At 42.4% G+C, this 144,179-nt stretch overlaps 1 protein-coding gene across 1 annotated transcript; it reads left to right on the forward strand.

Moving 5' to 3' along the window:
* Positions 1-5,759: 5,759 nt before the first annotated feature.
* Positions 5,760-96,870, forward strand: NOL10 (nucleolar protein 10). The gene is made up of 21 exons (XM_084624567.1): positions 5,760-5,916; positions 14,486-14,531; positions 17,169-17,267; positions 18,416-18,493; positions 19,916-19,953; positions 23,761-23,897; positions 25,502-25,567; positions 26,172-26,232; positions 26,809-26,894; positions 27,276-27,354; positions 29,353-29,502; positions 33,171-33,237; positions 38,876-38,928; positions 73,491-73,617; positions 77,582-77,661; positions 77,803-77,901; positions 78,913-78,999; positions 81,350-81,523; positions 81,918-82,165; positions 89,104-89,206; positions 95,423-96,870. The coding sequence occupies exons 1-21, from the start codon at positions 5,851-5,853 to the stop codon at positions 95,537-95,539; spliced, it is 2,061 nt and encodes a 686-aa protein (XP_084480693.1). The 5' UTR covers positions 5,760-5,850; the 3' UTR covers positions 95,540-96,870.
* Positions 96,871-144,179: the final 47,309 nt, after the last annotated feature.

The following is a 144,179-nucleotide window of genomic DNA, read 5'->3' on the forward strand; positions in this document are numbered from 1 at the left end:
TACAGGTAATCATCAAGTGATCCATCCCTTGTAGCTCATTCCCAGCTTCTGGCAAACAGAGGCTAGGGACACCATCCCTACCCATCCTGGCTAATAGCCATTGATGGACCTATCCTCCATGAACTTATCCAGTTCTTTTTTGAACTGTTATGGTCTTGGCCTGCACAACATCCTCTGACAAGGAGTACCACAGGTTCACTGTGCATTGTGTGAAAAAATACTTCCTTTTGTTTGTTTTAAATCTGCTGCCTATTAATTTCATTTGGTGACCCCTAGTTCTTGTGGTATGAGGAGCAAATAACACTTCCTTATTTACTTTCTCCACACCAGTCATGAATTTATAGACCTCTATCATATCCCCCCTTAGTCGTCTCTTTTCCAAGCTGAAAAGTCCCAGGCTTATTGATCTCTCCTCATATGGCAGCCAATCCATACCCTATTAATTTTGTTGCCCTTTTCTGAACCTTTTCCAATTCCAATATATATATTTTTAAATAGGGCGTGTGACGGTGCCCCCCATAAGGCTTTACGGAAATATGCTTATGAATATATATATGATATAACTGGAATATGTTTTATGCTACATATGCCATGTAACATATCTCTGTAAAGGTTATGATCTACTGAATCTATTAATCCTATTTGCATGCATGTAACATTTTTGTATTTGAAGTTATGAATATTTACTGTGTACTAGCTTGATTTTTAAATAGCCTTTGTTAAGCATTTGGTCAGCTTCTTGAGAAAGGAATGTGCAAATTAAGTGCCGAATCAAGAAGCACTTAAGAGACAATGGATCTTGGAAGGCTCCAATCCACATAAGAAGTCTACCTGAGGATGATCAAGGTAGCATGTGACCCGTGGCTGCTACCTATAAAAAACGGAGTCATGCATGGACATGGGACTTGCCCATGTGACTCCAAAACTCCATCTTGAAGCTGGACTTTGCATAGGAGAGAGGAGGGAGTCTCAACCCACAAGAGAAAGTCTATTTAAGTCCATGGGAGACCCCTCCATTTTGTCTTCAGCTGGCTAAAGAGATAGCCTCTCCACCCCCAAGGATACCTGAAAGAAACTGGAACAAAGGACAGTAACTACAGGGAGTGTGAATGATTGCTGGACCCAGACTAGGAGACTAGTCTGTAAAAGGAAGCTTACTGGAATTCCTCTGAGGATGAGATTTTTATCTGCATTCAGTTTTCTTACTGTATTAGACATAGACTTGCGTGTTCTATTTTATTTTGTTTGGTAATTCACTTTGTTCTGTCTATTACTTGGAACCACTTAAATCCTACTTTCTGTATTTAATAAAATCACTTTTTACTTATTAACCCAGAATATGTATTAATACCTGGGGGGGTAGGGGGCAAACAGCTGTGCATATCTCTCTATCAGTGTTATAGAGGGCGAACAATTTATGAGTTTATCCTGTATAAGCTTTATACAGGATAAAATGGATTTATTTGGGGTTTGGACCCCATTGGGAGTTGGGCATCTGAGTGTTAAAGACAGGAACACCTCTTAAGCTGCTTTCAGTTTAAGCCGGCACCTTTGGGGCACATGGTTCAGACCCTGGGTCTGTGTTGGAGCAGACTGATGTGTCTGGCTCAACAAGACAGGGTACTGGAGTCCCAAGCTGGCAGGAAAAGCAGGGGCAGAAGTAGTATTGGCACATCAGTTGGCAGCCCCCAGGGGGTTTCTGTGATCCAACCCATCACAGGGCGACCACATCTGCATGCAGTATTCAAGATATGGGCGTACCATGGATTTATATTGGGATAGCTATGTCTCTCAGGATGTAGAAAAATCAACCCTCCTGAGATGTAGTTAAACTGACCTAACCTTCAGTGTAGACAGTGCTAGGTCAATGGAAGAATTCTTCCAACGACCAAGCTACTGCCTCTCATGGAGGTGCGTTACCTACGACAGGAATACTCCTCCCATCACTTTAGTGTCTACGCTGAAACACTAAAGCTGCGCAGCTTCAGCTGTATCCTTCTAAGTGTAGACATAGCAAAGTGTGGTGTACTGCTTTAACTATCCAGCATAATTAAATCAGTACAAGTTTTGCGTGTAAATAGCCCTTAGTGATAGTATTACAATAGCATTTAAGACCCTAATTCTGACTCAGAACAAAATATGTTAGGTGCTTCATATACATTAGAGACAATTCCTGTCCCAGAGAACTCAGTCTAAATAGACATGACAAAGAGTGGGAAGAAGGAATTATCTCCATTTTGCAGAAGAGCAACTGAGGCAGAGAGAGTAGTAAACTTGGCCAAGCTCAGGCATGTCTGTGGCAGAAATAGGAAGAGAGGTCTCCCTACTCCTACTCAAACACTGTTCATAAAACTATGTTTCCTCCCTCATCTTTTTTAGAATCATTTTCCTCAGGTGGAAATGTTGGAATAAAAGACTTCAAAAGGGACTAACCAGTCTTATTAGGTCAGATCTTGGATATTAATTGGTGTTAGAGCATTAATTTAAAGGGGCTTATGTTGTTACATTTTGGACTTGTCTGTGTAGATGGGAGAATACCTATGTTATAATTATGTTACAGTCTTAGCAAACAATTTGATAGCCACACTGGATACACTGCTTTGCCTGGAGGCATCATGATAGCTGTCCTATTTTGGCATACGGTACACCCTTTTGTTCTACTGAATGACACAAATATGGGAATGATCAGGCCCTAAATATTTCCCTAGATGGCAAATAACCCTAGATTAGACTAATCTTCACATCAACTCCTGAACACTTTGAAGAGCTTCTTTTCAGTCAAGAATTTAGCAAGAACCAACTTTACTTTTCATATATTTCTACGTGGATGCGTCTGCACTCAGGTAGATCAGAGACCTCTGTTTTCAAGATCAGCCTAGTATAGGAGCTTCAAAAGACTGAAATACAACAGCACATTTTAGTACCAGCAGCAGGCTTTTTTCCAGTGCTATTAAACGTGATTGCAAACTTGAATTCATGCACCTGAATGCTAGCAGTGATTGGACATTCTGGGTATCAAACTCGTTCTGTGGAGAGGACTGAACTGCATTTTTAAATATGTTCTATGTGCAGGGGCATATACTAACCTTAATAACATAAAAAAGATCTTTCACATGACAATAGTTCACTTGTGCATTCAGATATTCTAATTACATGTCGTCATGGTAAGCTGTTTATTGAAAGAGAAATACCCTGAAGATTAGACTCCTCATTAGGAGTCCTTATCACTATTGAGATTAATATGGCAGGGAATGTCTACATGGGGAATTTTACCAGCATAATTATACTGGTGTAACTCCCCACATGCATGCTTATTTTGGAATAAGCGTGTTCACATGGAGAGGTATACCAATATACTTATACCCCTTGTGGACAAGCCCTGAGGTCTGGTCTACACTACAGAGTTAGAGCAACGCAAGGCAGCTTACATTGACCTATGTAAGTGTCAACAGTTAAATTTCACTCCTGCTGATATAATTGCCCTGCTATACCAATGTAAAAAGAAAAGGAGTACTTGTGGCACCTTAGAGACTAACCAATTTATTTGAGCATAAGCTTTCATGAGCTACAGCTCACTTCATCGGATGTAGTAACTCAACCTCCACGAGCGGCATAGAGTCAAGGTTGATGCGGCTAGGTTGATGCAGAGTCAGTGTAGACACTGCATTGCTTATATCGACCGTTACTGGCCTTCAGGAGTCATCCCATAATGCCCCACACCAACAGTACAATTGATGCAAGTGCTCCTGGTGAGGATGCACACCCGCCAACACAAGAAGCAAAGTGTAGACATGCCCAAGAAATGTAATTACTGCGGTACCTGTATGCCGACATAAATAAGATGAATTTAATTTTGTAGTGTACACTTGGCTTAAGTGTTACATCTTTACAATACCGTGTCGCTCTATTTCCTGCAGGAGTGAATTGGAGCCGGATCAACCACCTCTGGTTGCCAACCTGTGCTCCTGGATGTAACTTTTTTTTTTTTTTAAATTAAACCTTATGGTTGCAAGATTACATCTGGTTACATTTTTGAAGGTTAACAGACAACCTGAAACAACAGGTCACAGAAAAGTGTGAACTGCTCCATTTATCTCACTAGGTGTTAACTCTGAAGCATAATTACAGTATTAACAAGTTCACCAGTGATCAAAGCACACAAGAAAGAAAAGGAAGTTGCACTATGGAGTTCTGCAGGCTCTACTGTCAGCAGTATTTTGTTATAGTATCAGGAGGGGGTAGAGCTGGAATTGTAGAAACTGAACACTGGGAAAGTAACATCGCCCACACACAATTTGACCTCTGATTTCTAGCAATTTGCATGTCAGGTATTCTGATCTCTTTCCTCCCTGTACTTAGCTTGCTGTTTAAACTCTTGAAGACACTTTGTTCAGGTGTCAAATTTCCATTAGTATGTTCTCCTCTTATCTAACTGTTCCTTCAGTGGGTACTTTGGAAGATCCTCCTCATCCTCCCATCAACTTTCTGAGGGTGTTCCTGCAACATACTTCTCTCTAGCCTTGCCAAACATAACCTTGCCATACTCATATCCGTTCAGAATGGTTCTGCAAAGAACATTTTCCTAACCCACTGCTTTGACCATCTCACCATCCTTTTGCATCCTTACAATGGCTTGGTCTTCTCTGCTGTATCAAACAGCTAATCAGCACCCTATCATCTCTCATTCACTTCAATCAGCTCATTTGATGTCAGCCTCCATAGCTTGACATAGAATCATAGAATATCAGGGTTGGAAGGGACCTCAGGGGGTCATCTAGTCCAACCCCCTGCTCAAAGCAGGACCAATCCCCAATTTTTGCCCCCAATCCCCTCAAGGCTTGAACTCACAACCCTGGGTTTAGCAGGCCAATGCTCAAACCACTGAGCTATCCCTCCCCTCATTTGTTAAGTTTTTCAAACAAGTTACTGTGTGCTTTAATCCACCCTGCCCCTCACACCTGTGAAGAGCTACCTGTAAATATCCACAAGTCTAATTCATTATCCCTCTTAAAATTTTCCTGTTCTGTGATACCTAAAAAAACCCCCTGACAACAGTAAAGCTGTTAGCGGCCTGAGGCCGCTGAGCAACGCTATCTCCTTGCGTCCTATCTGTCATTTCCTCTTAGACTGTAAACTCTGTATGGCAGGGTCCATGCTCTTGGGCTGTGTGCATTTGTACAGCCCCTAGCACACGGGGGTGCTGGGCCGTGACTGGGGCTCACTGGCCCTGCAGCAATGCAAATAAGGAGACAGGCGCGCTCTTTATCCCGCTGCCGCTTCCTGACTCGCCCCCTGGGGCTGCAGGCGCCTCCACTCTGATCCCAGTGACTTGTACCCCCTGCTTCGCTCCAGCTGTTGCGCTCTCAGTTCCCGCCCGCGGGCCCCCCCTCCCCCATTAGCGGGCTTCCCCCGCTCCGGCTCTGACTCCTCTAGCGCCCTCCCCGCCCTCCGGTCTCCCCTGCGGGCCCAGCCAGCCCCAGCTCGGCGGAGCGGCTCTAGCCACAACCAGCGGCTCAGGGCCCCGGCCCGCGCTGCAGGCGCCAGACAGCCGCTGGAGGGGCGGGTCCTGACCCGCGCTCCGAGGCACAAGCCGCCACTAGGCCTCCCCGGGAGAGCCGGGCTGGAAGCAGGAAGCTGGAGGACCAGCACCTAACGGCTACTTTCCGCCCCCTCAGCGCGCGGGGGGGGGGGGTGTCACTCGACACTACCGGATCAAAGGGCAGCCGGAAGTCCCGGCGCGAGGGATTCCTTCCGGGTCGCTGATCCCGTCGCGTGCGCCGACTTCCGCTTGGCCGGCCACCCGCCAGCAAAGCGAGAGGCGCGGGCCGGCAGTCAGAGAAGGCGGCGGCCATGCAGGTCTCCAGCCTCAACGAGGTGAAGATCTACAGCCTGAGCGCGGGCCGGAGCCTCCCCGAGGTGAGGCAAGAGCGGCCCCCGCCCGCTGCTGCCCGCAGCGGGATCCTGGCCCTTTCTCCGCGGGTAGGGGGTGGGGCGCAGTCTCTGCTCCCGCGTGGGGGGCGCTGCACGGAAAGCACCCCCGTGCTCCCCCTCCAGGACCTGGACAGGCGCGTCTGCGGCAGGGGAACCGCTGCCTCTGCTCCGCCTAATGTCCCCCAGCCGCCTGGGCGCTTCCCTCCTGGCCGGGCCCACGTCGGCGGGGAAGGGGGCGCTCAGGCTGGGAACACGGTTGCTGAAACCCCTTTAAACTTTGTGCGTGAACCTGACAGAGCGACGGAGTTTCTTCTAGAACGGCGGTTTGGCGGGGGGGCGTGTTCAGGCCTGTTTTTCTGACTCTGTAAAGCCTGCCCCTGTCCGGGTGAAGATCTGCTTGAACAACAGGCGAAACGGTGAAACTTCCTCGACAAAACCTGCTGCAGTGTGCAAACGGGCCGCGGAGGGGGGGGGGGGCAGAGAACTCCCTACATCAGTGGTTTTCAACCTTTTTTCAGTTGCAGATCCCCTAACAAATTTCCAGTGGAGGTGGCGATTGGGGCTGTGTACACGCTGCAGTTTAAGTCTGTATAAGTAATGCCACTCTGGTGTGAATAAGGGTTTGTCTACACTGGCAATTAACAGCGCTGCAACTTTCTCCCTCGGGTGTGAACCCCCCCCACCAGAGCGCAGCAAGTTGCAGTGCTATAAAGCGCCAGTATAAACAGTGCCCCAGCACTGGGCGTCATGCCCCTTGTTGAGGTGTGTTTTTTTAGAGCGCTGGGGGAACTCTCTCCCGGCACTGCGCCGTCACCACACAAGGCACATTAAAAGTGCTGCCAGTGTACGCTAGCCCTAATAAGCTACCCCCCTGAGTGAAGTACATTACACCAACGTAAGCACTGGCGTGGACAGCGCTGTCCCGATGACATAGCTGTTACTGCTCATGGGGACTGGAGTAATTGAGTTGATGGGCTTAGCACGTCTGCACTAGCAGGGGTGCAGCTGCATGCTCTGTAGTGTAGCCATAGCCAGTGAACCTGCAGGGGTGTGCGGACCACAGATTGAAAGCCGGTGCCCTAGAACTTTCTTCTCTAGTCTCTCTGGGATCAAGGTTTCAGTAGCCTTCAGAAGGAGATTAGACCTGTATGCAGATAATATTAATATCCAGAATTATATTAGTAAAAACCTCTAAAAAGTAAATGTTTATGGAGAAATATAATACCTCAGGCTTCAGAGATTAAGACAACCTCTAACTATTAGAGGCTGGGGAAAGGTGAGCTGGGGTAGATTATCCCCTTTTTTATGCCTTTCTGCATCATGGTTTTTTTGCAGCTCTTCCGAAGCTCATGGTATTGACTACTGTTGGTGATAGGATACTAGGTTAGATATACCTGTGGTCTGATCCACCTCTGCAATTCCTCTGTTCATACAGATGTTATAAATTGTGGTAATAAGTCTTAAAAATTGGGTTTTAAGTTGATGGTGTCCCCTTAATATTTTTGTCCGTGTCTCACACGGATATCTGAGAAACAGAATCATAGAATATCAGGGTTGGAAGGGACCTCAGGAGGTCATCTAGTCCAACCCCCTGCTCAAAGCAGGACCAATCCCCAATTTTTGCCCCAGATCCCAAATGGCCCCCTCAAGGACTGAATTTACAACCCTGGGTTTAGCAGGCCAGTGCTCAAACCACTGAGCTGTCCCTCCCCCCAAGGACAAAGTGGAGTGGACAAATAGGAATAGAACAAAGTGAAGAAAACTGAAGAAAATAAATTTTGTCTCATGACAAAATTGTAATAATTTTGAGTGAAGTCTGTGCTTGTTTTACCTAAATTAACTGCCCCAATAATAACCTTACACATATTTGTGGATTATATCATTCTCTCCCACCCCATTCCTAGTCTCTTTCTTGACAGCTATCCTAATCCTTGGAATTGTAACTTGTAGGGCTTTTAGACTTAGATAAAAGTTGTGTTGCCAGTATGTTAGCTAGCACATGCTAACTAATACATTTGAAAAGTTTAGTGTAGACTATGAAGTTTATATACTTTAACGTGTGCTAAACTGTTAGACTTACAGCTAGGTAGGAGCCTTGTCTACACTAGGCTGTTAAAACTTGTTAGTTAATTAGTTAACATGCTAACAGCGCATCTTAAAGCCTCATCTAGACAAGGCTAGAGTTGATGGCAAAGCTGGTTTTGGGAGTGTAGAGGGGCTAAGCCAGGGCTCGACCATCTCCGGGGCGGTGGGGAGCCACACCGGCTCAATACACGCAGTTATCTTTGGGGAATTTGTCTGGCCACTGCAGTCTCCCTCGGCAGCCCTTGCGGTAACTGGACTGAGCACTGTAGGTCCGGGCAGGGCACCTAATAGTAGCTCAGGCCCTCAGGCAGGGCTGAGCAAATAGCCCAATGTTAGTAGGCCAGGCCCTGGGTCAGGGCGGGGCACCAAATAGTCAGTAGCTCAGGCCCTCATGCAGGGGCTGAGCAACACAGCATGTGTGAATTAGCCCAGGCCTCCAAGGACCTGGAAGAGGGAGAGATTGCCATCCACGAGTTGAGTGGCAGGAGGGACACAGGCCCACCCACTCCACTGCATCCCAGCCCGGGGCCCTAGCAGCAGCAAACAACCCGCTGCTGGGTCAGTGGGGATCCTGACCGCAACACACTGACATGGGTTCTGGCAGAATTACAGCCAGACTAGGGTCGGCTATCCCCGGGCTACTTCCTAACTCCCCTTCTTCTGGTACCTGGGTCCCGGCAGTGGTCTCCAGGAGGTCCAGCACCATTGGTTCCTTGGGGCAGTGGACAAGCGGCTGGACTGGTAACTCCCCTGGATAGCTGGCACAGGGCAGATCCGGCCAGTCTTGCTGTGGACCTGGGGCCGTGGGGTTTTCCCAGTCGCGGGCTAGGCTGGCTACGTCTGGCCTCCCCGGCGGCTGGTCCTGTAGTGAGCTCTGAGGGCCCACCTTTCTACTTCTGGATTGCCGCCTGTCCCTCTGAGGGGCGGGCTCAGAGCTTCCTGGCTCCGTCCACTCTGGTGGCTGGAGGGGCTCAACCCTCTCCGGGGAGTCACACCACCTCGCTACCCCCGTCTCCCCCAAGTCTGGCTCCCGCTCGTCGGGGTCAGACTCTTCCATCCCTCCTAGGCGGGACAGGAAGTCTGCGTTCGCATGGTCCTTACCAGCCCTATGCCGGATGGTGAAAGCGTAGGACTATAAGGCCAGATACCACCGCAGTAATCGATAGTTGTTATTTTTCATTTTTGTTAACCATTGGAGGGGGGGCATGGTCCGTGACTAACGTAAATGGAGCCCCAAGGAGGTAATACAGCAGGGCGCCACAGGCCCACTTCACGGCGAGTGCTTCCGTTTCGATCACGGCATAGTTCTTCTCGTGAGGGAACAGTTTTCGGCTGAGGTATAGGACCGGGTTGTCATCTCCATCTCCATCCACATCCTGGGATAGGACAGCCCCGAGCCCCACCTCCGAGGCATCGGTGTGGAGGATGAACCCCCAGTCAAAGTCCGGACTGTATAGGACTGGCTCCTGGCAGAGACACGTCTGGAATGTCCGAAAGGCGTCTTCACAGTTTTGGGACCATTGCACTCGCTGGGGACTGTTCTTCGTCAAAAGTCCTGTTAAGGGGGCTGTGATGGAAGCAAACTGTGGAATGAACCGCTGATAGTAGCCGGCGAGCCCCAGGAACTGTTGTACTTGGTGTTTCGTAGTGGGAGGCGGACAGGCTCCCAGGGCTTGCACTTTCCCCACGAGGGGTCTCACTCGTCCTTTCCCTATGATGTACCCAAGGTACATGGCCTCCTGCCACCCGATGCAACACTTTTTCGGGTTGGCTGTCAGTCCCGCCTGCTGCAGTGATCTCAATGCTGTGCGTTCCAGGTGGTCCTCCCAGTGGCGGCTGTATATCACGACATCATCCAAATAGGCCACCACATAGGCTTGACGGGATCGCAACAGACGATCCATCAGTTGCTGGAATGTCGCCGGGGCCCCGTGGAGGCCGAAAGGCATCCGGGTAAACTGGTAGAGTCCCGAGGGGGTCGCGAATGCAGTCTTCTCCTTAGAAGTGTAGTCGAGCGGGATCTGCCAGTACCCTTTACTGAGGTCGAGGGTGGTAATGAACTGGGCCTCCCCCAGGCGGCCAAGCAGTTCATCTACATGGGGCATAGGGTAGGCATTGAACCGTGAGATGGCATTCACCTGCCAGAAGTCTATACAAATGCGCCGGGTGCCGTCGGGCTTGGGCACAGAGACCACCGGACTACGCCACTCACTCTGCGATGGCTCAATGACTCCTAAGGCTAGCATGGCCTGTACCTCTTCCTCCACCTCCTGTCGCATTCGGTATGGCTGCAGCCTGGTCGTCTCCCAGATTACCTTTCCCGGCTCTGTCTGGATGGAGAGATGGACCAGGGTCGTATAATCGGGTAGGGCCGTAAAGGTTCTCCAGAACGCCTGCAGCAGACGTTGAGCCTGCTTGTGCTGTTCCTCCATGAGGGTATTGCTGAGCTGGGGGCTGGCAGGGCCCTCGGTCAGGGGTGCACAAGGACCCAGCTCTGGCGGGCAAGGGTTAATCAGCAGACCCTCCCGCTCTCGTCACGGTTTCAACAAATTCACATGATACCGTTGGGTCTTCTTGCGCCGGTCGGGCTGGTGGATCTCGTAGGTGCCAGGCCCGACCTTCCGAGCCACCTCATAGGGTCCCTGCCATCGGGCCAGCAACTCTGACTCGCTCGATGGCAGGAGGCGCAGGACCCGATCCCCTGGTTCAGCGACCCCCTGGTGCGCGCCTGCGCATCCTGGTTATAGGTTTGTTCCCGTGTCTCCTGCACCGCCTTCAAGTTCTTATGAGCTAGGGCTCCAGCCTGAGCGAGGTACTCCTGCAGCTGGAGGACGTACTTCAGGAGGCCTTGGGTTGGAGAAGGGGACTGCTCCCATGTTTCCTGCATGAGGTCCAACAGGCCCCGTGGATGGCGTCCATATAGCAGCTCAAACGGGGAGAACTTCGTCAACGACTGGGGTACCTCTCGGATGGCTAGCAGCAAGGGAGGGAGCAGCTGGTCCCACCGGCGTAGCTCCTCTGGGGGGAACTTCTGCAACATCTCCTTCAGGGTCCGATTGAACCATTCCACCAGCCCGTGCATCTGCGGGTGATAGACGGAGGTGCGTAATTGTTTCACCCCTAGGAGGTTGCATACCTGCTGCAACAACCGGGAGGTGAAATTGGTGCCTTGGTCCGTTAAGATTTCCCGGGGCAGGCCCACTCGGGCAAAGACCTTCACCAGTTCACCAGCGATGGTCTGGGCGGTGGTGCTCTGCAATGGCACGGCCTCCGGGAGGCGTAGTCAACGATGACCAAGACATACCGGAACCCTGAAGCACTTTTTGGAAGCGGACCCACCAAGTCCATGGCCTCTTGCTCGAATGGTGTCTCTATTATGGGCATGGGAACTAGAGGGGCCCTGGGTACTCGCGGGGGAGCGGCTAACCGGCACTCTGGGCAGGAGCTACAATAGTTCCTCACTTCCTGGTGAACACCGGGCCAGAAGAACCACGTCAAAATCCAGGCGAAGGTCTTTTCATGGCCTAAGTGCCTGGCAGTGGGGATGTCATGCGCAAGCTTCATCACAGCCCGTCAGTGACACCGTGGTACCAGCAGCTGCGTTCGTGGTTCCTTCGTGCGGGGGTCGCAGTCAATCCGGTACAGACTGTTCCAGCGTAGCTCGAAGTGGGGCCACCTGATTGCGCACTGAGGGTCGACCATAGTCCCATCAAAGGCCGCTAGGTATTTAAAGGCCTGGCTCAGGGTGGGGTTGGCTTTTTGGTCCTGGCAAAAATCAGCATGGAGTTGGGATTCGGCAGAGGGCCCCAGCAGGGGGCCGTGTGTTTCCTCAGTCCCTTCTCCAGGTTCCGGGGTCCCGTCCTCCTCCTCCGGTAGGGCCTCGGGAAATTCTCCTTCCAGCGTCGGGGTAGAGTGGAGGATCTCCTCAAAGGCGGGCCAGTCCTGCCCCAGGATCACCGGGTATGCAAGTCGAGGGGCCAGGCCAACAACGATTCGTCGGGTGACCCCGGCCACTGTCAATGGGATCCAGGCACTGGGGTAGGGCCGAACATCGCTGTGGATGCATTGCAGCTGAATTGTTCCCAAGTGGGAGTCCACCGGCGGTCCCAAAGCCTGGCGAATCAGTGTCTGCCCGCAGCTGGAGTCTAGCAGGGACTGGGTGGGATGGTCCCCGACAGCTACCGGAACTGTGATCTTGGGAGCCTGTGGTAGCCGGGCCGTGGTTTCCCCCGCACAGACAAGGCCAAAGCTGCAGTCCATTTCTGTGCAGTCCTGCTGCAAATGTCCATACTTCCCACATAGAAAGCAGGGCCCGAGTTCAGGGCGACCACGCTGGGTGGGGGCTCCTAGGTGCACTCCAACTGGTCCCCGGGAAATTCAGTATGGTGGTTGCAGACCCTTGTTGAGGGGGGAGCTCAGGGCGTCTGGCCTGAGGCCCTGAGCGAGCCTTTTGCCTGCGGGGGAGGTTCCATCGCTTGGTCGGGGTGCCCCCTTTTCTTTCAGTGTTAGTGCGCTCTGGCCCAGGGGTTTGGGTTCGGATGACGAGCCTCACCAGCGTTTCAGCTGCGAGGAAGTCTTCCATCAGCGTGACGGCGGCTGCTAACATTGCTGGCCGATGGTGGAGCACCCAGGCCCGTCCTCGGGCCGGGAGGATTTGTACGAACAGTTTTAAAATGATTTGTTCCGTGACCACCTCTGCCGTCTTCCTGTCTGGTTGTAGCCACCGCTTGCACGTTTACTTCAGGGTTTGGGCCACCAGCTGGGGTCTGGTGCCTGTGGGGTATGTCTGACTTTGGAACCGCTGTCAAAAGGTGTCTGGGCTGACATCCAAGGTGTCCAAGATTGCTGCTTTTAGCTGCTTATAATCCTTTGCCTCACATGTAGCCAGCCCCCGGTATGCCGTTTGGACAGTCCCGGTCAAGTGTGGGGCCAAAAGAGTGGCCCATTGGTCAGGGGCCCACTCAGCAACCAGCGCCACCCGTTCAAATGTCACCAAGAAAGCCTCGGGGTCATAGTCAGGTCCCATCTTGGTTAGCCGGACTGGCACTGTGGTGCGTGAGGATCTGGCCGCATTTCCCAGCTGCGGCTCCGCAGGGCGCGGTGATGCCGTCACTAACTGCTGGAGCTGGGCTCCTAGCTGCTGCTGGAGCTGGGCGGCGGCTTGCTGTCGCTCCTGGGTCTCCATCAGGAGCTTAATTAGTCAATCCATCTCCATGGCTCTCTCGGGGTGGCTCTCCCCCTCAAACCCCTTCTCACAAGGGCTGAGGGATCGTGCCTGCATTCTCCACCACGTGTAAAGGGGCTGAGCCGGGGCTCGACCCCCTCCGGGGCGGCGGGGAGCCACACCGGCTCGCTACACACAGTTAACTTTGGGGAATTTGTCCGACACTGGGAATCTCCCTCGGCAGCCCTTGCAGTAATTGGACTGAGCACTGTAGGTCTGGGCGGGGCACCAAATAGTCAGTAGCTCAGGCCCTCGGGCAGGGGCTGAGCAACACAGCATGTGTGAATTAGCCCAGGCCTCCAAGGACCTGGGAGAGGAGGAGATTGCCATCCACGAGTTGGGTGGCAGGGGGGATGCAGGCCCACCCACTCCACTGCGTCCCAGCCCGGGGCCCTAGCAGCAGCAAACAACCCGCTGCTGGGTCAGTGGGGATCCTGACCGCAACACACTGACATGGGTTCTGGCAGAGTTACAGCCAGACTAGGGTCAGCTGTCCCCGGGCTACTTCCTAACTCCCCTTCTTCTGGTACCTGGGTCCCAGCAGTGGTCTTCGGGGTGTCCAGCATCATGGGTTCCTCGGGGCAGTGGACAAGCGGCCGGACTGGTAACTCCCATGGATAGCTGGTGCAGGGCAGGTCCAGTCAGTCTTGGTGTGGACCTGAGGCCGTGGGGTTTTCCCAGTCGCAGGCTAGGCTGGCTACGTCTGGCCTCCCTGGCAGCTGGTCCTGTAGTGAGCGCGAAGGTCCCACCTTTATACTTCCGGGTTGTGCCTTTCTACTTCCGGGTCGCCACCTGTCCCTCTGAGGGGCGGGCTCAGAGCTTCCTGGCTTTGCCCACTCTGATGGCTGGAGGGGCTCGACCTTCTCCGGGGCAGCAGGGAGCCACACCGCCTCGGTACAGGGAGGCTGTGATTCTTAAGATTTTATGTGGGGAAAAAAAATGTATAACTGCTCTGATTGCAAAGATAAACGTTCTGAATTTAAAAGCTGTAATAATCAGGTGAGTGTTGAGAGACTCACAGCACACTCAAATTTTCAATTACTTTTTTTCTTAAGTGTGAAATTATTAAATATCTTCATGGAAATGCTTGCTTTGCTATACATAGCACAATAAACAGAAAAAGAATTAATTTGACTGTTAAATCCCAGCATTGTTTCACTGGCAAATTTGATAAATCTAACTCACACTTTCTTTTCCTAGCACTTTAAATTAGTACTGACAGCAATTATTTTCCTTTTCTTACAGTGGCTTTCTGATAGGAAGAAGAGAGCACTACAAAAGAAAAATGTGGGTAAGTTGTCCTTAACACATACTGTTCAGTAATGGGTTGCATTTACATAGCATCCTAGTCCAGAGGTAGATCAAGAAACTTTACAAACTGATTTAAGAGCTACAATTATATCTTGCTTATGTACGTAGATAGTTGGCAGCCACCTTTGGATTGAAGAGGCACAGCTGTAAATTGTTGTAGATTATGGGGTCAAGAACTAAACTTTCTCATGCGCAATATTGTACAGTTGACTGGATGAATTATGGGTTGTTCTTGAATTCCTATGAAGCATCAGGTGTCGGCCACTGTAGGAAGTGGGCCAGAATATATGCTGGACCCCTTTTACATATACATTATGATAAGATTATATCTGCATCAGAAATGTGACAATTATGATCCTCAAGGACAATGCAGTTGGTTATACTCACATTTCTCAGCACTGAGTACTGATATCAGAGCATTCTTTTCTGGCAAGAAGTCCTGTCACCAAGATCTGTTGTTTAATTAAAATGTGGATTTTACATTTTGAGTTGAAGCCTCCTCTTCTTGTCCCAGACTCTATGCTGTTAAAAAATGCCCAGCAAACAAAAAAACCTGCAAACAAAAATTCCTACCCATGTGTAGTCATGCTTCTCTGCCTAGAGATCGGGAGGAAAAAAACCCCACCTTTTTACTCTGGATTTTTATGCTCTTTTGTTTTTGGTATAAATACCATAGTGATAACTGCCATACGGAAAGCTAAAATAGATATATATATTGGATTTTATTGCATGAATCTATAACAGAGGGCAATGTGATACACTATATCAGGGTTTCTCAGCCCATGGGTCGGGACCCAAAATTGGTTCGCCAGAATGTTTCAGAGCGTCGTGTGGCAACTCCTGTGGCTACAATCCTGTGAAGCTGGCTGGGCTGCCTCCCTACTCCAGGAAACCTCCGGGGTCCCGGTGCCACTCAAGTTCACTGCAACCCTAGAAGTTGCAATGCCTGGAGTGGAGAGCCATGCCCAGCCAGCCCCACAGCACAGGAGCTGCAAGAGCCGCCACTGTGGGGTGAGTGCTGGGCAGAATCTGCCTGAAACTACCCCAGGGCCTCCATCCCCAGATTATTTACTGGGTCATGACAGGCTATTAACATTTACAGCCCAAAAAGGTTGGGAACCACTGCACTATACAATGTCTCTGCTATATAAGGTAAAAAGCTATTTAACACACTGTCTGTACTATAATTATACTAATATACCATAACTGAAATGATGTGATTTGTTCTATATTGATATAGTCTACTTCTGAAAATTCACAGAATTTACTGATCTGTAAATTTATCACTCAGCATATTTTTGGAAGCAGTATTAATTACTCCTAGGAGAATTCTGCGCATCTGTGGACTAGCAGAATTCATTTGTCTCACATAATTTTGTAAAAAGAAAAGGGGTACTTGTGGCACCTTAGAGACTGACAAATTATCCGATGAAGTGAGCTTTAGCTCACAAAAGCTTATGCTCAAATAAATTTGTTAGTCTCTAAGGTGCCACAAGTACTCCTTTTCTTTTTGCGGATACAGACTAACACGGCTGCTACTCTGAAACCTGACATAATTTTGTATTTTCCCACATAAAAAACACTTTGCCTAAGAAGTGCTGAAGTTCCGCCTTTTGCCCAGAAGAGGCTGCTGTGGCGCTAGAATAGCCAGCATGAAAGCAGCTGGCTGTTCTGGCGCCACAGCGACTTCTGGTGGACAAAAGGCGGAACTGCAGCACTTCTTAGGCAAAGTGTTTTTTATGTGGGAAAATACAAAATTCTATTCCAAGTGCTGCAGAATTCTCCCAGGAATAGAGTTCATCACAGCACCCTGCCCGCAGAGCTAGGTTAGGACACAGTGGGGCACACAGGGCTGCTGGGGGTCACAGACTAGGGTTCAGAATGGCTCGTGGGGCAGGGGGACAGACTGGAGCATGGGCTCAGGAGCTGGTGGGGTGACAGCATTGAGCCTGGGGGAGGGGCGGGGTCAGGGGCAGACATGCCTGACTGAATGAGAGAGGCTTGGGGTCAGCCAGGGTCTGCATGGTGGAGGCTTCGCAACACCCTAACAATCTTTCCCCCCACCCCTGCAAAGAAAAACCTCCCACCAACACCTTCCAGGTTCACTCCTAGGCTCCTTCCCTCTCCCTCAACTCCCTGTCTCCCCCAAGCCTTTGCACTGTTTTTGACAGGTGCAGGAAATACAATTCTGTATTGTAACTTAAATGACGTACACAAAGTTCTGTATTAATATGCCTCGTAAGGAATCTGTCAAAAAAAATTACCAGAATCTTTTTTTTTTTTTTTTTTTGTCTGTGTTGTTACAGACATACTTTCTGACAGATATTTTGAAACAAATTACCAAAATAATTGTAACTGGCTTAATTATATTGTGTTATTTTGACAAATAAAATATGCAGAATTTCAAATATTCCGTACCAAATTTTAAATTTTTTGGTGCTGAATTTTTAATTTTTTTGCGCAGAATTCCCCCAGGGGCATTATATTAAATGTTAATCATGCTTAAAATGAGGATTTTTGTCCTTTGTTTAGTTACTAATGATGCTGCCTTAGAAAACTTTGCCTGTCAAACAAAAGATGTTACCAGTTTTCTTTAATAGGAATGTTTTCTCTTCAGATGTTCGCAGAAGAATTGAACTTATTCAAGACTTTGACATGCCCACAGTTAGCACAAAGATTAAGGTATCAAGGGATGGACAGTATATTATGGCAGCTGGTGAGTTAACTAAATGTTTATGTATGCCAAAGGCTAAAATATTAGAAAACCTTGACCTGGAGCTACCTTACTGAAGGAGAGAAAACTTTCTAGATAATTTTTAAGTGTCAATGTATAGGTGCTTTTTCAGCTTACTGTTACCAGGTGGTGATCCTGGTAGCTCACATGTCATGATGCTCCGTGAAGCACTTCTTTGTAGCACATGGGTATTTGTAGAATTTAATTAAGTTATTTTTTGCAAATGGAGGCTGCCCTTGACACTTCTATTACATGTATATGAATCTGGCTTTCAAAATAAGTTTTTAAAGTTTAATTGATTGAAAATCCCAATGGCCACCAAACTATTTACTGATCCAAATTTGCATAAGTAATGAAACCTGGTTTTGATTGTTTTTTTTTTTTTTTAAATCAAAAGTAAAAATCAGTGAAACTCTAAATATTTAATGGATTGGCCCAGGTAAACCATATATTATTTGATATTAAATGTACTATTTTAAGACATGATAGCTGCATGTCTGACTTGGTGAATGAACAGTAAATGTGGTCTTTAGTTATGAATCTCACTTTAATGGTAAAGTGTAAGGAAAATGTTATCTTCCTATTCCATTCTATGGGTACTTCAGCCATTTTGATTAAAATGCTCCTGTTATGATTATTATTCTTGTACAATAATCATATCTTCTTTTAAATTAATCTGGTATTCTTTAAAAGGATGGAGGTATAGTACTACAACTAAACTTCACAGAGAGAACAACTGAGAATTAGTTATTTAAGCAGACCTGGGCAATCTAATACAGTACACAGGCTTAGCCTTTCAGGCTGATTAGAAGGTACTATTGTTAAATCCAGGCACAGAGACCGTTATCTTCAGCTTAGATGTGTTTGTGTGTGGTTTTCAGAATAAATCTGCAGCACCAAGATCAAGGTTTTCAAAAACGGGTCCCTAAAGTTATGTCCCTACGTGTCTTGATATTTAAAAGTTGCAAGCACTCAGCAGCTACCATTGATTTCTAGGGCTAAAGGTCCCAACAGTTGAAATAATGGCAAAAGTAAACACTGTGCATACTTAAGACCTGACTCTGTTTAACTGATTGTTTTGAAAACATATTCTCTGCTTTGCTTATGTCAGTGATAAAACTGTTTTGCAGGAACATATAAGCCAAGGATCCGGTGTTTTGATACCTATCAATTATCCCTGAAATTTGAAAGATGCTTGGATTCTGAAGGTCAGTAAATGATATGGCTTTAAACTGTATATGGGAAACAGTGTAGACCTGTGAGTAGAGCACTGAAGTGGAGTAAAGAGACCTGTGTTCTGTCATTAACTTGTTGTGATTTATGCAAGTCACTTTTTCGTACCTCCATTTTCCCATCTGTAAAAGGGGGATAATGTTACTTAACGTATGTTGTAAATCATTTTGAATTCTGTGGGAACTTAAATAACATATCTAAAGCAAAGCACAGGCTATCTGATTTACCTTGTAACTTAAGTTTGTAAGATCATAAGGTTTTACATTGCACTTTTCTTGGTAATTGTTAGATCCAAATGTCCATGTGTATCTTTGGTCAACCCAAATGGGATTTCCGTAATCAATAAGATTGCTAGAAAGTGAGCCATCAATCCTAGATAAACATGCTTTTATGGCTGGCTGGCCTTTTACAATTTTTTTTTTTAATTACAAAAAAAATCTAATCAAATAACCTTTATCTAATCAGCTATCAAGAAAAGCAATAAGTACAGAGTAAAATTTACTAATTTGCCTACTCCTGTCTTGAATAGTAGAAACTGTCACACCAGTATTGCAGTTTCTTCTTTCCAAGTGAATCAATCTAGTTAGTGTTCTAGAAAACTGTAAAAAGCTTTAATTTTTTTTATTCAGTATCAAATTTAAATCTGTAAGCTAGTTAAGGTTATTAATTATATGTTAATTGCTTACATTCTGAATGGAATTTGAGCTTATTTGCCTTCTTTCCTATCTGAAAAGCACTTTACATGTTGTGAGTGCTACTAGAAATGAATAAATAATTTCATCTAAAAAACTAAATTAAGATATTATTAAAGTTGTGTGGTTAAGTGCTCAAGATATGACAAAGGCAAGGTTGTACTTTGTGCATATTCGTTATGATAACTTTGTGCATATTCGTTATGATAACCTTTAATTTCATCATTACATCTCCATTTGTTTTAAACATGTGTATAGTCTTCTAGTATTCCAGAATAACAATCTGTGAAAGTCATTAATTTACAAAGAACTCCTTCAGAGTAAGTACAACAGTTTAATAGTGGACACCTGCTGGCATATAAAAGCTGCCTAAATTCACCAAAAAAAATTGCCTTTCTCTGACTTAACTAGCATCTAACTAGACTGAGTCAAAAAAGATATACTTGAGTATTATTTTAAGGAAAATACATTGTTTACAAGAATGATAAAACATTACGAGATGCTACATGTGTATCTCTAAGGCTTTAGAAAAGCATATGAAGATTGTATTTGATCATGTAATTAAAGATTGCATACATAATGCATTGATGTCAGTGTGAACTACTTACATGATGAAAGTTAAGCATCAAAGATCTAGGTCACTGTTTGTAAATCATGTTTACATAATTTGATTCTTAAACTTCCTTTATTCCTCCTCCTCCCCAGTGGTTACATTTGATATTTTATCAGATGATTACTCAAAGGTATGTTTAATATTTTATTTTTAATGTCTATTGAGAACTGAATTATTTTAGACTTCTATGTATTAAAGGGATACTGCCAATACAAACTTTTGAAGTTGATGAGTTAAAAAAATGAAAGTCCAGTTTCTTTAAATAGCATGTCCTGACTCTTTAAAATGATCTTTAAAATGTTTTATTTTTTTCTGCCTCTGTTGTTTGGATGTCTTCTCCTGAATAGTCAGGATACAGGACAAAGAACAAAACTGGAAGTTAATGCAAAGTTTGGTCAAAAATACAAAAAAATGAAATGTGAAAAAGAAGGAAATGTCTTTACTAATTTCTTTCAGTTATAGACATTTTAGGCTTCGTCTATATTAGTAACAGTGTATTGGGTATGCGTACCTATATGCCTCAGTGACTAGCAGGCTGCGTCCACACTGCAGTGTACAGCTACACATGGCAGTGGATGGTCCTCTCCTCACTGCTTCTCCCCTTTCCCTGCTGCCAGAGCCTTCAACTTTGACAGGGAAAGCTCCCACAGCAGGAAAGGGGCAAGGCAGTACATTGCTAAAAATAGCAGGGTAGATGTGGGAGGCATTTTTCAGGTGTGTAAAGAGCTGTGTAGGATAGATACTCCCGCGGTTCTGGTGCATCTTTACTCGCCTAAGCAGTTCCTCACCATCTACAGTACTGTTTATACTCGTGCTAGGGGGCTATTCTCTACACACCACTGTAAATATAGACATAGCTTTAGTCACAGTCATTCACAACTACAAGGTAGGTACAAATTTTTCGGACAGAAATGTGATTTTTTTTCAGATTGACTGTTCCTTTAAATGTGAATGTATTTAAGGTGCTGATTGATCAAGTTGTTAACATGTGTCTAATGTTAAGCATGTGAGTAATTTTGTTGACTTCAATAAGACTACTCAGATGTTTAAATTTAGACATATGCTTAAGTACCTTGCTAATCAGGACCTCAGTTTCCCTGGACAGACATTGCCATTTTATTGGATACATAATCTTGTTGCTTTTCTAGATTCAGAATGTCTAAAATTCTGCCACCTGCTAGATAACTAAGAATAACTGTGTCGGCATTGAAGGGGAAAAGGAGGGAACTGATTCTATGAGTTACAGCAGTCTTCCACCTGCTTTCTCTCTAAAGGTACGTCTACACTATGGAGACTATACTGGCATAGTCCAGTAGTGTAGACGCAGCGTACATTGACAGAAAGGGGTTTTCTGTTGGTGTAGGAACACCTCGTCCTGAGCGATGTTAGCTACATTGATGGAAGCGCTCTTCCATTGACATAGCTGTGTCTACACTGGGGTTTATGTTGGCATAGCTGTGTTAGTCAGAGGTGTGATTTTTTTTTTCATACCTATGACCAATGTAGCTTTCTAGACAAAGCCTAAGAGAAAATGCTGGCCATCTTAAGGACTGAAAAAGAACTTGTGAGGTTATCAGAAGACATTTTTGTTTACAAATTAGTTTCCTGTCTGGTTACTAAATATAGTCTTGCTTTTTTGTGTTTAGCTGAAATTGCCAATATATTCAGATGTAGAAAAACTATCTAGAGAACTTGTCTAACTCCATATTTTCCTTGTTGTATGTCTTTTTTTAACTTTATTATCCAAAAACATACTATATAATCAATAAGGAGAAAAACTGAAAACCAGTCCAAATAATCCTACCTACTTTAAATTAGCAAAAAAAACTAGGAGTACTTGTGGCACGTTAGAGACTAACAAATTTATTTCGGCATAAGCTTTCGTGGGCTAAAACCCACTTCATTCGCCCACGAAAGCTTATGCCCAAATAAATTTGTTAGTCTTTAACGTGCCACAAGTACTCCTAGTTTTTTTTGCTGATACAGACTAACACGACTACCACTCTGAAACCTGTCACCATTTAAATTAGTAGTTCATTCAAGATATTTTTAATCAAAGAGGCATTACTCTGGAAGTATTTACTATTGGATGTTTTTATGACTCACTGTGTAGGTTTAGTAAGGAATGGTGTTTTTGTTCCCTGACCTTTTCAAAGAAGGTTGTCTTTCCATTTGTCTGTTACCCGTAGCAGTAGCCAGATACATTAGGGAAGTTGATCTTGTCATCCAGTGGTTTTATTCTCTAGGAATAACTCAGTGGTGGCAGAAACTGACATGATGCTAAGGGAAAACTAATATAAAAAAGTTCCACTGAGTTGGATCTATTTATTAATAAAGGAAAACCTGAGTGTTTTCCGTTCCAGTATTGTAGAGACTTTCCAAAAATATCTAAAACAACAATTATTAGAGATTGAGGGAAACTTCAACATTTGTATGTCCTTTAATTACTCTGAGCTTACTTTATGGAGGCATGAAATTTGATTGTGTTTTATTTTTTAGGTACATTTTGAAAAGTCTTTAAAAATTCTTTTTGTGTGGGAAGTAAAGGAGGATGAATATTCAGATTTGTCCTTGAAAATAAACTGCATCTCTGCTCCCCGTGAGAGTGATCCTTTGATGTCTTTCCCCCTTTCCTTCTGTCAGTGGACTTAAAACATGCTGTTAAAGCTTAAATTGAATATGATCTCATTTTGCGTTAATCTCTTTAACTTATTTTCTGTACTGCTCCATGCTTCAGAAACTTCCTTTAGTTTTACTAGACTGTCGAGTTAGAACAGAAGAGATTCTAGTTAGACTAGAGAAGAGAATTGACCTGGGCATCGTTGTAAAAAGCTGAATGAAGAGCTCTGCTTAATGTGCAGCTGTGGTCAAAAGCCAAGCAAGATGTTAGGCTGCATGAGGAATTGGATGGAGAATAATTTGGAAAATGTTGTTATGCCATTATATAAATGAATGAGGTGGCCTCATTTGCAATATTAATCACCCACATTGTAAAAAAATAAATAAATTGCAGAATGATCAAGGATGTGGGAAAACTATGTTGAAGAGAGATTGAAAATATCTGGATCCTTTATGTTAGAAAGGAGATGAATAAGAGGGGACATGATAAAATTATGTAAAATAATTAATGGTCTTGAGGATGTAGATCAGGAATTTCTGTTCTCCCTGTTTCATAACTCAAGAACAACAGATATTCAATGAAATTAAAAGGTGGCAAATTCAAGTAATTTTTCGCACAACCTGTAGTTGAATTCTGGAACACATTGCCACAGGAAATTGTTGAGGCCAAGAATTTAGCAAAATTCAAAATAAGTTTGGACTTCTATGTGAATAACATGAATATCCAGAGTTGCTATAATTAATGGTAACAAATTGTGGGGAATGGATATTCAACCTCTAGCTTCGGGGTTTAAGTCAGTCTCTAGTTCTTGGATCATGAGACCTAATGTATGGGGCAGATTATCTTGCATCTATCTGCTGCAGCATTCTTACACCTTCCTCTCAAGCATCTGGTGTGGCCACTCTCTGAGACATGAAACATGATATCAAAGGTGCACATCAGTTAGACATCGGTCCTTCCCTTCAGGGAGTGGTGATGGTAGGGGAGCTGTTCATATATGCATACAAATTTCAGACAAATGAACAGAAAATGCCACCACCATTATGCAACTTTTTAAACGCATGTGTAAATTTCACTAAAAACATTGATCAAAGGCTACAGAAATCATTTGGAAAGATTCTCTTCAAATTAATTTATCAAAATCTCTCCCCATACCCAATGAAAATAGCGAGTCAGGATCAATGTTAGTAAATTTTACCACTGGAAAAATAACTGGAGTTTTCTTTAAAGAAAAGAGTAACGAGGGTGGGGAAGGGGAGGAAACCATCAGAAAAACAACCAACCAACCCCCAAATCCTTTCTGCTTTGTGTTTTCAGATTGTTTTCTTGCAGTGTGACAGATACGTTGAGTTTCATTCACAACATGGCCGTTATTACAGGACAAGAATACCAAAGTTTGGTAGAGATTTCTCCTACCACTACCCATCATGTGACCTGTATTTTGTAGGAGCAAGGTATTGATCCAGATGGGCTGGTCTTTGTTTTCATTTTTCTTAGGACTGTTTGTTTTTTTTTCTTCAAGTATAAAATGAAGCTAAAAATATACTGTAAAAATTGACAATTCCATCTACATGCATAGTGGAAGATACTATTCTTCGGTGAAGAGTAGAAAATGTTGGTGATAGAAAATCTAAGTTGGTTCATTAAACAGAAGACTTTACAAAATTAATTGCAATAACACTCAGGAAGGAAAAATCATACACAAATACTAATTTGGGAATAACTCTGTAGACAATAATACTGCAGAAAAAGATCAGGGGAGGATATTGGATCACAATTTGAATATGGGCCAACAATGCGATGCAGTTGCAAAAATGGCTGATATCATTCTGGGGTGTATTTACAAGATTATCATATGTAATATATTGGAGATAATTGGCTCTCCTTGGCACTGATGAGACCTGAGCTGGAGTATTATGTCCAGTTCTGGGCGCCATACTTTAAAAAGATGTGGACAAATTGGAGAGAGTCCAGAAGAGAGCAAAAAAACCAATAAAAGGTTTAGAAAAACCTGACCTATGAGGAAAGGTTAAAAAAACTGGATACATTTAGTCTTGAGAAAAGAAGATTGATATGTCTTCAAATATGCGAAGAGCTGTTATAAAGAGGAGATTGATTGATTGATTTCCATGTCCACCGAAGGTAGGACAAGAAATAATTAGCTTAATTTTTAGCAATGGAGATTTAGGTTAGATATTAGGAAGCACTTTCTATAAGAGTAGTTAAGTTCTTGAATAGGGGACGCTGTGCAATCACCATCACTGGAGGCTTTTAAGAACAGGTTGGACAAACACCTAGCAGAGATGGTGTAGACATACTTGGTCCGGTCTCAGCACAAAGGGCTGGGCTAAATGTCCCCTCAAGGTCCCTTCCAGCCCTGCATTTCTGTGATTCTTTAAGTCCTTTCATTTCCTTAGTCTGTTACCATTGGATAGTTCTATGCCCAGTTACATTATGTTTTTGAAAATAGCTGTCAAAAATTAGAACACAACATACTGTCATGTTAAATCATGTGTATTATGTAATTTAAAAATCAGAAAAATCCAAAAGTCAATTTATATTTTTCCATGTTTGTCCTTGTTGATGATTTTGTTATAATTTTACTAAATTGAGTTAAATTGTGTAAAAGCATGAATTATAGAGTCCCTAGGAAGGCAGGGGAGTGAAAGCCATATGTAGACCTTCAAAGTTTCAAACCAAGATGAATAGTTGGTTGTGGGTTTTTTTTAAGGAAATAATTTATATTTTATCTATAAAATAAATAACAAACAACAGAAAATGCTGAGAGTTGCTAAGGTAACATATTAGAAAATTAACACATTCCTTATCTGGGAAGGTGTAGTTTTTAGTATAGTACCAACACTTTTTGTTGGTGAATATTTGGAGATGGGAAGAAAGATTAGTCGGGCATAGGAGTTTCCCTGTGCTATTCAAATTAAGTTCTGAAAATTTATATTTGCTGTAAAAATGAGATCTAAACAAGAATTGTCTTATGGTTTTCACTCATTTAAAATATGCAGCATTTAGAGAGAAATAATTAACTTTAGCTTCTTTGTAGTTCTGAAGTATACAGATTAAATCTGGAACAAGGAAGGTACCTGAATTCTCTACAAACAGATGCTTCGTAAGTAACTACAGTTTATCATGTTCATTACAATTTTTCCAGCAGGGGGAGCCAAATATTTATCTTGCTCATTATCAATAGCACATTCCATGTGCAATCCAAATGCACTTTAATGTAAATAAAGGTATATAGTTAGGAGGAAGCATGGTCAATTCTGAGCTTCATACTTTAAAAAAATCTTCGCTCTGACAGTTTGACATGTTCAGTTTATTTCTATGGATATTTTTTAATTGTCTAATCTGCTCTTTAAAATAGATTTTATGAAACTTCCTTTTGATTAATGTGCCCTCATATAACCATCCCCAGTGCTCTTCTGTCTAGCGATCATATGTTGGCTGATATCTTGCAGTCTTCATGGCAGAAGTGGGTCTTGAGAAGGGACTTGGAGGAGGTGATAGACTTGTAAATCATTTCAGGGAAGATTTCAAGTACAAGAGGGGATGAGAAACAATAAGATATTTATGGAAGGAATGAATAAGCAGGCAGTTGAGGGTGGGATTGTTGGTAGGATCTTGGTTTTGGGATAAGCGTGATAATTAAAATTGTTGTAGTTCTTCTAAGTCATTTTGTGGGTCATTAAACTTTGCCCCTCTTTCTATTCTAGAGAGAATAATGTCTGTGACATAAATCCCATACACTGCTTATTTGCTACTGGGACAGCTGAGGTAAATGTTTAAATTAACCTTAACTGTGGTAGTATTTCTTTCTCATTTCTTGGTGATCATATGCAGATCATAGAAGTGAATCATAATATATAGCTGAAGAATTAATTTGATCTAATGTATTACGTTAAATGTGAATTGATTAAGATGTTGGACAGCATGGCTGTTTTCAGAGCATAATGCAAACACAATTTCTTGCACTATATTGGATGTGGAGACACTTATGATTCCACAAGAAAACAAAGAAAATAATCATCACATTTAATTTTAAAATATAGACATATGTATAACTTAAGTAGCCTACACATATCCTGTTACTATTTTAGGATTTAACATTTTAAAGATATTCAGATCTGATCGTATTTTTTAGAAAAAGAAGAAAACTAAAATGTGGCAATTAGCATGTGATCACTTAAATCCAATTCTTCCATGAGCTGGTCACCTTTACAATTAAAGTGGCTTGTCAATAGATCCAGCATCCTCTATAATTTTGATTTCTGGTTTCTGACAGGTCTAAATAATTGCACTGTAATCTTGAATTATATATTTTTTGTCATTAATTGTTTATTCTGTATTTAGGGGAAAGTGGAATGCTGGGACCCTAGAACAAGAAATCGAGTTGGTGTGTTGGACTGTGCTTTAAGCAGTGTAACAGCAGATACAGAGTAAGTAATGATTGGCTGTTAGTGCATAATGTTAGGTCCTGATCCTACATTCCAGTCCTGCTACACATCAGTAATCTCATCAACGTTAGTGTGTAAATGCTGTAGAATTGATCCTTTATCTGGAAAGTTAGGTCTCTTATTTCATTGGTCTGACAGGCAAAGGCTAACCTTTAAAAATGCACATCAACACAATGCTTGTGAAGATGAACAATAATATTTCTGAAAAATGCATGTCATTGGTGTCCCCATTAGTTTTTGTATCTAATTTCTGAGTATATAAATAAACATTCAGTATTTTAAGCCATTAACTGTAGGCATTTTAGCAAATATTCACAGTCTTTACTAAAAGGAAAATATAATTATAAACATTGTTCTTTTCAGGATAGATGGCTTACCATCTATTTCAGCACTGAAGTTTAATGGAGCTTTGAATATGGCTGTTGGCACATCCACTGGGCAGGTAGGCGTGCTGTTGAATTAACTTTCTTTGCCGTAGATCTTGAGAGATACAGTTCTTGTACCAAAGACCTGGATCTTTTCAGACATTCAGTATAGTTGTTCTGAAGCCAGTTTGTACTAGCGAAGGAGTAAAATATACACAAACAAACATTTTTGTTTGCATACAAGATAGTAATACTCAACCTTAAGGCACAGAGTAACTGCATCAAGAGGAATTAAAGAGCTACAAAATAACAATGTAGTGATGTCCTAATGGGATGGCACAAAATCTCCCCCACATGCACAACATCTCAGTGTAACTTTTGGTTGACTCAGTAGTGTGAGGAAGTTACTGTTTTTTGTGGTTCTTCAGCTGTTCAATTCGATGTATCATATCCACTCTCCTCCTACCCACCTCCTGGCTATTGTAGTGAAAGGGGTTATTTTTCATCTTTCTTCCAACTGCTCCTGGGTGAAGTTAGGGATTGGCCAACTCCAGTTCATTGATTCAGTATTACTTTGGCTGTCCATGTGTAGTGCAGTGTTACAATTTCTTCTGTCTTCAGTATTCTGTTTGACTGTAGAGCCCCAGGTTGAGTATTGTTTGTGTACATCTGCTTTCTGAGTACCTGTTCTGTATGTTTTGAGAGAGCCATTCACCTGAATGCTTGGGGTGCAAAGTCTAATGTTGCTGAACCAGAAGAATATTTAGTACTGGCATAGCTCTGCTCATGTGTAGAACTGGGTGCTTTACAAAGGTAAGTTAGCATTAGTCTCCACACTTTACATTTAGGAAATTGAGACACTGTCCAATGCCCGATGGCAGATCAGTGGGAGAGCCAGGACTAGAATTTAAGTCACCTGAATCCCAGGCCAGGGTTCTTACCTACTGGACCACATTACTTCCCATAAAGGGAATGTGAACACTAATCTTTTCAATGAAAGAGTGAAAACGAAATTCCCAGGTAGTAAGTTGATTAAAAATTGCTAAATCCCAAGGGGCTTCTAAGAACCTGAGTTACATATTTTACTTGAAGTTACCTTGCCTTATCACCATCTTGTGCCATAAAGGAAAAATAGCACTGGAATACACTAGGCAGATGACAGCACAGATAACACTTCATTTTCGGTATTTACTAGGAAGTATGGTAAATGCTTACGTTCATATATAATTATCATAGTACTGAAGCATCCGTGTGGTATTGGTTTAAGACAGAGGTGGGCAAACTATGGCCTGCGGGCCACATCCAGCCCGCGGAACCATCCTGCCCAGCTCCTGGCCGGGGAGGCTAGCGCTAGCCCCAGCCCCTCCTCTGCTGGCTGCGCCGCCATGTGGGCAGTGCTCCAGGCGGCAGGGCTGTGCGCTCCTGCAGCGCAGAGCAGCAGTGTGTCTAGCTCTGGCCGGGCGCCACTGCTGCCAGACATGCTGCTCTGAGCAGCATGGTAAGGGGGTGGGAGGCAGTCAGGGGACAGGGAGCAGTTGGATGGGGCAGAGGTTTGGGAGGGATGGGGGGCAGGGAACAGGGGGGTTAGATGGGGGGGTCCCAAGGGGTGGTTATGGGCGGGGGTCCTAAGAGGGGGCAGTCAGGGGACAAGGATTGGGGGGTGGTTTGGATGGGGGGGTTTTTGAGGGGGGCAGTCAGGGGGTGGGAAGTGGGAGGGGGCAGATAGGGGGCGGGGCCAGGCTGTTTGGGGTGGCACAGCCTTCCCTACCCAGCCCTCCATACAGTTTCGCACCCCAATGTGGCCCTTGGGCCAAAAAGTTTGCCCACCCCGGTATAAGAGATTAATTCAGAGTAAACCAGGCTTGTTTCATAAACAATAATCCGTTCAGAACTTCAACTGCTTCTTAGTTATATTTTTACAGACTTGTCTAAATACAAAAGTTGTACCAGTTTAACCTAAAGGTGATGTTGTACAAATTTAGTTTAACCGGTACAACACTGAGAGTAGGCCAGGTCTAGGTTGAACCCTCTTGATTAGATAGTACAGGGCATTCCTGTTGTCTTTATTTTTCCAGGTTTTGTTGTATGATCTCAGATCCAGTAATCCATTAATAGTCAAAGATCACCAATATGGCCTGCCTATTAAATCAATCCAGTTCCAGGATCCATTAGATTTAATAATATCTGCAGATTCACGAATTGTAAAAATGTGGAACAAGGACACAGTAAGTCTATTAAATTATTTTTCTTAATTTTGTTCGTGATTTGAACTTATGTCTTATGTCTGCATTTCAATATAGTGAGGTATTTTTGTGTATCCTAATTTGCTTAGTATTGTTAGATTCTGTTTGACTTTACAAACACAGCCTTGGGAAAATCTTCAGTAAGCTGTTGTGTATTCAGATGCACAGACTGTTTTCAACAGTTATATAGTTGCTTATAAGCCTTTTTTAAAAAAAAGTAAAGGTCTAAAACATATGTAAAATTGGTGAGATGTAAAAAAAACAAAACACAAAATGTTTTCCTTCCTCTGTCCTTTTGGCACAAAGTCTGTTTTGCCCAAAATGCCCTTAATTCATTTCTAACCCCTGTGATCAACATTCTGTAATTCAAGGAGTCAGATGCTTATATTTATATAACTATGCCAGTACAAAGAAGGAGAAATTAAGCCTACATGCAAATTGCAATGTGCAATATGTTATATATTGCATTAACTGACTCATTTACAGTAGATCTTTTTAACCTTATAAGCTTAAAAGGCAGAGATACAGTTGAGCTCTCAGCCTGAATATCCATATGATGCAGGAGATGTCATGTTTGTTGGATGTGTGACCATCTCTTTGTCTTAATCTGTGCATTCATACTAATATTCTGTAAGGAATTTACTATGCGCAAATTAGCAGATCCATAATAGCGCTGTTGTAACTTAGTTTCATTTCAGGGTCTTGCATTATTTGCTGTTTTTCTCTTACAAGTGCTTGCATTACAGTCCTCAATGACTCACTAGCTGTTCTGCTCCTGTACTCCTCTTCTGACTTGATGATGGACTTTATCAAGAGAAGTCACAGCCCATTCAGTAGTTTCCAAATGCTTTATAGCCTATTTCAGTCAGTCATCTAGGGTTGCACTATTATTTCTCCACCATAGGAAAACTACTTGCCTTTACAAACACTGCGAGGCCTTTTAGGTTCACCAGCTTTCTTACAGTTTTCTATGATCACACATGGGTTGGTTGGTAACAAGCCCCTTTGCAGTAACTGTATAGTTAGTTACAAGGCTTGATAAATCCTTGACTAGTGTGTAAACACCAGTGCTAGCCTCTCTCCATTTTTCTTAATTTCATACATTTCTCTCAACGACCGTTAAGCACTATAAAACTTAGTAGGTGGCTCCTGAGGTGGGAAGAGAGAGAGTTTCTTACTGCAGGAGGCAGCGCTGGGTTTGGACTCTTTCCTAGAGTGGGTGCCAACTGGCCCCACCTCCACCAGATGTTGGTTCCTGAATATCTCTGTCTGAGTGCCAACTGTGCAGAGGGAGGTTGGGGTGGAGAGTCTCTGGCTTTGATACCAGAGTAGCCCCGTGCTGAGACGTGCCTTCAGGTGGGGAGCGGGAGGCTTTTGTCTGCTGAGATGGGGGTGGGAGAATGCTCTTCTGTTAATCATCAGGAAAAGACCAGAAGTGGGTGGGGTAACAGCATTCGCCTGGGAGGTAGGTGCGACTGCTGCAGGGAAGGAAGAAGAGACGAGAAATGGGATCCAAGTTTGCTCTGCTTTTGTCCCTCATTTTAGAACACTGAGGACGTGTATGATCATGCTTTTAGTACTATGGCCTAAGTCTTAGAGGCTTCTTTCTTACTGGCTGTCTTTTAGGTGCTTTTATAAGCAAACATATCTGTGCTGTCTGGGTTTTCCCACTCTTAAAATAGTCTTGCTTCTGAGTCCCTCTAAATTTGCGCAATAATTCTGGATTCAGTGCAAAACAGGTTCTGACCATTGTGGTCATTAAAGCTCACTTGGCACGTTTCAGGTGAGTAGGAGTAGATGTGCCATTTCTTCAATGATAACAGAAAGGGAAAGAATAATAGGAATAACTACAAGCTGGCAAGGAAGGGTATGAACCAAGTGGGTGCCAAATGGCTATTTCAGGGCTACAGCTGCTTTTCTCTGTCCAACTCAAAGGGCCAGTCATCATAAAATTATTCTGGGAAAGTTTTCTATGAACGAGTGACCCTGTAGTCTGTGCAGTCGGAGAGAGGTACTTGCAGAGAAGGGACTGAATTCCTACATTTTCAAGCAAATCCTTTGCCTTTAGACATCCGCATCTTTGGTAGTAACCTAATGCTTGAAATATTTTTATGTATTAGAATTTCAAGCGCTATGTTTCACTGTGTTTTTTGCTCATGTTTCTATAATGAAAACGGAGACGGACATCAACTGCTTCCCTCATTCAGTGCCCTGCCACACACGGTAGTTTCATTGTCCAGGCACCATTCTAATTGGTAATCACATTCTTCCTAGCTAAATTCCCCCTGTAGATTCTACATACAGTTTTCTTCACTTTGTCTAAATTGATGTGTAGTGTTGCTATGTGTTGTTAAACAAATCACGTTCCACTCAAGAACAGGCTGTCTTTCAGTTACGGGTGAAGTGATCGGCATATATCACTCATGTATCTCAGTTCGTGGTTGAGGATTTGAGATCCTCAACTGAACGGCATTGTATAAATGCCAAGTGGTATTAAATGGCTATTTATGATATAAGATTATACCCAGAATATACTGTATACCTAGTTTTCACCTCTGTAATTAAGAAGCAGGTTTGGCACCCTTCTATGTCAATTTGTTAGAACAGGCAGAGGCTCATTCCTTCTATGCTGTCAGTAAAGGGATCCATTTTAAAATATTTAAAAACAAAACTTTTTTTTTTAATTAAAAAACCAACAGTTTGGGTCACAAAATTATTTTAATGCATATCTTGCCTATCAGTGGGATTATGTGTAGCAACATGAACTGAAAAGGTTGTTCAACAGATCTTACCCTTTTCTTAATGTTGTACAGCATTGTTTCCTGTTTATCTATTTCTCCTGTTCTGTTACTTTGGATATTTTTTAAAATAGTATCCTCTTGTCTTACTTCACTATAGTAGTTTGGCTGTAAACTGAGATGTGTCTTCTTTTTTTTTCTTTTTTCTTGATATATCAAGTCAAATTCCTGAAGAGACACACAATCCTTAAACTGCGAACTTTTAATATCATTATTAAATCACTATTAAACTCTATTCCAGTCTTTCTAAGTTACTTACCACTGGATCCTTTTATTCAGACCTCTTTAATACAACGTTAATAAATTACAGGTAGTGTAAAGTGCTATGCCATGCCTTAATTTACACACAAGAATAGGGTGGGAGAACCAAAGCCCACACCCAACCTGTCATTTCAGCTCTCTAGTATAGATGGATTACTTATTAAAATGAGACTACATAGAACTGGCACATTCAAACTTTGCCGAAACGAGGGCTACATTGGCAATTTGCCTTGAACCTGAGGGCCCCATCCAACTTAAATAAAATGGAGTAGATTGCTGATATCCCCATCTTCAATGCAGCAGTTCCAAAAGGGAGATTACAAGTCCCAGCATGCAGTGTTGTATTTTGAGTTGAGCAACCGGTAGGCCACATATTCTTATTGAAGAGCTGGTCAGCCAGGGGCTACAATGTAGAATTCCTTGAGCTGCCTTTGCCATCATAGTGCAAAGCCTTGTTTGTACCATGCCTTGCCTGCTGTACTCTTCCACTATATTTTTAATTTCCATAAGGGCTACTTTTTAATCGGTTTGTTTTATTGAACTTTGTAATTGCATCATTTGAAATCTAATGTTTTCTTCCTACTATTTCAGGGGAAAATATTTACTTCCATGGAGCCAGAACATGATATCAATGATGTCTGCCTTTATCCTAATTCAGGTATTTAAAATACCCTACATACCTATTACATTCAACAGGTAAAGCACCTCCTGCCTCAGGCTGTGATCTCCTTAGCTGTCATAGTGATGGAGAGTCAGGCTTGGTTGACTTTGGTTGGTAGACTTTTTATGGAGCTTAGTGTGGTCTTATTTGTATCCTCCTTTCCTCTGAGTCGGTAATGAATCAGTGGACACTATGGTTATAGGCCACTGTACTGTCATTCGGAGGATCAGCTGCTTTTGGCCATTGAAAATCCCATGCCATTTTTCATAAGAGTAGTGGTTTTAGCTCTGTGTCCAGGCCAGGACATAATTTGAGTAAGGAAAGTTTTCTTTTCAGAACTGGACAAGTTTTTTTTTTCATCAGTGTTTTGACAAAAAAAAAAAACAACACATTTAAAATGTTTGGGTTTTGTCATAATTTCCCATTTTAAAACCGACAATTTTGATTGTTTTGAAAAAGAATAATTTATTTTCCCATTCTGTCAATTCTCCATTCCCACAGATGTTTTTTCAGTGTGTGTGGAAAATTAGATGGGTGGGGGAATCTCAAAAAATTAAATGTTTGAATCTCAAATGAAAGGTTTTTTATTAGTGTTTTTTGTTGTTGTTGAAAAACAAAACAAATTTTTGAAAATTTTGGTCAGATTGGTTCTTTGGCAGCAGGCATATCCTTTGATTCACTATTGTTTTGCGGGAGGGTAAGAGGACTGACTGTTTTCACAGTAAAATCTGCTGTGTCATTGGCGTGTTAAGTCATGACGATGACAATACTGTGTTACAATTCAGTTTGGTCTTGCCTGTTATACGGCAAGCCAGCTCTGCTATAGTTAAGATTCAGGTGCACTTTATAATCTGCATGTCTACTTAGAAATTTACTATGCTTCATAGAGGTGTAGGTGGTGTTAGTTGTCCTTGTTTGGGCTCAGAAGAGTAAGGGGTTCCTGAGATACAGCCCCCTTGGAAAAAACAGCATTTTACAAAATCTGGTTCTTATAATATTTTTTGCATGCACACCTGGGACTCTACCTACGTCTCTGATCATCCTCCAACTGATCTTAGTCTGTATTTATCTCACCTAGTGCATGGCACCCATTGCTTCTTTGGGGAAGCAATATTGACGAAGTTATTAAAGAAGAGTTTAGATCTCTAGAATGGCACATACCAAAACTATCAAGTCAACAAGATTGAAATACAGATGTGCAGCAAAAGTAGGACTAGAGGGTTTCCAGACACCTTGTTGACAGTATCTGGGTAGCTGAAGAGAAGATGCTGTGGTTATTGAACAGAGCTACACCCATGCACTGAGAGTTCAAACCCTAGCCTTATCAGGAATCTGAGAATGATCTGTAGGCATACTGCTACTGTCTGTCTCTGTCTCTGTTAAGGGTTTTTTGACTTTTGGGAAATGTGCCCTGTAAATTTAGAAGGAGCTCTGTTTTCTGAATGATAATCAATTACACGTGCCCTGCATAAATATATTAGAGTAATTGCTGGGTACTTGCTACTTTTCCACCTGGGGATTATTATAGCAGAGTGCTAGCATTGATTAACTGGAAGGAAGATGAAAGGCCTTTAGGATAATGTAATCATGTTTCCTGAACAATGAAACTGAGTGTCATTAAAGGAAACCAGGTCGCAGGATCATTTGATCAAGGTGTACCTGATACACAGCCCTCTCATACAAGGTGCTTATAACATTGTTAGATTCTTATAACTTTGTTGGTGCAGAGCTAGGGAATACAAGGGGTCAGAGCAGTAAGGTGGAATGTAGGAGGATGTTGGAGTATTGCTGGAGGTCTGGGGGATGAGAGGGCAGAGGAGAGGGGTTTAGGTGATGAGGGGGATAAATGGAAGGGCGGTAGGGACAAGGGATTGTGGGTGTCAGGCCAAGAGGAGGGAGTGGGGATTAGGGATGGTAGGACGGATGGGTGGCAGGAAGTGGGTGGGGGATTAGAGGTTGGAGGCTTGTCAGCTTCACATTCTCCCCTTCTGTGTTCTGAGTCCCTCTCCCTGTTCCCCTGTGTGTGCCAGGATCTGGGGAGATCTGAGGCTGCCTTCCTTCCCCCCATGTGTGTGCTGGAATGTGGGTTGGGAGGGGAGTCTGCCCCTCTCTGTATCCCCCCATGTGACCTGGTATTTGCAGGGACCATGGTTCCCCTGGAGGATCTGAATTCCTCTCTCTGTCCCCATGTGTGTGCCAGGATGCAGGGGGTGGGAGGACCCTGTTCCTCTGCGTGGTGAGCTGAGAACAAGCATGCATGGAAAATGCACCAAGTATACAGTGCTGAGTCCAGGATGGGGAGCGGCAAGGAGTATCTGTCCCTCCCCTCAGAAAATGTCCCCACTGACTCCATGCTAGTACCTATACTGTTCCTGCAGCCTCTCCCCAGTTCCTCAGTCTGCAGCTCCCACCCTGACACCTGGCTCGCCACGGGAGGACTCTTGTGGAGGGAGAACCAGGCCGTCTTGGACAGCAGAGACGGACAATGAGAAGATGGCACAGAGGGAGTGAAGGGATTAACAAGCAGCCAGTGCATTCTGTGGCCAGTGTAATTGTTGACAGGGATCCAGAGGCAGTGCAAAGGGAGTGCTGGCCTGTGGTACATGGGGATGCTGAGAAATAATTTTTTTTATAAAAACAAGGAAATTAAATGTCCCCAACGTCCATTACCTCATAATTAAGATTGCCTAGTGGAGCCTCGTACCTTTCTGGAACATGGAGGCTGGCTAAACTTCTGAAAACCAGAAAATAGAGTTACAGTAATGCAAACTTCTGAAAACTAGGAAGCAGGGTTAAGGTGCAATCCATTGCAGTCTTAACTCTGCCCTTGGAGTGCTGCTCCAATGTGCCCATAATATGCCTACTAACAATCTGCCTTTGCAGTTAGTGCAGAACACTCAGGGAACAGGGCACATGATTACTGTAGCACAGAGTTTAATACTTTGTTTGCTAAAGCAAAACTTGTATTCGGGTGAGGGGTACTAGCCAGGAGCTACCTATACCTGCCCTGCACTCAAACACAGCCTTCTCCACAGACACAACAAAAAACTTGCTAAAGTGTACAATCCCTTTGTCCTTTTGCACAGGATTCCATCAAACACTGTACTTTCATTTACCCCTCATTAAACCTACAGACCACTTTCACATCCCACCTCACTATGGCAAGAAGGGCCCCTATGCACCACTACTCACACAACTTCAGAAGTAGTGCTGAAATGAGGCATACTGCATCCCTCAGGCTACACACGCACCTCTTTCCTTTTATATCACACACAGGGAGTGCCTTGGAGAGAGGCTCAGATCACTCCTTCTGTATATCTCCTTAAATCACAATCACAGTTTTGCCAAGCTACTCAGCTAATCCCTCCGCCACTCGATACAACTTCTCATAACATAATGAAGGCAGCTGGAACGCATGCACATAATTCCCAGTGACTGTTGCCATCTCGGGGGTGAGGGTGCAGAGTTAAGGTTGAGTTGGCATGTACCTTATCTGTACTTCCTGGTTTTCAGAGGTTTATATTCGGCCATTCTCCACGGTTTTGGAGGGCATGAGGTACCACTGGCCACCCTTAACTCTTCGTTATCTAAGTTGTGTTAACTAAGTTTTTGGGTATATAATATTGATTGAGACATAATCATATTTCCATTAAGTAGAAGTCTCTCTGCCCCATCTGCTTCTGTTCATTGCAAGTTTCTAAAGAACTTGTTTTTTTCAAACAGGCTCCAAATTAATACTTCCCATTGAAAAGAGAGTTCTTGCTTATTCCAGTCTGTGAAATCTCTTGCATATAAGAAGATTAGTCTAGTCTGTGGTTTGATAGGTGTGTCTCTGTTCTCATGAAAGATGGTCAAGGCTAACAAGCTGAGACAGCAGAAACATGCATAAGAGACTTCTTTGATCAAGACTCTCTTTTTCTGTTTCTCAAATTTCCCCTATGGTATACACCCAGGTACTGTCCCTGAGACAGTTTCCTCCTCTAATTGTTGGTGGAAACTTCCCAAGATGCTTACCTTTACTGTCTTCTTTGAAGCATTAGGCATAATTGGTAAACTGCTTCTACCGTTCTGTCTTTGGGGTTTTCCCTGTTCACTGAATGAACGGTTTTTCCTTTTCTAGTGGTAGTGAAATGCTAATGCTCCAAGGCACTGTTAATCCATGAAATAACCATAAATCGTTCTGGTTTTGTTTAGGTTGCCCGTAAACTTTTCTGCACTTGGTTTTTAACCTTGCTACTGTGACTCTCTTGGTGTTCCAGAAATATTCAGCCCTTTTTCGGTCTTCTAGAGTCCAACTGCATTGTGTATTTTTAATAAAGGGATTGTCTGGAAGGGATTATCCCCACCCATATTAATTGTGTGCCTCTATTTGGGTATAAATTGTATTTCTCCCCTCTGGCTACATGATGATTGATTGCATTATTCATAGTCTCAGTGGAATCTTTTAGAATGTTTTTAGGTCAGAAAGTTATCTAAATTGATTGCCCCCCCCACACACACAACACACACTCCCCTTCATGCTTTTTCTTATTTGTATTATTTAAAGGTCATTTATGTAGGAAAGTCAAATGACATAAATGCAGAAATATATGCTGAATGTCCTTACCTACTAGTTTGGGGGGGAGGGGGAGGGAGGGGAGAAGTATAGCATATCATTTGTCACATCAAGTTTGTACAGAGCCTGTTGCCAGTTCTGGGTTTGCTTAGATTTAATAATACTTGACACTTGTACCTCACTTCTTGTCTTCAAAGCATTTCAGTTTGCACAATACCTCCATAAGAGTAGGTATTTCCCATTTTAAAGTTGCACAAATTGAGGTACAGTGATAAACTGGCTTGTTCAACAATATCATAAATACAATTGACATCTGTGTCACAAGATCCTGGCTCCCACTTCTGTACTCAGACCATACGTCTGATTCCCAGAATGATGTATTCTGGGCCATCACCAATACTGTAAATGGCAGTTGCTTCACTGAGACGGTCTATAGATCCCCAAGTAACAGGAAACTAAAAATTGCTACCGAGGAGGACCCTATCAATGCGAAGGAAATTTTTCAAAAATTTCACCCCAGAATTAACATTGTTTCATCTCCATTGGTGCTGACCACCAAGTTAAGCACAGTATTAATTAGACGCCCTCTGAGCAGAGTGAGAGGACCGTAGCAGCCCCTGGCAGCCTACATACAGTGGGGCTCATAACAGTGCTCACATCAGTGGAGATGAAACAGTATTAGCAATAATGGGATTTTTTTAAATAGGGCAATGAGGCAGGGATAAGCAACTTACTTGGGGCGCAGTTGACAGGCTCTATTCAAGTCCTAATCAGTTCTGTTTCGATATGCTGTAGTTAACACTTTTTTTTTTCCTCAAAGATCTTTCATGTTTACTCAGACTGCTATTCTAATAACTGTTCCTTTTTAGTCTTTTATTTTATTTTATTTTATTTTTTATTTTATTTTATTTTATTTTATTTTTAGGAAAAAATAATTTAAGGGAAATGGAATTGATGTACAAATCTGCTTTGTATTGAATAGGACCTATTTTCTTAAAACACTTCTAAATAAAACAATAAAATAAATAAGCTAGTCTTTTATGGCCATTGTTTACACCATGTAATTGTCTCTCTCTTTAGGAATGCTGCTGACGGCCAATGAAGACCCTAAAATGAACATCTATTACATTCCAGTAAGTAATGCAAATAAGTTTGGCCCTGCTAGAAATATTTATGAAATATTGTTTTAAAACTGTCAGCACTTTAATGTAACACATTTTCTTGTCCAATTGTTCTATAGTAAATTTTGTGTGCAGACTGAATTAATTCTGGAAATTTATAAATAAGGCTTCTACGCCTGTGTAATAATTTGTAAAATCTATTGCTTAATCTCATACTAAACTAGGTATTGGAAACAAAGTGTGGTGTATTTATATTACATCATTATTTTATTGAAAATCAATCCTGAAGCTTGCCACACTCTTAACAATTCCTAAATTGACTAGTGGCAGTGGGGAAATTCAGTCAGAGCCCAAGAGAGAGAATCTATCAACTTGTTAAGATAGATCATTAAATATAAAATGTGGAACTTACCGTCAAGATATAAACTGTCTTCTGAAATAATTACCCTAGCATCATAGTTCAGCTATAGGCACTATATTCATGGCTGCTGCTCTGACAGCCATCTTAATTTTGGTGGCAGTTCTTAGCACCTGGTTACCCAATGTCCTATTTGAATTGGAGCTTTTGGTTTCAGAAATTTAAATATATCCTCAATCTTGAGGTATATTTTAACCAGGCTTGTACCCAATCTCTAGTTGCTCACATACAGCTACGTCTGCATTTTAGTCTAACGCATGCGTGTTTGGATTCTTTAAAGTGTATGCACACGTCTTTATCTCTACAGTGTTCAGGTGCTAATATACATGTGAACAATTTTACATACAGAAAAGGAGGCCACCTCTGAAAATAGATAGGCCTTTCACCAATCATTATATTCATGTTGGCTCTATATCATGCATATAAACCAAAAATGTTGGTATATCTGACCACAGAGAGGGCCACCAAGCCTTTTCAACATTCTGGCAACGCTGCCCTTCCACAAATCTGACTTGCTCTACAGATTGGCTCCTTAATTATCATTGTTCATTCAATAATTTGTTCCTTCTGAGTCCAGCATGTAGTTTGAAAGCTTTCTGTGGTAGCATATGAGTTATTGCAAAGTTCTCTCTTTAGGAAGATTGAAGTTGTGTTAAAAATGTTTCAATCTAGTGTCTTGTCAGTGTCTTCAGTTCAACTGAATAATTTGGTGACTGTACTTCTTGTCTCTAAAACAGCTTGAAAATTTTCTGAGTATGTTGCAGTATCCTTTTTTGTGCATGTTATGAATATCACATGTGCTTTACAAATGTAGTAACTTACCTATATTCTGTTGTGATGGTGCTGGGTTTTGCAGTGACAAATCCAATGTTGTTTCATAATGAAAACATTGCATGCATGCCTTCTTTTTCACAGACAGGCATGCTATGTTACAAAATGCTATACTCAGACTTATTTTGGTTAATTCCCTTTTCAATGAGTACACACGTATAAATTGTAAAACAACTAAAAAGAATCCATTTTGTCCATCTCAAAAGTCTGAAATTTTAAAAATCCTCCTAGGACTGTTGAATTTACACAGTGTTTCTGAATGCAACATTTTGCATTATATTTTAGATTATATCTGAGAAATGTAAGTCACGCATAGCCAGACATTCCCTAGCGTAGAGCATTTGTACTTGTACTTGTGTAGAGCACAAATTATTCCAGTTACAGTCAGCATTAGCCTAGACTCAGAATTTTCTCCTTTGTCCCATTTTCCTGTTAGCATATGTCTTAACTGTGTGTGAATCTATCCACTTTTGATTAGACCATGCCTTCTTTAGAAGTTTTCCCATCACAAATACAAAATATGGTCCTGGAGAGAGAGACTAGCACTTAGACATCCAAATGATAAATGTTCTATAAATACTTGTAATAGATGAAGTACGGGTTTTGCAGGACTGTAGCATTAGAGGAAATTGAATTTTGGTGTGGAGATCGTTGTCCAACCATATAAGAAATTTAAATTGAGTTCTCTCATTCACCTCAATGAGGCTGTTGAGTTTGAAGTCTACTGAGGATAATTTAAATGCCAACATATGTTTTTAGTACAAAAATCTGATCCATTTAAAATGGAAAGTTCTGGTACACCATAAAATATATTGAATTTAATATCAAAGTAAACAGCTGAACTAGAGGGGAAGAAAGCCTGGAAAGGCAGTGCCACATAATTCAGGGGGTCCATGATGCATATTGAATCTAACGTGTCACGTGCTGAATTTGCGGTGAACTATTTCTTGAAGTTAAAAATGTGAAAATGTTTTTACAGGCTTCATACTTAGCAAATGGAAATATAAAAGACAGAGATCAGGTTAGTCCTAAAATATTTCATGGCATTTATCACCAGGATTAACTCAGCATTTCTTAGTGTCTTCATACTACAGCTTTACTTTTTGAGCAGTCTGGCTCAGAAACAGGCAGATTCACATATCCATGTTTCCTGTAGTTTGCATGTCAGTAGATGATTTAAAAACAAAAGTATTTTTTCATTTTTCTTCACACTTCTGGCGTCCTAAGCAATGTGATGGTTCCCTTGCAGAGAGACAAAAATTGCTTTAGCCCTGTGGCTACTCTGAGCAGATCTTAACCTCCAAGACCCAGCAGCTTGCTGTTCTAACTACTCCAATTTTCCCCAGGCAAGTTTTTTGACGATTCTGGGATTGGTTTGAGCCAGGATTCAATTTTACCAACAAATAAGGGCTTAATTTATTTGTTTATTTGCTGCAAGTTAGGCATGAATAGTGCTTCAGAAACCCTGTCTTTTTGAGATGCAGACAAGAGCTGATTTATTATCCTTTAGTTTCACAACCAAATAAATGCCCTCAGAAAGGGCTTACTAACGTACAAGGCAATGTTCCTTCAGCACCTTTCGGGATAATTTAATGTGCCACACTCGAATAAAATCCATTCAACTGATCCTGTCTCTTAATTATTTAGCATGTGCATAGTCGTCTAGCCAAGTGACGACATCTTCAGTGGCGTGATGCCATTCTTCTACGCCACCGCTGAAGCTAGTAAGCAGGCATTCATCAACAATGTGCGTCATCGTCTGTATTGCGCCGCAGCTGCATAAAGGGCTATCACAAAGGCCCCAGTGATACTGGTTGGCTGCACAGAGACCTTGCCCAATCCAGAACCTGTTCAACAGGGACCATTGGCAATGGGGCAGCTCATAACCAGGCAGGGAGATTGTGGGGTCGGCGACGAGGGACTGGTTGGGGATTATAACAGATATCCATTCCTCTCGCCAGAGTGTTTCTGCCCTAACATCCTGGCGTGGCGAATGAGACCATAATGGGTGACGTGACTGCATACGTGCAGCTGGTGGTTTAAAAAGGTCATTTTGCAGCAGCAGGCTTGAGCTGGCATGTACTTTCTCCAGGCTCCGGGAGGTGCTTAACTCAGGCAGCTCCCAGAAGTTGCCAGCATGTCCGGCTGCTAGGTGGAGGGGTCAGGGGGCTCTGCGTGCTGTCTGCGCCTGCAGGAGCCACCCCTGCAGCTCTCATTGGCTATGGTTCCTGACCAATGGGAGCTGTGGAGCCGGTGCTCTTAGTGCAGGCAGCACACAAAGCTCCCTTGCCACCCCTGCACCTAGGAGCCAGACATGCCACTGCTTCCGGGAGCTGCACAGAGCCAGGGCAGGCAGGGAGCCTGCCTTAACCCTGCTGTACCGCTGACCGGACTTTTAGCAGCCCGGTCAGCAGTGCTGACCGGAGCCAGTAGGGTCCGTTTTTGACCAGGTCGAAAACCAGATACCTGGCAACCCTAGATAACATTTAGTCATGTCCCAAAGGGAGCACAGAGGCAGGATGCCTTCAGGAGCTCGCTGGTACACCAGAACATAGATGCTGCTACGCTCATATATGTAGCAGGGATAGTAATGGATGTGTCTGCTCTATACCCCATCGTCACCCCTTTTGGGGTGCAGCATGTACCCCCAGAATAGTTGTAAGGGAGTAGTGCCTATATGCCCCACGGCCCAGAGACTACAGCACTGTCAAGGCCTTGTGCAGACCTTTAAATGGTTCCTTACTCCCTCCCTGCACTGCATAAAGGCCAAGTGGAATTTGGCCCTTGATGAGACGTTTTAATTTTATTTGGCTTATATGTCAAAGGGCCTGGCGTAGAAATTCCATTCTTGTTTTATTCTGTTGGCCTTAATGAGGGCAAGTGCCTCTGAACTGAATTGGGCAGTTTGGCAGAGGCTTAATAGTTACCTACAGTTTATGCAAACATTCGGAACCTGCATCCCATGAGCCGGTTTCCTGATACATAGTTTGATGTGTGCCTCAGGAAGCTTGAAATCAAAGGTATGTGTGCTTTGGGATATTTGAAGGCTATTGATGTTAAAAGTGTGCACTGAGACTGCTGCCAGGGAGATGAGGAGGAAAAATCTGTTGGGGCAGTGAGGTCCAATGGACTGAGATCTGAAATTGGAACCAGGAACTCTTTCGCTCTAATTGCAGCTGTCCGATAAATAGATTCATAGGTTTTAAGGCCCAAAAGGACCACTGTGATCCTCTAGTCTGTCCTCCGTTTACATAATGCTTTCTGTTCAAGGATTTCAGGACCCCTAATATAAGGGTTTGAGAGTCTTAAATTATCACTGAGTGAGAAAAACACTGTTATCGACATTTAAAAATGAGGTGGGGAAATTGAGTCTCTGAAAGGTTGTATGATGAGTATATAGGGACAAACAGGGTTAGAATGCAGGGCTGAAGCCTTGGTTGCATGCCTAGTCCTCTAGCCTCATTGGCAAATTACTTATTAGTGTCTGTTTTCCCCCATACAAATTATGGATATAAGATTGCTGACATGTAAATCCTCAGGGCATCTCTGTGAGGCAGATGTTTTACCACTGAAAATGGGAAGCTCTATATCAGGGGTCTCAAACTCAAATGACCACGAGGGCCACATGAGAACTAGTGCATTGGCCCAAGGGCTGCATCACTGACACCCCACCCTTGCTGCCCCTGGCCCAGCCCCCACTCTGCCTCTTCCCACCCCTTCCCTGCCCTCATTCCAACCCCTTCCCCAGGGGGCACAGGAGGGGTGCGGGGTGTGGCAGGGCTTAGGGCAGGGAGTTGAGGTGCAGGAGGTGTGCAGGGTACAGCAGCGGGCTCAGGGCAGGGAGTTGGGGTGTGGGGTGCAGGAGGGGTGAGGGGTGTAGCAGGGGATTGGGGTGCAGGGTGCAGCAGGGGGCTCAGTGCAGGAGGTGCGCAGAGTGCAGCGGGGGCTCAGGGCAGGGAGTTGGGGTGTGGGATGCAGAAGGCGTAAGGGGTGCAGCAGGGGGTCGGGTGCAGAAGGCGTGTGGGGTGCGGGCTCTGGCCTGGCGCTGCTTACCTAGAGTGGCTCCGGGGTGGCAGTGGCACGTACCGGGGCCAGGGCAGGCTCACTGCCTGCCTGCCTGCCCTGGCCCCTGCTCCAGCATCTCCCTGCTCCGCGCTGCTCCAGGAAGCCGCTGGAACCACATCCGTGGGGGTGGGGGTCACACGGCTCCATCTGCTGCACTTGCTGCTCCTCCAGGTATAGAATCATAGAATATTAGGGTAGGAAGGGACCTCAGGAGGTCATCTAGTCCAACCCCCTGCTCAAAGCAGGACCGATCCCGACTAAATCATCCCAGCCAGGGCTTTGTCAAGCCTGACCTTAAAAACTTCAAAGGAAGGAGATTCCACCACCGCCCTAGGTAACGCATTCCAGTGTTTCACCACCCTCCTAGTGAAAAAGTTTTTCCTAATATCCCACCTAAATCTCCCCCACTGCAACTTGAGACCATTACTCCTTGTTCTGTTATCTGCTACCACTGAGTACAGTCTAGAGCCCTCCTCTTTGGAACCCCCTTTCAGGTAGTTGAAAGCAGCTATCAAATCCCCCCCTCATTCTTCTCTTCCACAGACTAAACATCTCCAGTTCCCTTAGCCTCTCCTCATAAGTCATGTGTTCCAGTCTCCTAATCATTTTTCTTGCCCTCCGCTGGACTCTTTCCAATTTTTCCACATCCTTCTTGTAGTGTGGGGCCCAAAACTGGACACAGTACTCCAGATGAGGCCTCACCAATGTCGAATAGAGGGGAACGATCACATCCCTTGATCTGCTGGCAGTGCCCCTACATATACATCCCAAAATGCCATTGGCCTTCTTGGCAACAAGGGCACACTGTTGACTCATATCCAACTTCTCGTCCACTGTAACCCCTAGGTCCTTTTCTGCAGAACTGCTGCCAAGCCATTCGGTCCCTGGTCTGTAGCGGTGTATTGGATTCTTCCGTCCTAAATGCAGGACTCTGCACTTGTCCTTGTTGAACCTCATCAGATTTCTTTTGGCCCAATCCTCCAATTTGTCTAGGTCCCTTTGTATCCTATCCCTATCCTCCAGCATATCTACCACTCCTCCGAGTTTAGTGTCATCTGCAAACTTGCTGAGAGTGCAATCCACACCATCCTCCAGATCATTTATGAAGATACTGAACAAAACCGGCCGCAGGACTGACCCCTGGGGCAGTCCACTTGGTACCGGCTGCCAACTAGACATGGAGCCATTGATCACTACCCGTTGAGCCCGACAATCTAGCCAGCTTTCTATCCACCTTATAGTCCATTCATCCAGCCCATACTTCTTTAATTTGCTGGCAAGAATACTGTGGGAGACCATGTCAAAAGCTTTGCTAAAGTCAAGGAACAATACATCCACTGCTTTCCCTTCATCCACAAAACCAGTAATCTCATCATAGAAGGCGATTAGATTAGTCAGGCATGACCTTCCCTTGGTGAATCCATGCTGACTGTTCCTGATCACTTTCCTCTCGTGTAAGTGCTTCAGAAAGGATTCCTTGAGGACCTGCTCCATGATTTTTCCGGGGACTGAGGTGAGGCTGACTGGCCTGTAGTTCCCAGGATCCTCCTTCTTCCCTTTTTTAAAGATGGGCACTACATTAGCCTTTTTCCAGTCATCTGGGACCTCCCCCGATCTCCAAGAGTTTTCAAAGATAATGGCCAATGGCTCTGCAATCACATCCGCCTACTCCTTTAGCACTCTCGGATGCAACGCATCCGGCCCCATGGACTTGTGCACATCCAGCTTTTCTAAATAGTCCCGAACCACTTCTTTCTCCACAGAGGGCTGGTCACCTTCTCCCCGTGCTGTGCTGCCCAGTGCAGTAGTCTGGGAGCTGACCTTGTTTGTGAAGACAGAGGCAAAAAAAGCATTGAGTACATTAGCTTTTTCCACATCCTCTGTCACTAGGTTGCCTCCCTCGTTCAGTAAGGGGCCCACGCTTTCCTTGACTTTCTTCTTGTTGCTAACATACCTGAAGGAAACCCTTCTTGTTACTCTTAACATCTCTTGCTAGCTGCAACTCCAGGTGTGATTTGGCCTTCCTGATTTCACTCCTGCAAGCCCGAGCAATATTTTTATACTTCTCCCTGGTCATTTGTCCAATCTTCCACTTCTTGTAAGCTTCTTTTTTGTATTTAAGAGCAGCAAGGATTTCACTGTTAAGCCAAGCTGGTCGCCTGCCATATTTACTATTCTTTCTACACATCGGGATGGTTTGTCCCTGTAACCTCAATAAGGATTCTTTAAAATACAGCCAGCTCTCCTGGACTCCTTTCCCCCTCATGTTATTCTCCCAGGGGATCTTGCCCATCAGTTCCGTGAGGGAGTCAAAGTCTGCTTTTCTGAAATCCAGGGTCTGTATTCTGCTGCTCTCCTTTCTTCCTTGTGTTAGGATCCTGAACTCGACCATTTCATGGTCACTGCCTCCCAGGTTCCCATCCACTTTTGCTTCCATTACTAATTCTTCCCAGTTTGTGAGCAGCAGGTCAAGAAGAGGTTTGCCCCTAGTTGGTTCCTCCAGCACTTGCACCAGGAAATTGTCCCCTACATTTTCCAAAAACTTCCTGGATTGCCTGTGCACCGCTGTATTTCTCTCCCAGCATATATTAGGGTGATTGAAGTCTCCCATGAGAACCAGGGCCTGCGATCTAGTAATTTCTGCAAGTTGCCGGAAGAAAGCCTCATCCACCTCATCCCCCTAGTCTGGTGGTCTATAGTAGACTCCCACCACGACATCACCCTTGTTGCTCACACTTCTAAACTTAATCCAGAGACTCTCAGGTTTTTCTGCAGTTTCATACTTGAGCTCTGAGCAGTCATACTGCTCCCCTACATACAGTGCAACTCCCCCACCTTTTCTGCCCTTCCTGAACAGCTTATAGCCATCCATGATAGTACTCCAGTCATGTGAGTTATCCCACCAAGTCTCTGTTATTCCAATCACATCATAATTCCTTGACTGTGCCAGGACTTCCAGTTCTCCCTGCTTGTACCTCCCCTGAAGCTCCCATTGGCCGCGGTTCCCTGTTCCCGGCCAATGGGAGCTGCAGGGGTCAGTGCCTGGAAGTGAGAGTAATGCATGGAGCCCTCTGCCGCCCCTTCCCTCCCCTCCCCTCCTGCAGAGGCATGGTTCTGGCCACTTCAGGGAGCAGCACGGGGCTCACGGTGCCATGGGGTAGGCAGAGGGGCGTGCCGGAGTTGGGGCACGGGGAGCTTGGCTGGCCGCATGAAAGAACCGCGGGCTGCGTGTTTGAGACCCCTGCTCTATATTGTGGAGGGATAACAATCGTTCCACATTTGAGGTTTTGACCAGCTTTCTGTTTAACACAGTCTTTACTCCCTGATGTTGCTAAAATTACATTAATCCACCTGTAGCTTCTTGTATGGTGTAATAAAATGACTGTGTGACTATGTCATTCTCCAGCTGCTAGCTCAGAGCAGTCATAATACTGCTGCAGCTCCTAGAGATTGTCATTTCAGTTGTGGAGCCAAAGGTCCTGGATTCCCATCCTGGCTGATGACTGTGTTATATGGGTGAAATACGTGGGATGTTCTCAGTTTTCTACCATTTCATAAATTTTGTTTTGTAAAGTTTGGGAGCAATTTTATAAGGCTCGTCTTAGCTTTAAACAATTAATCAAATCAATCAAATCAAATCAATTTAGACAATTTAAAAAAAATCAGTGTGTTGTACATTTAAAAAAAGTTTTTAATGTTTTCCTACCTTGTAATTGAAAGAGCTGTGCAGATGCCAGTTTGACAGATGCCTGCCTACATCATAAATTGTGCTGAATACTTAATTGAGATCAGAAATCCAGTTACAAATATCCTGGAGTCCCTGTAAGGTGAAGCAGTTCATTAATAAATTCTAAGGCCAGAAGGGACCATTCTGATAATCTAGTCTGACCTTCTGTATAATACAGGCCATAGAACTTCCCCAAAATAATTTCTAGAGCAGATCTTTTAGAAAAACATCTCGTCCTGATTTTAAAAATTGTCAGGGATGGGGACTCCACCATAACCCTTGGTAAACTGTACCAATTAATTAGTTATATAGTTAAACACTGTTAAAAATGTGTGCCTTATTTCCAGGCTGAAGTTTTCAACTTCTGCCATTGGATTGTGTTGTACCATTCTCTGCTAGATTGAAGAGTCCATTACTAAATATTTGCTCCCCATGTAGGTACTTACAGACTATAATCATGTCACTCCTTAATCTTCTCTTTGAGCTCCATGAGTCTATCTTAACAATCTGTTTATCACAAAAGGCATGTTTTCTAATTGTTTAATCATTCTCCTGGCTCTTCTCTGAATCCTCTCCAGTTTATCAACATCCTTCTTGAATTGTGGGCACCAGAACTGGACACCGTATTCCAGCAGTGGTTGTACCAGTGCCAAATGCAGAGGTAAAATAGCCTCTTTACCTCTACTAAAGATTCTCCTGTGTATGCATTCCAGGTCTGCCTTTCCCTTCCCCTCCCTTCCAATAGCTAGATTTCACGGCAGAGGTCTGATTTCATGGTCCGTGACACATTTTTCATGGCTCTGAATTCGCTAGGGCCCTAGCGATTATATTGCTCCTGGTGGTCTGATCTATGGACCAAGTTCATTTATGTGTTGAGGTCAAGGCTGAAGTAGTCTGTGCAGGTGCAAAGGATTGTGCCTCTTTGATGCTATGGAACAGATTCCCTCAAGTAGGTTCCAAATACTACAAGAAGGTTGTGGAAAAATTGGAAAGAGTCCAGCAGAGGGCAACAAAAATGATTAGGGGCTGGCACACATGATTTATGAAGAGAGGCTGAGGGAACTGGGATTATTTAGTCTGCAAAAGAGAAGAATGAGAGGGGATATGATAGTTGCTTTCAACTACCTGAAAGGGGGTTCCAAAGAGGATGGATCTAGACTGTTCTCAGTGGTAGCTGATGACAGAACAAGAGGTAATGGTCTCAAGTTGCAGTGGGGGAGATTTAGGTTGGATATTAGGAAAAACTTTTTCACTAGGAGCGTGGTGAAGCACTGGAATGGGTTACCTAAGGAGGTGTTGGAATCACCTTTCTTAGAGGTTTTTAAGGTCAGGCTTGACAAAGCCCTGGCTGGGATGATTTAGCTGGGGATTGGTTCTGCTTTGAGCAGGGGTTTGGACTAGATTACCTCTTGAGGTCCCTTCCAACCCTGATATTCTATGATTCTAAGTTATCTCCGCTGAACCAAGTGCTAAGGCAAGCAAGGGGCTGAAGCTGTTTAATACTGATGCCTCGAAACTGGATACATGGACATACTCAATCCTTGCTTAAGTATCTCAAAGCAGACTGATTCTCATTTCCTAGACTTAAAGACAACTGATGTGGGGTTACATACTTATACCAAATCTCGATACTTTAGTGTATTGGCCTGATTGTTAAAAGAGGAGTGTGGAATTTTTCTAAATTAGAAGAGTGTCCGCTTTAGAAGTTGTTGACTTTCCTAAAGTCTTGGCATACAGCCACATAGACTGGCTTCTCTGACTGGAAGTAGTTTAGCTTCTGGTGCAAGGAAGAGATGTTAGTCTCTAAAACTTCCTAGAACATCTTTGACTTTCAGGTGGCTTTGGAAAATAACTTGATTCCTTAGCCCTTTCCTGGTTCAGGGCTGGTGTTCTACATGAAACTTGAAAATGCTTCAAGATCACCTTGTGGGGATTCTTCCCCTTGATTCATTTCTTCAAAGAAGTATCTTTAAAAGGTTCTGATTTTAATAGAATACTCTCTTTCAGCCTCAGTTTTGTTATGTGGGCATGTCTCCTTATGGCTCCATCCTCTGAATGTCTCTTCATTGTGATTTCTTCTCCCAGAAGGATCAGCAATTCGGTTGACTTATCCACTCAATCTTGTTTGCTTTTCCCCTATACAAGGTGCTGTTTAAATGATCAGTTCTTGCATTTTCTTGAAAGTCTTCTCTCTTATCGGTATTAACTAGGATATTTCACTACTTTGCATCTGTACTAATTAAAAATCTCATTTAGAAAAGTGGCGTTGATTTGTCAATAGCAATGCTCTAACACATTTTGTCAACATAGGACGATCTCATCAAATTCTAGGGTTATGTGTGCATGTGTCTTCCATTTAATTAACTGAAAATTGAATCAACAAATTCATGTTCAATGGGAAAATTTGTTCCCTCCCCCCCCCCCACATAGATGAAAGGAGCTTTTGACTTCTATAGTCCATCTCTCCTGCTTCACCCTCTTATCAATCCACAGCAATGCCGAATGGGTGGCGGGATTGGAGTACGAATGAAAACATTCTTTTTATCCTGCTGTAGGCTCCTGAGTTAGGTCATACTTCTAAGGCCACATGTAACTGAATGGGTAAAGAGCTGTGTTCAAGAATCCCATAGACGGAACAAGACAATTTTCCTGAATGGTATTGTACTGTAGCAGTCTGTTGGGGAACAGGTGCTGTAAGAGATGGCAACTAAGCTCAGGGGTCTTGTATAGCTATCTTCAGCATGCCAATTCAGACAGCCTAGTGAGAAACCATCCTTTGTTCACCATTTGCCTCTGCAAGTACAGCCTTGAGTTGTAGTTGTGCCCATCTAGGGCTTCACAGATGTTTGTCACGTCTGTTTTTCATGATTTTTGGGTGTTGCTGGTCATATCCCATCTCTTGAGGCAGGACTTCTTTGAAGCAGAGTGTGGTGAAGAAGGGGCAGAAGCATCCAACCTACCCAGCACCCATTTACTCTCCCTCTTCATGCATACACCTTGCACTTTCACTCCCAACATTCAAAATCTCATTCCTGGTTTCTTGCTATGGCCAAATCCCACAATCCTTGGTTGGTGCAGAGAGTTTGCATTGCAGGAGGAATCTTTAAGTGGTTGGGCCCTGTGTGGAAAAAATTAAGAAACACATAGTGAAGGATGCAGGGCTTGCATCCATTTACCAGTTGATGCTTTAATAGAAGTAGACCAGCAGAGAGTGCTAGAAACAATACTGATTGTAGTTGTTGCTTCCTGTAGATGGCAAGAACTACATCCTATTTGTTATGTAGTGGCAACGCAAAAAAGTAGTCGTCTTGAAATAGACTTTATCAGTTACATTGTGCATTTATCAAATGTTAGCCCATTCTGTTTACAAAAGAAAGAAAGCTATCAATCTGGATCTTAATTCTCTGGGAGTTCCAAGTCTTTTCTAAAAACTCATTTTTTCTGCAATGCTCAAAACCATTGACCTGTGTCAGTGAAATGTCGAGCTTTATGTCAAGGTGGAGAGATCAAATTCACATTCCTTTCTCTGTTTTTCCCATTGTGCTCTCTTACTTGTCTTTTGTAAATTGCAAGCTCATTGCGGTAAGATGGTTGTAGAACTAAGCACATTGACAATTCAGAAATAGTTAATAAATTGGCATCAGCCACGGTAGACTTTGATTTTTCTTTAGGACATTCTGTTGTTTTGTACTAGGTAGTATTAGATCACTGTGGGATCAATACTGTCATTAGGCCTTTTTAAAGCACACACTGTTGGATGAACTTTAGAAGACCAGTGATATGTATACTTCAATGTAATCCCTACTGTCCTAATTTTAGGTGAGGTGAAAGGCAACCATGAAGCAAATGAATTGTACCATAAGCTCATCGACTTTGATGAAGCACTATGAAATGTAGAACAGTCTCGAATCCCCAAATTAAAATCACTGGTAACATAAAGTTAGTGCAGTAAAGAAGATAAGAATTAAAATGCCTTAACGTTTCTTCATCAGTAATACAGCTAACAGGGATGTTTGGGGGTTGTCATGGAATCACAGGGGCTGGTCTATGCCCCAGCCTGTAATCAGTCCCTTGGGAGTGACCCTTTTAATGTGCTGAGCCCCAGGGGTCCACACGGTTTCACAGGGGCAAGCCTGCCACCTCTACAACCCCAGACTGGGCCTTTGGGAATCCGCAATCCCTGTCTTTTCTCCGTGGCTCCCTGCCGTGAATCCAGGCAAGCCAGATTCCTGTGGGAGGCTTGCTCTGTACCCCTTCAGGATTCAGTGTTCTCAGTAAGTATCTGAGTATCTCAGTAAGTAAGTAGCACCACTGCTACAGCCTTTTCAAAAAGAAGGTAACAGTTTATTAGTCATCTGGCTACAGAATCTGAAAGTCCATAGGTGAACATAGAGAAACTAAGGTTAAGACACAGTCTGTACTGGCTAAAGCCAGGGCGCCGTTGAAAGCTTTGGCCTTGGGCTGTGCTAGGAACCATCTTGGTTTGCTTTCTCTCTGTCCCTTTGTTAGTCTCGGTCAGAGCTGCTGTCTCTTTCCAAGACCAGCTCTTACCACAGCCACCTGACACCTTTCAATTTTGTTCTCTGGCTCAAGGCCTTTCTCTGATTCCCTACGGGTGGGGTGGCCATGGGGGCAATCTCCTGCCTCTTGGCTGTTGGTTGCTAGGTGTGAGTGTCCTGGCGATTGAGGTTACCATTGTCTTTTGGGATCCTCTGTTGATATGGGTTGGTTTCAGCCAGTCCTTAAGGACCCATTCATATCATCCCAGGCAGTTGCATGACCTAAACACCTCATGACAGGTTTCAGAGTAGCAGCCGTGTTAGTCTGTATTCGCAAAAAGAAAAGGAGTACTTGTGGCACCTTAGAGACTAACAGATTTGTCTCTAAGGTGCCACAAGTACTCCTTTTCTTTTCGCTAAACACCTCATGTCTCCCACTGTGCTCCAGGTGCATTTTAACTGTTGTGCCCCCACTGGCTAGTCATGTAAGTCACTGCGGTGCATACTCTTCCTAAAAAGGTTATGGAAAATTCCCACTTCATCACAGTTTAGTGCTGACAAAGATGTTTTGGGAGCCTTGAGCTAAAGGGTGGTGGCATTAAAAGCACAAAATGTTTTAGTATTAAGAAAACCACTTCTTACTAAAACCAAAGATGAACTTGTTTTAAGACTTAGTACATCATCCTATTTAAAGTATTTGGTTGTTGTGTAAACTTGAAAATAAGTTCTATCATATCATCCTGATATCTTAAACATGAGTTTGAGCAAATACACTACGAAATGTGTTTTAGGTGAACAATATGTAGCCTGTTTTACAGTATGTTAACAAATTTAACACAAAAAAAATTGTTTGTCCATGCAGACGGAAGTGTGAGCTTCCTATCTTTTAACCTGAAGGTTTTCAGGCTGAAAAGTAGCACATTGGGCATATTCCCAACAAAGGAAATCCTCTATTTCCCATCAGCATTAATTGGTTCAGAAGAATCACACCCTTGCAGGCATGAATACCCAAACCATCAATGTGTGACATTCAGGAAGCAATTTCCTGGTCATCCTGTGGAATCTTTTTGGTGTCGATGTTCAGCTAAAATCATGTGCCTGCATTATGAAAGTATATGAAGCCTTCATATTGCTATTATATCTAATACAAGACAATCCAGTAATTAATTGTCCATTTTAAATTGACACTACTACACTGACTCATGACTATAGTCCATGTCTCATTTTGAGGGAAGTAGCCAGTCTAAATACAGACTACACCAAACAGCTCAGGTAGCTTAGTTAAGCAGGACAGCACTCCTTACAAAATACATTATGCTATGGCCACTATTTTTTGTGCTCTGATTTTTACATTAATAACAATAATTGAATATTATATCAAAAGTCCTTCAGACTAAATTCTATACAATTAGCAAATTTTACTGTAACAGTGATAAGGAAAAAGCAAGTATCTTCAGTCATCCTGTGAGTTAGAAGGGACCAGTAGTGTGGTTATCTACTTGCCCTCTTGTTTCCTAGTAAGCTAAATTAGTCCAGGTAAGACTTCTCTTTATGAGCTAGATCATATATCCATACATTCTTAACTCTAATAATAATAAAGAGGTTAAAGAAGCCAACAAGAAACTGCCCTTTTTGTTCATTAACCCTCTGCTGTGTAGCTCCCATTTTCTTCTGAGCTCTATTTGAGTCCTTAATTGCAGTGTTCTCTATCATTTCTCCAGCAGATTTGATATTCCAAATTGTGCTCAAATTTTCATTGCAGAGTGCTCCTGCTTTTTGAAGGTTAAATAATGTGCATGAGAATTTTTGAATTGAACTACACACTCCACCTTTCGCTTGGTAGCAGGGAGGGGGCTTGAGATAGAAGTAAATTCTCTGCCACTTACATGGTATGTTTCCTTCACCACCATACATGCAGATGCTGATATTCTGCGAGATTTTGTGTTGTGCTTCTAGAGGGGTGAAGCATAAAGTTGAGAAGGGTATGGCCCCCGGAATAACTTCAGTGGTCCAGGAGGGCAGCCTGTCCCTGGCTGCTCAGAGGCAGCAGTACCACCCAGAATCCTGACAGGGCTACATGCTGTGGCCCTGCTCGCAGTCTTGTCTCGGACGCCCACCCCACTTCACCCCCAATGCACTACAGCTTGTATGTGGAGCACTGTAACTGGGCTATTGCAGAGAAGAGAATTCCTTGGACAGTCTTTGTTGTAAAGTTTGGGTAGATGGGCAGTCATTGACCTACAGATCGTGGTTGCACCCTGCCAGTTGATTCTGTGGGTCTGACTTAGTTGAATCTTTTCCACAGATATGGTGAGAGTTTGTTTGCAAAGGAATCAGTAGTATAGGGACCTCTATTCTTGGGTTCTCATTTTAAAAATAAAAAATGGTTTTGGGGTTTTTTTCCCCCCTTTCCTTTCTCTAAGGAGGCAGAAGATTTGAACTTCAAGGATCTCTTTAAAAGTTGCACTTGGTAGTTCAGTATATCTGACCTTGTACACTGTGTGTGATTTTTCTTTGTCATGTTATATAGAGACAGTGCAGTAATTTACTTAGCCCTAGCCAATGAAAGGGTAAAGGAAACCATCTGCAAGTATTTGAAGGATGTAATAATGATGGAGGGAGAGTTTAGAAACTGGTCTTGTCTAGCAGTATATAAAAAAGAGTAACTGGATACTTGTCATGGTAGACTCCTTCTAATAAAAAAAGCATTTGTGATTTTTCTCTGCAGGGTAACTTTAAATGTTTGTGCTGCTATCCAACCTCTACATTGTTTCAACTCATATAGGTATCGAGTAGATTACTCTTTTTCCTGTGAGTAATTTATACAGATTATACTGTTTTACAGTGTGTTTAACTATTAAGCTAAATCCTTTCTCAGTTATGACTCCTCATAATTATAAACCAACAGTCACAGAATTATGAGGATGTAAAGATGTGTTCCCGTTTCTAACGTTTAAAGCTGAGAGCTAAATACAATCAGCAGATGCATGAAAGCCAGCTAGGGTGACCAGACAGCAAATGTGAAAAATCGGGACGGGGGTGGGGGATAATAGGAACCTATATAAGAAAAAGACCCCAAAATCGGGACTGTCCCTATAAAATCGGGACATCTGGTCACCCTAAAGCCAACATTAGGAATTATATATTTTGTTTTCATATTGAAAACTGCTTTTATATTCAGAAAAGCTATAAAAAGAACTTACTGCAAATCACTAACTGGTCCCTAACTGAAACTCAGCTATGTACAGTTGCAGGAATAGACTTTTACAGTTTATCAGTTTATCCTGGACATCTCTGTTATCTGAATAGATGAATTGGAGACCCCAACAGTTACCCTTTCTTCCCTCTATATTATCAGGCAGGAGTTGTGAGAACTGATATGCCAGTCTTTCTTCCTTCAAGGCTTATAAGATAGGACGTTGTGAGGGAAGAAATTAGATTGCCATGCCAGTGATTTAGCACACACTTGCTCATCGCAAGATTCCCAACTAATTTTCAGTTACACAAGCTACAAAACATATCAGTAGACCTGGCATTCCTGATTCTTTGTCATCTTTCTGACACACACTTCCCATTATTCCCCCCCACAGGATTCCCTTGAACGCAGCCAACACTTCAGACTCCACAAAATATGTAGACTAAACTTTTTTGATAAATTTAATTCCAGTAGAAAGTCTAATATACTTTAGAGTAGTCTCAATAAGGAAAGTGTCATAACCCCTATTGCTCTAAATGACTTAAAACTGAGCTAGACAAGTCAATTGATGATACAGCACATGAACAAATTTGTATTGTCAGGGCTAAGGGCAAGATGACCTGATGGAGGTTTCCATTTCTGGTTTCTAGAAATGACCCTTAGCAACTTGTATCAGTTAGTTTATATTGTATTATAAAGGCCAATACAAGCTTATTGAAATCAGTCTCTTGTGTTCCTCTCCTGTGTTTTTAGATTTTACTGCTTCAAGTTGGGTTCTGAGCTACCCTTAGTCTTAATGTTGCTCTAAAAATACTCTTGTCATGGAATTCTTTTGTATTTTGAGATGACAAATTCTAAAATTTAGAACAACTTTAAAAAGTGGAATGTTGAAGGAAACTTTTTTAAAATAAATTGTGAAAGGTCTTCATTAAATGTGTTCTACCACAACCTGTGCCATGTTCTATCCCTTGGAATTTTAAAATACTGTTAGTGGGGAAAGGTCTCAGAAAATTACATATGAGCTGGGTTGCTGCACTTCATTATGAAGAACAGTGGGATGAAATAGTCATAGAGGCTATGGAAGCACAATGCTGATCAGGAAACAATAACACACAAGTTTCATGGATAATATTCTAAAGCCATCTGTGTGTTTGCTTGCATTAAAAATGCAAACTGTCTTGATATAAACATTACCATGCAGCTGGTGGTCAAGATAAATGAGACACACGTTTGGGCCAGGAGGTACTATCCTTGTGCCTCTAACATCCTGTATGAGCATGGTAGCCTGGGCACCCAAGGTTTTCTTCAATATACTTGGAAAACAAGGTAAAAGTTCTCTGCCAATGTCCAAAGTTACTGGGTCAGATTCTCCGGTCTGTAAAGGCTTCTTTGCCTTAATTCAGCTGGAGGTAGTCTGTGGAAACTTCCCACCTTAGGGGAACCCTCTGCAAGTATAATACTTGTGAGAATGGATCCACTGTGTTCTGTACCAACAACAGCCCCTAGAGTAAGATGGAGGTGGCATTGTGGGATTTGTATTCCCACAGAACATTATAGTATACTTGTGTGTCTAAATAGGATCAAACAGAAGGAAATAATTTCCTTCATTTTCCTCTTTTCATGGGTAATTTGGTTAACTAATACCAATTATCAGTCCTTAACATGAATATTCTGTTCAGCACAGCAATCAGAAAATACACAGGATACAAATACCCTAGAGGTTGTAAAGCTTATGAAAAGTAGTAATTATTTTTATGACTGCAGTACCTAGGAGCTCTAGTCAGGGACCAGGACCCCATTGTGTTACATACAGTACAAAGGTAGAATGGAAAGCTGGTCCTCGCTCCAGAGAACTTACAATCTAAGACCATATGGACCCAGAAAGGAGAATACAAGAAAACAATGAAACAGTATTGAGCAGCATGAAGGGCTATGCGTGGTCTCTACAAATTGTAAAATCATCCTTTTTAAAATGTACTAATCTTGTGCTTCAAAATGACAGTTATGAAACTTGTGTGCTTTTTTTAGACTAAAGTGCTTCTATTGATGCAAAACCAGTGTGTCTCCTACTTTAGTTTAGCAATTTCATCTGCTAGGCTTTCCTGCTGTTGGTGTGTCACTATCAATTTTTAGGTAATGGCTGGCAGCAAGAAGAAATTTAGAAGTAAGTAAATATAAATAGTTCTTTAGGTGCCAAATGGAAATGGAATTTCTAACTGGAAATGGAATTTCTGCACATTTTAAATGTGGTAACAAAAAAAGCTCACTTAGGGAAACTTATTGATCATAAGGTTTTATACAAAAAAAGCTCACTTAGGGAGCTCACTTAGGGAAACTTACCGATCATAAGGTTTTATATTGGAATCCATTATCATAGTGTTAGTGCTTCCCAAGTTCATTAGATTGGATTAATGAAGTCTTTAGTGAGCCTTTGACTCTCCTTCCACTTCTGTTTATGTGAGTCTCTGCTTGAAGCTTGTTGTCAGGGTTTGTTTTTGTTTTGTTTTTTAAGTTTACTGTCAGCCTGTACTCCAACCAGCTTGCTTGGGTGCTCTCACTTACCAGTTCTTGTAGCTGCACCTGCTGCACCGCAAGTGTGTGAAAGCACACACAGTCATAGGTGTGGCTGCAGGGCATAATGGTCTAGTAAGACGATCTGCATTTGAGGCCCAGGTCAGATGTTGCACCTAGGCAAGCTGGGGATGGTGCGTAAGTAATAATCCGGTATGCGGTAAAAGGAATGTTGAGTGTCACACTCAGGCTAGCCCTGGAAAAACCATTTTTTTATGGTTTGTGTGTATAAAAAGATCTTCTGTACTTTCCATAGTATGCATCTGAGGAAGTGAGCTGTAGCTCACGAAAGCTTATGCTCAAATAAATTGGTTAGTCTCTAAGGTGCCACAAGTACTCCTTTTCTTTTTGCGAATACAGACTAACACGGCTGTTACTCTGAAACCTAGCAAATAAGTAGGGAGCTGCTACTCCTTGGATGTGTGGCAAGCCCAGTATGAATGGGAAAGAGTTTGTTTTACTCTCGGGTATATATCTACATAGATTTTCCTTTTCCCTTATCTTCATATTGAAATCTGAAAGGGATTATGGTGAAAACTTAAAATCCTGTTGATGATCGCTTAAAGCCACTGCTGGTTATACTGAGAAGCAAGACATAAAAGATGAAAACTGATTCTGGTACTATAGAAGGACAAAAGAGTTTTCAAAGGACTTGCAGCTTCTGACACCAATGGTGAATTTGGCCCCAAGATGTTCCTCGCAAATAGAGTAACATTTAAAAACTTCTTGAGGGAAAAGAAAGATCTTCAAATCCAAACATAATGTAGGAAACAATGAAAGTGGTAGCAAGATGTTGGATGATAAAATACTAGAGACCAAGAACCAGAATCTAAAACTAAAAAGGTAAGACAATAAACACAAAATGTCACCAACCAGGGCAAATGGGGTGACAACAAAAAGGAGAGAGCAGAGTTGATGATGATAGAGGAATAAAAAGATTGATTTTTTTTTTTAATTAATGACTTTGTTACTGTGGGGACACTTGAAGATCTGAAAAGACAGCTATTTGATCAACTAATAAGAGTAGAATAAATGATGCATTAAAAGGAAGAAACAAAGGGAAAATGCCTCGAAAAGAGGCTTCTATCAGTTTTATTTACCTTTTTTAAGGAGTGACTATCCTGTCTTCTCTGGAAAAACTATTACTTAAACTCTTAGTGATTCCTGTTCCTCAGGGCTGCTCCCACAGACGATGAGCAACACATCCATTGTCTTAATCAGAATCCCAGAAGTCACCCACAGTATGTGAAGTTGGTCCTGTCAATGAATGACTGACTGCAAAACCCTGGCAGAGCGCAGGATATGATGCATAAAACTGTAAAGTCAAACTGGGCAGGATTAACAGAAATAATGGTTATTATCAGATAATACCAGAATGGGAAGATATTAAATATTACACATTGCACTAAATCTGTGCAAGTTCTTGCAGCAGTCTGTGTATCAATGTAGAAAAACTTTTTAATAAGAGTGTGGCATTCTTTGACATGCTGAATAAGCAAAAACAAAAAGTGGTGTTTTGGCAAAACTCCTGTACACATTGTCCAAGTTTTCAGTATGTGAATGTTTTATGCACGGGGGAGATTTGCCGTGGGGTCAGCAAGAACATAGCAATGCCCACTGTCCCGTCTTATTTGTTATGATTATTGAGCTACTGACACACTAACTTAAACTACAGAGAATGAACTTTTGGCAGGGGAGAAAATTAAACTGGACCTACTTTATAAACAAGTGATCTGTTACTCTCTTGTAAATCCTCAGAAGTCTGTCTCATGCACTGGACAGGGCATATCAAAGACTTATGGAAGTCAGGTTTTACTGTGTGATGTCAAAACATCTGCAGCAATGTCTTTGAGAATACCGTGTAAACTAATTAAGAGGTAGAAGGCTTAAGAATCACATAGGGAAAAAAATTGTCTTCTAATGCAATTCCATCCTGAGAGAGAAAACTGAATGGGCTGAATGGTGTCTAAACCAGAAGGTGGAAAGGATAAAAAGATTACTGGAGAGATCGGGTATAAAAGGCCCAACAAAAATGCTGCTATATGCTTTTAGCCAATTTAAATTTCTCATTTGACTGGAGGAAGGGGAGCAAAGGATATAGATCCAAAGAAAAGTGTGGTTTTCTGGGGGAAGGTGAAGTCTGGTTTTCCCAAATGTAGAAAAATTGTGATTGGGTACTAATGTCTGATCTGTCCCACCTATTCTAAGGCTCCGTCTACACTACGAAATTAGGTCGAATTTATAGAAGTCAGTTTTGTAGAAAGCGTTGTTATACAGTTGCTTTGTGTGTGTCCCTGCACAAATGCTTCAAGTGCATTTAGTCGGCATTTAGTCAGCGAAGTGCATCCACAGTACCGAGGCAACCGTCGACTTCCGGAGCGTTGCACTGTGGGTAGCTATCCCACAGTTCCTGCAGTCGCCGCCACCCATTTGAATTCTGGGTAGAAATCCCAATGCCTGATGGGGCAAAAACATTGTTGCGTATGGTTCTGGGTACATATCGTCAAGCCCCCTCTTTACTCCCTCCCTCCATGAAAGCAACGGCAGACAATCGTTTGGCGTCTTTTTTCCTGGGTTACCCGTGCAGACGCCATATGACGACAAGCATGGAGCCCGCTCAGCTCACCGTCACCGTACATCTCCTCGGTGCTGGCAGACACGGGACTGCATTGCTACACAGCAGCAGCTCATTGCCTTTTGGCAGCAGACCGTGCAGTATGACTGGTAGCCATCGTCGCCGTACTCCAGGGTGCTCTTTTAGCTGACCTCGGTGAGGTCAGTCAGAGGTGCCTGGGCAAACATGGGCGTGACTCAGCCAGGTCATTTCCTTTTTGTGTTTCGTCTCATGGCGATTCAGTCCTGCCAGCAGTCCTACTGCACCGTCTTCTAATGAGCAGCCAGGAGATGATGATGGCCAGCAGTCGTACTGCACCGTCTGCTGCCAGCAAGATGTATAAAGATAGATGAAGTGGATCAAAACAAGAAATAGACCAGATTTGTTTTGTATTCATTTTCTCCTCCCTCCCTCCGTGAAATCAGTGGCCTGCTAAACCCAGGGTTTTGAGTTCTATCCTTGAGGAGGCCATTCTGTTTCTCCTTGATGCAAAGCCACCCCCTTTGTTGATTTTAATTCCCTGTAAGCCAACCCTGTAAGCCATGTTGTCAGTCGCCCCTCCCTCCATCAGAGCAATGGCAGACAATCGTTTCGTGCCTTTTTTCAGTGCAGACACCATAGCACTGGGAACATGGAGCCTGCTCAGATCACCGCGGCAATTATGAGCACTATAAACACCGCGTGTGTTATCCAGCAGGGTATGCAGAACCATACCCTGCAAGAAAAGCGAAACCAGGCAAGGAGGAGGCGACTGCAGCGTGGTGACGAGAGTGATGACGACATGGACATAGACTTCTCACAAAGTACGGGCCCCTGCACATCATGGTGTCAGTTGGGCAGGTTGTGGGCCACGGAAACAAGCACAGACTGGTGGGATCGCATAGTGTTGCAGGTCTGGGACGATTCCCAATGGCTGCGAAACTTTCGCATGTGTAAGGGCACTTTTCGTGGAACTTTGTGACTTGCTTTCCCCTGCCCTGAGGTGCAATAATACCAAGATGAGAGCAGCCCTCACAGTTGAGAAGCGAGTGGCGATAGCCCTGTGGAAGCTTCCAACACCAGACAGCTACCGGTCAGTCGGGAATCAATTTGGAGTTGGCAAATCTACTGTGGGGGCTAGTGTGATCCAAGTAGTCAGTGCTGTCACTGAGCTGCTGATATCAAGAGTAGTGACTCCGGGAAATGTGCAGGTCATAGTGGATGGCTTTGCTGCAATGGGATTCCCTAACTGTGGTGGGGTGATAGATAGAACCCATATCCCTATCTTGACACTGGAGCACCAAGGCAGCGAGTACATAAACCGCAAGGGGTACTTTTCAATGGTGCTGCAAGCACTGGTGGATCACAAGGAACGTTTCACCAACATCATCGTGGGATGGCCAGGAAAGGTACATGACACTCGCGTCTTCAGGAACTCTGGTCTGTTTCAAAAGCTGCAGCAAGGGACTTACTTTCCAGACCAGAAAATAACCGTTTTGGGGATGTTGAAATGCCTATAGTTATCCTTAGGGACCCTGCCTACTCCTTAATGCCATGGCTCATGAAGCCGTACACAGGCAGCCTGGACAGTAGTCAGGAGCTGTTCAACTACAGACTGAGCAAGTGTAGAATGGTGGTAGAATGTGCATTTGGGCATTTAAAAGTGCGCTGGCGCAGTTTACTGACTCGGTTAGACCTCAGCGAAACCAATATTCCCATCGTTATTACTGCTTGCTGTGCGCTCCACAATATCTGAGAGTGTAAGGGGGAGATGTTTATGGCAGGGTGGGAGGTTGAGTTAAATCGTCTGGCCACTGATTACGCGCAGCCAGATACCAGGGCGGTTAGAAGAGTACAGGAGGATGCGGTGCGCATCAGAGAAGCTTTGAAAACCAGTTTCAGGAATGGCCAGACTATGGTGTGAAAGTTCTGTTTGTTTCTCCTTGATGGGAAACCTCCCCTGCCCCCTTCGATCACCACTTGCAGAGGCAATAAAGTCATTGTTGCTTCACATTCATGCATTGTTTATTTATTCATCACACAAATAGGGGGATAACTGCCAAGGTAGCCCGGGAGGGGTGGTGGAGGAGGGAAGGACAAGGCCACACAGCACTTTAAAACTTATTGAATGCCAGCCTTCTGTTGCTTGGGCAATCCTCTGGGGTGGAGTGGCTGAAGGTCCCCCCACCGCGTTCTTGGGCATCTGGGTGAGGAGGCTATGGAACTTGGGGAGGAGGGCAGTTGGTTACACAGGGGCTATAGCGGTGGTCTGTGCTCCTGTTGGCTTTCCTGCAGCTCAACCATATGCTGGAGCATATGAGTTTGATCCTCCAACAGCCTGAGCATTGACTCCTGCCTTCTTTCAGCAAGCTGACGCCACCTACCATCTTCAGCCCGCCACCTCCCCTCGCAGTCATATTGTGTTTTCCTGCACTCTGAGATTGTCTGCCTCCACGTATTTTGCTGTGCTCTGTCAGTGTGGGAGGACAGCATGAGGTCAGAGAACATTTAATCACGAGTGTGGTTTTTTTCGCCTTCTAATCTTCTCTAGCCTCTGGGAAGGAGAAACATATGCAGCTGGTGGAGGGGAAAAAAAGGGAGAGTGGTAGTTTAAAAAGACACATTTTATAGAACAGTGGGTACACCCTTTCACGGTAAACCTTACTGTTAACATTACATAGCACATGTGCTTTCATTACAAGGTCGCATTTTGCCTCTTATTGAGGGTATGCCGGTTTGGTGTGAGAAATCACACACGCAGGGCCAGGCAGCAGAATTCGGCTTGCAGGCAGCCATGGTAAGCCACAGTCTTTTGGCTTCTTTAACCTTCATAACGTGGGAATGGCTTCAAACAGCAGTGCCCTCATTTCCCATATGAAGTAGCCGTTGGGCTGGATATCTAAAATGGGTTGGCAATTTAAAAGGAGGGGCTGCGGTTTCTGAGTTCACGTGCAGCAGAAACCCAACTAACCCCCCCACACACACACAATTCTCTGGGATGATGGCTTCACCCCTCTCCCCACCACATAGCTAACGGCGGGGAAGATTTCTGTTCAGCCCCAAGCAAACAGCCCAGCAGGAACGGGCACCTCTGAATGTCCCCTTAATAAAACCACCCTATTTCAACCAGGTGACCATGAATGATGTCACTCTCCTGAGGGTAACACAGAGAGAGAGAGAACGAATGTTGTTTGAATGCCGGCAAACACCGGGACCATACGCTGCAGTGCTTTGTTCTGCAATGATTCCCAACTACGTGCTACTGCTCTGGCGTGGTAAAGTGTCCTACCATGGTGGACGGAATAAGGCTGCCCTCCCCAGAAACCTTTTGCAAAGGCTTTGGGAGTACATTCAGGAGAGCTTTATGGAGATGTCCCTGGAGGATTTCTGCTCCATCCCCGTACACGTTAACAGACTTTTCCAGTAGCTGTACTGGCCGCGAATGCCAGGGCAAATTAATCATTAAACACACTTGCTTTTAAACCATGTATAATACTTACAAAGGTACACTCACTAGAGGTCCCTTCTCTGCCTTCAGGGTCCAGGAGCCCGCCTTGGGTGGATTCGGGAGGTAGTGGGTCCAGGTCCAGGGTGATAAACAGATCCTGGCTGTTGGGGAAACCGGTTTCTCCACTTCCTTGCTGTGAGCTATCTACAACCTCCTCTTCCTCCGCATCTTCCTCGCCCCCCAAACCCACTTCCATGTTGCCTCCCACTCCTTGGACGGAGTCAAAGCACAGGGTTGGGTTAGTGGTGGCTGCACCCCCTAGAATGGCATGCAGCTCATCATAGAAGTGGCATCTCTGGGGCTCTGAACCGATGCGGCCATTTGCCTCTCTGGTTTTTTGGTAGGCTTGCCTGAGCTCCTTAATTTTCACGCGGCACTGCTGCAGGTCCCTGGTGTAGCCTCTGTCCTTCATGCCATTGGAGATTTTTTTCAAATATTTTGGCATTTCGTCTTTTCAAACGGAGTTCTGCCAGCACGGATTCATCTCCCCATACAGCGATCAGATCCCGTACCTCCTGTTTGGTCCATGCTGGAGCTCTTCGGCAATTCTGGGACTGCATGGTCTCCTGTGAGGATGAGTTCTGCATGGTGACCTGTGCAGGTGAGTTTGCCACGCTGGCCAAACAGGAAATGAGATTCAAAAGTTCGCAAGCCTTTTCCCGTCTACCTGGCCAGTGCATCTGAGTTGAGAGTGCTGTCCAGAGCGGTCACAACTGAGCACTCTGGGATAGCTCCTGGAGGCCAATACCGTCAAATTGCGTCCACAGTACTCCAAATTCGACCCAGCAAGGCCGATTTCAGCACTAATCCCCTCCTCAGGGTGGAGTAAAGAAATCAATTTTAAGAGCCGTTTATGTCGAAAAAAGGGCTTCGTCGTATGGATGGGTGCAGGGTTAAATCGCGATAACGCTGCTAAATTCGACCTAAACTCGTAGTGTAGACCAGGCCGAAGAAAATAAAGTATGCAGGCACAGCAGGTCCATTTCCTTGAAGAGTAAGTTTGGTTCCGTTTCCTGCATGTGATTTACAAATAATCTACCTAAAAGGGCTGCTAAGACACACTGGACATAATTGGATTGAGATCCAAATCGATCCAATTTGGAATTGTTCCCTCGTTTATAATGGGAAAGTTATGGGACCATCAGACCTAAGCTCACATGGGCTGAAAACCAATATTGCTGCCAGTAGTATGCTGCAAAAAGTGAAATGTGGGGTTCCCGCAACTGATTTCTTGTTTAAAACTGCGTTCCAGTGTGCTCCTGGCTGACTAAAGAGAAGCTGTGATTATGGTTATAGTGTTAAATCTCCCAGATATTGAGGCTGATGAGAATGTGAGATGTTAAAAAATAGAAATTTATGGGAGAGAGACGTGGGGCCAATCCCGCAAACCCTTATTCAGGCAGGTTGCTGCATTAAACTAATTTGGAGTACTTGCCAAAGTAACCGTTGCAGAGTTCGATCTGGTTTTAGAGATTTAGTTGGAAAGAGCATATTTGAGAGAAATCAGGGACGAGCCTGTGGAAATCAAAGGTAGCAAATTACAGTTGATATCTGATTTTTATTACTCCATGTGATTTTGCAAAATTCTGAGCATGAATGTAACAAGTGTTGTATATGGGCTATAGATGAGATGCAGTCAGACATATGCTAACAAAGCCACAAGATTCTTAGCTTGTAGGCTCTTTTGGACAGGGAGAGTTTCTTATGTGTCTGTGATGGAGATATCTCATACTGGGACCCCTTGGGGCCTCTGTTTCCTTCTACACTGTAAATATAAATGAAGTATGGAAACATACATTTCACACTTTATTGGATTTTTGTAAAAATTACTGAGCAGCCTGACTCAGCAGTGCCAAAAAGATGGGGTAGCAGGACAGAGAATTTAGAACCACAGATGTGTCAGGGTTTTGAGGTCAATCATGATATGATTGCAGAGGTACTCTTGATTGGAATGGCGATTTTGATAATTTATACCATAGATAGGGAGAGATGGATTTATAGAGATTATTATGAGATGGTTGAAAAATATTTAATGGAAAATGAATAAAAGACTAGTCCTTCTGATCATTGATGGTATCTGAAAACAGAAATGCCTTGACCAACTGTTGGGGCTCATTGCACTAAATGAGTAGAAGATTGTTTTGTCCCTCATTAAGACCGCAACTAAACAAAGTAGCGAACGAAGGCTGTTCCTGTGCTTGAAGTCAGACCCATACCATGAATTGCAGCCTAAAAAGTTAAAAAGAAATAGAAAGCAATGCTGTCAAAGATATAACTTGGAAACATTAAAGGCTTGTTTGCATATTGGTTTTATTTCAGACTAACTGCCATTTTATAAATTAAAGTGGACTGCATCCACACGATGTAATTCTTCTTCTGAATTAACTGGCTAGTTAATGTAAATTGGATAATTCACGTTGAAAGTTGGTTGAGTTCATTTCAAAATTAAATTAGTGTGGGAAAGGTTGTGTGGTCTGTATTTTGTGTTAACATTTCAGTCCTCCCTCTGATATTCCACAATGCATTGTTTCACACCAAGGTCAGCCTGTCTTTTTACATGTGCCCTCTACTGCCCCAGGGTCATGATAGCGGGATGTTACCTCCCTGTTTAAATCTGTTCTTGGCTAGTTACTGTGTTAAAGTAAAAATGCCTTCTCCCTTCTCTTGCCTTTTCAATACAGATGATGGAAAATTGTTGCACATTCAGATCGATACCTCTAATATTAGGAAGTAGAGAAGAAAACATTAAAAATAGTACTCTTTACGTGAGTCATAATTAATCACTCATACAAGTGCATTGACTAAACTTGGTTGTGCAATTAGAGAACTAATTATGATGAAAATGCAATTGAACATTTAAATCGCCACCCATACCCTGAGGGTCACCCATTTGTTTCTCCTCCCTCATTTAGGCTTGCTGTAGTCTCTCTGCAATTAAGCAGCACTACTGAAACCTGAAAGCATGTGCAAGTGTAATTATGTGTCCATTTAGACATACTTAACCTTTTTAACAAGTGCATCCTACTGAAAATTTAACAAGTAATTTTTTTAATGTTAATTAAAAATATAGATACATTTAGACAAGTTTTGCATGAAAGTCCTAATCCAGTAAGCTCATATAGGTGGATTGACTCTGTTGAAGTCACTAGGGCTCTGCATGGGCATATGAACTTGCACCGTCGGAGTCTAAAGAATATATACCTTTCATAACTATTCTAGTCTGTCAGGCTAAATACACAGTAAAAACTGTACAAAAATCCACCTTTATTAGAGAACCTTCTGTTTTAAAAAGATTTCCTCAATGTGTCCCCCAAACATAATGGGCAACGTTTTCATTTACACTAAGGCTCCTTTTAACCACATTCTGGGAGTGTGAAGAGGCCTTGCCATGAGAGTGTCTTACTTTTGCATCCATTTTAAGACCCCTGTGCATTACCAGAGCAATGTAAAGTGGCCATAGGGTATGTCTGTACTTCAGTGTAAGCCCAGGGTTAGTAGAATTCAAGTTAGCAGAGCCTGGGTCTAACTTAGGGCTTGAGTGTCTGTCTATGCTCACTTGTAACCCCAGGTTTGGAATTGTTGAAACCTGGGACTCCAGCATCAATGCTGCATTATGTGGGTCTGAGTCCGTCCGTCCGTCCCCTCCTCCCCCCATCCCAGACTTCCTAGTGCCCTCCCAAAGTGTGGTTGCTGTAGGCATTTGCTTGTGGCTGTGTGCCAACACTGCAAAGCAATAGGGATTGAACGCTGGGTCCCAGCTTGACTCAGGCGTGGACCCTCCACCCGCAGGGGTACTGGGACCCTGGGTCCGATCCCTGGGTTAGCACAATTTATGATGGAGCAGGGTTAGGCTTGAGCCTGAGTTCGAACCCTGGGCTTACATTGCTGTGTAGATATAACCTTACTATAAAGGAGAATCTGACCAACCAAGAACAATTCTGTTCCACCTTAATTTGAAGACCACCATTAGATAATTTTGTGTGTTGCCTGTTCAAGACCAGTCTGACTGCATAGTCAAGCTGTAGTAAAAGGCTGTCTTTGTTGTTTGAACTAGTTATTCAAACCTGATGCATTTGTATTTTTGTTTATTTTTTAAATACATTAATACCGTTTTGCCACATGGCTGAGATCTTGCATTCCAAGGTAAATAACCAGTTTGGAATCCCCTAAAAGAGAGGCTTATTTAATATGAAGAATGGAGACGCAAGTTATATGCACAGTGATATGGTGTTAACTAGGCAGCGGAGGTGGGAATTACTGGGGGGGTGGGGTGGGCTGAGCATTGCAGCACCTGCCGTCTAAGCACCCTGTTGCCAAGTGGAATTCACAACTCCATGTTAGGCACCCAGGCTCCCTATGCAATGCAAGGGGGGTTAGTTAGGCGCCTGTATGGGCAGTTAAGAACTGAAGTCCCCCTTTTGAATCCCACCCGTAAAGCCGCCACTCTATGTGCTGTGGAACCCATAACAAAGTAGTAAATGGATGTTTTACAAGATTACACATTAATCAATACTGACCTAAAATAAGAATCCTAAGATTGACTGACTGATAACTTGATAGCCCATATATCCTTGTGTGTTTTGTAAAATGTGAAGTGTTAATTTGAAGTATTACAAATTAGTTTTGTGTTCTGCCTTCTGGGCAATTTAATGCAGTTTAGACTATATAACTGCATTTGGAAATCCAATTTCTGCTGCTTGCAAATATATATTTTAATATTTTTACTGCAGTAGGTAAATAGTGCAAAATATTTTTTGTGCCGTGGGAAGACTTACTGCAATTTCCAGCATCCCATTTACAATTTGGTAATTCCACTATAAACTCTTTTTAGGTTCCTATAATGTGGCATTTGATAAAATAGAACTTTTTATAGAAACTTCTGCTTCCTTTGAAAACTCTTGTTAATTTCAGTTGCATGGGATTGGGCTCATAAACTGCATCAAACTGATACATAACATAGTACTGTCCCCTTCTTAAAGTCAACTTTATTCTGTTTATCTCATAGGGCTTGATCTTGTGCGGTACTGAGCACCCTCAACTTCCTTGTGAAATCAATAGGAGTTTAGAGAGTTCAGCACCTTTTGGGATTGGTTCTGTTGTTTCTATGGTTCAAATGAAGCTGTGGAACTGACTAATTAAACAGTATTTAACTGCTCAATTGCTATCAAATGTACCAAATACAGGTTCGCAAGAACGTGCTGTGCTTTTGAAATAATATCTGGTATAGCCTAACATTTCATTAACTTTAGTGGAATGTTAATGGGATGACAACAGCATGGTATTATCAGGAGAGGTCCGCAGGGATTTCATACACTTTTTCTTTAAATTCATCTACAACAACATAGATTAACAGTTGCATTGTATGAGAGCTGTACCACATGAGGCTCTTGTATTACAATATCATTCTCTTGGTGTTGGTTTAATTGCCCTTTAAAATACAAAGAATAGTAAATCTAAAAAAAAAAAAAATGTAATTTACAGTAAGTCTTTTTGGGGAGGTTAATCCCACCAGAAATTTTTTCCCTTTTATAATTAATGTTTGAATAAGTTTTAGGCATATTTAAAACTTAGTTGAACATCTCAGAACATTTCAGTAATAGAGGACCCATTACACTTTGTCTTGTGTTAACAACGAAAAAGCTGAGAGAATTCTTTGCCCAAACACTATAATGTGGACTAGGAAAACTAGGCACTGTCTGTTGATTTTTGCATCTTTGCCTGGTGAATCAGAGACGTAATGGCTAGATAATTTTGTCCATATTAGACTGTAGGGGGGAAACTTAGGTGTCCGGCTCTCATTGATTTTTCACTTGGAGTTTGGTGCCTAACTTCCCTTTGTGCCTTTGAAAATCTTCCACTTCTTGATGAATATTGCTAGTGATTTTGAAATTTCTATGTTTATAGAAATATAGAACACGAATAAAAAATGAATTTAAACGTGTACTGGCTCAGTGATTTACAATTTGCTAACTTTATTAAAATTGTCATTTTAACAGATTAGAAATGTCATTTGTTAATATTGTACAACTGGGAACTTTCTACTTTGAGTCTAGTTTCATCACATTGTTTTCATTTCTTTGTGTATCTGCAGTTGCATCAGCTATCCTGTTCTTGACCTAATTGCAAATTTCAATGCATTTTTCTCCATTTGGATTTTGTAGAATTATGTATCTTCATGTTGGTTCGCAGGCATATTAACCACTTAGTCTAGGCAGTCCTCCTGCTTAACCTCTCTCAGTGCAAAGCCTGATCTCTCAGGTGGGGAAGGAGTCTCTGTTCCCCTGGCTGTGGCATTGGTAATAGGGAACTGGACAGTCAGACCCTCTCAGCTCCCAGAACACTTGCTGACCCATCAATAGTCTATGTGTTTGTGCCAGGGGAGGATTTGTCTCTGAATAGGAGAAGCATAGAAACTCTCTAATGGTGCCTAGGGCCCTGTGGAGATGGAAAGGCCAAGGCTGTTTGAGTGGTTGCTGGAAGAGAGGGGAGGCGAATGTAATGTGTTTTAACGGAGAGAGGAAATAAGAGGAGGAAAGGAATTAACAGTTAAAGAGGAAAATAAAACTGCTATAAATTTATTAAAATGGAACATATGCTGTAAAGCAAAGGGAGGATGGGCAGAAATTCAGTTTCAGAGGGCTTTAGGGGAGAAACAAAAGTGGTAAAACTAATAAAAGAATATCTGTATTTAGAGATACAGTACTGTTAAATGTAAACTAGATAAAACAGAGTCTTTAAAAAAAAAGATTTGACATGGTAAAGAAACTGTTCCTGTGCTTGTTTCATTTAAATTAATATGCTTAAAAGCAGCATTTTTCTTCTGCATAAAGTTTCAAAGCTGTATTAAGTCAATGTTCAGTTGTAAACTTTTGAAAGAACAACCATAACGTTTTGTTCAGAGTTACGAACATTTCATAGTTATGAACAACCTCTATACCTGAGGTGTTCGTAACTCTGAGATTCTGCTGTATTCAAGATGTCCTTTGGAGCTCACTGTGCATCTGAAATAACCTGTGCTTTAATGGATAAATTTGTAGTTTTTAAATTTTGTTGGACACAGCCTGAGGATGTGGTGTAGTAGCAATGGATGATAGCTATTTTTTTAAAAAGTTGTCCAAGTGACAAGCAGGAACCTTGCATTTGTTAAAGCAACGTGACAGCAAGATGTTATGAAGAGCTAGTTTTCTGTGGGATTCAAATATACATGAGTTAAGAACTCCACTTACTTCAAAGACTCTTCAGGAGACAGACTAAGATCATGATGAAAGAAAATATTTCTCAGCAGTAACATAGAAAAAAAAAAAGTGAATAGAATTGTATCCAAAACAAGAATGTAGGTAACCACAAAACATATGACTAGGAAAAATCCTTTCTTTTAGCTATGGTAATGAAGCAACATTTAGCAGTGACCATTTGAATTAGCATGAAAGACTGGAACATTTGTACTCAGTTGACTGAAATCTAGTTTTATTAAAAGCTTTTCATTTAGCTTTGAAGCAGGGAAAAAACAGGAAATATAATTGGAGATGTTTAAGATCTAAAAGGAGGAAAAAATGTCTGACAGGAATGATGACTGTAAGATTTTTCTGAATGTTACCCATGTTAGTCAAGTGGTTACTGCTGTTCAGACAGCCATGGAGATTTGGTTAATCCAACCTTATTGATTAAGTAGGCAGCTGTTTCTGTTGTCCGAGACAAGTTAATTGTGATCTTCCGAGGAAAGAGCTAATCTGGGTAAAACGAATGGCGTGGTTAATGATGCCAGTGTACATCTCCAGTTGCCATGTTTGTTGTGGTTGCCAACTTTGATCACAGTTTGACCTTATTCTTATTTCTTATGACTTTAAAAGATAGTGCTGCAAATTTCTAAATTGCAAAGGATATATATAAAGCCAGTTAATAGAGCAGATTAAACAAAATAAGGAAACCGTGCTAAATCTGCCCGACATTTTTCTCGATGAAGGAAATATTGCATCAGGGGCGTTTAAATGTTGTTGAATAAATTTGAATGTTATGGTGTGGAATACAATACTGCTATTTTAAGGCAACTATAGTTATTTGAAGAAAATACATTTTTAAAAAGGGAAATTACACTTTTCTAATTGGAGCAGAGTGTCTTGTCACCATAGACTTTGAGAGATCCTTATTGGTGTAATGCAGTCTTCTCATTAAGAACAAATTATATGTATTTCATTATCAAATGTTGCCTAAAAATTTCTTTTGAACTGCATCCACTGCCGTATCTATTGCGACTTTTTTTCTCCCATTTCACATATTAGTAATGATGGAACAAAAAAGAAAATGGATTATTAAAAGTTCCACTCTGCTGGAGTTAGTGACCTCCCTTACATCCCAAGCTTCCCATTGATTCTCCATTTTTCCCCCTGGAGAGAGGACCTTCATGTTGACCTTTTTTCCACAGAGCTAGCACGCCTACTAAAATAATAGGCTCAGCACAGTGGCTGTGACTGTATGCATCAAGATTGAGAAGGATTCGTATCAGCAGTGGAAAAAGTGAGGGGTGTTAAAAAAAAAAAATTAATACATGCTTTTTGGGAGGAGGAAGCATGAATTGAAAGTACATTGATAGTCTAGCAAAACTGAGTTCAGATCTCACACATTGAGTATTTAAATTTTTTAAATGTTTCCAATTACCAGCTCACAACAGTGTGCTTTTCCTCGAATGAAAGTATGTGAAATGCGCACAGGCATCTTAATTACATGAACAGGTCAAAATGGGATTTAACATAATTGCCCAGTGAGCTAATAAATTCAAGATCCAGCTGAGTGTAAAAGATTTGTTTGATTTCTAGCATTATTAGGTAAGTTCAAAACTATCCATCATGTTTGGCTTTTAATATATAATCAGCTCAATTTGTCACATTTTGAAGCAATTAAACTAGAAGCCTCTAAATTGTTGACTTAGATTAAATTACCTAGATTGTAACAATAGTGCTGTCAAAAAGTATACAGGATTATTTCTGTTTGTACTACAAGCAGTAGGTTTGACTGTGCTGTGCTCTCAAGATGATGTCTAAGCATATTTGGCTTCAGTGTTGTTTATTTACTCTCATACTGCAGTAGAGCAGCAGATGTGAGGAGCTGGCTGTGCTTTTATCTTTTGAGTGCATGTATAAATTCAGAACTCTTCTTAACATGCCTACAGGTTTTAGGTCCTGCCCCAAGATGGTGCTCATTCTTGGACAACTTGACAGAAGAACTGGAGGAGAATCCGGAGAGCACAGTTTATGATGATTACAAATTTGTTACCAGAAAAGACCTTGAAAATTTAGGTAAAATTTAAGAGACCCCCCCACACCCCACCCTTTCTTTGTGTATGTGTGTGTTTCTTGTCCTCTTTTCCTTGTTCAGTTTTAAAGCACTCACATTGCTGCATGTTGCAGGTCTGAAGTTTGGGTGTGCTGTATAGCAATAAAAGGACTGTTAGAAAGTTACTCAAAGTAGTTCTTCCTAACTCTTGCCGCTGTTTCTAACATGCCAGTCCTGATTGCCCTAATTGGTGGTAATCTTTGTCAATTTAATGAGAACCTTTGCTCACAGCTTGTCTCCTAAGGAGAAGGTTGATGTACAGTGATTTAGTGTGTCTGTGGAAGTGCTTTGAGGTTCTTTTAGCCCAGCGTTTCTCAAATGGCGGCATGCAGCCACCCCTGTGGCCAGGAAGAGCGGTGATGCGGGGGAGAGACAAAGCATCGTCCCTTCCCAGCTCCTTCCCTGTTCTTCCTGGATGCGCAGCCCTGCCCAGGTGGTGCACAATGTTGCAGGAGCACGATGAGTTCTCTACTTGGGGGGGGAACAATGAGACTTAGGGCATGTCTACACTTACCTCAGGAGTGATCGATCCAGTGAAGATGCAATAAATCGACTGCCAAGCGCTCTCCCGTCAACTCCAGTACTCCACCGAAGCGAGACTCGAAGGCAGAGTCAACGGGAGAGCGTCAGCAGTAGACTTACCGCAGTGAAGACACCACGGTAAGTAGCTCTAAGTACGTCAACTTCAGCTACGCTATTTTCGTAGCAGAAGTTGCGTAATTTAGACAAACTTAGCTACCCTCCTTCCCTCTTCCACAGCATAGACCAGGCCTCAGGCTTCAGCCCTGAGGTGCTTGGGAGGCAGGTTCCAGTGGCGGGACTTAGGGAGCCTCGCTGCGTGGACCAGGGCTCCAGGCATGGGGCTTCAGGTGCCAATACCTGTCTCCAGCTGCAGGGTTTCAGGTGCTGACTGCCAACTCTGGCCATGCATCCCCAGCCTTTGGCCATGGGGCTTCAGTTCAGGCTCCAACCCCTGGCCACGCGGCGGCAGGCTCCAATCCCCATCTCCGGCCATGCGGCGTCGGCCCAGTGCCCCGACCCCTGACCCCGGCAGCAGCTGCTGGCCCTGGGCACCAATCCCCGGCCACGTGCTCCGACCCCCAGTCCTGGCCGCTGACCCTGGGTGCTGACCTGTAGTGCCAGCTGCGTGGCAGCAGGCATCGCTCTGGGCACCAATCCCCGGCCCTGGGGGTGCGACGGTCCCAGGTGCGCAGTAATGGGTGCTGGCTTTCGCCTTGTGGCGGTGGGCACTGACCCCCACATCCGACCACGCGGCCTCAGGCTCTGGCCACGTGGTGGCGGGTACTGGCACTTTGCTCCAATGCCCTGCCTCTGCCATGCAGCTCCTGCTCTGGCCACGGTCACTGACTCCCAGCTGCACGGCAGCAGGTGCCTATCCCCAGTTCCAGCTGCAGGACTCACCACCCACCCTCCTCTCTCTCATCCATGCCCTCTCCCCATCGCCCCTGGACCCCACTGTCTTCCTGGCCCTGCATCCACCCCTCCATCACCCCAGACCCCCACTGCCTCTGTCTCTGACTCTCAACCCACCCCCAATCCAGGGTTTAATTTGTCCTGAGACTTGCTGAGAAAAGTGATATTAACGAGCATACAAATATCACTTTTCACTGTAATATTTTTATTATTGAGTCTGCAAAAAATCCCCTACATAAATAAATTACAGTGGTGTGGATGTGTATATGTGCTATGGATTTGTTTTTCCTGAAGTTAATCAAGTATTTTAGGAAAAAGCGTCAGTGCTGCCTTGGTGGCCACTCTGTGAGGCCGCCAAAAAATTTGTTGCGAGAACCCCTTAGCCACACAATGAGAAACACAGGAAAGGAAGAGAAGTTGTTTCTACTTTTAAATACTTATGAGATGCTCAGATACTGTGGTGCTGAGGCCATAGTAAGTACCTTGATAAAGGAATCCACTTGCAAATGGTATCCTCAGTAAGGAGTATATTTTGGACTTTTATACAATGAAATTCATACAGCTGTCAATGGAAACTTATTTTTATGGGCTTTTTTTATGTATACACCACCCATAACGCTTTACCTTCATAACATCACTGGGAGATAGGCAGGTATTATCCCCCCTAGCCCCCCCCCCCCTTTTTTTTTTTTTAAAACAGATGGGGAACTGAGGCACAAACTAATGTCTGGTCTACACTGGAAACTTAGGTTGACATAGCTACAATGCTCAGGGTTGTGAAAAATCCCCAGTCCTGAGTCCTGTAGCTATGCCAACCTAATCCCTGGAGCACACACAGCTAGGGTATAGAAGAATGCTTCCAGTGACATACCTGCTATTGCTAGAGTTCCTACAGCTATGGTAAAAACCCCTTCTATCACTGTAGTCTCTGTCTACACTACAGGGTTACAGTCTCATAGCCACAGTGCCATAGCTACGCTGCTATAGCGCTTGTAGTGTAGACATGATCTTAGCAACTTGACCAGCATAATACAAAAAGTTTGTGGTAGGCCCAGGAATAGAATCAGATCTCTAAGACTGTGTCTACACTACAGAGCTTACAGTGGCACAGCTGTACCCATGCAGCTGCGCCACTGTCAGATCTCCCACTTAGCTGTTCTATGCCGATGAGAGAGAGCTGTCCTGTCGACATAATTAAACCACCCCCAGTGAGCAGCGACAGCTATGTTGCACTGTGCACGCTTCCACTTATGCTGGCAAAATGTATGTCACTGAGGGTTGTTGTTTTTTCCACACCCCTGAGCAACATAAGTGGTAGTGTAGACATGGTCTAAGACCTAGTCCAGTGTTTTAACCAAAAGACCATTCTTTTGTGAACTTGGAGAGGGTTCAGAATGTCCCTTTTGAGCAACTAAGCTGCAGTTTGGGATTTTCATTAACCTGCAGAAGCTAAACCAAATTCACCTAGGATTGACAAATCAGGTTTATTGGGGCATCTTGCACCTAGAACTTACAGGTATTACTGTTTTGTATCATTAGATGTCAATTGATGTAGCGTCTTTCGGAGCTATACATCTGTATAAGTTTAAGTCCCTTCTATGACTAGTAGCAATCAAGTTTATAAAATTTAATTTCATGTTTTACAATGATAGCATTATTTTTTGAACTCAGTCACATTTTCCTCTCAAAGATGATGCCTGTGTCTTGTTTTTAAAAACAAAATTAGTTTGGGAGATAAGAGAGAAACTCAGGGTAAATCTCTTATTTTTGAAATTGTCTTTTAGCCAAGATTTATTAATTTCTGGAACTATTGGATCTGTAGGTAATGTTTGCTTTAAAGAAAAGTTCTCCTTTTTCTCAACTATACAGAGCTGCCTGAAGATAAATACTCTCACAATCTTCTCCCATTTGGAGATTTTCATTCTTTCTTTAGGTTAGGGCCTAGGGTAACAGTTTTATGAACTGCTGTGGTATCTATATCCGTGCTGTATTTATATCTTTCAGCATACCCCTTCTTCAAAGGTAGTGACCCAGGGCAAAAACTCTTAATTAAAACATCAGTATGCCACACCAAAACCTGTAATTCAAATGTGTATATCAAACACGTACATACCTTCAGAAAGCTCTCTCCTCACAAATAATGCTTCTTGGTAAACTATCCATAGATTGTGGACTAGTGGGCATCTTTAAAAAGTGTGCAGTAAACATTTACTGCAGCGAAAAGAAAAGACTATTTCTGTTGTGGAGCTGCTCAAGTACTTTGCTAGCTTAACATAATGGTTTGTAGTGCTACCGTCTCTATAGAATGGACATGAATATGGGTAATTTTGATACTTTCAAATCAGTACCGTTGTTTTGCTTTAGTCAAGTATTCAGTCAGCTTAATTGGGAGAATTTCCTATATCCTACTCTCCTTTGAAGTCCTCTGATAACATTATGCTGTTTTGTTTTTGTTTTGTTCCACCTCTTCCCCCCCCCCCCAAACACCCCCAGGCCTTGCCCATCTCATTGGATCACCACTACTCAGAGCATATATGCATGGCTTTTTCATGGACATACGACTGTATCACAAGGTAAATAAGGTTAATTCATTAAGGCTGATCCTTATTTTGGTACATTTTTGCCATTATGTATACTGTATATTTACTAATTTATATATTTACTCCTTCATTATTTGTTTCCTTTCTTTAATGCCTTCTATTTGTGTTTAAAAGGTGAAAATGATGGTCAATCCATTTGCCTACGAGGAATATAGAAAAGAGAAAATTAGACAGAAGATAGAAGAAACACGTGCACAAAGAGTTCAACTAAAGGTAGAATCCTATTTATGATGATTAAACTTTTAGAGAAAATTGTTCATATGGAATAATGTAAAATAACTACACCACAGAGCTGTAACTGGATTAGGAGTTTATGGTGTTTCGCCTCAAACATGAGTTTGTTGATGTTACCATGTATATGGAACCCAATTTGATTAAAAGAAACCTGAGATGAAGCAGTAGAAGAAAATGGACACTTTAGTCTTGTCATGCTTCAGAACTTCCCCAGACTACTCAAGGCATAAAGCTTGCACTTTTTTTCTACTTCTACATGTAAAACTGGAGGTTTACCAAATGACTCAGATCCTTAAAATGCAGTTATGCCCTGAAAAGTGACTGTTGAAAATGGTATCATGGGCTTCCATGTTTGTTTATCAAGGCTTTACAGATCAAATCTGCTCAGCATACAAAAAAACCCAAAAACTCCCCCCCTAACTATCTGTCCTGATATCTTATCCCTGCCAAGGCCAAAGATGCTTCAGCATTTAAGTACAACCCTACCAATTCCTTTGGACTAGTGATCAGAGAGAATATACAGCTTCTGCAGCTTTCTAGGTGCTGTGTTAACACTGCTTTTGCCCTGTGGTTATGGCAGATGAATGACCTCTTCTGAAACCATGATATGGCTTCGCAGTCAACAATTAGAAGGTGAATACATGGTATGCCATTTGCCAGAAGACTCAGTACTGCTTTGGGGACCTTGACCTTTCTTATTAACTTGACAGGGAATAGTCCCGTGACTGATTCTGTGCTTAGGTCTTAGGAAGCTGTTCGGTTAAACATTTTTTATAATAATGCCTGTAACTGTATTGGATGGGTAAATCCAGTTTTTCATTAATTTGGGTTGAACTTTGTGATCACAGTGAGGAAAAAAGTAGAGATGGTAGAGATTATTTTTGTCCTTGGAACTAAATTCATGATTGTCAAATGTGTAGTGTAGCCAAAATTTCTTGGGCACGAAAGAATAATATACTGATGAGTTCTACATTTCCTTTTTTTCATTAGAAACTTCCAAAGGTTAATAAAGACTTGGCACTCAAGCTGATTGAAGAGGAAGAGGAACAGCAGCCTACTAGAAAAAAGAAACAAAAGGTAAGACTTTATGTAGGAGGTGTCCAAAACTCTACAGAAGCACCAGGATAATAAATTGTTCTTGTGTTCATTATTATAAATGGTTAGGCAGATTCGTAGGTCAGTGTTCCTTTGTTTTTTAGATGATCATACACTGAATCTTCTAAATAGGTGGCTTTCCAGTGGAATTCATCAGTGCTAGGGAATCAGGAATACAGTGCGATAACATCTGGCCAATTGTATAACAAACCTATAGTGGGGAAGCACTTGCTGTGGAGATGAGGTGGGACGGAGAGTCCAAAAACACTCTAACTTTTGATTAGTAGAGTATCCAAAGAAATAAACCTATCTACCTTCTTTCTTACTTCTCTCTCTCTCTCTCTCTCTTCTTCCCCCTCCCCCCCCAATGTGCGAGGCATTGTCCATATTATAGGATGTGACAGTTCTTGTCCCAAAGAGCGAACAGTGTAAATATTGTACTTTGTTCACTCTGATGCAACAGTAACTCTTGTACAATTGATATTGAAAATGCCATATATGTTTTAGATACAGGCAGGTCTGAACAAATGTTTAGTATCTGGTGGAAGAGAAAAATAGCATATTGCAAACCAATGGTGGAGCTGTGTGTAACACCTTTTGATGGCTCTTTCCAACATGGGCCATATAAAATCTGCCCTGACACCCTCCTGGTATGCAGCAGAGACTCCCTTTACTTTATATAGATGAGAAGGGTGACTGAGCTACAACAGAAGAGCACTGGAATTCATATAGTTAGCAGAAAAAACATACGGTTCATGTGGTGTCTGATCAGGTGAGAGTTTCTGGCTGGCAAGTGGGATGGTAGGAAGAGAGAAAGGGGTGAAGAGGTAGATGATGGTGGTGGAGTCTTCACTGCAAACTTTCTGAGCATCTATCAAAAGTCTCAGCTTTTACTTTCATAGTATATTTGTTTGGAGATATATATTATACACTGTGCATTAAAGTAGAAATAAAATGCCATATAAAAATACAGGTTCTGAATATTTCCCTGAAACAATATTAAGGATTTTACCAAGGACAGGTGATTTAGTTTTTGTTTGTTCTGCTGTTTATTTTTAGATTAGACCATTAGCCAGACATTTGTAGATACTAAGCTTCTCTAATTTAAACCTATCCCCTTTTATGTTTTTTCCTTTCTAAGCAGCTGTGAAAACAAATAGTTGGACCATAGAGAGCCCTCCTGGTAGAAATTTTGCAGCTGCATCAGGCAAAAGGGTGGTTTTTTTTGTTTTTTTTTATTAAAGGAAAAAAGTCTTGAGGAAATCTTTAATATGAAGCATATTAATACTAGTTGAAATTATAAATTCCTTATGCCTGATCCTGGGTCCAGTAAAGTCAGTGGCAAAACTACCATTGGCTCCAGTGTTGCAGCATTAGGCCCTTTAATGAGACAGACAAAATTGTCTTTCCTTGCTATGTTTGGGATTGGTTGGTGGGGGGGAGGGAGAAAGTATGCAGGATGCATAGAACCATTGTGGGGGGAGAGTTGTAAATATTTTTGATACTAAAGCAGTCTTATAAAATATGAATGGAAATGCATCTCTGAGGAATAGTGTTTCATATGTGATGGAACCATCCTGGTCAAGCAGTTTTCTCCACCTGTAAACATGGCTGATTAGCTAACGGATGCAGAGGAATGTCCAAGTTCACATATATTCAACACATTATCGATGCTAGAGTTGGTTTCATGGAAACTTTTTTTTTGTGTCAAACGGTTTCATTAGGACACAGAGGACTCTTAGATCTAGAAAAGGAGATATCCTGTCTCAGTACTAAGCACCTGTCCTTAATGATTTCAAAAATAAAAATAGACTATTTTTTAAACTATTTTGTCATCTCAGCAGTAGTAGTGCATAATGACATGTCATAACATAATGTAAAAATGAAGAAAAAACATAAAATAAATTCTAAAATAAATATTTGAAATTCCCAAATGAAATTATCGTGCCAAAAAGAAATTTCAAATTTTAAGTCAGAATTTCCCAGGAACTGGAAAGTTGGAGTTTTGACCAGCTCTAATAGACACTTACCTTGAAATATAAAACACTGGACCTGAGGTTCCTATAGTTTGAATAGCAGAATATGTATTGTTAACAGATGTGTCAGAATAGTTTTTGTGATTTATATGAAAATAGTAAAACCATACTATAGATAAATTGAATAGATCTTGATGTAAATGGTCTGGGAGAACCAAGCAATCAATACCTATATCCAGTTGTCTTTTCTTGCTTAATTAAACCTGAGTAGTAATTGAATGAGCTTTACGTTTTAAATCATTGTACCAGCATTTGTTTCAAAATTTTGTAACTATTGTTTTTCTTCTCCATTGTAGAATCTGCCTAACATTCTCACTGATGACCGGTTCAAAGTCATGTTTGAGAACCCAGATTTCCAGGTGGATGAGAAGAGTGAAGAATTTAGGCTGCTTAATCCACTCGTTTCTAAAATAAGTGAGAAAAGAAAGAAGAAACTAAAGATTTTAGAACAGCAAGAAGCACAAGAGCAGGTAAAACTTTTTCCTTCTAGGTTAGGATTACTTCTAGTTCTTTGTTTTTTATTACAAGCATTCAGGCTTTTCTTTTATGGACCTTAGAAAGGTGAAGAAAACAATGGAAAATTATCAATTTGTCTATAAATGAGTGTGATTAAGATTTATATACGTAACTTAATATTAAATTAATATTAATGTCTAAATATACTAATTTATTGTTATATCTATCACATAGTGTGTCTGTGGATGTAATTAGCATTTACTCTGCATGCTGTATTTGGTTAATGGATTAGAATTCTAGTTTTCTTCAAATTGGACATATGTAGAGATTGTCACGTACTCTAATTGGGCAAATAGTTTTTAAAAGAATCAGTTAATGGTTCCTTAGAGTAACTATTTTTGTCTGCAGGAAGAGGAGGAAGAGCCAGAAGGGAAACCAAGTGATGCAGAAAGTTCTGAGACTTCAGATGATGAGAGAGGCTGGGTTGAAGAGGTCAGGAAACAGCGCAAACTTCTACGCCAAGAGGAAAAAGTAAAACGGCAGGAAAGGTTCAAGGAGGGTCAGCAAACAACGTTGAAACCCCAATTCCTTGAGCTTAAAACAGGGGAGGAATTCAGAAGCTTCAAGGACTCTGCCAAAAAGCAAAAGTTAATGAAGTAAGACTAACACTTCAGTTTAATGACGTTTGGTTGGCTTGTTCGCAACTGTCTTTTTGTTATGGGGGCCCAGGTTATTTTATTTAGCAGGCACAATGGTCCTGGAAGCAGTTTCTACAGCTAGACTTTTGTAATGAGGGGGCATAATTTGAAGTGACACTCATTTCATCTCTTATTCCCTTGTTATGTGAATGTGGTATGTGTATTCCCTGTGCCTTACGTTAAGGGAAAAGAGTAAGGGTTGGATACTTTGAACTAGATTGGGAGGCCCTTACCCCACACTGGTGAGAAGTTTCTCATATAGATAGTCCCATTGATGTTAGTGGGACTACTCCATGTGAGTATCAGTTCACCAGTGTGAATAAAGGGGCTTACAATTTCACCCTGTGTGATCTCTCCCCATTAGAAAACATAGAGTACCCCATGATTTCTCCGTGCTTACAAAGTAAACCTCTCTTTGCTGGGCAGGGACAGTAAAAACATGTTTTGACCTACATAGGTCCAAAATGTCTGGATTCTATAAAAAATAATCTATTTTAGTTGTCAGAGTTCTAGTCTCCAGGCTTTCTCCTTGCAGTGCTAAAAGCCATGGTTAAATATTTTGTCTGAGTTTCATATTTTGTTTGTATATAGTGTTGTTCTAGCCTTGTTGGTTCCAGAATATTAGAGAGACCAGGTGGGAGAGGCAGTATCTTTTATTGGAACAACCTCTGTTAGTGAGACAAGCTTTTGAGCTGATACAGAGCTCTTCTTCAGGCCTGGGGAAAGGACTGAGAGTGTCACAGCTAAACACAAGTTGGAACAGGTTGTTTAGCATAGTGGGTTTCACTCCCCTAGGGGACTTGGAGGAATATTTGGTGGGGGAGGCGGGCAGGGCCCAGGGCAGCCCCCAGTGGGGGGCAGGTAAGCACACATTTTAAGGGAGCATTCAAGGCGAAGTGGCCAGTTGACACTTTTCTAGTCATAGGGGTGAAAGGAGACATTAAAAATCATGGACTGAATAGAGACACTGGATTTATGGCTTATTTGCAACTATCTATAACCCACTAAGCTGCCTCCTTGTTTTTTTTTTCCTCCTTCCTTGCCTCATGACAGGAGACGTGTTAAATACAATTTTGTTTGTATCCTTTAACTCAGCTGTTAGCTAAAAAAGTAGGATTCTGTATCTAGAGCATTTCTGTCCTTTAGAGATGACAGAAAGTGTCCTGATTTTCCAGGTGTTTAGTGCCACACATTCTCATTGATCTCACTTAGATATCTTCAGCATTTCAAAAAATCAGACTTTTATTACAATTTTATTAATTGGAGAGCTGTGCTGAAACTAATTAAGAAGCCTTGAAAGACAGCAGCTGCTGAGATAGATATGTCACAGCATGCCAAGTGCTCAGCATAGCTCTGACTAGAATGAATGCTATAACAAGAGGGCGATTATACATGCCAAAACATTTCCTATACAAATAGTGAACAAATGCATCCATCCTAATGTCTGATGATCATTTTGCTACTGTTCAGATTGGGCAGATTTGTCAAGGTACCATTTTGTCACTCAGCTGCATGTTGATGGGCATTTTAGAAATAGTTAAGTAACACAGTGATGTGCATTGAAAGGAAACACTGAACCCAAAACCTCTAGGACCTGTTTTTTTGTTTTTGTTTTTTTTTAAACTATAAAATTGGTTCTGTAATATCAACCTTTGGGTTCTACTGTAAGCACTATAGAAATCCCTAAGATAGAAAACAATACGAGAAACAATTTTCTTATGGAGTGCTATCTAAAACAAACACACAGCATCATAAAAACTCTGCAGTTCATATGCATATGGGGGGGTTCTTTGCTCGTAAATGTTATCAACATGTGTGAAGAGGCCAGTGCTCAAAAATCTATGCACTTGGAGGCCAGGTTAAAGAACCTTGGGAAGAGACCAACAATCTACATGGTCTGTCTGTAAAGTGACATACACATCTTGGGCACCATATTATAAATCCTAATTGAGATTAGTACTTTAACCTTTGTCTGTTCTGCAGGTTTGCTCGCATTTTCCCTGCTCACTTTTTATTAGCAAATTTTACACACAGCAGGTTTGTGTTCATATCTTTATTCAGCGTACATGTTCTGGATGCTTCAACTCCTTATCTAGAATCTTCTTCAGCTTACGTATTAAGTTTTCAGTTTACTTGCTCCTGGCTGTTTTCCTTCTTTTCATTCCAGGGGATGGGGCTGCTTTTGTGCCCTTTTGAGTTTTTCAGAGGCATACAGATTGTAGTGTAAGGTCACCGGGTGCTCTGTCAGAGGGGAGTGGATTGTGTGCATCTTTGTTTTGCTACTTCAGCCAATGATCTGAAAAGGAGAACAAATTGTGATCAGGTGGCATGTGCTCTGATTTCCATTGCAACAGGGGCAGAAATGGAAGCACGTTTCACTATTGCCAACCTACTGTTTTGTAAGTGCACGCAATGACCTCTGATTAAGGTGTTCTGTCCCACTGAAAGAAACTTTCAGATGCTTCCTTGATCTTAAATGAAATGACTGAGGAGCAATCACAAACAGATGGGAACCTTAACTGTAAGCAAGCAGACTGAAAGATTCAGTTAACAAGCTAAAGTCAGCTCTAGATAAGACTTAAAAGTTCAGAAGAAATTAGTACAGTGCAACACAGCAGGAAAGAAATTACTGTGGAAATTAAGTAGAGTAAAGAATCTTCTGTGTGGATGGGTGGTTGGGTGTGTGTCTGTGTGCATGTGGGTATATTTGTTTTCTGTTGTAGAGGAGAAAATTGACAGCAAATACTGTAGATCTCTTCATGGGATAAAGGAGTACCAGTGATGACAAACTGAGTAGACTTTAAAAACACTGCCGTTTGAAAAAAGTGCCTATTGTACTACCAGTGGGCATGACGTTTTACAAACGTAAAACAAGACATGATTCCACCATGTGGGGTTTAGGCAAAACACAAATAAGACATAGTGACGTGATAGCAAATGAAATGAAGAAGAAATAGGATAATTAAACAAGTGAAGTGGACTAGAGTGCACATCGCATCCTTTTCCTTTTTCAGTGAACTGCTGTTGTCATGTCACGTGAAATTCTTTCTCCGCGGAAAAAAATGTTTAAATTACGAGTTCTGTGAAGAGTGATCCCATTTACACTCAGTCAAGAAGCATTCAGATTGCACATAGGGTACTCCCCAAACTCTTCCAAAACCTTAAATTATCAGCTGCTGTCAGTTTATAATACCATATAGCTGATCTGATGCAAAGCATGATTTGTCCTGGTCTGTGCTTATCATAAAGGCACAATCATCATAGTGTCAGCTAGCTTTATTATTTAGAACCATGTTTGCACATGGTAGAATTTTGTAAAGAAGACTAGCCCTAAAGAGAGGTCTACTGGCCCTATAGCATGATAAATGCTCAGCACTTTTATCCTGACTCCTTAAGCAATGTACTGAAAATTGGAAAGATTGTAGTGGCATGTACCATCTGGTGATTCTGGCATGTTTGTCTTTGATTTGATTTAACCAATTTAAAGAATGATGGTCTGTGACCAACATAATTAAGTACCTTAATGCCTCCACTACCCACTTAATGGCAAAGCGTTTTTTCTATAGTTGTATAATGTTCCTGGGGAAACAGTTTATGACTTATATAAAACTGGGTGTTTCTTTGTCAAGTTCCTGACTCAGCGCTGCTCCAAGCCCAACTTCTGAAGAATTGGTGTATACTTAAAAATTTCTTCATAAATTCAAGGATTCTCAGGACAGGAGCATTCTGAAGCATATTCTTAAATGCAGCAAAGACCTTAAGAGTAGTCTCTAATGACATTTACGTAGCGAGCAGACTGAGCTCAGAACCAGTACTCCATCCTCATTCTACTTTGACTTGTCAGCCATGTTTGACACTGTTGACCATGTTCTTCTTGAAATTCTTCTTTGGTTCCATGACACACTCTCCTGCTTCACATCCTACCGCTCATCACTCCTTCAGAGGATTCTCCTTATCCCCACTCCAACTTTTTGTGGGGATTTCACAGGACTCTGTCTGTGGTCCCCTTCTCTTCTCCCTCTACACCTTATCTCTGGGTACTTTATTTGCAAACAAATTCAGATACCATCTCTGTGCTGACAGCTTCACAGATCTATCTATCTACTCCAGGCATGTCTCCTGTCCAAATTAAAATCTTGGCCAGTCTTTCTGACATCTCCTCATAGATGTCCAGCCATTAGCTCAATTTCAACATGGCTAAAAGAGCTCTTAATTTTCCCCTTTCCTTTCCCTCCAAAACTAATCAAAGCAAAACAACCAGAACCCTCCCTGCTACTGCCTTTATTGGTCACACTGGACAACACGAACATCCTGCCTGTCGCTCAGACCCACAACCTGGGTGTCATCTTCAATTCAGCCTGCGCGTGAAGACATAGACCTCTCTCTATGTCCAAATCTTTCAGACTCTTTCTGTGTTATATCTCTTAAGATACAACCTTTCATATCCGTCTCCTATAGCTAAGACTCTCGTCCAGACTATCATCATATCATGTCTTGATTACAGTGACATCCTTTTCTCTGGTCTTGACAAATGCAGTTGTGCCCTGCTCATATCCATTGAGAATGCTGCTGCAAAGACCATTTTCCTACCACAGTGCTTTGACCATGTCTTCCAATCTCTCTGCAGCAAATATAAGTTGCTTGTCTTCACTTTCAAGCCCTTCCCAATCTGTTGCAACCCTATCTTTCATTCTCTGTCAACATGTCAGCCTCCATGTGTCTTCTCACATGTTGCACCTCCTTAAAACTCCTCTGCTCTGATGCCTGCAAAAACTCCACAACTATTAAGCCGCTGGTGTGCTGAGATCAGCCTATTATGCTGACCATTGTTTCCTTGTGCTCCCCTGTCTGTCTGTATCCATCTGTTGACTCCTGTCTTACACTTTGTTTCTGCCCCAAAGAGCTTACGATCTGTCATCTTTTTCTGTCTTTGTACAAAGCCTAGCAGGAGTCCTTGGCTGGGACTCCTACGTGCTATGGTAATACAAATAATAAATAATAATTGAACAGCACTCTTAGTGTACCCGTTGGGCCATGTTTTTGGAGGAGATAAAAAGTATGTTTCCTTCCCCTTCGCTATGTATGGAGTAGTTGTATGTCACAACATAGATGTTTAAGCAATATTTTTGTGAGTGCATACCACACAGATACATATATGCACCACCTTATTTATAGAATAAAGCTATTATCCTATAGCATTTTCCTACCATCTCCCGCACATTAATTTTCCTCTGACTGAAGCACCATCCAAGCAGTCATGCTAAAGAATTGCTGGGTAGTAGCCACATTTCTCTCATTCACTTTCAAAGGGGAGAAAAGTGAACTTCAGTTTAAAGTAGAAATCCCGCTACACTGTCAGTGACTGATCTCCTGCCATAGTTAGCTCTGAGGCTTAGCTTGTCTTCTCAAATAGCACAGATGGAACAAGTTTTTACAAGTTCTCACTGAAAAATATACTGGAGAAAAACCAGAGTCAAAATAGCTAGTCATGGGGGGAAAGCAATTCTTGACAGTAATTTTGTATAGTTCATATGAAAAAGCCTTTCATATACATAAATTATTTTTTAACCAACATCCTGCAAACTCCCCTGGCTCCATACTGAGGGCCCAGTCTTTCAGCCATTTGTCTGTCTGTTTTTTCCCTTCATAAAAGTAATCTGTGAAATATATACATCAGTACCTTGCTGATAATTTGCACAAAAAAGGCAGTCTCTCTCCCCATCTCAACAAAGATCTAATAGTGAGATTGTGGATTTCTAAGACTTCATTACATTTATGAATGAATGAAGTATACTTCATTTATAATGAATGCTATTTAAAAGTAAACTACAATTGTCAGACTAAATGATGTATATTGCATAATAAAGTTTAATCTTCCTTATTGATTGGTCATTTGGGCCCTGTCCTATTTGCAGTTAGTATTACAGTACTGTACTACATAGGGCCCCAATCATGGATCAAGGCCGCATTGTGCTAGGGACTGTGCAAACACATAACAGACACAGTCCCTCTCCCAAAGAGTTTAGACTCTGTTTCAGTGGGAGAAGGGGTCTGTCCACATAGAGCTCCTTATGGAATCAGGGTCTGTCTTGCTAATTCAGAAAAATTCAGTCATTCACAAAGGTCTTCCATTCATTAGTGCAGAATCATGAGGTTTGACTCTATTTTTAAATTTTTAAATCTAAACCTATGATAGGTATAGAATATTTTCTCCTGATATAGAAGTAGGATGAAACTTTTAGAATCACTTACATTGAGCTCCCATACCGCCAGTGTTATTTTAATCAGCTCAGGTAGCTGCTACAAATAAGGGAGTCAGAAATGCCTATTATAATGGGGGGAAAAATCAAAATAAATGTTCGTAGAAGTAGAAGGTAGAAAGTATTTTTGGCTTTAGAAACTAAGGTTGCTAAGCAAAATGGGTGCATTTTGCTTTAAAATGCCTGTCTTACATTTTATTTAAGATCAATACACTAGAATATCTACTGCAACTGAATTACTTGGCACCTGCAGATATTCCATAGAAAACTGTTGTCATAGCACATGTTGGTTCAGTGGGAATGGCATGGACTAATTGGGTCTGGTTTGTGTCTGAACTAAGGCCTGAATTTAAAAATTAAAAAAATCTGTCAGAAGTTGAAAAACGGCTGTACAATGAGCAATGCTTGAAGGGAATAACTGAAACTTGCTTTTCATATGTGTTGGCTGCATGTATGTTGCTTAATAATGGGGTGCAGAATGACAGAAGTACAACCCAATTGCAATTTTTTTGCATGTTATAGGATTTGACTGTTTTGTAGAGTTTGTGATTTCTTCTGTTTGCTATTGTAAAGACTGATGATACAATGTGATGTGACAAGAATAGAAACAGGCTTTTCTTTAATTGTTCTCTGCAGAAAAACTCTTGGAGATCGTTTGAAGCTTGAAGAAAAGCTTGGCACACTCAGTGTATCTGATACCACAGTAGGCAGCAAACAGATGACATTCAAATTAAAAAAGGTGAGTTAAAAAATATCTTCTGTAAATAAGATAATGCACAGGATGATAAATTTGTCATCTGAAAAAACAGGGAGCCCAAATCCATCCAAAACAGATGTGCTTCTTGATTTCTTCATAAATTGACTGCACCTTTACTTTTTTGCACACCTGTGTGTGTGTGTGGGCAGCCCCACCAGACTCATATCGTGGTGGGAAACACTAGTTCCCTCTCTTAGTAGATCATCTGTAGCTATATCATCCAATGCTAGCACCTTGTCAATTCTCACAGTATTGTGTTTGATCAGTACTTGATTCATAGGCAAAAAATACCCAGGATGCTGAAAGAAGTGGTGATGATGTCCTGTAGGTGAGAGTCTTCCCCCTGAGTCATTAGTGATGGGAGTGTCTCATATTGATAAAACAGAACTTCCGACGACTTTGATCACTGAAGTTCCATGGCACTATTGACAAGAATAAGAAATGTAGTTCCAATGTACTTGCCAAATTACAATTTGAGTGAGTAACTGCATTCTTCCCACCTAACTTTGCCAAGCAATTTCAACTGGATGGTGTTTTCGTAATTTCTTTCCGGAAACAGTTGTGTAGTTTCTAAAAAGCTGTTTCACCCTCCAGGTGATTGCATTTGGGGGGATGGGGAGGAGGCAAGGAGGAGGGAAATTGATTGCGTATGTGTTTACATATTCTGTAAACCACTTTGGGATCTCTGGGTGGAAAAGTGATGCACATGTAAAACATGGTCGGAGATGGTGAAAGATAAAGATTCATATTAGTTGATTCTTCAGCTGGTGAAATCTGTTTCAGTTAAAACTGGTCTTCCTCTGGGCAAGTTGTTCATCATCATCCATTTGTGTTCAGCACCTGTCAATTAACTCTCATCATGGAAGTAAAACTACAATAGTGTGGTCAGAATGTCTGAAGTAGTTATTAGAATGTGCCACTTTGGATAATTGGGACACAAAAGGTTAAGTAAACCAAAGTCACTGGAATTTCTTATTGTACTTCCTATCACCAATTTTTCACACGCGTTTCTCATCAACATTTCTCTGTATCCACTTTGGAATTTAAAATGTGTGGACTTTGGAATAAGTCACAGATTCCAGTGAAGCTCTGGAAAGGATCACCATTTCAGGAGCATTACCAGCAGGTGTAACTCCTTACAGCTAATTAAATGAGCGTTGCAGGGCTTCCCATGTATACCCGCTTTATATTAGAAAATGATGAGACAGAATGCTTCCTACAATTGATGATGGGGAACAAAAGAAAGATCAGCTTCCATAAAGATTTTTGGGGGAGGGGAAGATTTGGGAATAGTTGGAAATGCCATTCTGGATTTGATCCCAGCAGAATCAGTATATTACTTTGTTACAATTCTGTTGCAAGTGACTCCATTTAAAAGTTCTTCAGTGTGGGTGCTTTATTGAATATAGAAATGTACACAATTTATAATGGTAAGAAGGCCTAGTTAAAAGTAAATATGACACATAGTTCAGTGAATGTGGGCCCCCAGTGTCCTCTCTGTGAAGTGGGGAGAAGAGAGATGAAGAAAAGTAAAATGGGATGGAAAATCCCCCCTTCCCTGAGCCAATCCCACTGTAGTCCATGGGAGCAGAAAAAAAGTAGGGCTGGAAAGGAGCCATGTCATATGATATGATCTTTTCAAAAGATGAAGAGAATGCAGTTGGCAAGCCTAGAGGGAGTTTAACACTGCTAGGACCATCATTAACTCCTGCCTTTCATTGTCCCATCTCCAAGGTTTAGACACCGATATCATGCCCTTTTGGAAGAGGGCATAAAATTAATACATAGCCTTCATAAGAACAGCTGTACTGGGTCAGACCAATGGTCCATGTGGCCCAGTATCCTGTCTTCCAACAGTGGCCAATGCCACATGCTTCAGAGGTAATGAAGAGAACAGGGAACTATTGAGTGATCATCCCCTTGTCCACTTTCAGGTTCTGGCAATTAAAGGCTTAGGACACCCAGAGCAACTATCTTGACTAATAGCCATTGATGGACCTATCCTCCATGAACTTCGTTAATTCTTTTTTGAACCCATTTATACTTTTGGCCTGCACAACACCCGTTGGCAATGAGTTCGACAGGTTGACTGTGCATTGCGTGAATTAGTACTTCCCTTTGTTTTTTGTTTTTGTTTTGTTTTGTTTTTCAATCTGCTGCCTATTAATTTTATTGGTTGACCCTTGGTCCTTATGTTATGTGATGGGGTAAATAACACTTCCTTATTCACTTTCTCCACATCATTCATGATTTTATAACCTCTATCATAGCCCCACTTAGGTCATCTCTTTTCCAAGCTGAACACTCCCAATCCTTTTAATCACTCCTCAGATGGAAGTTGTTCTGTCCCTCTAATAATTTTTGTTGCCCTTCTCTGTGCCTTTTCCAATTCTAATATATCTTTTTTGAGATGTGGCAACCAGAACTGCATGCAGTATTCAAGGTGTGGGCATACCATGGATTTATTGAATGTCATGATATTTTCTGTCTTCTTATCTATCCTCCATGGGTTTGTATTTTTAGTTCTTGTGGATCAATGTAGTTTGGAGGTTGAACAGGTTTTGGTACCTGAGTGGCTCTGTGGTATCTGCTTCCCTCCAAATCCCAACTTCCCCCCCAAAGGAATTGATCATTGTTAACGTTACAAAGTTTATCTCCTGGTATTTCCTAGATGGTCTGTCTTTTTCCATTGTTTTTACTGAGGGGTCCACAATATTGTCCAGTGCCTTTCAATTCCAATTGTTTGCAGTGCTGTTGTAGCTGTGTTGTCCCAGGATATTGGAGAGAGAGGGGAGACACACAGTAGTTGAGATAATATCTTTTACTGAATCAACTTACACAGGGTTTTCTTCAGCGCTGGCCTTCTAATGTCCTTCATAACAAGTGACATTTGACTTAATCAGTAAAGTAGCATTTCTAATGTGCTGGATAAAGATGTGAAAGGGACTGTGTGGAAGCAAAGTCTGGTCATCAAAAGAGAAAAGCATGATTCAAGTCAGTTCCATATTAACAAGCTAATGCTTAAATCAATGCAACTTTATTTTCTAAAGAGTACTTTAGAATGCATTCTGGACAATGGTAGGAAACCCCTTTTTATGCTATCACATAGCAAGTTTGATATCTGCTTATAGGGTAAGAACAGCGGATAAATTTAAAAGTCCAAAAAGCAATAACTTTTGGCAGTATAGTAAGTGTTGCAAAGAAATACTGTGTGGAGATTTAAGGTACTTAGGAGAGTTTCTTGAACCAAGAAATGTATTAACAAGGGTTTTATGGGGTATTCAGATGCTCTCCAGGAAAAAATATTTAAAATGCAAGAACAGTCATTGCAAGTTATTTAAAAACAATTATAATTTGTTTTAGGAGAGCTAGCACATGTTATAAAGACGTCTATTAAATTAGTCAAAATGGAGGTAGCTGAACAGTTAAAGCGAGGGGAATCTCAGGGTATGTTGACACTGCAGTTAAAAAGCAGTGGCTGGCCCATGCCAGTTGACTTGGGCTCAGTTTAAGGGGCTGTTTAATTGCAGTGTGGATGTTTGGGCTCAGGCTGTTGCCCAAGCTCTGGGACCCTCCCACCTCGCAGGGTCCTCGAGCCCGGCTCCCGCCAAAGCCCGAATGTCTACACTGCAATTAAACAGCCCCTTAGCCTGATCCCCGTAGCCCGAATCAGCTGCCATGAGCCAGCCACTGGTTTTTAATTGCAGTGTAGACATACCCTTAGTAACTTTTTTTTTTTTTTTTTAAAGGAAAATCTTTTTGGATTAAATTGATCAGTTAATAATACTCATCCCATGCTTTGTGTGCCTTTCAGCAATCAAATTGTATTACTTTTTTTTGCTTGTTAGCGTAAAATGTTGCTAATGTACCAAAATGCTGAGTGGTATAGTAAGTAAGTTCTTGATACACTCATAAAAATATCTATGAAACTAAAGATACATAACTGGAAGGAATAAACTTCTGAATTAACTGGTTCACATACATTCAAAAAAGTGCTAAAAAGCAAAATGGCATGTATTGATTTAATGAATATAGAAACTAGTTCTTTCTGCATCTCCAATAATTGGCTCTTCGCTGTAGCAGACAAAGGTCTACTGGCTAGAAGCCAAATCTAGACAAATTCAGACTAGAAATAGGGCACACATATTTAACCATTGGAACCACTTACCAAGGGTCATGGTGGATTCTCTGTCACTGGCAATTTTAAAATCAATATTAGATCTTTTTCTAAAAGATATGCTCCAGTTCAAAACAGGAATTATTTCGGGTAAAGCCTCTGGCCTGTGTTATAAAGGAGGTCAGACTAAATGATCACAGTGTGGTCCCTGCTGACGTTATCTATGAGTCTGAGTATGACACAGATTGATTAATACAATAATATTAATACAGTGGTTAGTATAGTGTCCCTCCTGTATTGCATTGCATTCCTGACAGAATCTGAATAAAAATAATTCCAGCTGTTATTTATGGTTTGACAGATATAAATAATCTTATCGCATCTAAAGTATACTAGTCATTTTACAGCACACAGAAAAGATACTTCAGTGCTTTGAACAGCTTCCAGACAAAGGCCCTGATTTTGCAGTGTGAGCCCAGTGGGCAGATTCCTGCTCTCAGGTGGATCATGAGAGTCCACTCATATTAATCAGATTGCAGAAGCAGGGCATAAATATTCTGTATGCATAACTATTAGGTTTGCTTTGGTTTTATTTCCCTATTAATGTGATTTCTCTCCCCCCCCGCCGCCTTTTGTGTATTTCCATGACTTATTGGTGGTGATATGTATTTTGTGCTCTAAAGGGAAAACATTTCATTTAACACTGTGAATTCACACTCTAGTGAATTTCCAGGATTGCAGTTTATTGCTAAAATACAAAACAGGTGAGGTGGTGCTCGTGCCTCTGCCTCCTTCCAATGTGGGTGGAAGAGAAATTGTCACCACCGTATAACCCATCCCTGTTCTGGCTTGCGTGAGTCTTTGGGGCATGGGGTTATGCAGTGCTCCCCCACTGGCCCATGGAGAATGTGCATGCTGGCCTCTCTGCCCATTACCACATTTTCCAGTCAGTTCTTGGGCTGGCCCTACAAAAGTGCTGACTAGTGAAGCTCTACTATAGTTTCTTGTCTTATAAAGTAATACCTGAATTTCCTGAAGTTACAGATATGATTTGTAGAGAGGCAGTTTAATTTGCACTGGGTAACTACGTACCTGCTTTGTTCCTGTTTGTCCTGAAACGTACAGTGTGCTTTTAAGGTTTTGTTGAGCTAGTATTTGTAGTCAATGATAAATGAGAAGGAGGAATAACATTATCAACAAAGCACAGAAACATGCCATGTTGGTACAGAAATTTAATCAATTTTTTTGTAAAAACATGCCTAGTAATGTAATCAATAGCAGAGCTATTGTGTAACATGATACAAGTTTAAAAATACAAAACAAAACAAAACCCTTTGTTTCCTGGGAGTTTCTCTTATTGTCTTTTGAAATACTTGTGTGTAAAGTGTGTGATAGCCATCTTTAGCCAACAGAGGAACAAACTCTTCTGGGCTTGAACATGAGTAGGTGGAATAGAACACATGGAAGCCTGCAATGAACTGTAAACCGTGTGTCTCCATTCTGAAGTAGAGGTGACGTCAGGAAAGCACAAAGTAAAAATCTTATGTATGTTTGGAATGTAAATAATTTTGAGTTCAAACTAGAGAGGCAGAAGATTTGGAGAACAAAAGGACTGAAGATTTTTTTTTTAATCATTACATTAAACTGTGTGCCTCTAAAATACACTGCATTTTAAAGCTGCAGTGCTAGAACCTAAAGCATCGTGCTGAACAAACTGCTATAACATCACCTTAATGGTAATATTTTTACCATTAGAATTCTCTGCTGGAAACATAGCTTTTTATGCTCAAATAACATGATGGATGCATGTATAAGAACCTTAGTTTTACACAAATTCATGCAATGTAGATAAAATTAAAAACATCATTTCTATGGTACCTGAGTGCTTGACAGTTTAATGGGGAAAGTTTTTGTAAACTGTAAATATTACACATAAATTATCTTGTTCCTTTTCGTGTTTATGTCTAGAATTGTGCAGTTTTTACTACATGTAGCTCAGGAACTGCCCTGACTTTGTTAATGTTGTACCATTTTTGCGGGCCAGCTGGAATTCTAACTCGTCTGTTTTGTAAATATTCCAGTCAGGGCAGCAGAAGAAACAGCAGGAAGCTGAGAAGCAACATCATCAGGAGAGGAAAAATATCAGGCGTTCAGCAAGCCACCTCAAGAGTAAACGTGGTAGAAGAGGGCCATTTTAATTACGTTTTAAAGAAACTGGTTTACTTTCACTTGCTACCTGGAAGGTGGGACTTTACAGCGCAGACATACTCCTTTTTGTATCTAAAAGGTGGACACAAGAAAACTAGAACCTGTTAAACTGTATGCGAGCTAATGAGAAGTTCACAAAATGCTTGGAGTATTTGGAGAAGACACCATGAGGACAGTGTTACAAACTCAAAGTCTTGATTTTGACTTGTGCATGGAGCAGCAGTGACTGGTTATTGTGTAACCCTGGATGTGATTTATATGAAAGTCCTGTCTGTGCAAACAGGACGTTATCTGTCTCTTTAATTTGAGAAACAGCGATTTTTTTTTTATAGCATCATGAAATGTTCACTGTTTAAATGTGGATTGAAAAGTTTTAGGCTGCTAAGACCTGAGATCAAGGGTTAAGTCATTTTTCCCTATAATAGCTGACATTATAAACACACAAAATAGGAATCACCATAGCTTTGGGTATTGCTGTTGTCCTGATAGCAGATTAAATCAAACACAACCCTGAGCATTGGCTTTGGTATGTACTGGTAAGTAAGGCCATAATTCAGCAAAGTAGTTAAGTGCCTAAATGTCTGTAAGTTGAAGTCAATGAGACTAGTCGCATGTGTAAAGTTAGGCACATGATTAGTACCTCGATGAATCAAGGCTTAAATTAGGAAGTGACCAGTATGTTCAGTGCTGTGTGAACATGGGGCCTGATCATGCAAACCCTTCATTTATGCAAGCAGTCCTCACCCACATGAATTAGTACCATTAACTTCAAATGTTGCAGGATTGGAATCATGTCAAGGAACATACTGTAAATGGGATGTCTATCAAATGCTTTAAAGAGAACTTAGTTGTAACTTTAAATCCTACACTTTTCAACGGGGGTGAAATTAATTTCAGTGCAGAGAGGGCAAATACAAGGCTCTAGGCAATGGAATGAATTCTGCCTTAAGTGTTTTGAATCTTAAAATAATTTATTCATCATTTAAAAAAAATCTGATACCTCTTTGGCTAGTCCAAATAAATTGTGAACTTTCTGGATAGAGCCAGTTTTCAAAATCTCCTTAATTCAAAGCACTGAGCAGTGATCTTCAAACTTGGGACAATGAGATCATCTAGCCTGATTTCTAAATAACACAGACTATATAACTTCATCCAGTGACCCCTGTATTGATCCCAGTAATGTGTGTATGACTAAAGGATATAATCAAGAAAAACATCCAGTCTTGATTTGAAGATATCAAGAGATGAAGAAACCATAATTTCCCATTTTAGTTTTTTCCAGTGGTTAATCACCCTCCATTAAAAAGTTATGCTTTGTTTCTAATTTAAATTTTATCTTTAACTTCCAACTCTTGGTTCTTTATATGCTTTTTTTTTTTTTTTTTTGGGTGGGGGGGGAGTGCAAGATTAAGTACCAGGTATTTTATGTCAAGTTGCCTTTCAGTCTTCTTTTTGATTGAGGTCCTTCAGTGTCTCTGTGACAGAGTGTATTGGGTCCAGAGGCCCTCGGCTGGAGGCCTCAGGGTCCTACCACACCCTGTCCCAGAAAGGAGCAGTAGAGAAGTCTTCCAGTCTGCCTAAAGGGGCTGTGGGGGATGCAGCTAATTGGAGAGAGGCTGCAGGTAAGCAGCCAATCAGGGCCCACCAAGGCCATATATAAAAGAAGTTGGCGTACAAGAGACAGTCAGTTGCTGCCTGCCTGGAGCTGGAGGCATGAGGACTGTGTTCCTGGCTGATTGCAGGAACGACAGGACCACAAACAGTTCAGTTGCTGGCAAGATCTGGGGGAGCAAGAGGGAGCTCCTGGCTGGCAGCTGGGACTGAGTAAAAGACTTCAGCCTTATGGAGTTACTTTCACCTGGTGGCATACACACCTGGTTTCCCACTGGCAGCTTGGAATAATCGCCCAGGTCTCCAGCGGTGATTTAAAGGACCTGAGGCAGCGGCAGCCGGAGCCTCGGGCTCTTTTAAATCGCTGGCCCCGGAGCAGCTGCTCCCTTTGCCCCACGATTGGCGGCCGGGGGGAAAGGGGGAGGCAAAAGGGGCAACGATGTTAAAGCGTTGCCGCGGCAGTGCTTTAACTATAGGGTTATTATGCCTATTAAGTAAGTCTTCGGATTTCAAGAACTGTTCCGTCCTCCAAAATGTGCAGTTCCTGAAATGACAGGAGTAGGCTTCTGTAGGCTACCAGCCTCCCCACAACTCCAGTTGCAGAGCCTGGGGGGGGAGTTGTGATTTTTAACTTATGATTCTCTCAGCACTTCTTTCACTGTGATTAAACCAGCTGTGCCTAAGGAGTTTGTGCCCTCTGCCAATATATTGAAGTTCAGTTTTCAAAAAGTAACATTTTCTGCCCTTGATATTCCAAAACGATTTTTTTCTGTGCTCTGGCACTGGGCTATTTGAGACAACCCTCTATGTCTTGTCCTATTCCAAGCCCTTCGCCCTCTACAAGCTATAATACCGCCAAAGCTTCCCCACACTGCAGAAGCCTGGCTCCCCATAGCTTCTTGCACTGTTACAAGAGGAAGCATTTGTGTACTTACATTGACATTCTGGCCCAGGCCAACAGGCAGGTTGAGTACCAAAGGCAAAGCAACTTGCAGCAAGAGGAGAGATATGGTGAGAGGCTGGCTTGGCAGCTTGAGCATAGGGTAGCAGAACAGGAGCAGACATTTGTTTGCAGTTCCTGGAACAGGAATGGCAGTGAAGGGAGGATGATAGAGTGCACGAGAGAGAACTGTGAGCAGCTGCTGTCTCTAATAGTCATAAGACATACCCCTCTGCAGTAACCTGGCCTGCATTCCAAGAACAGCTTGGACAATTGCATAGCTGGGTGGGCCATGCAGTTGGGCCATATGAACAGTGGGATGCATGCAGTCCTCAGTGCTGAACCCCTCCCTTGTGGATGCCTCCCCCCTTGCTCCAGCCTCAAGTGTGTGGCAAAAGTGGAAGGAATGGAAAGGAGAATGGGAGGACGGGACATTCAGTAGTAATGAGGGGCGGTGTCTTGTACATCATTCCACTGATTGTACTTGTTTATGCACTTTGTGCTTGGTTACTTTAAAGCTTTTTGTGTTGCTGGTGTAATGGCAGCTGGCTTGCCAGGCAGTGGTTTAATAGTGTACTTGTCCAATATATGTGGGAAAAAATTATAAAGAAATTTTATTGCCCTCATTGCAACACATCAGCTAATGTGTTTTTCAAGTAATAAAGGTCAACACATGATCAGGGACAATTTGGGGGCTGTATGCAAAATCCATGTCTCAGCACAGTTATATACATAAATCCATATGGTTTCTCTTCTGCCCCCCCATTTCATAAGCAGTAATGTCATTCAGAAATACAGTGCAATGCAATCAACACCCCACCCAGACAAACAATCAATGCCTCCCTCTTCCATTGGGCCATGCAAACATCCCTGATTTCTGTTGCTGGACTGCATCCAGCCGCAGCTGCGGTAGGTGCACTTTCTGGCTCAGTACTAGTTCAGCTGTCCCTCGCTGTCATAGGTCCATTCAGCTTCACAAAGACTGTGCAGAGCACAGCAAGCTACAGTAATGCAGACAGCATTGATGACACTGAAATCCCATTGGCAATGTCTACAGACCTGTTTGGATTCCAATGTGCAAAACACACATTCCACCACCATTCCACACCCCCTGAGAGAGTAATTAAATCATCTTTTGTCAGGGCCTCTGAGATCAGGGTATGGTTTCATAAGCCGTGACAGAAGGAGGTCTGGGGGGCTGCCTCCCAGAGTAACAGTGGGGACAGTAACTCTGTTTATGACAATGTCATGTGGATGGAATAGTGTCCCAGCTTGTCCATGAACGTAGTCGCCGAAACGTCAGAAAACTTTGGCAGCATGAACTTTCCAGAGCAGCCAACACTGGCATTCATAAATCAGCTTCTGTGGCCCACCAGAGCCAGCATAACTATGGAGTTAGTACCCTTTGCAGTTTATGTACTCATGCTCCTTGAGGAGGACAAACTATGGGCACAGGAATCCCATCAATGGACATGGCGCAGCAAAGCCAGCAATTACTTCAGGCATGTCTTTTATGCCTACCACTTTGGGGTAAGCCACATGACTGGTTACCTCAGAAACCCTCTGCCACCATTTTCCTGCAGTCAACTTCCCAACACCAAACTGGTTAGTAACGGACCTGTAGCAGTTTGGGTAGCCACATTCTAGGTGGTTATAGCAACCTACTTGTGGACCAGCATGGCTGCCCTTATGCGCATCTTTATACTGGGCAAGCTATTCACGGTGCTTCAGAACCTTTCTTCATGCAAATGTTTTGGACCTATTGCTTGTCATCCCATCCAGTCTGTGCTTGTGACCCTGCCCCAGAAACACTGGCTGCATATGGGGCAGTGGCTATACTGAGTGTCATAAGCAGCATCAGCCAGTCTGAGTCTTCCATGACTGTCACCTTCCTTCTTCATCATTAAATCTGTCAAGTGCCTTTGGTGGGTCAGGAAACACCACTGAGCTTCCCACCAGTGTCTCATGGAAGCTCTGTTTACTTGCTGAAACAGGAGAAAAAGCCAAAGTTAGAAAAGTTCTTGAAATAGCAAGTCCCCCATGTTGCTGAATCTGGGAGCACTCAGACCAAAATGGTGACTTGGCAGGATGTTGACAGCCTGTTCAAACTTCCTGTAACATGCGGGGTGGACAGTCTAATTTTTCAGCACTGCACCACGAACGAAGGGGTAGAGCAGCCACATTTTGGGAGTTTGGGATACAGTTGGCTGGACATGGCAGTGTAGATGCCAGAGCCCTCGGTTCAGGCCTGGGTTAAAAAATTCTTAAGTCTTCCTTAAGTCAACCTTAAGCTAGGGTTGGCAATCAGTGTGCTTAAGCCCTGGCTTCTCAAACGTGGATCCGCTGACTCAAATCCCACTAACCCTGGGATTACATTGCAGTGTGGACATACCTATGGGGACGAGCACTCACAGAAGAAATGGAGAGGTTACTTACCCGTACCTGGAGAGTCTTTGAGATGTGTGGTCCCTCTTTGCATTCCACTACCCACCCTCCTTCCCCTCTGCTTCAGATCATTATGATTTGTGGTAACAGCAGAACTGGAAAGACGTCAGCCTGAACTGCCTCTTATACCCTCAGTGCGGAGCATGAGGAGAGCAACTGTGCAGATGCGGACAAATGGACACTACTTGCTAGAAATCTCTGATCTCAAGCACATGCTGCACATGTGTACCCAGGTCTGGAATTCAGATAGGGACCACACATCTCAAAGAACCTCCAGTTGAAGGTAAGTAACCTCAATTTAAGAGGTAGAACTCATTGCCACAGGAAGTCATTGAGGCCAAGACTTTAACAAGAGTTAGACTGGATATGGATACAGATATCAAGAATATCCAGAGTTGCTATAATTAATAACGAATTTTGGAAGGGATATTAAACCTCATGCTTTAGGATTTAAACCAAACTCTGATTAGGCTGAGACCTCTGTGTGGGCAGATTATCCCACATCAGCTAACTGTGGGTTTCTTACACCTGCCTCTGCTGCATGTGATGCTTGCCAGTGTTGGGACAGGATACTGTCCAATGGACCTCTGCTCTGACCCAGTGTGGAAATTCCTAAGAGGTTTTTGACATTTATTGAAATTGCTTTGGGCATCTTAGAGAAATTAATGATTCTAAATGATCTGTGAGGAGTGACCAGATAGTATGGCCTTTTAGAAACCAACTGCTCAGTATGTACTTGGAGTTAGCAATACTGCTCAAGTTTCAAAACTGACTGTAGAAAAAAGGCATACTTAGTAGCTCCACTGACTTCAGGGGCACTATTTGTGGCATTAAATTACTATCCCACTTGGATAAAGTTCAGAATCTGTCTCTTAATGATTAAAGTTTAATACCCTTCCCAAAATACTTATGAAGATATTTTAATAAATCAAGAAACATGTTGAGCTCCTATGACGCAAAATTCACTCTGAAATCTAAAAACAACCATGGACTTACCCTAAATAATGAAATAACATTGCCCTCCATTGAGACAAGTCCTTTGCCAATATGCCCCCTTGCTTGAATAATCTTAGTGAAATAGGATCCAAAATATTTCACTCTTTTAAATGTTTGTTTGTAGATGTATTTTATCATAAGATTTTACAGATGAGTAATCCACCAGCATACAGAGCTTTAATGTATTGGTTGTAGAATGTAAGGGAGCTACATTAATTGAAATATGGGTTTCCATAATATATTCCTCCTCCCCCGCTTCCCCCACAGACGGTCCCTCTGAATTGCAAAGCAAACCACTTGCTACTTTTGCCTTCCTACTTTTCTTCATAATAACACTTTTCTTAGCTTTGTTACACAGACAACGTGCTTTGTGTCTGATCTCACTAAGCCTAGCTTTTATATGCTGAATGGAAGCACTGCAAACTTCTATTATTAGCTTGTAGTCCTTGATCATATTGTTTTCCCTCTAAGCCTTTGTGTTAAATAACTGACTCTGTGATGAGCCTTAAGCAGTCCTGTTGTATCAACAGAGGAGACAATCTGCATTACAGTCTCCAAAATATATATATATTAGAATCTAAGGCTTTTACAGTAAATACATATTTAAAGACCATTTACTGGAGTACACGGAATCCAAGTTGTTTAAGTATTAATGCAACAGGTTGAATAAACATAAAGCTCTTAATATAAAGTGCTGCTTCAGTTATTTTCGCTCTGAAACTGCACAGCAGACTCTCTGGTTTAGCTGATTTTTCTCCCCGCTCCTCCATAAATCCACATCTGACACTCGTCCTTATTGTTTTCTTTTAATGTTTACTTCCTTCTTCAGTCTCCCTTTTAACTTTTCCTGTATTTTCATCTAATTTTAGGTATAGCTTCCCCTCTGCTCCCTTTTAAAAATTTTGTTTGGGACATATCCTGGTCCCAATTCAGTCCCAGTGGCAAAATTCCCATGGACCTTAATATGACAGGGTTTGGCCTCATGTGTATGTGTAGGCTTGGAACCCTTTTATTTTCACTTTCCTCTCCTGTTCATTCTTCTTTCATTTTGTGTGTGATTTCTTCTCTGCTCACACAGTGCTCTTTGTTTGTAACAGATATAGCCTATGCTTATGGAATACTTGTGCACAACCTCAGGTACCTCGAGATAGCTTATTAATATAGCCCTGATTGTGGGAAAGAGGTGAATTGTATAAACCAGAGTAAAAACTACATTGGTTGAGAATACTCATATTTTAACGTAAACTCCTGCATATTTTTATTTCTCTCCTACAACATCCAAGAAGGAGAAATATTTGTCACGGAATGTTAATTTATCAATTAGACAATCAGGTGTGCACATGCAGCAGATTATTACAATTCAGTATAAATGAAGGAGAGAATCTTAGCAAGAAAAACTTAGTGAAATCTAGCATGAGCCCTCTGTACACAAGGCTCCCATGCCTGGACCAGTGTCTACCGCTATAGAAGGTTTGGATGAGACTATAGTGTTAAATAAGCATTTATTATAATCATTTATTATTAATAAATTATTATAACACTACCGTCTCGTTTAAACCTTCTCTAGTGGAGGGCTCACGCTAATGCTCCCACAGGTTTAGCTGGACCAGTGGGAATGTGTATAACATTGTTTATTTTTCCCAACTGTTATATGGAGGCTATAGTACTTACCTATGGTACGGATGTGTGGCATAAACTTGAGGTTAACACATTTTTAATACTTTAAAAAGTAAAGATGTGTGTTTTCTGTCCAAAAAGAGCCTCCAATTTGAAACAGAACAGCTCTTTATTTCTAGAACACTGTATTTGGTGGTTGTTATTGTTATATTGCAATAATCTGCCCAATATGTGCCAGGCACTTTCCAAACAAAGGAGGGGCACAATCTCTGCCCTGCAAATTGTACACTAGAATGTGTGCTTTACACACATTTAAATAATTTGCAGTCTAAAATAGTGTACAAGCAAAGGAGGAGGAAAGGAGATATCACAAGGCTATTCATCACAGAATGTCCCCAGAAGTGGGGGTGTGTGAGAGAGAGAGAGAGACTAATCCACTAAACTAGTTTGAATTTAAGGGAGGAAATGAAAATTATTAATAAGCTAGAACTGATTTCTGGGAGACTGGGTTGTAAGGAGATGGAGAGGAACCAGGTGTAATGTGGTAAAAGGCTCAAATCAAAATTGTGAGGAAACACCAAGGGCAGGGGGAAATGAGAGCTCAGACGGAGGAAGAAGGAGGCAGCAAGATTATCCAGGACTTTGTAGAGGGGGAAGAAAAGCTCAAATGTGATGCAGTAGGAGACAGCAAGTTAATTCAGAGATTCAATGAACAACTGACCTGGCAAGATTGGTGGGAATGAAAGAAAGCTGACTCCAGTGGTAACTTTTTGGATAGACATGAGGGGGAAAGAGTCAGGATGACTACACTGGAAATTGAGATTAATCAAGACAAAGGAATGAGCACTGCAGGGAAAATAATTTCACCAGTGGGAACAATGAGAAGAGGGCAGATTTTGGTGATGCTAAAGAGGAAGGAATCAGACTTCATGAGAGGTTAGACATGTAACTCGGTCACCACTGAATGACTGGAGGTGCAATCTTCCTTAAGAATCTATCTTGTCTCCCATGTTTGAACAACATGTGTGTGAGGCCTCTTGAAATCCTTTCTAAACATTATGAATACAGTATAATAAACACACTGATGATACACAATTGTGGGTATCCTGGCACTCATGGGTCCTGCAAGTTCCCTTTCTATCCTGCCAAAGTGATTAAACTGTATTGTCCTCTAGATGTGTGAAGGAGAATGGGGAGGAAGAATACCTTACCCTAAACTCTGGGAAAACAGAACTCTCACTACTCTGCAGAGATTGCCCATCTTGCTCACTCCTTTGTGGGATTCCAAGTAGAGAGAATTAGTTTGACGCTGTGAGTCACTTTCAGCTATGATGGTGAAACAGCTGAAGGGGAAAAAAAGTCATTTGTAAAGCTGGTTAAAATGTTTCCATCAAAACCTTTTTTTAGTTGGAAAATGGCTTTTTGATGAAAATGGAAATCTTTGCAAAAAATTCAAGTTTCATCAAACTGAAACAATTTTTTCACTGTTCGGAGAAAATAATTTTCTGACTTGATCTAGTCACTTGTACAAACTGTTCTCAGTCTTCAAGATAGAATTTTGGATTTTTCCAGCCAACATGCAATGTAATTAGAGCTGATAAGAATCACAGAAACATGCTCAAACTTCTTGTTTCAATTTTCATTGAAATTTGGACTCATTAGGAATTTTCCATTCAGCTCTATGGAATCACAAGATTTGTCAGTCATTCCAATTGGCCACTAAGCTTCCTTAAGCTCCCAGAACTGTCTTCCGATGCACTCCCTTCTGGGTTTATGTATCCACCTTCTTGCACTGTCTGCAGTAGAAAAATGACCAGTTGTTGATAGTGGTTGTTATCAACAGGTCCCCGGTCTCCCCTCAGCTGGTTGAAAAACGTTTGTGTTAATAGCACAGTAGTCCAAAGCAGTTACAGAAAGTTTGATAGGAAACCTCTTCTGTATTTCATGCTGTCTGTATTTGTTTTGTCCTAGCACCTAAGTGGGATGTAGTGGGAATGAGTTGGTGACAACCACTATCAGCACTGAGGGTTTTTGCTAGTATAGGCAGAAATTGATGACAACTAGCCCTGATAATCTAGAAGCGGGGATGATTTCATTTTTAAATCACAGGAAGTTGTGGCACCTCTGACAATTACTTGTGGCAGTATTTTTACCTCCAGCTTGCCAAGCATTATCCAAGGTCCATCTGCCCTGTGAAACTGACAAATCTGTATTTATAAAATTCAGTAATTTCAGGGCATCTTGATTCATGCACCAAAATAGAAAAACCACTTAAAAAGAAATGTTTAGAGAATCCAGTGTTGTGCAACATGCTTATACAATCAACAAGCTTCCACTACACTTAAGTTACACGGTCTCTACAGATCTAAATGCTTGTCTGTTAATTAGAAGTGGGTCCAAGCCTTGCCACAAAAATACAGATCATGATCCCAAACGTCTCCAAAGTTCAAAGGTGTTTTGAATCCCGAGCACGGGCCCATCTCTACTATTAATAATAGAAATAAAAGGACACTGTCCAGTACTCTTACAAATCTTTAGTGTAACACCCTCCTAAAAGCTTGAAAATAACATTTATCCATTTGCTTTATCCTGTTCCATTTAACCAGTCGTCATTTCTGAATGGATCAGAAGCCAATATTATGTTGTACCTTCTCAGATGGCTCCAAAAAAATTCCTTTGTCCGTTCCAATCTCTTTTTAGGCCTTGTCTACATGCACATGTTGTACCACTTTAATTATAGTGATATAAAGTGCTACAACCCACACACCCACCCCAGTGTGGATGCAATTATAGTGGTCTAAATGTGCTAGACTAGTATGGCAATTCTGACACAGGAAGGGGTATAACTGTATCCAGGCAAGATGTGGTTACCGGTAGGACCACATTCAAACCAGGATGATTTTATCACTCCAAAGAGAAGAACTGGCTACAGTTTCCATAACTTTCTAACAAAAGAAAGCTATTGCGAGAACTGTATTATAACCATATTATAAATCCATGCAATAAGGTTACCTCACTGGCTGATCTGTATCATGGATTGACTAGCTTGTTTTAGCTGTGCTACTTAGACATGCTTTTCTTTAAATTAAAAATACACATTTGTTGGGTGCATAAGAAAGCCTGCCCAAAGGCAGAGAAGTAATTTGAGCGACCAGTACTTCAAATTATATTGGTTCTTATGGACGTTGGTTGCATTAATTACAGGGTTCCTCCCTGCAAAGTATGAACTATTACTGAATCACTTCTCAGATTTATTGCACACAAGAAAGCTTTCATCCTACGTGCGCAGGGCTTTGAACTGTTACTGAATAATTTTTCAATTTTTTTCAGGCTTTCATTCCCGCCAATTCTCCCCTCCCCCACCCCCGATCTTTTCCTTTCCATCTGCATTTTCTCCAAAAAGGGCTTGATCCTGCAGTCCTGACGCAGGCAAAACTCCCACTGATGTCAAAGGGTCAGGATTGGGCCCAGCGTGTAGGTATGTTGTGAGGCAAATCACACACTCCGGTTTTCCTATTGCCTTTCTTTCTTGCAGGGTAGAGATGGAAGTAGGAGATATTGTTCCACTGAGGCATTGCACCTATTGGCTGGAGCCGAGGACTGGGAGTTAGGAGTCCTGAGTGTTATTCTTAGCTGATTTGCCCTGTTGGTACCTCAGTTTCCCCTAGGATAAAACCCATCCCTACTTCAGGAGGGTGATGAGCTTTCCAAACACAAACTGAGCCACACTTTCAGATCTTTAGCAGAAAAGTGCTACTGTATCAGAGTGCAAAGGATTACAAATATGCTCTGTCATCTCTGCAATCATTTCCAGTGTAACCTTCTAAGCATGTTACACAGATGTGGGTTATTGCTGATGCAGTAGGGCAGGTTTTTTCCCCCATGCTGTTGTTCGCACTGCTTAGCTGACATCTTTGAGAATTATTTATAAGACCTTTAATGCCAAGGTGGTGTCCTTTGTAGAGAACATAGGAAAAATACAGTCCCTCCCCTCAGGAGTTAACAATCCAAATAGAACCAGTACTTCCCAAAATATCTGGGTGCCTCCATGACTGTTTCTGAGTATTTATAATATGTACACCTTCCTCCTTGGAGAAGTTCAGCTGTTTGGAGCAGCTCGCTTTTCTTATAAAAGGAAAAAAAACTTTTAAAACCAGCAAGGGGCAATTAATTTACCAACTAGTGTTACTTGCAACATTAGAGATGGTTAGAGCTGAGATAGATGGGAGACGTCTGTATTTTTCAGCTGGTTTGCTCTGTACACTTACCAGCGCTGTGTATAGTCCGTTTCACCGTTTCCCTTGGAGAGTAGGTTCCATTTCCCTGGTTGGTTGTGTGGGTCTTTCATACGGCAACAGAGGAGAGAAAAGCAAGCTGGGTTTTTGTTGTGTTTTGTTTTTAAAAAGGCTCGTGGGCTTGCAATATGGAAAAATAGCAGAGGGCTTGTCAAGGTTCCTTCCCCATTCTGAACTCTAGGGTACAGATGTGGGGACCTGCATGAAAACCTCCTAAGCTTACTTTTACCAGCTTAGGTTAAAACTTCCCCAAGGTACAAACTATTTTACCCTTTGCCCTTGGACTTCCACTGCCACCACCAAACATTTATCTGGGTTTATTTATTAGGAAAGCGTTGTTTGGAAAAGTCTTTCCCCCAAAAATCCTCCCAACCCTTGCACCCCACTTCCTGGGGAAGGTTTGGTAAAAATCCTCACCAATTTGCATAGGTGACCACAGACCCAAATCCTTGGATCTTAAGAACAATGAAAAAGCATTCAGTTTCTGAAAAGAAGGATTTTAATAGAAGTAAAAAGTAAAAAAGAATCACCTCTGTAAAATCAGGATGGTAAATACCTTACAGGGTAATTAGATTAAAAACCTAGAGAATCCCTCTAGGCAAAACCTTAAGTTACAAAAAGACACACAGACAGGAATATCCTTTCTATTCAGCACAGCTTAATTTTTCAGCCATTTAAAGAAATCAGAATCTAACGTATATCTAGCTAGATTACTTACTAAGTTCTAAGACTCCATTCCTGTTCTGTCCACAGCAAAAGCATCACACAGACAGACTCTTTGTTTTTCCCTCCCCCCAGCTTTTGAAAGCATCTTGTCTCCTCATTGGTCATTTTGGTCAGCTGCCAGTGAGGTTATCCTAGCTTCTTAACCCTTTACAGGTGAGAGGATTTTTCCTCTGGCCAGGAGGAGTTTTAAAGGGGTTTACCCTTCCCTTTATATTTATGACAGGGCTCCAGGGCAGGATTAGCCCTGTAATGATTTTCATTTCCTTCTCGGAAATTCACTACATGTTGAGTTTATGGTGACCCTTTAAAGTGCTCTAGGAACACTTATTTTGGATGGATGTGCGATAGCTTAAGTGGCCTGCTGGAGAAGTGCGCAGAGGGCTGTTGCTTTGGGACTGTACCATATTTTGCAGAGATGCTTCAGTCTGTTTCATGGACAAAGCAGCAGTGTGCCAGGGGAGCTCAAAAGAGGCCAACACCTTTTGTTCAGTCATTTAGAAGAGCCCTTCCAGTGATACTGGGCTTTAGGACCGGTATACAGTGGGAGCTTTGATCTGCCCAATCTAGGCTCAGAGCAGGCAGAGCAAGTGAGAAGATCAGGCCTACAGTGCTAGAGGTGGTTCAGTCACGGCTGGGCAGAACCTCTCTCATTGCCTTTGCCTTCTGGCCACAGATGAGAGGGAGAAGAACCACTTTCCAAGAACTAGAGCTCCCCCTTCTATGGCCTCCAGCATTGGGAAGGGGAAAGAAACACCCAAGAGTGAAGATGTCTGCTTTTCTTATGTTCCACACCCCTATTCTGTAGTCACTAAACAGGTGTAGTGCTGCTAAGAGGGATCTGGGAGTTGTGTGGATCACAACCTCAACATGAGTCAACCATGCAATGCTGTTGCCCCCCCTCCTCCCCCAAAAGCAGCAAATGCAAGTGTAGGTTGCATTAACAGAGCATAGCATGCAAGTCATGGAAGGTGATAGTACTGCTTTATTCGGCACCAGTTAGGCGCTGGAGTACTGTGTCCTATTTTGGTCACCAGTGTATAGAAAGGATGTAGAGAAACTGGAAAGAATCCAGAGGCAAGTGACAAAGATGATCAAAAGGATGATATGCAAGCTATATTAGCAAAGGCTGAAGGAACTGGGTATGTGTAGTTTGGAAAAGAGGAGATTCAGGAGGTATATGGTAGTGGTCTTCAAATACTTGAAAAGCTGCCATAAAAAGATGGAGAAAAAGTTGTTCTCTTTCGCCACAGAGGGCCGGACGAGAGGCAATGGGTTCAAACTACAGCATAGCAGACTTGAATTAAATCTCAGGAAAAACCTCCTAACTGTAAGAGCAGCAGGACAATGGAACAGATGCCTCGGGACGTTGTGGAAGCTCCTTCACTGGAGATTTTCAAAAGGAGGCTTGATGGCTTTAATGCAACAAATCCTGCATCTTGGGAGGGGGTTAGACTGGCAGTCCCTTCTAACCCTGTGATTCTGTGAGAGAAGAACCTCTGGATGTTACAGGGGAAAAAAGTAGGATAGCTGGGGCTAGGGAAGAAACTGTGGCAGCTTGTCTGAAGAATGCAAGTAATGGAACTGGCTTGCTCAAAGCCCTGTGAGAAAGGAATTACAATACAATAATCAAGACTGCTGGTCCCATGGACATGTGGTGATGCTGCAAGTTCCTATTGGATAGACAGAGTCACAGATTAAGCAGTTTCATAACATGTCTGACACTCAAACTTTCCGCAGTTGAAACTGAAGCAGTCCATTGACTGGGTGTTCTTAAGTGACACGTAGGCAACCTTATTTCTAGCAAATCTTCACTCTGCACCTTTAATAATGTTCTTTCAGTGCTGTTCTTTGTGTTGGATTTATTATTTAGACTGTATGGCTAACCAGCAGACACTTTCCAAAGGGAAAGGCCCTGCCCTAAACAATGTACAACGTAAAGGGGAAAAAAGATTAACATTGAGAACTATAAAAAGAAAAGGAGTACTTGTGGCACCTTAGAGACTAACCAATTTATTAGAGCATAAGCTTTCGTGAGCTACAGCTCACTTCCTCAAGTGAGCTGTAGCTCACGAAAGCTTATGCTCTAATAAATTGGTTAGTCTCTAAGGTGCCACAAGTACTCCTTTTCTTTTTGCGAATACAGACTAACACGGCTGTTACTCTGAAACCTGTCATTGAGAACTATGTATTTACAGTCAAAGATTAATCAAGCGCTAACGTAATTGGCATAAACATAAGAAACATTAACAATTACAAAAAGAAGAGTAGATAACATCTGTGAATGTGTACATATTCCTCTAATTAAAGTCCTATCCAGAAAGAGGCTGTGGTTTCTGCTACCTTGTATTTTACCAGTCACGCGGTGCTTGTCTCTTACCTTGCCACGCTAGGATAACTGCGCCTTTAACACCCAGATCCAGCTAATCAGCCCTATAAGCATGAATATCCACTTCCTTTGGAGACTGTTTGACCACAGACTCCCAAGCCTGGACAACCTATCTCCAGGCACAGTAAAACTCCAGACCCAGACTGTCTATACCAGTTCAGAAACCAGAAGATGCACTCTATGCCTGCTTCATTGCATATTATGAGCCAACTACACAGCGTTCCAAGTCTACCACAGTGTTCACCACATATAAAATATTAACATCCCAGCTTTGAACTACAAATAAACCACTTCGGTGCAGTTCCAGAGATATAAATCCTGTTCCTATAGCGACTGCCAGCAGCTACTCCAAGGCTATTCATGCTGCCCATGCTCTGCAAAATCTTGATTTATCTTTCCCTATTGGATAAGGCCTTTCCTTATAGGCGACAATCCAGTGGAGTACAATGGAACTCATTCACAGCACCCTTCATGTGAAAATATCCCTAAATGCTGCTCCACTGAAACAAGTAGCAAGGAGGCCTAGCAGAGGAACACTGGGAGGTGAAAGGTTGTGCTTATGAAACAAAAGCTAGCTGGAATAATAATCCTCCTTGTATTGTCCTTTATGACAGTGTTCCTGCAACTACTGGAAAATTCAGCAGAATATTGGCATAATATGTTCAAACAGACCTGTGAGTTTTTTGATATTTTTTTGGCTGAAAAGATTGATTTGACAAAACCAAAACTTCTCCTGGGGAATGTACAAAAACTTTTGTTGGCAAAGGTTTCTCAAGTCCAGGAAAGGGAGAAAGAAAGGACTTGAATCAGGGTCTTCTGCATTGCAAGTGGGTGCTTTAGCCACTAGGCGCTTAGAGTGTTATCTCTGTTAAACTCTGCTGTTCAACTTGTTCACCTTCATATGGTGCAAGTGTATGCAGAAAGAGTGCAACTCTGTAACCCAGTAGTGAGGGTTCTCAGCTGGGATACAAAAGACTTGGGTTCAAGTCCCAGGTCTTTGTGATTCAGAGAATTTTGCAAATTTTTGAAATCTTGAAAATTTTTGCTAAATGGGACAATTGTTTCCTGCCTAGCTCTATAAATAAGCCAGCCTAATAACAAATCTCTATCTTGTTCTCTTGGAGAGGAATTGTATCTAAATGTTTGGTTTTGGGTCTGGGTCATTGCATCATGGTTGCAACATGGCAGTGAAGTACTATTATTCTATTATTAGGGTTGTATTTCTGTTGCAGCTCACAGAACTAGTGAAGTCAGAAGATTAGATTTAAACTTGCTGCAGTTTGCTTAAAGGATTATTTACGATTCTTGAAATGGCTTCTGTTGCAGCTGGATTGTGAGATGATTATTGGGTTGTCACACTTCTCACGCACATTCTTGGAATGAAAAAGCACATCTCAAAAGATTAGCTAACATGCAATTTTATAAAGTTTAAATATTGGACCCACACCAGGTAATTTTTTTTAGTGTAAGCTGTAACTTTTTCATTTGATGTGAAGGTTTTTCCCCTTCAATTTCGATTTCATCATAGATGGAAGAATGTGTATTGTTTCTTTAAATTTATAGAACGAGGAGTATGGGTATATTTCTAGGAAGAAGTTCTACAGTGAAGCCCAGAGAGAGACAGAATAGTCTTAGGGATAATTCCATAGGTGCTGGAACTAAGGGTGCTGTGGCACCCCCTGGCTTGAAGTGGTGTCCAGCATATATAGGGTTTAAAGTTTGGTTCAATGGCTCTCAGCACCCCCACTATACAAATTGTTCCTGCACCCCTGGATAATTCTGCTTTCTTTATTGTAACAAAGTTCTTTGGTGAATGGTAGAAGAAAGATTCTTCTGTGAGTCTTTACTATTATCACATAGAATCACAGAAGATTAAGGTTGGACGAGACCTCAGGAGGTCATCTTGTCCAACTCCCTGCTCAAAGCAGGACCAACCCCAACAACATCATCCCAGGCAGGGCTTTGTCAAGCTAGGCCTTAAAAACCTCTAAGGATGGAAGACTCCACCACCTTCCTAGGTAACCCATTCCAGTGCTTCACCACCCTCCTAGCAAAATAGTTTTTCCTAATATCCAACCTAGACCTCCCCCACTGCAACTTGAGACCATTGCTCCTTGTTCTGTCATCTGCCACCACAGAGAACAGTCTAGCTCCACCCCACCTCAGGTAGTTGAAGGCTGCTATCAATTCTCCACTCACTATTCTTTTCTGAAGACTAAATAAGCCCAGTTCTCTCAGCCTCTCCTCATAAATAATGTGCCCCAGCCTCCTAAACATTTTTGTTGCCCTCTGCTGGACTCTCTCCAATTTGCCCACATCCTTTCTGTAGTGGAGAGGCCAAAACTGGATGCAGTACTCCAGATGTAGCCTCACCAGTGCCAAATAGAGGGGAATAATCACTTCCCTCAATCTGCTGGCAATGCTCCTACTAATGCAGCCCAATATGCCATTAGCCTTCTTGGCAACAAAGGGCACACTGCTGACTCATATCCAGCTTCTCGTCCACTGTAATCCCCAGGTCCTTTTCTCCAGAACTTCTGCTTAGCCAGTCGGTCCCCAGCCTGTAGAGATGCATGGGATTCTTCCGTCCTAAGTGCAGGACTCTTAGTGTCACCCGCGAACTTGCTGAGGGTGCAATCCATCCCATCATCCAGATCATTAATTAATGCCCCCAGGCCACTGCTAGTAACAGCTCCCTGCATGGCTGGTCTCAGAGCAGTATGGGGATGGGGGGAGAGAGTTACAGGGCTCCCACAGCTCATTCCCCTCCCTGCTACTCCACTCAGTCTCCTTAGCTAGGGTCTCTGTGACTGTCTCCTGTTTCTTTGCAGCATCTGATTCCACAGGCCACTTTTGCAGGATATGGTCCCACAGTCCCCTTCTTACCCCAATGCCCCCTGCAGGCTGCCAGTTGACCTTGGTAGTCTTCAGTGGCTTGGGGCTGCAGCCAAGTCTCCAAGTCCAAATGAATCCCTTCTGAGGTATTAAGAAAATCCAATAAACAAACAGTCTATTTTTCCTCACTTCGGTCTTTAGCCCTGGCTCTGGACCCTTTAAATTCAGCCCCTTTGTTCAGGCTCCCAAATGAGCCCTACCCTCTTCCTGGGCTTTATGCCGCTTTACCTGTGCCTGGTAGGGGATCCCAGGCCCACCCGCTACTTCAGGTTCCAACTCAGGGATCCTATGCCCAGCAGCCGCATACCACTCACCTCAATCCATCGTGGCTACTTCCCTGGGCCTCTTCCTACAACATCCTCAAGTTCTTCTCTCAGCATTTCCTGCTATGTAAGGTCAGCCTGCCATACTTCTGTCTGGTTGCCAGGCCCCCTTAGAGAGAGAACGGCCCCCCTCTGAGTCCAGCCAGGACATCTCTTTTCATCTGGGCCAGCAGGGCCCTGATTGGCTGTTGCTAGCCCCTCTAGCCCTTGGAGGACCAGGCCTCTTTAGTCTCCAAAATGGCTGCCCTGGAGAGGGCTCTCTACACAAGCTTGGAGGACCTACTTCTGCGGCTCTTTCCCTCTCAGCTTGCTGCTTCTTGCAGGGGGACTGTAATAGCACCACAGAGGCCCCAGCTGCAAAGCCTGAATACGCCCTGTCACACACATACAATGGGGACTGAAGATGAAATCATTTTGCTTTCACTGAGTGAAGAAATAAGAGTAAGTAAAAAGAAATAGTCACAAAACACCTGGCCTAGTTTATCAGCTCTGAATTCCAAACTTTTGTGATAGTCTGATTTAAGTGTTGCTTCCAGCCCCCATTGCTTGCAAGGCAGTGGACTAATGGACAGGAAAGCACTGATTTCTAGGAGAGCTCTCCAATAAAATGGCTCCATATTTGTTCTACTGAGCTACAAAATTAATCCGTGTACGGTACTAGAGGAAACCCTGCTTAGCTGCTCATGGGTTCACAGATCAGAACAGCAGCCCCCAGCATTAAAGACTTCTCTAATTTTTTTAATGAAATAAAAACTACTGGGAATTGTGTGATTATGGGACACGTTAACTTCCCAAATATAGATTGGAAGACAAATGCTACTACTAATAGAAGGGCCCAGATTTTCTTGGATGTGATACCTGACAGATTTCTTGAGCAAATCTATAAGAGGTGATGCCATTTTAGATTTGCTATTGGTGAGTAGCGAGAACCTCATAGAAGTACTGGTTGTAGGGGACAACTTTGGTTGGAGTGATCATGAGCTTATTCAGCCTAAACTAAATGGAAAGACAAACAAAAATAGATCTGCAACTGAGGTCCTTGATTTCAAAAGGGCAAACTTTAAAATTTTAAGGAAATTAGCGGATTAGATTAAAAAAATCAAGGATCTGAATGTGGAGGAGGCTTGTAATTACTTTAAGTCAAAGTTGAAGAAACTTTCTGAAGCCTGCATCCCAAGCAAGGGGTAAAAATTCATAGGTAAGGGTTGCAGACCAAGCTGGATGAGCAAGCATCTCAAACAGGTGATTAAGAAAAAGTAGAAAGCCTACAAGGAATGGAAGATGGATAGATCAGCAAGGAAAGCTACCTCTTGGAGTTCAGAAAGTGTAGGGGAAAAGTGAGAAGTGCCAAAACCTAAGCAAAGACAGACCTTGCAAGGGAAATTAAAACAAATAGGAAGAGGTTCTATAGCCATATAAATAAAAAGGAAACAAGGAAAGAAGAAGTGGGACTGCTACACATTAAGGATGGGGTAGAGATTAAAGATAATCTAGGCATGGTCCAACACCTAATACCTTGTCTGCGGTTTTAATAAGGGTAATGAGGATCTTAGGGTTAGTGGCAGTGTGGCTAATGGGAATGAGGATATGGAAGTTGAAATTACCACATCTGAGGTGGAATTCAAACTGAAACGGCTTAATGGGACTAAATCAGATGGCCCAATTAATCGCCATCCAAGAATATTAAAGGAACCAGCACATGGAATTGTGAGCACAAGAGCAAGGAGTTTTAATGAATCTGTAAACTCGGGGGTCATACCCTGTGACTGGTGGATTGCTAATATAGTACCTATTTTTAAGAAGTGGGGCAGGGGAGGAAATGATCCATGAAACTACAGGCCTGTTAGTTTAACCTTAATTATATGTAAGGTCTCAGAACAAATTTTGAAAGTGAAAGTAATTAAAGACAGAGTGGTAAACAATAACTGGGATAAAATACAACATGGTTCTACAAAAGGTAGATTGTGCCAGACTAACTTGATCTCTTTCTTTGAGAAGCTAACAGATTTTTTAGACAAAAGAAATGCAGTACTAGATTTCAGCAAGGCATATGATACAGTTCCATATGGGAAATCATTAGTTAAATTGGAGAAGATGATAATTAATGAGAGACTTGAAAGGTGGATAAGGACCTGGTTAAAAGGGAGACTACAATGGGTCATACTGAAAGGTGAACTATCTGGAGGAAGGTTAGTAGTGGGGTTCCTCAGGGCTCAGTCTTGGGACCAATCTTAAATAACATTTTTATTAATGACCTTGTCACAAAAAGTGGGAGTGTGCTAATAAAATTTGCAGATGATACAAAATTGGGAGGTATTGCCAATACGGCGGAGGACTGGAATATCATACAAGAAGATCTGAATGACCTTGAAAACTGGAGTAATAGAAATGGGCTGAAATTTAACAGTGCAAAGTGCAAGGTCCATGTACTTAGGGACTAACAAGAATTTTTGCTATAAGCTGGGAGTGTAACAGTTAGAAGCGACAGAGAAGGAGAAAGATCTGGGTGTATAGTTGATCACAGGATGACTATAAGCCACCAATGTCATGGAACCATGAAAAAAGCTAATGTAATCTTAGGATGTATCAGGCAAGGTATTTCCAATAGTGAAGTGTTATTACCATAGGCACCGACTCCATGGGTGCTCCAGGGCTGGAGCACCCACGGGGAAAAAGATGGTAGGTACTTAGCACCCACCAGCACCCTCCCCATCAATGGTTTTCCCTCCCCCCAGCTCCTCCTGCCCACTGGTGGGCCCCGCTGATCAGCGCCTCCCCCGTCCCTACTGCCTGCCATGGATCAGCTGTTTCGCGACATCTGGAGGCACTGGGGAGGAGGGGGGAGGAGCGAGGGCGTAGGGCACTTGGGGGAGAGAGCAGAACTGGGTGGGGAAGAGGTGGGGTGGGGGTGGGAAGAGGTGGGGCAGGGTGGGGCATTGGAGGAAGGGGTGAAGTGGAGGTGGGCCGGGGGGAACTCCGCCTGGCAGATTAGAAACTTGGTGCCTATGGTTAGTACCCTTATACAAGGCACTGGTGAGACCTCATCTGGAATCCTGTGTGCAGTTCTGGTCTCCCATGTTTAAGAAAGATGAATTCATACTGGAACAGGTGCAGAGAAGGGCTACTGGGATGATCCAAGGAATGGGAAACCTACCTTATGAGAGGAGACTCAAAGAGCTTGGCTGGTTTAGCCTAACCAAACGAAGGCTGACAGGAGATATGATTGCTCTCTATAAATACGTCAGAGGATAAACACCAGGAAGGGAGAGGAGTTATTTAAGTTAAGTGCAAGTGTTGACAGAAGAACAAATGGATACAAACTGGCCATCCACAAGTTTAGGTCTGAAATTAGATGCTGGTTTCTAACCATCAGGGGAGTGAAGTTCTGGAACAGTCTTCCAAGGGGGACAGTGGTGGCAAAAAACCAAAATGACTTCAAGACTGAGCTTGAAAAATTTATGGAGGGGATGATATGATTGTACTGCCTACAATGACATGTGGCCCATTGGCAATTGCCAGTAGCAAAAATCCCCAATGGCTGGAGACCAGACACTAGATGGGGAGGGCTCTGAATTACTACAGAGAATTCTTTCTCAGATATCTACCTATTGGGTCTTGTACACATGCTTAGGGGTCTAACTGATCACCATATTTGGGGTTGGGAAGGAGTTTTCCCCCAGGTCAGATTGACAGAGACCCTGAGGGGTTTTCACCTTCCTCTGCAGCATGGGGCATGGATCACTTACATGTTTAAACTAGTGTAAATGATGGATTCTCTGTAATTTGAAGTCTGAAAATCATGATTTGAGGACTTCAGTAACTCAGCCAGAGCTTAGGTGTCTATTACAGGAGTGGGTGGGTGAGGTTCTATGGCCTGCAGTGTGCAGGAGGTCAGACTAGATCATGACGGTCCTTTCTGGCCTTAAAGTCTATGAGTCTAAGGTGAATCTTTGCTCTGGCTTCCCAGGGACCAGCCAGATTTTGCGTAGAAGCATCTTCTGGTAGGAGTAGAAGGGAAGGGGAAAACCTCTTCCAGAGCCCGCTTGTTTGGCTTTTATTGAAGAAGATGATTCTCAGGGCCCTAGTGTGAATCAAACTTTTGGGAGCCATGTTTGAGCCTTTAGGCTTCAAACACCCTTTTGACCTTCTGAGCTGGAGTTTTAATAGCTGAAATATACTGTAAAATGGGTTAACATTACTGTAAAACTATAGGACCAGATTCTTCCCTCTGCATCATCATGGTAACACTATAGATTCAATATTCAGTTTGATACATTCATATAATATTTGCATATATCATAATGTCATTGTAGCAATTAGCTGACTTTCCTAACTTCCATAGGCTCCACGATGCAAATGTGAAATGTAACGTGCTAATTTGTCAGAGACCAAAGTGGCATTTACCCATTCATTTTGCAGTCCATTAGCTCATCTGTCAGGTTGCTCTGTTTGCTAACTTTCTACCTGATTTCTTTCAAGAGCAAAGGAAAATAATATATTTTTGTATGAAGAGGTTGACTCTAGGGGGCCAGGTTATCAGCTGGTGTAAATTGACCTAACTCCATGGAAGTCATTGGAACTTGACTGATTTATACCAGCTAAAGATCTGACTCTGTCTTGTGGTATGAAATCTTGTCCAGCCTAGATTTAGTAGCATCTGGTTTTAGGTATCCTTTGATTTGTAAGGGATTTGTTACTGCTCCATCTGAAATGTTTTACTCTTGTATAATAAATGTAGTATTGTATTATCTGAACATAGTTTTTCACTTTAGCCAGTTGCTGTGAAGATGTATTTGTGTACACACGGCCAATCTCAGATAAGTCTCTTATAAAGAGATAATCATAATCAGTTTAATCTGTCGACCCTGGATAATCTAACTACAGGAAACTTTAACAGGTCAGCATGGCTTCCAACATTCTTCTGACTAGCATTTGCTTTTCAAGGCCATTATCTCTAATTTCAGAATCTTTTAGGGCTCTTTAACATCAGCTTGTTCTTTTATTTGCAATTGTTGATTTCACCTGTGTTGTGGCTGGTGTTACAGTGAGCTGTTAGGTAAATGGCTTTATGTGCTTAACTGTGTGAACCAGAGCTGATAAAATGCTGCAAGCATACATATGCTATTTGTTGTAGACAAAACCTAAGAATAACTTGTAAAGATAAATAACAGATTGCCAGCATGCCTTAATCATGATTTAGTACCTTTGAAACTCCATTAAATGACACAGTACAGCAATCTCTCTGCTTAAATAACATGCACAATGTGCACATCTGATATTAATTGGCTTTGCTTTTAATGTCATAGATGTTATTAGATGATCCACCTACATGTATCATTTATTACTCCTGTCATAGATGGTGCCAATGGCTCATTGTCATTGTACATTTACCCATATTAATAAGAACCTATTTAACTTATAGGTGCTGTGAATCACACACTGTACTTGCAACAAGTCCTTTTTATCTGACTTTTTGGTCACTTCTATGGCTTGTACAAAACTCCCATAAATGGATTGATTCTGAGATGTGCTGAGCAACATGGACTCCCATGAGAATGGTGAGCAGTCAGCTTATTTCAAGCCCAAAATGGAAGGAAGTGAGAAAGAGGGGGCAGAATTTATGACCAGAAAAACTGGCAGTATTGTTATCCCACTGAAAATCTGTTTCATTTTTTTAAACTTGTTGTTAATACTATTGAAACTTGGCATAGGTTATGTAAAGCAATTGTTTCTAATTATTTTGCCAGTGGTTCTAGTATCTCAGCTATTTGTCTGATACATTAAAAGCATCAACACTCTGGCAGAAGTAAGGAAATCAAACACAGTCTTGGCAGTTATAGAGGCTGGGTATAAACCGGCAAAAGATACTTGGGTTGTATATGAAGCATTAATAAGTCAGAATTTGGGCAATCTGATGAGACTAAGAAGGTGTAATTAAAAAGAAAAGATCATCATCACCATGGCAAATCTTAAAGTGACATGGCCTCCTTGCAAATCTAGTGCCATGCAGATTGACCTCTGGCAAGGTGCTTAAGGTGGTCCGATGGTATATTCAGTTTATGTCCATGACTGGCAATCTTGTCATGCCACTGAAGCTTTTGTCGCCCAAGTGATCACCAGCCATGTAGCAGCATTCCTTGGTACGCACACTTTGGGATTCGTTGGTCTGGCATTCTAATAATAAATCTTCACCAAGAAAGCTGCCAAAACTGAATCAGTGCTGAAGGATGCTGTTGCTGAATTTGGCTTAGAATATCCTTGTTTCTGACCTGGTCCTGCCACTTGATGTGAATCAGCTGACAGAAATGATGAGAATAAAAAATGTCAATCTGAAGGGATGGAAACATGGCAGCAGCTGCTTCTATATACAAATGTTCACACGTTTCCAGCATCCTCCTGTATTGCCTGTGACACTGCCCAAATATTTGGTAGCTGCCACCTGCTCACTGTTATAGAATCATAGAATATCAGGGTTGGAAGGGACCTCAGGAGGGCATCTAGTCCAACCCCCTGCTCAAAGCAGGACCAATCCCCAACTAAATCATCCCAGCCAGGGCTTTGTCAAGCCTGACCTTAAAAACCTCCAAGGAAGGAGATTCCACCACCTCCCTAGGTAACGCATTCCAGCACTTCACCGCCCATCCAGACAGATTAATATTGAGGTGCTTGTAATCTGGAGCTGAAGGCTGAGAGCCCCAAGCTTTATGGGATTTGTCTAGGTTTGATAATGAGACAAAAGAGAATATTATGATTTTTATTTATTTGGTTTATTATTCCTTGATTAATATTTCACCCTTCACAAACCTTAAAGCACCTAACAGAATTACAAACTGTGCCCAATCCTGCAACCCATACTCGTGAGACTAGCTGTCACTCTCCAAAGCGATCCCATCAAAGTGAGTGAGACTGCTCATGTGAGTGAGTTCTACCAGCATAAAGACCCTTAATTCAAATGGGGGATCTCCCATCATGTTACATGCCACTAAAATACAGCCACCTCTGGAGTGGAATGTGGCCAGCGTTATAACAATGATAGCTATGCTACACGACAGATTAGAGTCAGGAAGTGACGGGCTATACAGCTGTGACGGAAGTGTCAGGCAATTGAGGGCTATACAGTTCTCTGAGAATGGGCCAGATGTGTAGTGTCACAGGATATTAATGTTCATAAATGTCCAGGATTTCCATTTTAACATGGCACCTTCACCAGCACATTGTCCCTAGAAATAGGCTACCAAGGTTGGTTCTATTTTTACTCAGAAGAGTGATGCGTATAGAAGAGCCCATGCTAAATAGTGTTTCCTGCATCGCAGTACTTAGATATTATAATAATGCTGTGATACATAGCAGGTTTGGTAAAAGATTGCACATTGTTTAGCGGATCCCATCCCATGGGAAGTTCTCAGAAGGAATGATAGATGGTTAAACACTAGCGTAGGACTTGGTAGATCTAGGTTCTATTCCTAACTCTGAGACTTCCTGTGTGACTGTGGGAAAGTCACTTAATCTCTCGCTGCATCAGTCTTCCTATTTTTCAAAATGGGGACAATAATACTTTCATAGAATCATAGAATATCAGGGTTGGAAGGGACCTCAGGAGGTCATCTAGTCCAACCCCCTGCTCAAAAGCAGGACCCATACCCAATTAAATCATCCCAGCCAGGGCTTTGTCAAGCCTGACCTTAAAAACATCTAAGGAAGGAGATTCCACCACCTCCCTAGGCAACGCATTCCAGTGTTTCACCACCCTCCTAGTGAAAAAGTTTTTCCTAATATCCAACCTAAACCTCCTCCACTGCAACTTGAGACCATTACTCCTTGTCCTGTCCTCTTCCACCACTGAGAATAGTCTAGAACCATCCTCTCTGGAACTACCTCTCAGGTAGTTGAAAGCAGCTATCAAATCCCCCCTCATTCTTCTCTTCTGCAGACTAAACAATCCCAGTTCCCTCAGCCTCTCCTCATAAGTCATGTGTTCCAGACCCCTAATCATTTTTGTTGCCCTTCGCTGGACTCTCTCCAATTTATCCACATCCTTCTTGTAGTGTGGGGCCCAAAACTGGACACAGTACTCCAGAGGAGGCCTCACCAATGTCGAATAGAGGGGGACGATCACGTCCCTCGATCTGCTCACTATGCCCCTACTTTCCTGCCTCATAAGAGAGGAAAATTAATTAATGCTTGAGGGTTGATCAGATAATATGTTGACGGAAGCCCAATGAGCATCTAGAGAGAGTTGGGATGGGTTAGGATCACATAAGGTTTTCAGTTTCTGTCCAATGTCAGGTGTCAAATATTTACTGACTCCAGTAGCTACTGTTAATAGTTTCTAATTGTGTTAATAATTTGTAATTATGGTGACTGGCACTATTAAAAAAAAATCCTTGAGTTTCTTTTTTTTCTTGGAGGCCTCCCATCCAAACAATGAACAGGTCCAACTCTTCTTAGTTTGTGAGATCTAATGATCGTACACCCCCAGGAGAGATGGCTGTAGTAGCTCTTTTTATATAAGAATCTTCCAGTGTCTGCATATAGGCATGTGTGTGGGTAGGAAACCACCTCAGAAAGTCTGATTTGTGTAAGCAAGGCAGCATTTACAACAGATTTCTGTTATGTCATCTCCCAATATTAATTATTTTTCACCTTCTTTCTGAGCTGAATTTCACCATAATTAGTAGTTTTGATTGATCTGGATTGGTTGCCTTTACCATGCATGTTCCTCTGTCAGCAGGAGGCACTTTAAAGGGAGCATCTTTGTGCCATTGACTATAGCAGTGCTCATTGAATCAGGGAAGGGAGCAATTTATAGATAAAACACTGACACCCAGCCCAGAACAGGGTGGGCAGGGAATGCCCCGGATATATGTATGTTTGCTGAATTAACAAGCAAAGGATCACAAGACCTTCCAGAAGAGTATTTTATTGTTGCAAAGCCAGATTTTCAGATGGTTTTAATCAGTGCAGTTCCCTTGAAGTCTGTAGATGAGTAAATGGAGATCTGGTAGTTGCTGAAGACAGATAACCTAACAGAGTTGTTGGTGATTTTTCAGAGGGCTGGCGGTTGGTCACTAGTTAAATAATATAACATTTATTGTTTGGTTTTTTTCATGGTTTAGGTGGGGTTCTCCATAAGTGCCGGAACTCGAGGTTCTGGGGGTGCTTCCGCACCCCCTGGCTCAAATTGTTTTTCATCATATACAGGATTTACACTTTGGTTTAATGTGTCTCAGCACCCCCACTATAAATATTGTTCCAGCACCCCTGGGGTGCCCCTACTCTACTTGCGCTACATAGGACACTATAGGACACTAAAAGTCGACTGCAGCCGCAACAGCATGAGCAATGGGAGGGGCCAGCTGCCATGAGTGCATGCCTAGTATCTTGCATGAGCCCCTCTTATATCTTGCAGGTAGGCCCTCCTCTTGCTTGCATCAGCATGGTACGCTCTAGTTTTACCATGCTACCTCAGTCAGTGCTTGCATGGGGATGTCTTCCCAGCTCAAAGTGTAGATGAATCTATGACTGAAAGCACCCCCGTATTCACACCCTCTGTACCCTCTGAAACCCTTAGAAGACTTCACTTCAAAGGTTAACTAGACTATAAAAGACAGGGGTAGAAAACCCCAAGCTATCTCTCTCACTTTCTCCTAAGACAACAAAGGAACCAGAACTTTGATTTTTGGGGGAAATCCTGACATGAGAATTTGGCTAGCCATGATTCTGGGAACTTGTGGGAAGGATTTTACCCTAAACCAAGTCTAGCTTGTTAAATTTTAGCTACTAGAAAGTGTTTTATCTTTATTTCTCTTGTAACCATTTCTGACTTAATACCTTATACTTGAATTCACTTAAACTCCTATCTTCTTTTATTAATAAGCTTCATTTATTTTTTAATCTAAACTAATCCAGGGCTGAGTTTAAACTGAACTGTTCGGTAACTACAGTTAAAGTAGGAAATTGTTGAATATTGACCCTTTAGAGGGACAACAGACCTCTAATACCTGAACCATCCAGGCTGGCTGGGGCAGAACACACATTTTGGGAAAATTTGGAATTGGGAGTATGCTGGGGTCATCCTGCAGGTAATAACCCAGGCTGGTGGAAGCCAGCGTGTGACTGGTGTGTTGCTGACAGGCTGCAGGGGTCAGAGCTGCTAGACCAGCGCTGCAGCTCTACACAGACACTCAGGGCGTGACCTGCATGGTGTTAGGCTGTTTGTGAGCAGCCCAGCTTGGGAGTTACAACAGCAAAGCATTGTGAGGCACCCAAGGTTGCAGGGCAGGTGGTGACACAGCCCCTCACTGGTCTGGATTGCATCATGGAATGTGACCGTACCCTTTGGGTCTACGCAGCCCACGGAGGCGAGCCTTCCAGCTGGGGTCAAGAGACTCAGTCTAGTGGGGCTCACACTAGCAATCTAAAAATAGCTATGTAGACAGCACTTTGAAGTTGTGGCCCTAGGCTTCAGAGCCTGAGCTCCAGCCTGAGCCACAACTTCAAAGCACTGTCTATACAGCTATTTTTAGAGTATTAGTGTGAGCCCCACTAGGCTGAGTCTCTTGACCGAGGCTGTCGACCCAGGCTGGGAAGCTCACTTCTACAGGCTGAGTAGACATCCCCTTAGTGACCCCAAAGAGAGGCAAGTGTGCTTGACCAGATGAGGAACTGGACTGGGAGTCAGGAAGCCTGGATTGTCTTCATGCCTCTGCCATTGACCTGTGTAACGTTCAGCAAGCCACTTCACTGCGCTGTGCTTCTATTTCCCCTCCCATCCTTTGTCAGCCTGGCCCATTTAAATGGAAAGCTCTTCTGGGGGGACAGTCTATTACTATGTATTTGTACAGCACCTAACACAGTGGGGCCCTGATCATGGTTGGTGCTTCTAGATGCTGCAGTAATACAAATAATAATACAAGAACCACCATGCAGAAGTTTGACATTTGATTAGCTTTTGTTACTGAATTCAAGCTCTACTGTTAATAGCTCTTTCGTGAAACAACTGAATAGTTGATTCTCACATCCTTCAGGTGTCTTATCAAACCTTAGTTGGCTTGCCTGCCAGACATTATGCAGAATTTCCATTGTTTTTCTGGAGGTGATTATGAGCGGGGCCAGGAGAGCCATTTGGCCTGGGCCTCAAGCTCAAAGAGGGCCTCAGATTTAGACACTTGTTATTTTTTTGGCATTTGATACGTTTTGAAAGTTGTTTTTATGCGCATCCCTATCGGACAAAATGTGACACTCTCTCAGCTTAGAGCTGCAAATTTAAGCTAGTAAGAGATGTGGTTTGGTAAAAGACATAATTTTTTTGTTAACTGATATAGATTTTTGTCATATTAAAGAGTTAAAAATGTTCATAAATATTGTGTATTTTTGTCAGTTCGCCTGCATCAGTGGAATCCGGTGAACACACCTTCAAGGTGTTGAAGCAGGTAAAGAACTATCACTGTTCAACTATGGGACAAGAGCATTTGAATGGGCTCGCCAGGCTTAATATCAACTGTGACATTGCATGAAAACTAGATTTTTCCTCAATAATTAGTGCATTTGCACAGAAAAAGGCTAGAAAAGCATTTGTTAAATAAAAAAATATTCAAATGATGTCTCACTCTTTTTGTGGTGCCTCATTTCGTTTTCATGTGTTGTCATTTTTTATTTTTATTATGGCTAGGGGCCTCAAAAGCTGGAAGTGGCCCAGGCCTCTCTGGACCTCTGAGAGGGCCTGATCATGAGGTACTCTGCTCTTACAATCAATTCTTTCCTTTTCCTGGTCTTAGTCATTAGTAAGTTTGTTTATTTATTTTCACTGTGTTCTCTATGCCTTTGATCTTGTGGTTAAGGCATATGACTGAGAGCTGGAAGGTTTGAGCTGTTTACTTGCTGTCACAAACTTGTTGTGTGACCTTGGCCAAGTTACACCGTATCAGTTTCCCCATCTTTAAAATAGGTGAAATATTTCACAAACACGGCTGTTGAGAGACTCAGTTCATTGCTAGTTGCAGACCGTTTTTAAATTCTCGGATGGAAGTTGCCACAAAGTAGTACTAGTCTCTCTACTTTATTTAACCTATCTGGAATGTGTGGCTAATGATGCTTTGCCATTCACATAGTGGTGCTTCATCTTTGGGTTTAAAAGTCCCTTGCAAGGTTGGCCTCAGATATTACAGCCAAGCACATATGTGACTGGCTGGCTAGTTACTGTCTCCTAAGGCACAGGAGTGGGTGTGCCCCCCAGGAGCACAGAGGACTGTTCGGCAAGGCATGGCGGGGCCCGGGTCAGGCCCCGTGGGGAGTGGTGAGGAAGCACTGGCCAGATCCGCTCCTGGCTGGCCTTGGCCCCCAGCTAAGGCTCCTCTCCCACCCCCAGCCTTGGCCCCCTTACCCCATCTGCATCCCCCCCTTCCTGCAGCCCTGCTCCTGGCCCAGGGTCTGGCAGGTGTGGGGGGCACAGATGGGGGTAAGTGGGGGCACAAGGTAAAAAGTTTGTCCCAAATGTACTATGGACAGGCCCAGGGAGTAGCACAGACCCATTAACCCAGTGCAGAGCAGATTCAACCCAGAGGGCAGGAGAGCAGCTATGTTTGTGCCTGTGTGTATGGCCTGTGTGCTAACCCCAGGCACTGGTGATGACTCCATAGTCTCAAATCCACATATTTCTTCATATCCTTAAATTTTCCTTGGCACGGGAAATAGGAATTTTTCCCAAGATTTGTTCAGATTATTGAGCACAAACTTTGCCCTAAATATTGGTGCCAAGCACTGGCTTCAGCTATAAAATTGTGCTTGATGGAGAGTGTGATGTTGCACCCCATATGTTTATGGAAATACGTTTCTGAGTGTGAATATAATGTAACTGGAATATGCTTTATGCAAAAGGTCTCTTGTAAGGCATCATTACAAAGCTTATAATCTACTGTGTCAGGTTTCAGAGTAGCAGCTGTGTTAGTCTGTATCCGCAAAAAGAAAAGGAGGACTTGTGGCACCTTAGAGACTAACAAATTTATTTGAACATAAGCTTTCGTGAGCTACAGCTCACTTCATCTCCTTTCCTGGGGAAGGCTTGATAAAAATCCTCACCAATTTGCATAGGTGAACACAGACCCAAACCCTTGGATCTTAAGAACAATGAAAAAGCAATCGGGTTCTTAAAAGAAGAATTTTAATTAAAGAAAAAGTAAAAGAATCACCTCTGTAAAATCAGGATGGTAAATACCTTACAGGGTAATCAGATTCAAAACACAGAGAATCCCTCTAGGCAAAACCTTAAGTTACAAAAAGACACAAAAACAGGAATATACATTCCATTCAGCACAACTTATTTTATCAGCCATTTAAACAAAACAGAATCTAACGCATATCTAACTAGATTGCTTATTAACCCTTTACGGGAGTTCTGACCTGCATTCCTGCTCTGGTCCCGGCAAAAAACAACACAGACAGAGAGAACCCTTTGTTCCCCCCCACCTCCAGCTTTGAAAGTATCTTGTCTCCTCATTGGTCATTTTGGTCAGGTGCCAGTGAGGTTGTGTTAGCTTCTTAACCCTTTACAGTTGAAAGGGTTTTTCCTCTGGCCAGGAGGGATTTAAAGGTTTTTACCCTTCCCTTTATATTTATGACAGATGGTAAATGGCTCTGTTTACTTGTAAGCCTAAGTGTGTTCATGTGAGTCAGGCCAGAAAGAATGGAGGCTTGGGGTCTCACAGGACATGTAACCATGTCACCTGGTACTGGAATCCGTCTTAAACCTGGTGCTTTTCCATTTAGAAGGAGAGGCGGGGACCCAGAGAGACAAAAGATTCCCACCTTGTGCCAAAGCCATAAAAGGGGGTGGAACAGAACACAAGGGGCTGCAGTCATGAGAAATCCCCTAGTTACCACCTGAGCTGGAACTAACAAGAACTGTACCAGGGGAAAGGATTGGGTGCAGACTAAGAAGGAGTCTAGTCTGTGAAAGAAGCTTATTGGAACATCTCTGAGGGTGAGATTTACCTGTATTCAGCTTCTTAAATGTATTAGGCTTAGACTTGCGTGTTTTGTTTTATTTTGCTTGGTAACTTACTTTGTTCTGTCTGTTATTACTTGAAACCACTTAAATCCTACTTTTTATACTTAATAAAATCACTTTTGTCTATTAATTAACCCAGAGTAAGTGATTAATACATGGGGGAGCAAACAGCTGTGCATATCTCTCTATCAGTGTTATAGAGGGCGGACAATTTATGAGTTTACCCTGTATAAGCTATACAGAGTAAAATGGATTTATTTGGGGTTTGGATCCCATTGAGAGCTGGGTGTCTGGGTGTTGGAGATAGGATACCCGCTGAGCAGTTTTGGTTAAAGTCTGCAACTTTGGGGGCATGATTCAGACCCTAGGTCTGTGTTGCAGCAGGCTAGTGTGTCTGGCTTAACAAGACAGGGTTCTGGAGTCCTACGCTGGCAGGAAAAAACAGGCTCGGAGGTAGTTTCAGCATGACAGGTGACAGTCCGAAGGGGGTCTCTGTGGCCGAACTCGTCACATAGAGTAAATATAAAAATGAATAAATCCATGTGTGGAAGCAAAAAAAGAGAAAAAGGAGGATCTGGGGGTAGAAGTCTTAGTCAATGTAAGGATAGAGTGAAAGGAAACCCTGACCTTTATCCTAATAATGCGGGAGTTGTAAGAGATGCTGTTTTCGCCTTGCTTTTAGTTTTTAAATATGGAATGCTGACTTAAGCAGAAACCTTGAGATAAGGTAGCGTCTGGAGGGAATTTGTATAAACAAAGGATAACTGTTAGCCGTTGATGTATGTCACAGGAAAGTATAAATACCTGTCTTACACTGCTTGTAGGAGGAAGATCTGCCTAAGATCAGGGGACCCCCTGTTAGACTGCAGTCTTCCCTTGCAATTGCTCATAATAAACTGTCTGACTTGTTGCTAACAAACACAGGGGACTTGTTTTCTTCCACAGTTGTCACAATTTTGCAATATTCAGACCATGCACAAACTTAAATTCCTGGCTTTCTCTAGCAGTTACATTTGCTCTCAGCCACTGGTGTTGATTTCTGTGGTTCTTGGTGCTGCTGATGTGGACTTAAATCAACATGCTAAAGATTTTTCATCCATTACTTGATCTGAGTCATGTTCAGCAAATTTCCCTTCAAGGGTGCGGGGGGGGGGGGGAAGGGGCACACGACACAGTTAGGATTTGAGAATTTTTATGGGTTTGTCACTTGCTACCTTTTTTTTTTTAAACACTTTGGCCTCTCTGATTGTTTCCTTGTACTGATCCCTTGCTGTCCTCCTTTAACTCAGGTCACTATTTGATGGTCACAGATGTTTTGTAACCCAGAAAAACAGAGCCCTGCCTTACTAGGGGTTGTGACAGGCTCCACGTGAGGCAGTTCTCCAATGTTGTGCCCCGTATTAGAATGCTCCACTTACAAGCCATTTTGTCAACAGAACAAATCTCCCCAATACCGTGAGGATCTTAGGCTATTTAAGGCAGAGAGTTGTTGACTAGAACTGTACTGGCATGTACATGCCTCCTGATATCTGCAGTCCCACGTCTATCTTTTGTGAGGTCTTTGCCAGTAGAATGCAATTTGCTAGAGTATTCTCTATATTTTTTTTGATATCCTAATAAATTGTTTCATACACCAGATTCTTTAGTGGCCAAATTTCTTCAGTTAAAACAATATTTGAAGTGAACAAACAGAGGTCTCAAAACCCAAAATAGTGAAATTTAAATTTCAAAGGATACATTGACTGAAACAATCAATGAACAGCACGTTTTAATCTAAGACATGCACAGAAAAGTAAGTGTTATGCTACTGGGAAATTAACAATTAACCCCAGATGTTGTATTACACCATAATATTCTTGGCCACAGGCAAACCAAGAAGTGGTTTGTGTGGTCTCGTTTACGGGAATCAAGTTTGCATGGACAGTAATACACCTTCATGTTCCAATAGCTCATCTTTGTCCTGCATGCTCAAGGATAATTCGGTCTGTCCACAGGCTGTGCCTAAGCTGCGCAAATCTACGGACAGCTGGGCCAGTAATTTTAATTATATTTAACAACTAATCCCTTGTTGATGCCTTGGCAGCATGCCTAGCATAATGCTGGAGCATCGCACCATGACTATAAGATCTCAAGTCTTCACATTTTTAAAGGACTCCAGTGAACAATTATAAAAATGTCTTGTTTCAAGACTAGTGAATTGAAATTACTCCAGAATGTAGTAGGCTATTCTGTTTGTCAAGGGAGTGTTCTGGTCCACTTTCTAGCCTGTGCTGTCTACAACTAGAGCGTAGCAATCGGAGCTCAGACAACTCTGGGTACTATGTGTATGCCAGGCACTTCCAGCCACTGTGTGTAACTCTTCTACCAGTCAGAGTTGGCAGCAACAAGGGCCGTGTTGAGCATCTAGGGGTTCCTTTTCAACTATACAACACAAAACAGGCTAAAGCCTCTCTCCCACTCCCCGTGACCTGGAACAATTATACACACCTCCTGGGTGCCTCTAAGAGGCAGTACTTCCCCTCTTGCAAGCACAGAGTCTGAGTGTAGCAAAGAAACTTTCAATAAAAAGTGGGGAAGTAATCCAGTGTCAAATTGGGAAAACACCACAACTAGGGCTCATAAACATAAAGCATGAGCAAAAGACCCACCCCCAGGTAAGTTGGGCAGTGCCCTTTTCCCTCAGGTTCTTAAGTCCAGCAACCAAAAGTCCCTTTAACATGCCCATCCCTTCTCTGCACCCCACTCACAGTTGCTGTCCTTGGTCAGTGCAGACCCGGAGTTCAGAGGTGCATCAGCAGAGTTCACCTCCCACCCTGGGTGGAGGGTGTGTGTGTAAGAAGGCACCTTACTTGCTCCGCTGCCCAGGCACTAACTTGCTGCTCCTCTTCGCCAGCCACCCTGCTGGCTGATCACCATGCCTCTCTGCAGGGCTCCACTCTGGTGGCTGCCCTGCCCGCCAATTGCCATGCCTCTTTGTTGGCCACCCTGCCAGCTGATCACTGATCCACCCCGATGTCTTCAGGTCCCCTTAACACTTAAGGTCCCACTTAACACAGCTCTCAGTGATTTCAACTGTTAGGGAGAGAGCCTCACTGTTGATACACACTGGGCAATCTCTTGCATCAGAGACACTGTCCCAAAGCAGGTCTAACACTTAAACCTAAATATCAGTGATTTCAGCTCTATAGTGGGTAACAAGACTCTTAATTGAATCTAAATTAACACTTTTATTACACAGTGGAGAGCCACATTGGTAGCTAGTACAAGTGCCTATCCTCCACCCTCTCTCAACTCACTGGGCTGCTGCTTTGGAACTCATGTCCCCTACCTAGCAAATGCCATTTAGTTGAGGGTGAGTCCCTCAATCAGGTGCATGCCAAGCACAGTTCTGCTGCCCTTGATTCACACAACAGGGATAACAACCTTTTATTACTCCTGCCCCAATAACAAGGAAACTGGGGATCTAACACCAGCCAAAAGTGATCATTTGGGCAAGCAGTCCCATCATATTGAGCACCTAGGTAGAGTGGGTATGCCCATGCAAATGAGATCAGCTCTTGAAGTCCTCTTCCACAGCTCATGACTAGATGTCAGGGGAGAGCTCATTCAGACTCTGCTTATATGTGCAAGATCTAGTGTCTGACTTACAAAGTGGCCTGCAGAATAAAGATGAACATCATGGTCCAATTAGGGCATGGTTGGTAGAAAATTATTATTTTCGGGGGAGGAGGAAGGCATCTAGTTAAAAAAACAAATGCACACTTGCTTCCAAGTATTGGACAAAAAATGACCCCTATCTCCCCCTTTTTACTTTTCAGGTAGTGTTTGTGGCTTAGCAAGGCAGTGTGGTCCAGTGGCTAGTGCACTGAATAATAGATAGGGCACTGGGCCTCTCAACACCAGGATTCTATTCTCATTTCCACCTTCTCTGACCTCAGGCAAGTCACATCTCTTTGCTGTTTCTTTTGAGATTATGAACCCTTTGGGGCAGGGATCATCTTACTATCTGTTTTAATGGTGCCTAACCCAATGGAGCCTCAGTTGTGGTTGATAGATCTCTCCTTTAAACATGCTTAACACAGACACACACCGTTACTTCTGCCTATTAGTTGCTAGGTGGAGTTTAACCTATAAAGCCCTGAATGCCCTGGGATATGTCTGCCTGCAAGACAGTCTTGTTCTCCATGCTAAATTGTTGCATTTACAATTGTCAGAGGTACTGGGGCCCCCTCCATGTATGAGAGAGGAGGCTGGTGGCAGGGTATTCTCCCAAGAATTGGAACTTTCTCCCTATTGCCCCAAAAGAGCCAGACTCTGTTCACCTTTAGGGGATACTGCAAAGTCCATATATTATTCTTCCTGACTTTTGTGGAGGAGGGAGAACTCTGAGGTGCTGAGTGCTGGGAAGAGGAGTGGATTTCCCATTGTTTGTTTCTGTTTGCCTGGCTGTGGTTGGTTTGGCATTGCGATGAAATCAGTGGACCTGTAAACTCGATTAGTTATTTTGCTAAGTATTTTTGTCCAGGGCACCTAGAATACAGCCTAGAATAGAGACTTTTTGTTTTATCTTGGTTATAGATCAAACTCAATCAACACTGTGGCTGTGAAGAATGTTACACTTTTAGGGTCTTCTTTTCTCATTGTGCAATCATGATGCGTGGTCTACAGGAATGTTGTATATCCCCAAAATATTAGAGTTAATAAAGGCATGTCCTAGACTGTAAACTCTCTGGGGCAGGGACTGTCTGTTTTATCTGTAGAGCTGATCAAATATTTTCCAACTGAACACTTTTACATCGGAAAATGTTGATTTGATGGAATTGAAACATTCTATTGAGAACATGTTGATTCTATCAGAACTTTCAATGGAAACCAACCAGCAGGCTGCCTGCCTCACCAATTCCTTGGAAGCCTGCTTGATGGGCTCCCCATCCTTGGACTGGCTGACCGGCAGGTGGGCTGCCCTACTCCTTGGGTTCCCCAACAAGTTGGCGAGGAAGTTTGGGGAAGCAGTTTGCCAGCTGCCTGAAATTTTAAATAATTCAATTTTTCAAAAATTTCCATCCCATGGAAAATTCTGTATTTCCAATTTTTATTCCAATTCAGAACACAGTTACTTTTGGAAATGTGAAATTTTCCAAATGACAGAAATTCTGATTCCTGCACAACTAGTGATGTATTTGTGCAATTCCTGGTACGACTGGTCTCTAGGTGCTACTGAAACAGAATCAACACAAATGTTGTTTTTTTCTATTGTCACTATCTGGATAAAGCTGAACTTTAAAACAACAAACCTTCCTGTAAAAGGCACATTAGGGGTGAGGTAGGTTAGTTTTGATATTATGGCTGACTGTTTCTCATGGCAAGAAATAGGAAACGCAAAAGAGTCATACCAAAAGATGCAAATGTGATATAATGTTAGTGTTATTTAAAAAAAAATAAAAGAGAGAGAGAGAGAATGTTCCTTTTAGGCAGAGCTACCAGTAACTTTTAGTGTTTGTTTAATATTCTAGCAAACAGTCTGATCCAAAACCCACTGAAGTCAGGGGGAATCTTTCCATTGACTTCCATGCTGTCTAGAACTAGCTCTTTCTGATTATATGCAATGACAATGTCACATGATTTTAAGTCCTGTGGAAGGCTTTTTCCCACGGCAGCCAGTTTATCTTCTGGTGAATGCCTGTAGAGCTGTGGAGGTAGCTTGCAGGGGCTGTGGAAGGAAATCCATAGCATTTCTGGCTCCAGACAGCCTGGAGCTTGCATTTTATTAACAGGCTTGTGGCTTCTAATTTCCACCTCCATTGTGGCTGGCAACTGACCTCAATATTGCGAATGCTGTAACCAGGCCTAACAAGCTCTGCCACGTCACTCAGGCAAACAGCAAATCACAGTGAGGAGATGATAATCCTTCTGCAAGGGAGTGCAAATTAGAGAGGCAAATGCTCATTTTCGGTAAATGGCTTTCAAATAAAACATGACAGGACTGTTTAAAGGCCTTTAAATCAGTCAATTTCCCTTCCACTGTTTCACACGTTTTTTTGCTGCTAAGCTTTTTATTGCTTTGTGTCTCTCTGCCAGTTCGCATGGTAATGTGGTGATCCACACAGCCTCTGATGTTAGCAATGTTCATTGTTGGCCAAAAGCAATTGACATTTTTTTAAAAAGGAACCTCCAGAATTTTCTCTGTGAAACAAAAACGCAGGAACAAAGGGAAGTTCGGTTACAGTGTTGAGAAAAATGCTTTGCCTGTGGTGTACTTTAGAGTTATCAATACACTGCGAGGAAACCGGGAATGAGGCTAGTTCTCTCTGTGTTCTGATGACATTTTGGGAACTACCAGAACAAATCCCTCTTTCAAGGGACACCACTGACCTGAAAATCACATTTCTACTGGAAACAATGCACCTCCTTGTGTCCAGATAAAACAGTAAGGAAAGGGTTAAGGCAAGGGGGTCTCCCAGCAGAGGGAGCTGAAAGGGGCAAGAGGAAACCTGGGGGCTGCATCCTGCATTGGTCAGGGCAAAGGCTTTGGTTTTGTGTTATTCATTAGTTTGTGCTGTTGAGTAATGAAAAGGGCCCTGAAGCAAGGGTGTGAAATGGACTTGGGTGTGGTGCTGACTCCCTTTCTGCGATGGTGAAAGCACCTACCAGCTTACTCTGTACCTGTGTCCATTTTGTCATTGCTGTCCATTCTCAAACCATCCAGTGACACATAATATTACGGAGTCTCTGCTGATTCCCTTCTTTCTCTAGGTGCAGATTTTCCTCATTTCCTTTTTGATGAAACAACTCTTCATTATTTTTGGTGATTCCTTATATTTTGAGGAAATATCTTTTCTGACATTTCCTCATATTTCAGACCCTGGATTAGAAAGTGCCTCTCCGTCTACATCTCTTCTCAGGTGTGACTTTGGTTACAAACTCACACCCCCTTCAGGGTTTGGACTGGACTTTGTGACTCCCAATTTCCACCTCTAGTTTAAGGTATTTGGTGCCATGGTTTGGCACATTAACTGCGGTAAGGGAGTCTGCTAGTACAGTGGTTCTCAATCTGTGGTTCGCCCCAGGGCTCCATGAAAATGCAAGCAACCATGGGCAATGCGTGACTCCTGCACTTGGGGAAGCTGGGAGTGAGCGCCGGAAGCTCCCTAGAAGTGGGGGCACCCACAGTGCCTGGATTGTTTGAGAACAAAGCACAGAAATACAAGTCTGATGTATTTAAATTACTGAAGTAAAAGCTGAGGTTCTGCATTTTTTAAATTGATCATGTGCCAATCACACATCTGGTTTACGCCAGTTGAGTTAGATGTTGGTTTAACATGGACCTTGTAATTCAGCATGGAAAGAAAAATGCTATTTCATGCTACAAAAATACTATATTTTTCACAGCTGCAACTGTGAAATATAATTAATTTGTTTAATTTCTATAATGGATAAATTTTGTTATTTGTAAAACGACTCCATCTACTTTGGCAGTTCATGAAGCAGAAAATGTCTCAAATAAGACAGGAGAGAAAAAAAGCGAAATTGAACCACCTTCAAAAAACCAAAAACTGAGGAAATATGATGACAGCTACATTGAACTTGGTTTTATGTGCATATGTGTCGGAGGAGAATCAAGACCCCAGTGTGTAATTTGTGGAGACATACTTTCTAATGAAGCACTTAAGACTGCAAAACTTAGAAGACATCTGCGATCTTTGCATGCAGAAAGCATTGACAAGGCAGTGGAGTATTTTGAAATGAAGCGGGATTGCTTACTAAAACAAAAAAAGACTATACAAACTGTGTCAACTGTACAAGAAAAGGCTCTCAGAGCATCCTACTGGGTTGCAATTAGAATTGGTAAAAACAAAAAGCCACATACAATTGCTGAAACTTTACTGATGCCAGCTGCAATTGATATGTGCCATGTTCGGGGACGAAGCTGCTAATAAATTGAAAAATGTGCCAGTAGCAAACAATGCCATTAAAAGGCGAATTACAGATGTTACAGCTGACATGAAAGACCAGTTGTTACACGGAATTCAAGCAAGTGGGAAATACAGCTTACAACTGGACAAATCTTTGGATGTGCCAGGTGAGGTTCAGCTGTTGGTTTATGTGTGATACATCTGTGATGGGAAAATGGAAGAACTGCTGTTTTGCAGATCCCTACTGACAAAAATGACAAGTGATGAGATTTTTAAGAGTCCGGATACTTGCATGATGTGCAACATCCTAGACTAGGGACAATGGTATGGTGTTTCCACAGACCGTGCTGCTGCAATGACAGCGAGGCACCATTCACAAAAGTGTAACGCACTGCATGCTTCACAGGGAGAACCTAGTCATGAGAAAGATGCCAGATGACCTGAAAGATGTACTTGACAAGACCATAAAAGTTGTTAACTGTATCAAAGCACACCCATTAAATGCATGTATTTTTTTGTGCAATGTGTGCAGAAATGGGTGAATTGCACCACATCTTCTCCTGCACACGGAGGTCAGATAGCTTTCAAGGGAAAGGTTTTGAATCACGTTTTTGAGCTTCACAAGTCTCTGAAGGTATTTTTGGAGGAGAAAATGCACAAATCAGCAGGTAGATTCTCAGAGGAGAACTGGCTTGCTCGACTTGCTTATCTTGCTGATATCTTTGAATACCTGAATCAACCTAATATTAGCATGCAAGGATGCCAGCCAACTCCTGTCACACTGTCAAACAAAGCGACTGCGTTTGTTGAGAAACTGGATCTACAGCAGAAACGAGTACACAAAGGGAATATGAGCATATATCCTCTCCTTCAGGAATTTTTGATAAATTTGACTTTGACGAAGTCAAGACCGACCACCTGACTTTGTGCTATTATCACAAAACACATGGATTCCCTTCTTTACCAGCTCAGAATCTACTTCAGTGACTAGGTAAGCAATACTGAAATGCTGTGGCTCACAAATCCCTTTTTATCTACTAATGCTTGAAATGATTCCTAAAGAGGAGGAGGAGGATTTTATTGAGCTGAGAAACATCATTGATAAGAAATGTGCAACGAAACCATGCCTGTTTGCCGAATTCTGGTTGCACATGTCTGGTGAATTTTCTGAATTGGCTACCTGTGCTCTGGGAGTCCTCCTTCCATTTGCTACCACTTACCTTTGTGAAAATGAATTCTCAGGCTCCACCTGCATTAAAAACAAACACCTTTCAAGAATGAATGTTGAAGATGACCTTTGCACTTGCCTAAGTGAAATTACTTTTCAGCTGGACAAGCTGTGTGCTGTCAAACAAGCCCAAGGATCGCATTAATATCAGATAAGCTGTCAATATTTGAACTTGCTGTGTTTTTTGTTGATCTGTTCAAATAAAAAAAACTTCTCTACAGTAACATTTTTGATTGTGAAAGAAACAAATTATGAGCAACAAAATAAAAGGGGGGACCTAGGGATCCACAGGTTTCTCTGTTTAAGTTTAGGGGTCCCTCGGTTAAAAAGAGGTTGAGAACCACTTTGTAAGTGGGACAGTTTTGTGCAGGGTTCTAGCTTGCACGACTGTCTCAGCTTTCATTTTTTAAAAGTGAGCGTTTGCCCTTCATGGTTGTAGGGAAGAACTTGTAAATGTGAACCCTAAGGGCTGAAAAACCAGGAGGCAAATAAAAAGAATAAGCCCTTATTTTAATTTTATTTTATTTTAATTTCATGAGTTTTAAGCCAGTCTCATGATTTCTGGGGCCTAAATAATAATTTTTTCTCTCTCCTGCTGCAGTCACCAGGGTGTATTTATTGATACTCTTTTGGTGTATTTCAGGCTTGAAACATTTTCCTAATGCTTACTACCCTGAGGACTAAAACCCCCAAAGGAGAATGAAGAATACCTTTGACATCACCCAAGCCACGTGCCCCCAGAGCCATCGCTGCTGCAATTTAAAGGACTGAAACATTTCTTTGACAGTTAAACTTTATTTTTGTATAGATTTTAGGGCTAGAAGGGATCATTAAGAGCTAATCTGACCTGCTGTATAACACAGGCCACAGAATTTCACCAAGCAATTCCTGTATCAATCCCATATTATTTTAACTGTTTTTTTTTTTTTACATAGGGCCAGATTTTCAAAGGTATTTAGGCATCTAAAATGCAAATACACCCATAGGGGATTTATAAAAGTCCCTGAACAGGTTAGGAACCTAACCCACTTAGGTACTTTTGAAAATCTGTCCCTTATGACGTGTGGATTAGATTAAGTGTGGAATAAACTACAGTGTGGACAAGAATTCTGATGCAAACAAAATGTGCAAAAAGAAGAGAAAACTTTGAAAGGGACACCAAGCTGATTTTAACTGACTAATCTTTAAAAATTCCATTTGCTGATAGTGTACTCTTTAAAAAAACAAGTCCCTGTAAAAAAAAAAAAAAAAAAAAAAGCTAACAGAATATTAGGAACCATTAGGAAAGAAAGAGATAATAAGACAGAAAATATAATAATGCCTCTTTATAAATCCATGGTACACCCACACCTTGAATGCTGCATGCAGTTCTGGTTGCCACATCTCAAAAAAGATATATTAGAATGGGAAAAGGTACAGAGAAGGGCAACAAAAAATTATTAGGGGTATGGAATAGCTTCTGTATGAAGAGAGATTAAAAAGACAGGGACAGTACTCTAACATGACGGGGAAAGGAGTCCAGGAGAGCTGGCTGTATTTTTAAAGAATCCTTATTGAAGTTACAGGGACAAACCACCCCGATGTGTAGAAAGAATAGTAAATATGGCCGGCGACCAGCTTGGCGTAACAGTAAAATGCTTGCTCATCTTAAACACAAAAAAGAAGCTTACAAGAAGTGAAAGTTTGGATGGTGGGGAGGCGCGGAGAGGATAGCTCAGTGGTTTGAGCATTGGCCTGCTAAACCCAGGGTTGTGAGTTCAATCCATGATGGGGCCATTTGGGGCAAAAACTGGGGATTGGTCCTGCTTTGAACAGGGGGTTGGACTAAATGACCTCCTGAGGTCCCTTCCAACCCTGATATTCTATGAAATGACCAGGGAAGAGTATAAAAATATTGCTCAGGCATGCAGCAGTGAAATCAGGAAGACCAAATCACACTTGGAGTTGCAGCTAGCAAGAGATGTTAAGAGTAACAAGAAGGGTTTCTTCAGGTATGTTAGCAACAAGAACAAAGTCAAGGAAAGTGTGGGCCCCTTACTGAATGAGGGAGGCAACCTAGTGACAGAGGATGTGGAAAAAGCTAATGTACTCAATGCTTTTTTTGTCTCTGTCTTCACGAACAAGGTCAGCTCACAGACTACTGCATTGGGCAGCACAGCATGGGGAGGAGGTGGCCAGCCCTCTGTGGAGAAAGAAGTGGTTCAGGACTATTTAGAAAAGTTGGATGAGCACAAGTCCATGGGGCCAGATGCACTGCATGCGAGAGTGCTAAAGGAGTTGGCGGATGTGATTGCAGAGCCATTGGCCATTATCTTTGAAAACTCATGGTGATCGGGGGAGGTCCCAGATGACTGGAAAAAGGCTAATGTAGTGCCCAACTTTAAAAAAGGGAAGGAGGAGGATCCGGGGAACTACAGGCCAGTCAGCCTCACCTCAGTCCCTGGAAAAATCATGGAGCAGGTCCTCAAGGAATCAATTCTGAAGCACTTAGAGGAGAGGAAAGTGATCAGGGACAGTCAGCATGGATTCACCAAGGGCAAGTCATGCCTGACTAATCTAATTGCCTTCTATGATGAGATAACTCTCTGTGGATGAGGGGAAAGCAGTGGCCGTGTTATTCCTTGACTTTAGCAAAGCTTTTGACACGGTCTCCCACAGTATTCTTGCCAGCAAGTTAAAGAAGTATGGGCTGGATGAATGGACTATAAGATGGATAGAAAGCTGGCTAGATTGTCGGGCTCAACGGATAGGGATCAATGGTTCAATATGTAGTTGGCAGCTGGTATCAATTGGAATGCCCCAAGGGTTGGTCCTGGGGCCGGTTTTGTTCAATATCTTCATTAATGATCTGGAGGATGGCGTGGATTGCACCCTCAGCAAGTTTGCGGATGACACTAAACTCGGAGGAGAGGTAGATATGCTGGAAGGTAGGGATACGATACAGAGGGCCCTAGACAAATTAGAGGATTGGGCCAAAAGAAATCTGATGAGGTTCAACAAGGACAAGTGCAGATTCCTGCACTTAGGACGGAAGCATCCCATGCACCGCTACAGACTAGGGACTGCATGGCTAGGCAGCAGTCCTGCAGAAAAGGACCTAGGGGTTAAAGCGGACGAGAAGCTGGCTATGAGTCAACAGTGTGCCCTTGTTGCCAAGAAGGCCAATGGCATTTTGGGCTGTATAAGTAGGGGCATTGCCAGCAGATCGAGGGACGTGATCATTCCCCTCTATTTGGCATTGGTGAGGCCTCATCTGGAGTACTGTGTCCAGTTTTGGGCCGCACACTACAAGAAGGATGTGAAAAAATTGGAAAACGTCCAGCAGAGGGCAACAAAAATGATTAGGGGACTGGAACACATGACTTATGAGGAGAGGCTGAGGGAACTGGGATTGTTTGGTCTGCAGAAGAGAAGAATGAGGGGGGATTTGATAGCTGCTTTCAACTACCTGAAAGGGGGTTCCAAAGAGGATGGATCGAGACTGTTCTCAGTGGTAGCAGATGACAGAACGAGGAGTAATGGTCTCAAGTTGCAGTGGGGGAGGTTTAGGTTGGATATGGGGAAAAACTTTTTCATTAGGAGGGTGGTGAAGCACTGGAATGCATTACCTAGGGAGGTGGTGGAACCTCCTTCCTTTGAAGTTTTTAAGTTCAGGCTTGACAAGGCACTGGCTGGGATAATTTAGTTGGGGATTGGTCCTGCTTTGAGCAGGGGGTTGGACTAGATGACCTTCTGAGGTCCCTTGCAACCCAGATATTCTATGATTCTATGATCCTATGTTCATCATAGAAAAGTGACAACTAAGAGGGGATATGATAGAGGTCTATTATATCCTGACTGGTGTTGAGACGGTGAATAAGAAAGTGTTGTTTCCTCCTTCACATAACACAAGAACACAATTTCACCCAATGAAATTAATAGGCAGCAGGTTTAAAACAAAAGGAAGTATTTCTTCATACAACGCACAGTCAACCTGTGGAACTCGTTGCCAGAGGATGTTGTGAAGGCCAAAACTAAAACAGGGTTCAAAAAAGAACTAGATTAGTTCATGGAGGATAGGTTCATCAATGGCTATTAGCCAGGATGGTCAGGGATGCAAAACCGTGCTCTGAAGTGTCCCTAGCCTCTGTTACCAGAAGCTGGGAATGGGAGACAGGGGATGGATCACTTGATGATTACCTGTTCTGTTCATTCCCTCTGAAGCACCTGGCATTGGCCACTGTCAGAAGACAGAATACTGGGCTAGATGGACCATTGGTCTGACCCAGTATGGCCATTCTTGTATTCTTCTGTTGCCCTGTTTCTGTTAGAATGATCCCAAGAGCCATGCTACCAACCATGCTCATGCCCATCTTTTCCTGTCTAGACCTGCTTATTGCCAGTTCACTTTCAGTTTGTACTCTGCTGCTCTTGTATTGGGTAAGCACCTTCCCTTCCCACTGGAAAGAGCATGAACCATCAACCAAATCAGTGAAAATAACTATACACAAAGTGCTCTCAATTACACAAAGTAAGCACACTAGGGTGGGGAGGAAAATACATATTTTGTCTAAATGCTGTGATAGTAAATTTAGAGGTTGCTTGTAATAATAAGTACATTTTCAGACAGAAATGTGACATTCAATTTGACAGGCTTTCAATATGATGAGTGGCTTTGCTGTCAAAATTCCATCAGTCAGTGTCCCATCTGTATCACAATCCTTGAGAGATGACCCATTCATTGATATCATTATCAATTTATTTATGCTACTGTTTCTAATGATGCCCAAAGCTTGTTTTTGAGTGAATCCCCTCTCACACAAAGCAGTAGATGCCAGCAAAATAGCTATTCTGGATAGCAGTCTGCTGAGCGCTTGAAATTTTGAGTTAGAAAATGCCCTTTCCAAAAGGTCACCCAACCTGAAGTGTTGGCTTCAAACTTTAAATATGCATCACTCATTAATTAAAGTCCTGGCCATGTCATCATCAGAATCACAGGGCAGAGAAGTGGGATCCTAATAACTGAATTTCTTGGTCCCTAACTAATTCTGATGCTTTGCCAGTTCACCATGAAAGTGTGTCCAGAACAAAGCAAACATTTGTGACATCACCTTTTAGCAATAAAAACCTGTTACAGATCAGCAGCTGCTGGTATTCTAGTCTACAGGTGGCAGCAGCAGCTGCTGTGGATGGACTGTATTGCAGCCCAATGACTTGCTCACATGTTTGGGAGATAGCAGTGACCTCTGCTTAGTATCTTACTCTGGCTTTGTGCTTGTCTTCAGTTGTCCCTGTAGCTTCCTTTAAGAGATGTGGGCCATACTTATTCACTTGTACAGTATTTGAACCTGACACAGTAGTAGATTGTGCCTCTGAAATAACTTAATTGCTTAAAAACCTTGCATGCATGGAGAAGGAAGTTACCTGAAACCCAAAGTCCTTTGTTTTCCTGCAGGGAGATACCTTCATCGCCTTTGCCTGTAGTTGATTTGGCCAAGATTTTCAAAAGTGGCTCATTGGGTGCCCCCCTTTGAATCTCTTAAAGAGGCCTGACTTTCAGCAGGTGGTTTTCAGCCCTTTCTGAAAAGCAGGCTCCTTTAAGGCTCTTCAAGTTGGAGACCTAAAAGTTGAGGCTTATAAAATGACTAGTTGCTCTTGAAAATCTTGTCCTTAATCATGTCTAGGAGTATGGCACAATCCTTCTATTCCATCCCCTTCCCCCATCACACGTGAGGTAAAAAGCTGAACTTTTATTTCACAGCAGCAAGACTTCCTCTCATTTTCCTAGCTGCCAAATAGTGATGAAATCTGAAAAACATTTAGGAAATTTGTCAACTTCACTTAAAAATTGAGGGCTTCTTAAGGACATGTAGGTTGAGATTATGAATCACAAAGTGCACATTAATAAAACACTTAACAGCCATTTTCATTACTGTTAACCAATCTGACATTCCATCGCTGCTGCACAGATAGTGCCTATCCCAACGAACCAGTTGCGGGTCAGCAAAGTCTATTGTTTCCTAGAAGCCATTATCTGCTGCTTTTATTCACCATGTTTTATTCTTGGGTTTGTAATTAATGGAAAACAACAGTGTTTTGTATCTGAAGCCTGTCTCCTCCATTGGTTAACTTCAGCAATTATTTGCAACCGGAGTTCCGAAAAGAGTGTAACCATTTAAAACAGGCCCTTTAGCACTGGCCAAAACTGAGCTGCTTTGTCGGTATCTTGCGCTTTCATTTATTCCCTAGGTTTTTATCAAACACAAAAGCAGAATCCAGCAAACCATCATTAGCATTCACTGAAGTTAAGATGAGGCAAAATAAGAGATTTCAGATCTGTCTTATATGGAATGACCTCGTTTCTTCTCTACACAAAATCTAAGTAATAGGGCTGCCAAATTTTGAGGAAATCTGAGGGCTTGTCTACATGTTGAGTTAGTGCACACCAGCTGGGGTGTAAATCCTAGTGTGCCCCAGTGCATGTCATGCACTAACTCTCCGTGAGGACCCTGGTGGTGTGCAGTAAAAGTTCCCTCATGAGCATTGACGTAGTACTGTTTGAAATAGTACTGTCTCTCTGAGGTCTCGACGGCTCCTCCATCTCACTACTGTGCCGCTGCCTGTGCCTTCAGCTCCCAGTCTCCTCCATGATACCACTCTACTCTACAGATTGCCACTGACAGAAACAGTAATACGCGTGGCAGGGGAGAAGGAATGCATCAGGCTGGAGGAGCACCATTTGGCACTGCATGCAGGAATTGCATCATAAGTGTTCCTTAAAGCATCAGTGCAAACATATTTGGATATTGTTAGTAACAGGAAGGCAGCACCTGGGCTTCTCACTCAACCATCTTGGAACTTTTGGAAGGGTTTTTAAGCCTTATTCTACATCTATGTAACATGATAAGTGAGACAATTAGCAACTAGATACAGAAATCTTTATTGCTCTAGGTTCTTTGGACATAGATCAAATTTAGTACATGATTGAGATCACTGGAATCCTATAGTTTACCCTTAGTGGCTGTTTCTAGCATATACAGCATATCACATGCCGGGATGGTTAATCCAGTTCCTAGTTAGCTGGAACTAGCAGTGGTATGTTAGAAAGCCCTTGTTTATAGTTTTTCGCTTTAACGAGCTGTACCAAATCCTGAAATGTGCTTACATCGCCTGGAGATATGTAGGTTGGAAATGTCTTGAAATAGGAAACAGTGTCCCTGCTGAATGGGTAAACTGCATGAGATTTTAAAAAAAAAATTGCTATCATCATT

The sequence above is a fragment of the Lepidochelys olivacea genome, assembly GCF_965140295.1.
Source record: "Lepidochelys olivacea isolate rLepOli2 genome assembly, chromosome: 3".
Lineage (NCBI taxonomy): Eukaryota > Metazoa > Chordata > Testudines > Cheloniidae > Lepidochelys > Lepidochelys olivacea.

Coding starts and splice junctions, on each gene's coding strand:
- NOL10 (XM_084624567.1), top strand. CDS start 5,851: ATGCAGGTCTCCAGCCTCAACGAGGTGAAGATCTACAGCCTGAGCGCG. Junction 26,895..27,275: donor AGTGTAACAGCAGATACAGA/GTAAGTAATGAT, acceptor TGTTCTTTTCAG/GATAGATGGCTTACCATCTA. Junction 89,207..95,422: donor TGACATTCAAATTAAAAAAG/GTGAGTTAAAAA, acceptor TAAATATTCCAG/TCAGGGCAGCAGAAGAAACA.